Genomic DNA, 138,082 nt, shown 5'->3' with positions numbered 1-138,082 from the left:
CTCAGAACAGAGGGATCGTGGACCATTCTCCACTGATGTTCTGGCCACTTTAACTCTGTTTCTGTTGGTGCTGCTCAATCGTGCAGCGTCCTGGGATGTGCACCCCACACTGGGCATCCCAGCCCTCACTTCCAGGGCCGGCGCATCTCTGTCATTTGTTTTTCTAACACCGCCAGCCGCCAGCAGCCCCCGCACCCTCTGGAGCTCCCGGTCTCAGTCTGGTTGCACGTGTTCCCCAGTTCACAGTCTCAGTCTGCTCTCTCATGGGTGCCAGTCCACCCGCTCCCCTGTGCAGGTGGCTACCACTTCCCAGTGCCCAAACGCGGCGGCTCCCTCCCCCTTCGTTTATCTTCCGATATCTGTGCACAGATTCACGGCTCCCCGCTTCATACCTCAATACTCAGTGCTGGAGATGTTCCTTTGTAGAGAACCGGATGTATCTTCCTGCATTTCAGGCTGATTCCATGGGTGTTCAGGATGGTCTGGTACCTATCCAGCTCGACTCAGGGGACCAGCTGAAAAAGGGGTCCCCTACTCCTCTGCCATCTTAACTCCTCCAAGTCCTAATTGTTACTATTCTATTTAGGTTTTTTCCTTCCTTTGGGGGTGAATTTGATCATTTACATTTTTTTAGAAAATTGCCACCTGACCAAAGTTTTTATATTAGCCAGGAGAAGGTTTTCCATAGTATTTGCTTATGATTTTATTAGGTTCTTGTAATCACTGCTTTATTTTATATTTTAATAGGTAATACATTCACAGAGTTGGAAAGTAAAAATAACATACAAAGGTATATAATCTTGCTCTCATCCCTAAATATACACAAGTAATAATTTCTACTCATTTTTCCCAATCTTTCTTTTTTCAGTACAAACAATATGAATCTGTAGTCTTCTTTTCTTCCTCTTTTCTGTAGCTTCCTCTTGCACTTAACAATGCATGTTGAAAATCTTTCCACAACAGTTCATAGAGAACTTCCACCTCTCCTTTTACAGCTATATTATAGTCCATTGTATAGATATACCCTAATTTATTTAATTGACCCCTTATTTATGGACACTTTTGTTGTTCTCAATTGTTGTTTCAAAATTACCTTTACAAATTCTACCTTGCAATTGTACAAATTCATCTAGAAAATAAATTCCCAGAATTGGAATTCTGAGCCAAAGAGTCCACATTTGTCATTTTGACAGTTATTTCCAGCTTGCCCCATAGAGGTTGTACTAATCTGAATTTTCACTAGCAATACAACTATATGCAGGGTCTGGGACAAAGTACAATGAAGACCTATATGCCATTTATATAAAAGTAAATGTAAAACTTACATATTAGGCTATGCTGCTAAATAAAATCCATGGGTTTGATTCTAATGCCATGATAAACATACCTTCATAAGGACCTGGAAGTCCAGGTCTGAATTTAGAAACAGTGGATTCCTTGGGATTTCTACATCAGAACGTGGCAAGCAGCCCCAGCTGCAGCTGCCCCCTTTCTTCCCATGCCTGTCTCAGTCCCACTCCCAGGATGCTTTGTGCTCACACCTACAGACACCCTAGCCCACACCATCAAGCTATGAACAGCCACCCCTCAGGGAATGCGCCATTGCCCCCTGAGAGGCCAACTTGGGGTGGTGGGGGGAGGCACCCACAATCCCTGGAAGCCCAGCAGGGTTCCTGAGGACCCAGAGGCAAGGAGGCAAGCCAGGAAGGGGAGACGCAGGCTCTGGGTTAGCATTCCCACTTGACTTTTGCTTAAATCTTGTCTGTTATCCTACTTGTATTGTGACCCCCTTTATTTTTGTATATATTGCTTAATTATGCCTTTTTGTCTTAACAAATCTCGCCAGGTATTTATCTATTTAAATTCATCTTTTCAAAAAACTAGCTTTTGGTTAAATTGACGTCTGCTCTTGTTTTGTTTTTAATTTCTATTCCATTACTTTTTTTCATTACTGCCAAACAGCCTTCCCTAGAATTGACTTTCTTTTATATTTTATTTTTTAAATTTCTTTTATCCCCAGGTCCAGCTCCATGACAGATGCATAGACAGTACTTAACAAATGTTTGCTCGCTGGCCTCTCTGGAATTTGCATTTTGGTTGAGGATATCAAGCCCAAGCTGAGTTACCACGCTTCCGTCATAATCACAATTTTAACACATGTTGCTCCCCATTTCAAGACCCTGTCCCCTTACCCACAATATATAACAAAGGGAGTATTGGTATTTTTAAATGAATTTTTTTTTTAAGATTTTATTTATTTATGTGACAGAGAGACAGCCAGCGAGAGAGGGAACACAAGCAGGGGGAGTGGGAGAGGAAGAAGCAGGCTCATAGCAGAGGAGCCTGATGTGGGGCTCGATCCCGGAACGCCGTGATCACACCCTGAGCGGAAGGCAGACGCTTAACGACTGCGCTACCCAGGCGCAGGTATTTTTAAACCTCCATATTTTAAGTAAAGAAAATCAGACCCAGAAAGATTAAGTGCTTTGCTTCTTTCATTTAACTAGTTTTTAAATCTATGGACTCATAAAAACGACATTAGCTCTTCCTTAGCCCAACATCTCCATTTGACATAAAGAGGACTTTCTATATAAAGAGTAACTTGCTCCAGATCAGTAATTAACTGAGAGCTGAGTGGCGTTAACTCAGGTCTCTTGTTTACTAATCAAGTGCTGCTTGATTCGTAACTCTCCTAATTCTCCTAACAGTGCTGCCTTTACCACAGGGAAAACAGGGAGGGTAATCATCAGCTTCAAGTTACTGGAAGATTAATACACTGGAATATGTTTAATAGTTGTATTTTTCTTTTATAACACCAATATAATATTAATATTTCCCTACATTTTATTAAATTATAATAAGTAATATTTCCAGAAATATTAGCACTATTTTCAATATCTTTACCACACAAACATGGACAATTAAATGCAGAACACATATAAAACCCCTTCATGATGCCTGAGAAAGTAGCAGAAAATATTAAAACTTTCAAATGGAAAACATGAATTTCATTTCCTCTCCTCAACTAGACAAAATTAGAATCTGTTTTGAAAAGTCTAGTTTAATTAAGTGCAGGAATAAAAATATCTTTCCTTAGTTAAAGACATTCCATCAGAAGACTCTAGTGTCTGGCTCCAATTCTTAGGGTTTTAACGTCTTGGTATCTGTCATTTGTCCCAGACCAGGAATTTGAAATATTTGGATGAGGATGAAGATTCCTCTTAAATGAGAAGACAATATTTAGGAAAGTTTATTCCATTGTGAAAAGAAACCCTAAAAAATTTAAACAAATAAAATACATAAGGTATAGTTTTTCCTTAAGGTAAAAGTTATTCAGAAAGAACTACCTGGTTACATAGTTTAATAAACTGGTTACATATTTTAATAAAATTTTCCCTGATGGCATAGCATAGTATAATATTTTTTTAATGCAGGAAGATACAGCAATTCTTAGAACTGTTTCTGTTTCTGTTTTAAACTAATCAGTTGAGGGGCACCTGGGTGGATTACTCCGTGGGGCTTCTGACTCTAGGTTTCAGCTCAGGTCAGCTCAGGTCCTGATCTCAGGGTGGAGAGATTCAGCCCCACCTCAGAAGCCACACTGGGCCTGCTGAAACGGGAGTCTGTTTCCCCTCTCCCTTTCCCTCTCTCTCTCCCCCATGTACGCAAGCTCTCCCTCTCTCTCTCTGTCTCCCACCCCGAAATAAAAATAAATTGTATCTTTTAAAAAGTTTTTTAAATTTAATCAGTTGAGCTTAATGATTATACCTATAGTAGACTTCCAGTTTGATAAGCTGAATTTCAATCCAAAGGTCCAATCTAGGTCAATGGCATCTATTCAAGGTATAATTCAGGGAGTGGAGAAAACTATGCACTAAATTATCGAAGAATTCATAAATTAAAAATAACACTTAACATTTGTTGAGTGCTTATAGTGTGTTAGATGTCATCTTAAACCTATAAGTGTATTAACTCATTTAATCATCTAATGACAGCTCTGTAAGGTAGGTATATTATTACTCCCATAATAGGAAAACTGAGGCACAGAAATGTTGAGTAACTTGCTCAAATTTACTCAGTTAGTAAATGGTGATGTTGGCATTTCAACAAGGCAGTCAGGCTCCAGAACTTCTTCTTTTTTTTTCCTACTCATTTACTTCTCCCCACCCCCGATTCTCATGTGCACACTCCTAATCACCATACTTCATACTAGACATTCTTCAGTAACATACGTTATCAAAAGATCTACGGATGGTGGTCGTATTCAGAATTTTAAGTAAAACTAATACCTGGAAATCAAGGAAAAATCCACTAAGCCAAGGGTCTAGCCTCTTAATTTAAGAAACTGACTTTGAAAATGGGATCAGCAATTTGAACATCACCGATGTTAAAATAATTCATGCCCCTCAGGCAATTACATAACAAAATTTATTCCTCCCAAAACAAATCCTTTCCCTTTCATAGTAATTGTGTTCTTGATTTAGAGAGTGGTTATATGAGGAAGTAAGAAGGGAAACTGGGTAAAGGAGCAGAATAGATATTAAGACTAAATAACACTATAGCTGCCTAAAACCCAACCTTTTCCATGGGGACCTTTTTTTTGAACTCCCAAATGCAACCTGTACTCCAGGAGCAGTTCAATGAGTTTGACTTATTACCAAGTTTGCCTCTTGAGGAAGTACTGTAATTGAGTAAAACGAAAGTCAAGCATCTGTGTACAAATTATTTTCTGAGAATCAATAATCTGTCCTTGACCTTTCCCCACAATCCACATTTCCTACTGTTCAAGAATTTCAGTGCTATGAAGTTTGACGTTGGGGTTTGGGAATATTTCAACCTGCTAAATTTCTTGTTGGACTGAGGCATAAGTGAATCCTGTGATAGGAAATGAAGGTCAGAGCATCTGGAGAGGGGTGGAAAAGGCACTCATGATGGCTGAGAGGAGGAATTTTATAATCTAGAAGAGACACAGGATATGGTTCAATAGGCATTATCATCAGTGCTAATATGTTATGAGGTTAAGATATTCTCCCTAAGATTAAGGAAAACATCCCCTACTATGATGATTATGGACATCTATGTTTACATCAGGCCTAGCTCAAGTTGGAAAATGTCAAGGGAAAGATGTACAATAAAACTTAATTATGTTTCATTTTATTTTCCTCAAGTGTTATTGGACCAAAAAGCCACGCTGCTTCTTGTATAACAAGGCTCATTGCTATTGGGAGCACGAGTCCAACAGAGATAGAGCCCCTTGTTGTCCATTCTGAAAACACATTAGATAAGGTGCATATTATTTGATATTCTACAAGGAATACTTAACGTGAAAAGGTTGGAGGTCTGGCAAAACTTTCATTTGCTCCAACATAAAAGCATCCTATAAGATTGCTGATCACACAGCCAAACAAAAGAGGCCATACACAGCTGGAGAGGTCTGAAGAAGCCAAAACTCTGGAAATGGTTAGAGTGTTGCATGGCTTGGAGCAGAAGAAGAAAACTAAAATGGTGTCTGCTTAACTGCTGAAAACAAATCCATAATAAAATTTATCTTAATATTTTGAGGCAAATTACAAGGAATTGGTAGCTATAGTCTTTTACTTCCGAATACAACTCTTTGACAACTTTTAGTCCAGTTTCTGGTTTTCACATGATTCTTTCAAGGTGTTCATCAGCTATGTATTGGCAGCTATATTCCAAGCACTCTTCTAGGTGCAGGGAATGCAGATTAATAAGTCAGTTCCCTGCTTTCTTGAGGCTTTCATTCTAGGAATGGGGAGACAGCAAACAAATAAGTGAGAGATTATCAGATGATAAAAGCCATGAACAAAATACATGTGAAAGAGAGGAAACAGAATGATAACCTTAGACCGAATGGACAGAGAAGGTTTCTCTGAAGAGATGACATTTAACCTCAGACCTAAATCATCAAAAGAGACAGCCATGTGCAACTCTGGATGAAGAGTGTTCCAATAAACTGACATCATCTTAGAAGAACTCCAAGTCTTGAGCTTCTTTGGGGAATTGCAAGAGTCATCATTAGTTTTGAAAAATATCTTTACCAAACAAAACTTCAAAAGCATAGGATATCTTATTCCTGAAAGCCTAGGTGGAGAAAATGTTGCACTTGACAATGTATCTCATTGTGATGCTTTGGTGAAAAAAAAAAGATCATTATTATTTAATGTTTTCAACAGTGGCATAAAAATGCCAAAGACTATTCTAGCAATTCTGAAAGTAGTTGTGTCTACTTCCATGAAATGCTATCAACTTCATCTGGACTAGAGCTTCAAACCATGACCTTTTACAAGAGGCCTTATTAAGCAATAGGGGGAGAATAAAAAGGTTTTCCATACTACACAGAAGATCACTGGCATTCTAGAGGCCATGTCTTGAAGCACTTGTTTGATATTTAAACCAACGATTCATTAGAAAAGATGAATAATTATACTTAGAATAACTAGAGATAAGTTCTTTCATGGCTTGTTTGATGGCCAGTAAGTGTCGGGGCTTATGTAAGTGTGAGTAATCTTTCCGTGAAAGGCAGTCACCAGGAGGAAAGCTGTTAGAACATGAGCCGTTTTCCAGGCAATGCAGTCTAAATGCAGTCTCTCTTGCTGCTCTAGACTAGAAGTTCAACAGCAGACAATCACATAACTTTGCAAAGCTGAAGGAAATACCTTGGGAAAACCCTAGAAGAATGTGGCAAAGCTATAGCAGTCACTCCAAATGTCTATAAACAACATTCGAAGACTCGGAAAACCTTAAAAGTGAACATACAAATCCACACTCTACAAGCAACATTAATCATGTAGATCTCCTTGACTTGAAGACAAACAATGTGACTTACCAAAGTGCCTAACCTTGCCTAGCAAAACATTCTACTGGCTACTGCTTATCTTTGTAAATTAGGGGTTTGGGGCATAGTTGCCTCAAAAAGAAAAAAAAAAGAGATGAATTAATTGATTGAGTCACCCTCGTCTTCCCTCTAGGAAGGCAGAATATGTGGGAGTGAAGAGAAAGAAACTAACATCAGAATAATCTGGATTTAAACCCAGACCCAACACTCTCTAGCTAAGTAAGCTTGACAACATTTTCTGAGCCTGAGTTTCCCCATCAATATCATGGATATAATAATAACTGCCTCAAGGTAGTTGCTAGGATTAAATGAGATAAGTATAAATCATAAACTTGTCAAGCTTACTTGAAGCTAATGTAATAATGTAACATTGTATGTCAACTACAATCAAATTAAACATTTTCTAAGAAAAATTCAGAGCAAGGACACATTTGTCTCTTTTTTTTGAGGAGCTGGTATGCTTGTACTGCTAAACGAGGGTTTTCTGTTGCTTATTATGCTTCCTTTGGGGTCTTAGCCCTCGGGAAGTTCAGGGATGTGTCTCAGGAATTATGTTTTGTATTTGTTTTTAGCAACTCTGTTTACTTCCTTATAATGTTTTATACTTTGGTCCTTATTTTAATAGTTCTATTGTACCTGTCCTCTTTATAACTCACCACAAATTTCCCTTTTAAAGTAGATGTCATATAATGGAAAGAAGGAAAGGAGGGAGTAAAGAAAGACTCCTTAAAAGTATACTCTTTAAATAAAGTCTTATAAATGTAGCAGCCTTAATAGGGTGAAACCCATAGTTCATAATTTTTTTAACTTTAAACAAAACTTAAACCAACAAATAAAAACACATTTTTCTCAAGTTTAAATGTTATTGGTTTTGTTCTGGCAAATCTTCTCATGCTAATTATCCAAATCCTGTTAGTACGATATTTTCTAAATAAAGGTCTGAGGGGTGGGGGGAGGGGAGGGCGAGCAGCTCCCTCCTCAGCTCCCCCTCCATCAGCAGCTAACATACAGGACTTCTTTTGTCCCCAGCAGTGGCTCCTCTCAGCTAAGCATTGTGCTTCTGCCAGCTCTGCCCACCTCCTATCCTCCTCAGTTACCTTCTCATAGGGCTATCACCCCTCCTTCTGCTCTTTTGATGGTTTTACTCACCCTTATTCACTCGGTTTTATTAGGATCTTTCTCTGTTACAAAAGGGAATACTCAGCACATCCAGCTTTGAACCCCTTTCTGGAGAACCTCTGCAGCCCAGGGGGCCAGCGCTGGGGTTATAGACAGTCTTTGCTGCGAGTTTCTGGGGGGTTTGCCTCTAACGTCATTCTTTTACCCACCGTTTCCCCCTCCCACCTTCCAGTGTCAGCTCTAGCATACAGCAGTCTACTAACAAATATTTGTTGAACAACCAGAAAAATCATTTTCTAAGTAGTCCTCGTTTTTGAGTAGTTTCTAATACTTGGAAAGTGAGAAGTTTGTGTACAACCCATAAGATTTTATTTACAATCCTAGTGAGAACATCCCTAAACTTTCTTCTTGAAGTGAAATTCCATTCTGCACATGTTTGATTATGTGCATACGCCTGTGTGTGTCCGTAATTATTTATCTTTCTTGGATTTAGCTAAGCAAACCCAAACATGTGTTACTAATGATTTTAATTAAGCTGTTATCCAGTCACTAGTTCAAAGACCATGAGGCACCCCTGTGGCTCAGTCGTTAAGCGTCTGCCTTCGGCTCAGGGCGTGATTCCAGTGTTCTGAGATCGAGCCCCAAATCGGGCTCCCCTCCTCCGCTGGAAGCCTGCTTCTTCCTCTCCCACTCCCCCTGCTTGTATTTCCTCTCTCGCTGGCTGTCTCTCTCTCAAATGAATAAATAAAATCTTAAAAAAAAAGGAGTTCAAAGAGCAAGAAGAGGCTAATTAAACTGTAATTCATCCCCCTGCACACTCACACACACACACTCCTATTCGTGTGTGTGCAGCCATATGCTAGCCATCGACTGACCCTTGCCTGTTGTATTTCACACATGATGCCTTGGTGGGCTGCCTCAGCCCAGACATAGCTATTTGTAGTACTGGTGTCGGGCCAGAGGCTCCATACCTTCTCTTGATTTGAGTTAAGCATAGTAAGTTAAAGATAAACATACCATAGTTAACCATAAACAGCATTACCTTTCTGGATCTTAATCACAGTTGTCCAGATGCTCAGTCCCAAAACGATGGCTGTCAGCAGTCCACATACAACGGCCACCAGCACCCTGAGGTCGAAAGCACGGCAGGAAGCCATGGGAAAGCCAAGCCACAAATCCACTCCTGGAGGAAGAACAAGTAGCGTCTTTCTTCTTGAGCCAAGAAGCTTAATCAGCAACTACTCTAAAAAATAAAAATAATTCCTCCTTTCAGTGATCTATCAGGCAGAAGTCCTCATTTTTAGGACTTTTTAGGTTAATCAGGCAGGCTGCAGTTTGAATCATCTAATGAAAGGTACATTCTCTCGTTGCAACTTCCTCATCCTTCACTGAACGAGAACAGGAAAAAAGAGGTTGGAATTATGGGAGGAGAGATAACTGAGGGTCATAAAGAAGAAAGGGAGGGAATAATTAACAGGGTCAAAGTGTAAATGTCCAGATAAACAAGAAGGCGGGGAAGGGAACAAAAAAATAAAAAAAGAAACCAAGATGTGCTGTATGGTGATTCACATAACATAACAAAAAAATTTTTTTTGAACATAAAAAAAAAAAGAAACCAAGCCATCTTCTTATACTTTGGTTTTAGGGGGATCTAGTAGAGGTAGCCTGACAGGTGCTTCAGGCCACACAGACTCCCTCTTGTCAACAAGGGGTTTAAGCAGTGACACACACACATGATTCTAGTATTTGCACTTTTTTAAAGGAACTCCCATTTTGAAAGCCGCAGTTGGTGAGTGGGCTCTACTAGCACAGGGTGAGTTTTGAAAAGCACAAATCCCAGTACTGAATTGTGTCTCCCTAAAGAACCCTATGTTGACGTTCTAACCCCTAGTACCTCAGAACGTGACCTTATTTGGAGATAGGGTCATCACAGGGGTAAGCAAGTTTAAATGAGGTCATTAAAGTAGGCTCTAAGCCAACAAAACTGATGCTCTTATAAGAGGAAATTTGCACAGAGATATGCACAGAGGCAAGAATTTAGGAAGAAACACAGGGAGAAGATGGCTGTCCACAAGCCAAGGAAAGAGTTCTGGGGCAGAGCCTTCCCTCCAAGCCCTCAGAAGGAACGAACACTGCTGGCACCTCGATGTTGGACTTCTAGCCTCCAGAACCGTAAGACCATAAATTTGTGTTGCTTAAGCCACTGAGTGGTAACCCTTTGTCACAGCAGCCCCAGCTGACTAGCTCACCATCTGGATCAACGTACACTGGTTTCTCTGCACCTGCAGCTCTGACCCTCTCCTGCCCAGGCTCTCATGTTCTCTCCCCCATCCCTTCTCCATCATGAACTGAAAGAATGGAAGAATGAATATCCACCTCAATCAGAGTCCTGTTCCTGGTGGGTTAAGAAAGATTTTACAAAAGAGGACACATTTAAGTTGACTTTTTCAACCCCCCAAACAACGATATATTTCCACTATTCTCTCTAGTACTCACTTTATCAAGAAACAGCTTTAGGGGACATGAACATAGGTTCTAACCTTTAACCCACCCAAGATTTCAGAAAAACACATCGATGTTCCCCAAAATGGAAGAACTTAGAGGCAATGCTGCAGCAGCACAACATAAATGAATGTGAATCCACTGTTTCGTTTGCTGTGAATAGATTTTTAAAAATCTGTTTCTGAGATGTCTGCATGTACATGCACAGAAAATGTTGGGAAGGGTACATTAAAAATAATTCTTCTTGGGAATCTGAGAGATCTAAGAAGCTCATTTTTCATTTTACACCCTTTAAAATTTGAAGTTCTTAACTTTCGCATTTAATATTTTTTCAGTTATAATAATAATGAATATATCTATTACTCTTTCAATAATAAAAGAGATCATTTTAAATAAATAATGTCTAAGGAAAAGGTAGCACTTACAAAGTGCCTAGAACATACCAAGCACTGTGCTATGCACTTTATATATCTTAATCTCATTTATTCTGTAACAGGTATTTTTGCCCACTGTATGAATGAAGAAGTGAGACTTGCGCAGGTATTACTCTAAACAGGAGCTCTCTGGTTAAGGAAATTTGAATGGCATTAGGTTACATAAAAGTAATAGTTTTCTTCAACTCTGGAATTTCTTAGAACCTTTAATATATGTTCACATACATTGTGAATTGTCAAGTTCCCAGTGTTGATCACAGAATCCTCTTCTCAAGAATTTCTCAGAGATAGCAATCTTTCAGAGCATGCTTTGGAGACACTGCCCTGCACGATCATCTGCAGAAAGGTCTTATTTAGTTGCGCAGAGTGACTAAAGGAACTGATCATGGGACCCACGTTTGTCATGTAGTCTGGTGACCAAAAACTGACTTTGATGGTTCTCAGACATTTTCTCTTCCATACTCGATGGAAGTGTTGGAATCCTGGGATATTAATGGCTATAGATTCTTAGTACTTTTATATTTTCATTTATATGCCAACTATCCAGCTAGGAACTCTAGAAATTTATGGAATAGAAGAAATTCTTAGGCACAGATATTTAGATGTTGACATTTATGTAAGGGCATGAATTTCTATCTTTTATAGACAAATATATAGACATCAACTTTATACACACACATATATATAAGATCACAAAAAGAAACAGGAAAAGGAAAAGAACTAAACAGGGAATAATTCATTTGTTCTACTCATGCAGACATTGTGCTAGGTGCTGAGGATGATAGAGTGAACAAGAGAGTCAAGGTCCCTGCCCTCACATAGCTTATACTCAGGAATACCTGAATTTGTATTGACAATGTCTTTAATCTGCTCGGTGACCCTGGACAAGACACATAAGCATCTGAACCATCATTTCTTCATATTTTAAACAACCTAGTTGAGGCCTTGCCTTCCTGAAAATTTCAGTCCTAAAGTCATTAGTTGAAGAAGAGCAAGGCAGGTGTTTATAGTGAGAAAAGAGTCAAGCAATAGACCAGAGCAGATGTCAGAGCCCAATAGGGGAGGCAAAGGGTGCAAGAGAGCCTTGCATGAGATGTCAGATTCTAAGCAGAGTGAATAAGGCATCCATCCGTGCGATGGGGAAGAGCAGCCTCACAACCAAGGGTGAGGAAGGCCTCCAGGTGAGAAGTAGCCCGATGTGGGAAATCAAATTCAGAGCAGGGAGAGGGCACATGTGTGCTTCTGCATGGGTGGGCTGGTTGTTGTGGGAATTCAGAGGCAGAGTTAAGTGAGGAGGGTGTCCACACGGAGTGGCAGCCTAAAATAAGGAATCAGACTCCAAGCAAAGAGAGAGGAGTGTCCGCACATAGGTAGGGTGGGGCTGAAGATCAGAGATCAGTTACATACAGGATGATCAATCAAATAGGTAAACATATAAGAATAATGACAGCCAAGTTCCTTACTCTAAGAGAAGGGAATTACAAATTTGGAAAGTGACAAAACTTTAATTCCATAAGAATTTCAAAACAGGTCATCAGAAACACGGAGAAAGAAAAGCTACAGGGGGTAATTCTGAAGGAAGCAATATCCTTTAAGGGAAATGGCTATCAGATAAATGCATGAATACGATCATGAACTTCTTATCCAAAAGAGGAAAACTGATGACTGAAACAAAGTCAAGTATTTCAAGGGAAGGAAGGGGTGTGATATTACTTCTTATTTCTAATATTTGATCTAAATGACCTCCATTGTGACTTTAAAAAATAGAAACTTATAATGTTGGATTGGTAATGGATGTGTGTATCAATACAAACTCATGGTTTTCTGTATATATTAATAATATATTTCAATATATATTCAGTAAATACATTTCATATATAAATAAATAGATGCACGACTATGTGTATATACACAAATTTATAAATGTGCATAAATGTTTATGATATATATCATACATTAATATACATATATTCTCTAGTTCTGGACATTCATAGGCCCTGAATGCAGTGACATCCCATGAATCTTAAGCACACAGATTGTAAACCTGAAACAAATATAATACTGTGCGTTAACCATAGTGGAATTAAAATTTTAAAAAACTGGGGGAAAAAGAAGAAGCTAGAATTCTTCCTTTAGAAAGACAGTGAAAGCTGCTGGTTTGGGCTGTTTTTCCTTCCTTTCCCACCAGTGGCTAGAGGAGCAGTGATTCAGGTGTAGCTGGTATGGGCTCAGGGCTGATGCTCAAGTGTTTGGAACAGGGCTGCTGTGCTGTAGTCTTTGGATATAGGCCAGCTCCCAGAGCATACTGCACATGCATGAACAGTCTGCTCTTTGGAATGAAGGTATCTCATTCAGCCAGGGGAGGAAGACAAGCTAACCAATCATTACAGCACTTACTCCAGCAAGCCAAGCACCAAGCCCTCAGTGGCAGGACTACAGTCTCCTCTGGTATATCAGATCCTGTTGATTCTGGGTTAGCAAAGCACGATTGTGAGAGCTCCCCACCTATCCCTGGGTACTCTCTGTGTGAATGATCTCCCCTTTGTGGGACTCGGGAAATAATTAGAAATACAGCAAGGGGATGGGAATGCCTACACTAAAGGCCAAAGTTGTTCACTCCAAATGAGAATTGGATAAAACTGAGAATCAAGGAAACAGTCAGCAAAACTAAACAACAATCTGTGGAATGGGAGAAGATGTTTGCAAATGACATAACAGATAAATGTCTGGTATCCAAGATCTATAAACAACTTCTCAAACTCAACACCCAAAAAACAAATAATCCAGTCAAGAAATGGGCAGAAGACATGAACGGACACTTCCCCAAAGAAGACATAAAAATGGCCAACAGACACGTGAAAAAATGCTCCACATCACTTGCCATTGGGGAAATACAAATCAAAACCACAATGAGATAGCACCTCACACCAGTCAGAATGGTTAAAATTAACAAGACAGGGAACAACAAATGTTGGCGAGGATGTGGAGAAAGGGGAACCCTCTCTTACACTGTTGGTGGGAATGCAAGCTGGAGCAACCACTCTGGAAAACAGTAAGGAGGTTCCTCAAGACGGTAAAAATGGACTACCCTACAACCCAGCAATTGCACTACTGGGTATTTACCCCAAAGATACAGATGTAGTGAAAAGAAGGGGCACATGCACCCCAATGTTCATAGCAGCAATGTCCACAATAGCCAAACTGTGGAAGGAGCCAAAATGCCCTTCAACAGACGAATGAATAAAAAGGTGTGGTCCATATATACAATGGAATATTTCTCAGCCATCAGAAAGGATGAATACCCACCATTTGCATCGACATGGATGGAACTAGGGGGTATTATGCTAAGTGAAATAAGTCAATCAGACAAAGAAAGTTATCATATGGTTTCACTCATGTGTGGAATATAAGGAATAGGGTAAGGGAGGGAAAACTGAATGGAAAGAAATCAGAGAGGGAGAGAAACCATGAGAGACTCTTGACTGCAGGAAACAAATGGAGGGTTGCAGAAAGGGAGGTGGTTGGGAGGATGGGGTAACCGGTGATGGGCATTAAGGAGGGCACATGATGTGATGGGCACCGGGTGTTATACACAATTAATGAATCATTGAACACTACGTCAAAAACTAATGATGTACCAAATGTTGGCTAATTGAATTTAAATCAAAACAAAACTTGAGAATCAAGTGTCTAGTTTCATTTCTCTTGCCCCCAAAGTGAAGACAGCTTTCTTCCAACACCTCTGGCAATTTGAGCATCAAAATAATGTCCTAACATTATAACCCATTAAATAAAATAGGAAATTACTGAATCTGAAACTCTGGGGGTGGGGCCAGCAATCTGTGTTTTAACTATTCTTCCAACTTGATGACTACTGAAGTTTATAATCACTGTTCAAGGGTAATTTTCCCAAAGGAAGTTAATCAAGTTTGCAGTAAACCAGCAAATGGCAAGAGATTAAATGGGCTTTTTGTGTCCTAGGACATTCCTTTGTTAATGCTTATGGAAATCTTGCCAGATTTTCCGATAAGCCTGCTCAAATTCACAAGGAGCCTATATTTCTCTTATCTGTGAAACCACTAGTCTTTATTTTATCTTATTCATTTATTTAACCAGATTCTTAATGAGCTTATACTCAGAAGCATCAAGACGTTCTGAAATCTCTTTTCTTTCCCTACTATCTGGACTGTGAACCCAATAGAGAGTTAATTACACAGAAACCTGCTTACCTTACCACCCCCGATACTAATGACAAAGGCCAGTCTCAACTTCCCCACCTGTTGTTCCTCAGAGATGAGCCTGAGTTTCTCCATTGGAAAACCTCCCAACGGCGTCTATCACCCCTTCGTTAGTGAAGACTCTGAGCCACTGCTAAGAGAGAAATCATTGAGTTCACCTGTTTATCTATACACCCCTACCCACCTCTGTTTCTACCTGGTGGTCAAAGGGGGGCAGGGAGAAAGGTTATAGTAAAAGCTTTCCTGGGCCGAGGGAAAGTCACTAGATCACTGACCTTTCTTCGTGTCTTCCCACTTTCCTCTCCTCTTTGTGCCTTGGTTCTTCAGGTGCCTCCTATGCTCTCCAGACCCAGGTGTTCTGGATCTTGAGGATCTCAAGGGTCTTGATGGCTGATTGCTCCATAGAGGAAAAATCAGCATCACTTTGTGAAAGTAATTCACTTAACACTAGCAGAAGTTTGGTGTCTATGAAATTAAACTATGTGTCCACAGAAGATTCTGGACTCCGATTAATGTAACTCTGAATTAATCTCTCTGTACTCCAGAAGATGGAAGAAAAAGAACCCTCACATTCTTTTTTAGTTTGAAGTTTACATCTGCATCTTGCTCCAGAGAACTTCAGTTCCTCTCTTCATCTCTTCTGACTTGTTTCCTTATCTTTCTTTTCCCACTTTCTCCTCTTTTATTCCTTCCCTTTTCTATCCCCCAAATCTGAGCTGATAGCCACAGGTGTGTGGTTAAGATTGAGAGGAGAGAATTGGTCAGTTATGGGTTGGTTGAGAGGCATAGTTTAATTTTCTTCTTTCCTTTCTTTTTTTAAAGATTTTATTTATGTGACAGAGAGACAGCCAGCGAGAGAGGGAACACAGCAGGGGAGTGGGAGAGGAAGAAGCAGGCTCCCAGCGGAGGAGCCGATGTGGGACTTGATCCCACAATGCCGGGATCACGCCCTGAGCCGAAGGCAGACGCTTAACGACTGTGCCACCCAGGCGCCCCTCTTCTTTCCTTTCTAAAAAGCCTCATTCGGGTGAAATGCAGGCCCAAAATTTACAGTAAATAAAAAAGAGCCTCAGCCAAGAAACACTAGTCCCGTGTGAACACTAGTCCTTCTGAAAATAGGAGTAAGAAATCATAAGCGTATCTGAGGTGAAATGACTTGGTATTTTCAACGTCCTGCATTAAATCCCACTATTTTTATTTTTTTAAAGATTTTATTTATTTATTTGAGAGAGAGAGCACAAGGGGGTGGCGCAGAGGGAGAAGGAGAAGCAGACTCCCTGTTGAGCAGGGAGCCCGATGTGGGACTCAATCCCAGGACCCCAGGATCATGACCTGAGCTGAAGGCAGACGCTTAACTGACTAAAATCCCACTATTTTTATCTTGACAAGATAGTATTCTGGATCCTAAATCTCTCCATTTAGTGTGATTATTTTTATTAATATTTAATTAATAATTATTAATTAATTGTTAAATTAATTGGCCTATATATCTTTTTTTGGTTTTGTTTCTGGAGAACGCTGAATAATACAGGAGCGACGTCACAACAGGCACCATGCATTTTCCAGCTAAGACGCATAATCCCCGGAAAGCTTAATAATAGTGTATGATACTCAAGGAGTTTGTGATCTAGTTAGAGAACAGGCATATAAGCACATCAAAGACAATAATGCAGAAGTCACTAGTTGGTAAATTATTTACTCCACTGGTGATTACTCTACATTCCTACCTGAGGAATATTGGAATGAATGACAAAAAGATCAGTTAAGGAAACTTGCCAACCTGTGTGGGGCCGTAAAACAGCATAAACGTATTAACGAAGCCAAGTTATCATCAGGTTTCTCAATAAGGTGACTATATTTTATAGCTGGTAATACAGCTTGGGAGAGATACTATTTTCATTCCTGGCATTTGCCATATTATGTTCAGCATCCATTTTGCAGTTCAAATACATGCCTTATTTTCAAGCCTAAAACATTAAGCTTAAAACTGATGTTAAGCGTAAGTGCAAGTTAAGGTCACGGATGTATTAGTTTTTTTTTTATTTTAAAGTTTTTTAAAAATTAAGATTTTAAAAGCTAACCCAAACTCTACCTCTAACGATGTTTGTCGTCTGACTCGATCTTTTAGGACGTGAACCTGGTAGCCTTATGCGTTGTGTTGACACGCTCTGCCACTAGAGGGTAGCATCATTGCTATTGTCTTTTCCGCTGTTTATTACACAGTATACCCAGTACTGAGCCGTTCATCCAGTCTAATCCTCGCTGTGATTGTATTTGGAGGTGAGGCCTTTGGAAGGTAATCAGATAATCAGAGAGGGGCCCTCATGCTGGGATCAATTTCCTTATAAAGAAGATACTGGAGGGAGACAATCTGTCTCTGCACATGAGGATACAAGACAGTTTGCAAACCAGGAAGGCCTTCACCAAATACCAGCTCTGCTGGTGCCTTGATCTTGGACTTCCCACCCTCCAGAACCGTAAGAAATAAATGTTTGCTGTTCACACCACGCAGTCTATGGTGCTCTGTTATAGCACCCCAAACTGACTAAGAAAATGTCTGACCAGATATTTGAACAGAAGCCATGTGGGGAGCAGGGATGGGGGCAGATGGTCTTTAGAATGAGGCAGGTCCATCTAAGGAGGAACTGAGCTATTCACCCTGCAGTCGTGTCACCTCTAAAGTGGAAAGAGCCCCAACTTTTGGTGTCAGAAGACTTACGTTCCTTCATGGGCTCAGCCACTAATTGACTGCATGATCTTGGACATATCACTAACTCTCTGGCCTCCAAGTCCTCACCTATAGACAACCTTTTAAGACCTCTTTTCTCCAAATAATATCTCCCTTTGATTTTTCTGTCTTTATTATATTGCTATAGTTCACTTTGCAGCGCTACAAGTTGAGAAGGATTCCGTAGGAGTTACAGTAGAGACAAAAGGACTATGGTTGCTGCCGGTGGGCCAGGCCAGGCTGGGAGTAGCAGAGCAGGCGCGGGCTCCCCAGTGCCCGGATCCCACCGTGCCCACAGCGTGGCCCAGTCCATGGTGGTCGTACTGGTCGGCCAGTGTGGAAACCGGATGGGCTGCTGCTTCTGGGATCTGGCACTAAGGGAGCATGCTGAGGCCAACCAGAAAGGAATTTATAATAAGGCAATAAACAGCTTCTTCAGAAATGATGATACCAGAGTGGTTGGTGATGGTGGCAGTGTTTCCAAGAGGAAAATTTGTTCTTTGAAAGCACCAGTTGTCTTGATTGACATGGAGGAAGGAGTAATAAATGAAATTCTGCAGGGTCCATTGAGAGATGTGTTTGATAGCAAGCAGCTCATCACTGATATTTCTGGCTCAGGGAATAATTGGGCTACGGGTCACAAAGTTTTTGGCAGTCTTTATGAAAAACAGATTTCAGAGAAACTCAGAAAGTTGGCAGATCCCTGTGATTGTTTGCAGTGTTGTTGTTTTTCTATTATACATTCCATGGGAGGGGAAACAGGATCTGGACTTGGCACATTTCTCTTAAAAGAGCTTGAGGGTGAATTCTCAGAACTCTACATATTCATGGCTCTAATTTATGCTTCTGAAGAGGACGATCTCATAACCTTGCCTTATATTAGCACCTTGGCAGTGAAGGGTCTTCGTGAACATGCAGACTGTGTATTCCCACTGACAACTAATCTTTATTTGACATCATTAGCAGGATTGACCTCATGGTGAATTCCGGAAAGCTGGGTACAACAATAAAGCCAGAGTCTGGTTATTTCAAGTGCCAGAGTTTTTTGAAAAGTGGCACCAGAAGCACCAAAAGTGGATGCAATGAATACCACTGTGACAAATTTGCTGCTGAACCAGGCTTGAAGGGTCCCTTAATATGGACCTTAATGAAACCAGCATGAATTTAGTTCCTTTCCTTAAGTGTGTTATCTTGTGTCAAGCCTAACACCTCTATATACACTGGTAGATGTTAACATTCCTACCCGAAGGCTCGATCAGATGTTTTCAGATGCCTTCAGTAAAGATCAACAACTCATTCACGCTGACTCCATAATCTCTACTTTGCCTGTGCCTTTATGGTTAAAAGAAATGTACCGGTTTCAGACCTTCACAGAAATATTGAACGATTAAAACCTTCTGTATGGTTTGTCTCCTGGAATCAAGAAGGCCGGAAAACCAGACTGTGTTCAGTACCTCTTGTGGGCCATTCCCATTATTAGCTCCAGCAAATAACCCACGTGTGAAGCCGACGTTCACAGAACTGAGAGATTCGTGAGTTTCCACAAGAAAAAGGCTCATCCTCACCCAATGGAAAGGCCGGAGGAAATTGTTTCATGGAAGCTGTGTCATCTTTATCAGGGCTCACAGAGGAATAGAACCAACTGGATGCCACAAAAAGCATGCCTGTGGAAGATTTCCCTAGACGAAGCATAGCTGTGTAAAAAAGAAACCCCAAAATACAACTTTTACTTTTCTTAATTTCACGTTGTTGGGGTTTTTTTTTTTTTGTCACTTTACCTTTCTGTTTCAGAACTTTTGTGATTCAGAAAGCCCGATTTGTGCTTTTCCTATTAGACAGCATTTTTGTCTTAAAAAGAGCGGTTTCCATTTCATCACAATCTGCTGACGATACCAGTGTGTGAAATTAGTGAAGTCCTTGTACTTTAACTTCAAATATTTGTCTTCAGAAAATTCCCCTTCTCTAAAATGGAGAAAACACAGTCCTTCAACATTTTACTTTATTTATAATCTCACATGTAGGCATTTATACAATGATAATCATGTCTTCAATAAAAATCTTATACAGGTATATTTTTATATTTATTTATAATTGATTTTTTCATATTCTGTTTAAATTCTGATTCTTTAAAAGCAAGCATGAGGAGCAGTAGAAGAATACAATATAAATACTTTTGTGTAATACCTTCTAACTTTTCAGGGGTAGGTTTTATTACAACTATTAAGGAGGTCTTGTTTCTCCTTTGGGTAACCACTTGTATGCACTCAAAAGAACCATAATTTGTATTTCTTTTAACATGCATGTGTATTAAATCATCTTTAAATATAATGCTTTTTTTATTAAACCAGTTGATTTTATAATAATAAGTGTCCATGTTTTTAAACACACACAAAAAAAGAGGTATGATTGTCTTTAGGGGATTGTAAAATACTAAGAAGGAAGAATTTATGTATAAAGAGGACTACAGCTGGGACGCCTGGGTGGCTTGGTCAGTTAAGCGTCTGCCTTCGGCTCAGGTCATGATCCCAGGGACCTGGGATTGAGCCCCACATCAGGCTCCCTGCTTGGCGAAGAGCCTGCTTCTCCCTCTGCTGCTCTGCCTGCTTGTGCTCTCTCTTTCTCTTTCAAATAAATAAAATCTTTAAAAGAAAAAAGATAACTACAGGACCGGATGGAATATGATCCGATGTCACTCTGTACTTAGTGCTGTGTGAGTTCACAGGCAGAAAAGAGTGGGATGAAGCAGTAGCAAAGAAAGGTTTTGAACTGAGCCTTAAAGAATCCCCAGAGGTCAGAATGCAAGGAGCTGGGGAGGTAGGGCAGTTGATACAACATAGATTCGGAAATTAAACATATTTGGGGGAACAGAAAGCAAGTCAGCCTGACTGGTCCAAGGGTTTTGTTGGACAGTCTGACAGCATAACTACATAGTTAATTACGTTCAAGTGAAATGATTTTATTTCAACATGATGCTAATTAACTTAGATCTGATCTGAGAGGCAAAGGAATCCGGGGCAGTTTCTCGTCAGAAGACAGAGTTCCGTTTTAAATTGCTAGGCCCCTTGCATACTCGGGTGAGCTTATGTCTATATGTTTTGGAAACTGTATGTATTTTAGCTTCAGACACAAATCCTCAAATAGGGATTATTCGCATTCCACCCCAAGCTTCTTACTTGAACTCCGTAATCCTCCCTTAGGACATTTGGAAAACAGGCAGAACAGCCCAAGATCATGAGGGTGACCAGGTAAGAGGTGCCTTCTCACTTCTTTTTAACATTTCACGTTAGTCATGGCAATCCCTCCCAAAACACATACACACACTGAACAATGTTCTCCCAGCTTTAAAGCAGTGAAGGCAAAGAAATACTGGCATCTAACCTCAGAGCTGTTAGTTGGAATTATCTTTAAAAGAAAGTGACCTAGAATTCATTAGACTATCACCTCAATATCTGTAAAAATTGAGGAGTCTTACCCAATAGGAAATATGTGAAAAAAAAAAGTGCAGGATAACATCAAGTTCAGAAGTCTTTATACTCAGAAGGAAATATATTTAAATATCTTTAGAGCTAAAGAATAATGAAATTCCATGAAGTGGCATGACAGCCTGGGCGAGTGCGGCAGATTTCCATGAGTAGGTGGAAAAGACAGATAATTTTAAGTATGACTCCAGCTCAGGATGGTGCCTTCCCTGTGCTTTAAAAGGCTGGGAGACAGCTTGTGTGGAGAGTCTGATAGAGTGACCATAAATAACAGGATTCAGCATGTGCTGTTAGGGTCACTGTCAAGAATCCTGTTCCATTCAGTATCTGGGTCCAAGAGCTCAAGGAGCAGACTAGGTATTTCCCAATGCTGCCTATCATAAATAAATCACTTCCTTAACAGTAAGCCTATTTTATCGTGAAAGACTTAGAATCAAGTACAGTAATGTTTAAGAGAATCAAACTCATAATGAGATTTTTGTGTTAAGAAATTATACTTGTGTAGCATTTTAGGTATTTATAATTTTTTTAAAAGATTTTATTTATTTATGTGACAGAGAGACAGCCAGCGAGAGAGGGAACACAGCAGGGGAGTTGGAGAGGAAGAAGCAGGCTCATAGCGGAGGAGCCCGATGTGGGGCTTGATCCCACAACGCTGGGATCATGCCTTAAGCCGAAGGCAGACGCTTAACGACTGCGCTACCCAGGCGCCCCTAGGAATTTATAATTTTGAAAATAATTTTGTCTATGCTGATTAGTCTTGCAGGTCTAATTTATAAATGTTTAATTGAGTAACAGATTTAGGCTTGTGATTTTCACTAAGTTTACACACCGTAGCAGAAAATTAAAGAACACTTATGCTTTGGGGCCCCCGGGTGGCTCAGTCAGTTGGGCCCCCAACTCTTGATTTCAGCTCAGGTCATGATCTCAGGATCATGATATTGAACCCTGAATCAGGCTCCGCACTGGGTGTGGAATCTGCTTAGGATTCTCTCTCCCTCTCCCTTTGCCTCTCCTCTTCCCCCCACAAAAATTTTTTCTTAAAAAGGACACTTATGTTTCACCACATTTATAAGTTTAATACATTAGATTTGCAAGAATAACTTAACTTGGGAAGATTTGTCAGTTAATTGAAGTTTCCTTCTTAAGAAGAATATTAAAAATATTTAATTCATAACTACAGTTTAAGATGTTTAAAGGGAAATCTAATTATCTAAATGTAAAATTGTGCCCTCACATCAACGTCATCTTAAAATTGCATGTTTAAACTTACAAGACTCAAAAATAGAATAATAATATTTATAAATTGAACTTAAAATATAAAAAGGATTAAGTTTTCCCATTTCCACTGGTTTAGCCCAGAAACCCAGTCACTCTTATCACTGCACATCTCTTGAAGTCCCTCCTTAAGCTTAAAGCAAAAATCTCCCCTCATTGCCATTTACATGGGGGAAATTCTTTTATTCTATGTTTGTCCTCGATTCTCTCAACCTCCTCTATCTGGAATTCATTCGCATTAGACAGAATATAGAATTTCTGGATCTATGCTCCATGTCTACAAACTTTTCTTTCATGGTTTTTTTATCTACTGACTCCTTGAACTTGGGGAGAATTCTTCACTTCTCAGCTTTTATTTTCATTGTTCTTAGTCCCCAGTGCCTCCTGCACCACCTTATGAATCCACATCCTAAACACAACCAATATCATCTCCATTAACGAGCCCTGGAGTGACAAAATGAGGAGGAGTACATCAGAGTGGTTATGACCCAACCTCCCATTTCAACAATGAGCTGAAAGGTAATGTAGCCAGAAACTGCACTGTGCATTTCCCAAGCAAAAGAGAGTGAAAGTTACAGAAATCACTGAGGAGTTAGTGTCACATCAAGAGCCAATGTTGATATTGGGCTGAGTTATGTAAAAGAGTTTCTTTACTTTGTTTATGGCAAATGAAGCATGAGATACCTACAAAGGAAGTTTGACAAAGGCTCAGGAATTGAGACCGCAAGATTTTGGAAGGGTTGAGATAAAATACAAATATAAATAAGGAAGGTTACCCTCTCCCACTCCTTCCTTGGTGAAGGCTTCCATAAAGTTACAACAATGGTGTTCAAATTTATTGTTCATTTCAGGGACTAGAGGTAGATAGCCCCAGACTGTGGCCTTAGACCTGAACCAAATATTCCCCTGCTGAGAACTTACTGAGTTGTATCTCTCTTGCATTCTTTCGGTCCAGAGACTGGAGGAAAGGATGTTTCTGCTCTCTCATAAAGACTGCTGGAATATTCACACTTACATCAGTTTTCAAAATTCCAACCTTAATCTGGTTTCGGCTCATTATTCTGAGAGTCCCTACTCAGGCCGACATACCAGCAATGTCATTTTCATGAATGGCATGTGTTTGAAACACAAACTTGCCAGTTATAGAAGCTTACTGGACTAGAAAAGATATAGGACATGCATGGAACAGAATGCCATAATCACATGCTGACATCACATGCATGTGGGCATTTCATACACCAGAAGTGTACTCAGGTTTATTGTATTATTCAAAATAAGTGTTTAGGCACCCACATCAGTTCTTTCCAACCATTAAATTAAAAAAATGAACGTGTCCAGTTCTTTGGCCTAAAGAATCTACTCACCTCCCTCTCCAGTATCACTGTGATAATACGAGACTGGGACAGACTTCCGGATTTGTCAGTGCTTCTAGAATGCCATGGAGCTTCAGGATTTAATTGCCCACATTTCACCTCCAGCTGCCCATGAGGGTACTTCCTGTCTTCTATATTCAATCAGCCCTCAAGGATTCCTGAAAGCCTTCCTTACCTTTGCTATCATGGCAGGGACTGGCCTTTCTGGCTAACATTGTATTAAATCAGCTGTCGTTGGCTTCACTTTCCCTCAGAGATTCTAGATTCATAAAATGTGACAGCCAGAAAGTGCCTCATCCAGTTCAGTTCCCTTACTTTAGAGAGGACATGGTGATTGCTAAAGTCCTAGAGGCTGGTTAATTGTAGAGACAGAATTAGAAATAAGATCTCTTGACTCTCCACTAAGGGCTACTTAGTGCAAGACAAGTAAGAGCTCTGACATTTTACACAGGTAATCCATAAGATACTTTTCCTTATTTTAACCCCTCCACTATTTCAGCAGAGGGGGCAGTATGGAGGCCATGCTATGGTGTAGTGATGACTTTTTACTTTAGAGATAACATCATAACTCCCCCTTCCCAATCCCTCATGGCTTTGCATCCATGTGTCCTAGGGATCATTTCTCTGTCTTCTCTAAAAGACTGCACAACTCAGGATGACTGCTGGCTGGCTTTTCTCAGGGGATAACTCAGGTACTACAGAAGGAGATGTCTCACAAAAAGGAGTTTGTCACACTGCTCCTTCTTCATGATGCAAGGGTGAGGTGCAGTTGAATTAAAGAAACATATGAGTGAAACCATATGATAATTGTCTTTCTCTGACTGACTTATGTCGCTCAGCATAATACCCTCCAGTTCCATCCACATTGACATAAATGGTAAGTATTCTTCCTTTCTGATGACTGAGTAATATTCCATTGTGTATATATACCACTTCTTCTTTATCTATTCATCTGTCGATGGACATCAGCTCTTTCCACAGTTTGGCTATTGTGGACATTGCTGCTAAAAACAGCATAGAGGATCATAGGATAAGGGAGGGGGAAAACTGAATGGGAAGTCATCAGAGAGGAAGACAAACCATGAGAGGCTCTTAACTATAGGTAAAAAACTGAGGGTTGCTGGAGGGGAGGTAGGTGGGGGGATGGGGTAACTGGGTGATGGGCATTAGGGAGGGCATGTGATGTGATGAGCACAGGGTGTTATATGCAACTGATGAATTATTGAACTCTACATCTGAAAGTAATGTATTATATGTTAACTAATTGAATTTAAATTAAAAAAAGAAAGAAACAATTGAGAATGTACCAAAAAAAAAAAAAAGACTTGAGGTGTTGAGGTGTCTGTACCAAGGTTCCTGCATTCATTTATTTCTCATTGCAGCAACAAGATAAACAAGTGTAATTCCATGTTTAATGAGTTACAGTGGTAGTAAGCCCAGGAACCTTGAGCATATCTATAAAGCAAATAAAACATTTTTCTTAGCATGGATGTTAACTTTAGATGATCTGGGAATAGTCGCTCCAGGCCCCAAATACCATGACTGATGTGCAAAATGCATTTATCACCCAAAGTACTTACAAACCTAAAAATAAAATATTTGAATTCAAATACTTTAACCAAATTGGAAATACAAACAATATACCAAGAATCATCCTCAGCCGCCTGTTCTCCAAGCAAAAGGTCAAAAAAACAAAACCCTAAACAAAAATAATCCAAAAAAGAGAAGTTCATCCAGAAAGACTAAATGCCCATCAAAATCACATCTCTTCTTCGGATTCTTGTTCTCGTTCAGCATTTTTCAGGAGTCCAACTTCTGAGGGGCAGAACCTCTGAAGTCGAGATTTAACCAACCTGAGGAGAATGAAAGGCATCTCATGTTATGCCGTTTAATAAAAACTCAGAACGATGTGTATCTATAATATGACAAACTCCAAATTATCTGTGCCAATGGGAGAGGCAATCCAAAAAAGAAAATCACTTTATTTGGTTTTGGAGCTACCTCAAAACTTTTTGTGGATTAAAGCAGGGTGTAAGTAAACAGATGTAACATAGTTTTTAAATGTATAACATGATTATTTAATAAGGCATCAGAAAATGCCTAATTATTCATAGCTTTGATCATTTCTAAAACAAACAAGAGAATCTCTGGTCTGCAGCAAGCCCAGATGAAACCAAGCTCAGCCAAGAACTTTTGCATCAAGTCCACATCTAGCTACATCACTTTCAACTCAGCATTAACTCCTTCAATATACAACTGAGTAGTATCAATAACAACTATTGCCTCATCAAAATCAAGGAGACCAATCAAAATAATTTGCCTTGATTCTTTTTTTTTTTTTTTTTTTAAAGATTTTATTTATTTATTCGGCAGAGATAGAGACAGCCAGCGAGAGAGGGAACACAAACAGGGGGAGTGGGAGAGGAAGAAGCAGGCTCACAGCAGAGGCCTGATGTGGGGCTCGAACCCATAACGCCGGGATCACGCCCTGAGCCGAAGGCAGACGCTCAACCGCTGTGCCACCCAGGAGCCCCTGCCTTGATTCTTAATTGACTACTGATGTTGCTCCCAATGTCCTCATCTCTTCAAGGCACTGTTCTCATGAAAGACTAATTTCTTTAAATAAGTTAAATGTTGGGACAGTGTTTGTGTCATTTTTTAGATTCACACAGGTATCTTTACGTTGCATAACCTCAATACATGGTAAATAAAATGGATTAACTGTTCATTAATTAGATTCATTCCTGATGGCTCTTGTGGAAAATAAAACAAACACATGGCTACTTATTACAAATTAATTGTTAACAGAGACCCTAGCAACTTTTCCTGTTTCCCACTCTTCCCTTCTGGCTTGTGTCTGCTGTTGCTACAAGCTACCAAGCTGAGGCGTGTTCAGGCTCTCTGTTCCCCAATACTGTCCTCAGTATTGGCACATGCATCAGTGGGTGCTGGAGACAGATTAAATGCTGGAATGATAAAGAGGAAGTGCAAATAGTTACTAGTTCCCAGAATGATGTTAGTCCAGAATACTAAGGTTAGGATGTGTCTGAGGTTTTGCTCCCATAAGTTTTCTTCGATTAGTAAGAGAAAGAGCAGAACTGAGATTCTGGGTGTACTTTCAGAGTCTATCTGGAAATCAAACTTCCAGAAGGCAAACCATCATATTCCTGGAATTTAGTCATTTCTATTTTGTTCTTCAAAATGAGTTACCTGAATTATTGCTTAGGGAACCAACCTGAAAGTGGGCATATTTCTCTACCCATAGAGAGGGGCTTTTGAAATAGTTCTATGAATAGTGGTGTTTAAATAGGAAATATAGTAGAACATCTAATAAAATTTCCAAACATATAAGTCTCTCCTATGAGTTGTCATTTCAGAACTGTAGGTATGGGGCTGAATGAGGCAATCTTTGAACCATTATTCTGGAAAGTTATGGGGCTGAATGAGGCAATCTTTGAACCATTATTCTGGAAAGCTGGGAAGTACAACTTCATTTTTCTGAGATTTGGCTGGTTGTAGTTCCATAACCCAGTTCTGTTTCCATGGTGATCTTTGCACTTTGTCAAACAAATTCCAATATAATGTCCTGAAAATCCATCACCTGTGACTGAATTACAAACTATTCCAACCAAACCCTGAAAAAACAGATTGTCAAAACTCCTTATGATTATAGAACTGAATTAGTCAGCCATGTGACCTCACTGAAAGTTACTGGATCTTCATGATATTTTTTAAGTTCTTGCTTAAGTTTGTATCAACATACCTCACAACATGAGCTCTTGTTCTTATATTTCCAAGAGCACTATGAGAGAAAGACTGAAAACATCTGAAACATGATTTCCAAACAAATAAAGCCCATATTCATGTAACTCTGAAGCAGATCTATTAAAACAGTAAATAAGTGTTTACTGAGTACCTGCTATATGTTTGACGGCATGCCAAGACCTGTGCAAAATATGAAAAGGGTATTTTCTTCAAGGTGATACAATGTAGCTAGCAGATAAGGCTGATGTGAACTAAGAGTAAAGATAGATCGCAGTTGTTAAAATGGGTAGTAGTGACTAAAGTCCTATACAAACTCATGAAGGGAGATGAGGGCTAGAATTGTCACAGAAGTTTTCACAGAAGAGATGGGCATTTAATTTGGATATGCCAGGTAAGGGGACTGAGTGGTCAAAAAGGTAAAGGCTGAAAAAGTCGACATGGACTTTCTGGTTTCTAGAAAACTGTAAGTGGATAAGAGAGGTCGGAAGCTTTTTGAAACAGGAAGAGACAGCAGTCTTCTTTTGGCACTGGAAGAGAGCTGACATGAGCCAGAGAGGCTCCTTGAATGTTGCCATTATTCTTGGATGCTGCCCAGCCCCTAAGGAGATGAAGCCCAGGTGTCAGCCTAGAACAACAGAAGAAGAAGCCAAGTTTCACTCAATGGCAGAGCCAGTCTTAACAGCCATGTGCATGCTTTGGAGGAATGAAATAGGACTAATAGAAATCAGTCAATGAGAAGCTAGAATCTCCCAGTACCCAAAGCACTTAGACCTCTAGAAGACTAAAGTAAGCTGACCCAAAGCCTAGCAGAGACATCTGGAGCTAGACAAGGAAATGGTTCTCTTACTTAGAGACCCAGCACCAAAGGTGCATCAGCAGTGAAGCTCAAAGAAGCACAAAGCAAGAGAGGTGACCTGGGAGAGAAGAGTAGAAAGCTAGTTTTTGAAGAGGTTGAGACCCCACTGGGCCTAGAAGCATCTACCACATTTTAGGAATCTAGAGAATCTACTAGATGTATACTGCCCAATATGGTAGTCACTATGGATATACAGATATCTAAATTAATTAAAATTAATGTGACACTAGGCACATGTCAAGTGCTCAACAACCACATAGTCAAATAGCTCATGGCCACCCAAATGAAGACCGCAGATATAGAACATTTAGGTCAGTGCTGAAGTCTGAAGAATTAAGTGTGGAGCCTGCATGCCTAGTAGCTGGGACCAGCCAGACCCATTGTGTTTTGGTATTAGCTACCTAAAAGACAGACACCATGTTCAGCTCTTTCTATACCTTTTCATCCTTCAAGCTGAAACTTAATTCTCACCTGCGAGGAAGCCTCCACTGGGCTCCAATAGTGCTTTGTTCTACTATTTCCACATATTGCCCTGTATTTAAATTGTCTATCTCTCCCCCTTAGGGCCTATGCCTTATGCATTTTGTGATACAGGAGAAGGAGGAGGAGGAGAACAAGAAAAATAACAAAAAGAACAAGAACAACAAGAAGACCCTCCACTGTGCCCTTATTATGTCCGAAGCAGTTTAAATACACATCTCATTCAGGTACTATTATTATTTCCATTTTGTAAACAATAAAACTGAGAATGTGGTTACATAATTTGCTCAAAGTCATACAGCTGATAGGTAGCAGAACTAGAAATATGTGTTCTATCAATCTGTTATATTGCTCTTCATCCATTGTGAAACATTATATTGGGGTCTAAAAACATGATTTTCAACTGAATCTTACTTTTAGAAATACTAGAGCAAATGTCAAATTAATCATGTACTTAAATTTAATGGGAGACATAAATGTTGGTCAAAAAAATGACACCAAGCTTGTGAATTGCTATGACTGATGTGCAGGTATGGAGAGGACAATCTGGAAAAGGAGACAGCATATGCAAGGATATGATGGCACAGAAAAGTATGTTGAAGGGTGACACATAGGTCTGAGACACAGTTGAGTGAGTCTAACCTTAAATTTATTCTTTCAAGGAGGACTTCCTGGGTTTGCAGATAATTTTCTACTACATTACCCTGTCTTGTGGAATACTAAGGAATGAAGTCCCCCTTTGAATTTAAAGTTCAATACTTTCAAGTCTTAATGATCATATACCAGGAAATAGAACTTACATGAAGAAAAAAATCACTAACTTACCAAGTGACAAAGGCATAAATCATTCCGATGACGATAAGGTTTAATGCATAATGCCAACAAAAGCATATGGTAAGAAACATTATGTTGTCATGATCCATTGCATCCCATGCGGGACCTCCACTGGGGGGATAAAGGACAAAACCAATCTGTAATTTAAAACAAAAAGCACATGTTAAAATAATCAGCCACATTCCCAAAGATAGTACATTTCAAAATGTTTGGTTCTAAGATTAATCTTAACTAAGGTAACTCCAATTATCTGAGATGATACAGATAAGACATCAGGTCTTATTGCCTGCTTTAGTAATACAGATAGACTCTACCAGGCCATATTTTTGAAAAAAAAATGTTAAGGACATTTAAAGAGCAATTTTCAAAATATGAATAGTAATCATCTCTGTGGATTAGTGGACTTTCAGGGAATGTGCCATGTTTCTAAGTTGTGCAGTCTCACCCAGTTATTTCAAAATTAGAGTATAAAGAGGTTTTAAAATAAATAAATGCTCACAGCTAACATTATATTCAATTGTCAAAGACTGAGAGCTCTTCCCCTAAGATCAGCAACAAGAGGAGGTTTCACCACTTCAATTCAACATTATACTAGGAATTTCTAGCCAAAAATTAGTCAAGTAAAATAAAGGGCATCCAGATTCTAAAGGAAGAAGTGAAAATATCTATATTCACAGATCACATAATCTTATATATAGAAAACCCTAACGAATATACACACACACAAAAAACTATTAGAGCTAATAAATGAATTCAGCATACTTGCAGGACACAAAATCAACACACAAATTCAGTGGTATTTCTATACACGTGCAATGAACAACCCAAAAATTAAATTAAGAAAACAATGTTACTTACAATAGCATTGAAAAAAATGAAATACTCAGGAATATATTTCCTCAAGGAGGTTCAAGACTTGTACACTGAAAACTACAAAGCATTGTTGAAAGAAATCAAAGACCTAAATAAATGGAAATACATCTCATGTTCATGGAGTGGATGATTTAATATTGTTAAGATGGCAATAACACCCAAAGCAATCTACAAATTCAGTGCAATCTCTGTCAAAATCCCAATCGTCTCCTTAATGCCCATCACCCAGTTACCCCACCCCCTAATAACCCCCCCTTCCACAACCCTCAGAGAGCACGTGATGTGATGAGCACTGTGTGATATATGCAACTGATGAATCATTGTAAAAACAAAAAACAAACAAACAAAAAAAACCCCAATGGTCTTTTTTTACAGAAATGGAAAGCTGATCCTCAAAATCATATAGAATTACCAGGAACCCAGAATAGCCAAAACAACCTCAAAAAATAAAAACAAAGTTATAAGACGCAAGCTTACTGATTTCAAAAATTACTACAAAAATTACAGTAACTAAAATAGTGTGGTATTGACATAATGATAGAAATGCGGATTGATGAAAAAGAATTGAGAGTCCAGAAATAAATCTATATATTTGTAGAAAGTTCATTTTTGACAAGAGTGCCAAGGCCATTCAATGGGTAAATAGTAGTCTCTTCAACAAATGGTGCTGGGACAACTGGATATCCACATGCAAAAGAATGGATTTGGACCATTACCTCACACCCCATACAAAAATTAACTCAAAACAAATCAAAGACTAAATATAAAACTAAAACCATAATACTCTTAAAAGAAAACAACATGGGGGAAAGCTTCATGCCCTGGGATTGGGGATGACCTCTTAGATACTACACCAAAAGTACAATCAACCAAAGAAAAAATAGATAAATTGGACTTCAACAAAATTTAAAACTTTCATACATCAAAGGACACTATCAAGAAAAAGGGAGCCTCCAGCATGGGATAAAGTACTGCTGTGTCATATATCTGGTAAGGAATTAATATCTAGAATGTATAAAGCCCTCCTAAAACTCAACAACTAAAAGACAAAAAATAAATATTTTTAAATGAACAAAGGAGTTGAAGAGACATTCCTCTAAGGAAGGTATACAAATGGTAAATAAACTCATAAAAAGATGATGAACATTGTTACTTATTAGAGAAATGCAAATCAAAACCACAAGAAGATACCACTTCATACCCACTAGGATGGTAAAAATAATAAATAACTAGTGTTAGTAAGAATATGGAGAAATTGGAATCCTTGCAAATTGCTGGTAGGAATATAAAATGGTGCAGTCACTGTGGAAAACAACTGGACAGTTTCTCAAAAAATTAAATGCAGCATTAATTATCACATGATCTGGCAATGCCATTCCTAAGTATATACCCAAAAGAACTAAAAACAAGTATTCAAACAAAAACTCGTAAACAAATGTTCATAGTAGCATTATTCACAATAGTCAAAAGTTGAAAACAACCCAAATGTCTGTCAACTGATGATGAATAAACAAAATGTTGTATATCAATACAATGGAATATTGAACCATAAAGTCACAATGCACTAATATGTGACACAACATAGATGAATCTTGTAAACATTATGTTAAGGGAAAGAAGGCCGACACAAAAGGTCACATATTGTATGATTCGGTTTACATGAAATATCCAGAATAGGTTAATTCATAGAAACAAAAACCAAATTAGTGGTTATCAGGGGCTAGGTGGAGAGTGAAAGAGAATGATTGCTTCAGGATTCCAGGGTTTCCTTCTGGCGTGATGAAAATGTTTCAGAACTGAATAGCAGTGATAGTTGCACAATATTGTGAATATACTTAAATGGCACTGAATTATATACTCTAAAACAGTTAATTCTGTTATGTAAATTTTATCCTAACAAAAAACAAGATGATAGATAGAGAAAGAGAGAGAGAGAGAGATGGACAAATGATGGACAAATGGGGGGATGGGGAGATGGGGGGATGGACATATGTCAGGTCTCTAGAAATAAATGAAATATAATACCAAGATAATTACATGGATAATTGTACGAATGTCCACCATATATTGGCCAACTATATGTCAGTTACAGTGCTTGAGAGTTTTCCTTACAATGGCCCTTAAATGATGTATTGTTATCCCGTTTTAATGTATTATTGTCTTCATCATCCAGATGAGAAAATTGAGTGGTTTCATAATTTGTCTGGGATCACACATCTAACAAATGAAATCTTACAAGAACAACAACAAAAAAAAAAGCATTTAGTCCACAGCATTGAGTGCAACTTTAATCCCATTTCTGTTTGAAATTTCAAATAACCTGAGTAAATTAGGAAAAAACGACTTGGGCCTTAATCACTTTTTCCCATTTCCCATTCTAAAGAATTCCCTTTAGCTGGAAAGAGCACTACCATTTGTACCACCCAGTACATGCACCACTAGGAGTGGGGAATCTTAACCTCATTCATGCACATAAACTTCACAATAATTCTCAGTTCTCATAATAACCCCAAGAATAAGATATCATTATCCCCATTCTTCTCATGCCCTCCTTTTGCAGCACCTCATGAAAGGTGACAAAGAAAGGGAGAGTTGAGTGTAATGAACTGTGGACGAGCTCCCCATTTCCTACCAACTGGTCCCACCAATGTCCTTCCAATGCCGTCCACCCATCTATCCCTGCTTGGGGAGTGATTTGCCACAGCTCCCAGAGGTAAGGGTTAGAGTTGTTGTGGGTTATATTGTGTGCCTCCAAAAGGATATGTTGATGTCCTAACACTTGGTGCCTGTGACTTTGACCTTATTTGGAAATAAGAGTCTTTGCAGATATCATCAACTTAAGGTGAGGTCATAGTGGATTAGAATTGGCCATAAATCCAAGGGCTAGTGTCCTTATTATGGAAGGCCATGTGAAGACACAGGTACACAGAAACACACAGGTGAGACTACGGAGGCAGAGACTGAGGTTATGCTGCCATAAGCCAAGGAATGTCAAGGATTGCTGGCAGCTCTCTAGGAGAGTGGCATAGGACAGATTCTTCCTTTGGGCCCTCAGGAAGGAACCAACATGCTGACACCTTGATTTCTGGACTTCTGGCCTCCAGAACAGTGAAAGAATAAATTTCCGTTGTTTTAAGTCACCCAATTTGTGGGACTTTGTTATTGGAGCCCTAGGATACTCATACAGGAGCTAAAACCAAAATAAGCAAAGGAATACCACTCATCCTAAACCTCAAGCCTGAACACATTGGTGGCTCTCATCGATCTTCCAAATCCCAATTCAACTCTACCTTCTCCTGGTCAAGCATAGAACAAATAGTGTATACTCGTGTGATTAATGTGGTAGAGCCAGACTTCAGATCCGGGTCTGCCTGACCTACAGTCTCATGCACTTCTCCCTCCAGGCCATAGTCACAATCGTTTTTTGGTGCTTCCAAAATAAAATACCTCTTAAGTCACCTTCATTGGTCATCACCAATTCTACCAATATACTGTTTTATACCGAGAAAAGAGAAACTTTGAGCACCTCTCGCTGCTCATCTCCTTGAGACTCTCAGAGCCCGACATTGAAAGCTAAAGACTTAACCGAAGGCCACTGTGAAGCCTATGAACAGAGTTAACTGATGTAATTACCGTGAAAGCCATAGAAACATTCCAAGTCATTTCAGGATAAAAGCAATTGAATCAGGGAAGCTGAAAACCAAGCGCCAGAAAATGCCACAATTCATTAAATCCTCCTTGAAATATAGAATCAGCCACTACTCTTTCATTGGCTATTCTAATTTGCTTCCTAATGTAAAATTCCAACCAAAAAAAAAGGTCTGAAAAATAATTCTTGCTGTATCTTCTATGCCACTCCTGAACATCTGTTTTTGACTACTTTAAGCTTCATTAATATCACATTTAAAATGTAAATAATTATCTTCTTTAATATACAGCAAGCCAGGGGCCCATTTCCCATAGGTTAGAGTTTGAATTTTCTAGTGTTTTATGTCTTATTCTCCAATCACTTATTTCAACACTATTAGCCTTAAACAAGTGTTTGATCTACCGTATCAGACCTCAGACCATTACTGCTTAGTTGGGTCTTTTTGACATCTTTGAATGAACTTTTATCTTTGTTAAAGGCAAGACAAGGCTGCATTTTACTTTGGGCTCAGCAATCTGGGAAGTCATGGGAGGAGTCCCCGGGGCAATTAGTGGGGGTGGCTGATGCAGCAGAAGCTACTGTTCAAAGTAATGGGAAGCAAAGACAGCAGAAGCATCTTCCTCCTCCCTTGATGGTCTCTGCCTCAACTCTGACAATCATGGGAAGGAACTTGGAAATGACAAAGTGCAAAAATGAGCTTTAGAAATATTCTCCCCCAGGCATACCTGGGTGGCTTAGTCAGTTAAGCAACCGACTCTTGATTTCCGCTCAAGTTGTGATCTCAAGATTGTGAGATTGAGCCTTCCATCCCACCCCCGCACCCCCAGGGCTCTGTGCTCAGTGGGGAATCTGCTTGAGATTCTCTCTCTCCCACTCCCTCTCCACCTGCCCCTTCCCCCCACTCACACATTCTCTCTCTCTCTCTTCCTCTCTCTCAAATAAATAAATCTTGAAAGAAAAAGAAAGAAAGAAAGAAAGAAAGAAAGAAAGAAAGAAAGAAAGAAAGAAAAAGAATTTTCCCACAAAGAGTGTCAGAGAAGCCATGATTCATGGATTGAATGGGCCTGAAGGTATCTTTTTCTTTTTTAAATTGCATGGTATAGATAGGTTTTTGTAGAGAGCAAAATGGAGTCTCTCATGTCAAGCAGGAGCTAGGAGATATCACAGGGACAAGCATCAGCTGATACCCCAGAACTGATAACAAGCAGAACCAGAGGAGGTCTGCAGGGACCCAAAACCAATTAATTCCCTTTAAAAAGGGAAGCATTTTGACAGCAAACTGCCAAACTTTTCATAGCTGACCCCTCTCCATGTCTGACCACTTAAAAAAGGCAACTGCTGCGGAAGGCTCTGTCCAGCTGATCACCGAACAGAACAGAGATCCTTCAATGCTTGAACATCAGAAGCAGTAAGTGCAGAGAGCAGATCTGGACCAGATCGAGACCTCATCTTAACTGCACACCCACAGACTGATAGCGCGTTTACATCGTTAACTTCCTACATGCTTCTGTTATCTTGCTCATTGTGTGGTTTGTCTTCTGTCCCACTTTGTGTGCTGCGTAAGAAGCCAAGTTTAATCACATGGTGAAATGTCACTGAGTCTGGAATCCTGAACCTGCTTTATCATTGTGATTTAGCTTTGCTTTATGATTAAATACAGCTGACGCTGTGGAAAGACACAACTCATGTGCACACCTTCGTAGCATGCTCATGACAGTTTTGAGAAAACATATCTGACTGTAATGAGGTCTGGGAAAGAAACTATTTTTATAGGTTGGGAGCGTAGTTCCCTCTACGTTTGCCTATTATGAGTTATTAAAAAAATGGCCACTCTGAACATTTGCCTCATTCATTTTGCATCTCCTTATTTATGGTTCCCAGAGTCTAGGTGTGCTAATCTGTTTACATATTGTTTATGCACTGGTATTAACCACCTGTGGACAAGTAGAGAAGAAAAAAATACAATGAAAAGCACATCATAATGTCATATCAGCTTAAGACAGAGTTTTGGCCATTAACATTCATATACCACACATAGCATCAAAATAAAAACAAAATAAATTCACCTACGTCTCTAGACATTTTTGTTTCGCAGGAATCTGGGGGTGGAGAGAGGTACTACAGTTAAACTTTCATTTCCTGCCAGTGTGTGTGTTTGCAATGTATTAAATGTTCATTTTTCTTTAAGCCTCCAAACGTTATTTAGTCTAGCCACCAGGTAAAAAAAGAAACTAGTCTAGACATACTGATAGATGGAAAAGATTTTTTAAATAGTCACAGATTTATGCCCAAAGATTTTTAACCTCATAGCTCTTTCCTAGAAAAGCTTTTGGTAAAATATGAAAACATTATTTCTCCGCCAAAAGGGACAACATTAGGTCAACCTATTCTCACTTCTGACAGCCCATGCTTCTTCCCTCAGATTCTTAATTGATCATTAATTTTAATGGAACACTAATTAGTTTGCAAATCCCTGCAATAACCTCATCCCAAGTTCCTGCCTTCTGGTGATGCAACATCTCCTCGAAGAAGTCACCCCCTATTGAACCACATTCACCTTTCATCTCAGACTTTCCTTACATCTATATGTGCATATTAGATTATGATTTACCAGTCTCTATGAAATATAAGTTCATTAATTGGAATACATGTTTTTGACAACACGCCACGGTTAGGTAGTAAACAGAGTAAAATGGAAAGAGCCTGGGACTTGGGGTCAGACAGACCCACATTTAGATCCTAGTTTCATCACTGAATGAATCTGGGATAGTCATGTGGTCTCGCTGAGTCCTATCTGTAAATTTGGGATGACAATACTCAACTTCCAAGTCACTGTGAGGACAAAAGGAAACAACATGTATGTAATCGTCCTGTAGAGTGGCTGGCACATCATCGTTTCTCAGTAAGTAATCATTTCCTCTTCTTCCTGCCTTTCATATATTTCTCAAGCTTATCACTCATTAGGCTGTAAACTGCTTTAGTATTAGCACCTGCTGCGCACAAAAAGCAATGGCTCAGAAGGCCTACGTTATGGATATTCCGGTGTGCGATGAAGATGAACACGCCCCACTTCCTTCCCGGCGGCTCTGCCAGCACTCCCACCAGGGCTTCTGGGCTACTCAAAGAAACATCACCTCTCCAAGACCCACGTTCTCGCTACAGGCAGCACATCAGAAGGAAGTCTCTGATTCTAGATCAAAATACCCCATCGAAGAGAGAAGAGTGCAGATGGAGATACCAGACACATTCACTGGAGGCCCCGACTCACCTGCCAGAACCAGCTCCCCTGAAGCAGGATGCAGCTTGTCCGAAGAAGTTCCACGGTGATATTGGTCCGTATGAAGAGCTCCAAGAAGGCAATCAGTCCTGCCACAAAGACGGCCAAGACCAGCAGCTGGTGTACAAAGATGTCCAGCATTTCCCGGCCATGAGTGTGATTGTACATGACAAAAGCTGATAGGGAAAAAATAGTTTCTCTTTTTCAGTGAAACCAAGGGACATCTACCATTTCTCTCCCTCGCTCTCTCCCTCTCCCTCTCCTGCTCCCCTCTCTCTCTCTCCCACCCCACAGAATTTTACACACACACACACATGCACACACACCAATTTGTCCAAAATATCAAGTGCTCTCTACTTCCCACAATAATGGAAACTTCTAGCATTTTTGGAGTCATCACTACCTCTTTTTTTTTTCAAGACTTTATTTATTTGTCAGAGAGAGAGAGCACAAGCAGGGGGTGACGCAGGCTTCCTGCTGAGCAAAGAGCCTGATGCAGGGCTCCCACAGTCCTGGGATCATGACCTAAGCCGAAGGCAGACGCTTAAGCGACTGAGCCACTCAGATGTCCCGTCATCACTACCTCTTAGGATAGAGATCTATCACTCCTTTTCCCTGTCTCAACCTTTATTTTCTTGTCTAACATACCATGATGTTTTCGACTAACTATATTTCAAAGCATTTTCTGTGCAGGAGGATGAATAGTAATGTAAATGGGTGCAGAGGAGCAAGAGTTAAGGTGAACACACAGATGAACGAGACAAATCCTCCCCTTAAGGATTTTGGTTCACTGGAGTAAGCAAACATATATATATATATATATATATATATATATATATATATATATATACACACACACACAAATCGTAAGAGTGGACTTTGATGGGTATGACAAGATGCTCTGGAAGCTCCCAAGAAGTAGTAACTACCTATAGTTTTTAATCCCATGAGCAGATTCCAGCTTTATCTTCAACCTTTTCATGTAGATGAGGAGGAAAAGATGTTCACTCAAAATGCGGTAACACCCTGAGATACTGAAAATCTTGCTGTTGGTTGTTGATGCCCAACTTTCAGTTAGCCTTTGTTCTCAGGGAGGGGTTGGCAAAAGTCCTTATCTTCAGATGTGGGAAGGAAGGTAGACAATTAGGAATTGACTGTCTCCTGATAAATTGGGGCTTTTTTACTTCTATAATCAATCAATTCCTTACAAATACAATAAATGAAAACGAATTACTAACCACCTGTTTTCCCTACACCGTTACAGGGACATCAACTGAACAAAAAGTGTTTTCCATTAGTCTCTCAAAAATAGGACCTCCTATTTTTAGTGACTGATTTTTTTGACCCTACTTATTAGGTAATGAAGTTTCACTATATCAACATGAAAAAAGCTAGTTAGCAGGTTAGTAGGTTGCTGTGAGTGGTCTACTTGTTTCAGGACATTCATGCTTCACTACCTGGAGCTCAGTTTCACTTGTTAAAAATGGAAATAATGATTCTCTCCAAGATAACCTAGAGATAAATAACCATGGTAGGTGGTTCTTTAAGAATGATGTGAAATGTGAATCAAGCAATCAAATGATGCTGCTTCTCTGGTTGTACTGTATGAGTCAGTAGAAAGGGAAAATCCTTGGCGTCCTAAGGAGGACATCTGACTATCTCACCATGGCCCAAACAGATGGCCCAATTGATCAAGGCAGCACCAGGACACTAAAGGAATATTATTGTACAGGGCTAGACACGTGTCCAAGGATAGTGAAAGGTACAGGAACATACTCACTTATACTTACCCTCCACAAATAAGGCATTTGACAACATTAACTTGGTTAACGAGGTGGGAAGTGAATTGATGATAAAACATAAGACGTTTGCCACACCCAGCAGCCCAAAGAAGAAATACATGGTGAAATGATGCCAGCTCAGGAGTTCAACCCACTGGCCCTCTTTATAGTCATATAAGGCCAAGTGGGGCCCTCCAGTAATAAATTGCTCTCCAAGCATGCCTGCAAAGGAACATATCACAGTTTTAGCAACCCTCTCCATGACTTCACAAAGAAAGCAGGAAGATGCAGAATTAACTTAACATGGCTTAGTCAAATCTAATGATGCTGATTCTTCTTTCTGGGCTGTTCCCGAACAGCTAAGTACTGGTGCTTTAGGTTGCTTTTATAGGTTCAAATACTGGTTTGGATGATCAATTTTTAGTTAAAGATAACCAATTTAGTAAAACAGCTAGTTATTTCAGATCTTCAGAGCTGATCATTTCAGTTCTTCATAGTTCTCTGATCAGTTCCACTGATGGTCTTAGTTCCCATTTTCATCTAATGACTAGATAAATCCTACAAAGGTTGATTACTTCCTTCTGACACATCATGCATCTTTGGGTAGCTGCCAGGAAGTGGAGAGTTGTACTTGATTCAGAATCAAAATACTGGAGTTCAGCTTTTCCCCAATTAGGGATAACTGAGAAAACACAGATTACAGCGCATGATCTAGTCAGTTACAGAAACAGTAAAACTTTCTCTAAAATGCTGCTTTATGTGTCAATCTATGGAATTCGGCAAGGCAATTCCTCTCTTTTGGAAATGGTGGTTCTGTAATTTCATGTCCATAACAAAGACGTATTGCCATGAATAAAGCATGAAGAAATCCAAAGGCAAATGAGAAAGTTCTGCCTTTCACAAGGGAGAGGCTACGGTGGAATTCTAAAACCACAGAAAATTTCCACAGAATCTTATAGTCAATGAAAAGGCCTTTGAAGTCATATGGCCTAACTTCCCTTTTCAATTTAGGAATCACACAAAAAGGATGAGTGTTTAAAGTAAGGTCTTCTTCAGCCTGACCCCTCTGTACGGTCTCACCATCAGCAACAACCTCTGACTGAGGTTTTCCCACAATAACTTGATTATCCTAGCATCATTTTGAAAAAATGGTTTCTGACAGAGTTTACTCTTTCAGACATCAGAATAAATGATATAAAATTATTTCAGAGGTTCCAACTAATTCAATAAAGGAAATTTGCCTTGAGTAGGCAGGCAAGTTAATACCTATGACTGACTCATTAAGGAATAGGCCTTTGTATAAACATGAAGTGTCACCTTCTAACAAATGATATCAGATAGAAATTACAATTAGAATATGTGTTCAGAGATATTTTTAATAAAAATTCATTTTAGCATTTCTTGATTTGATATTTAATTTCCTCTTTGTATATAAAAATACCCAAAAGGAGAAAACAGAACACAGAAATGGTCCACTCACCAGTGATAGCCATCCCAATTATTACAATTCCCTCAAAAATTTCTATTCGTTGGAATAATGCTTTGGAGCCAAGGTAGGAAGTCCGTTTGTGTTTTTTGCAGGCATACTTCAGAACGCACTTGATGGTCCACCAAATACCCATGATAATGAAGAAGGTTCCAGGGAGGGCATGACCTTTGAAACTCCCCATGTCTACCAAGATAAGAACATATAGAAGATGAAGATATTTTGTTTCCAGAATTTACCCAAAACATCGCTCATTCTCATAAAATACACTATTTCTTGATGATTATGGATATACCGTTGATTTAAGAGGAGTCAATATTACTGTCAATCACTGCAATACCAACAATACCACCAAGAGAAAAATTCATATTCATTGAACACTTACCTTGTGTTAGGCACTATGTCAAGTGTTTTACACGTAATCTCTACCCTAATTTTTACAACATACCCATTTTCAATTGGGACACAGATTTAGAGAGATAAGTGACTTGCCCAAATCTCACAACTATTAAGCAAGTGTTCTGTTGTTTTTAATAGGGAGCTCATGGATTTCTTAAAATGATAGCCTGTGCAACACCATATAGTTACACTTTAAGCATATTTGGAGGAAAGTAATATGAAAGTTTTACCTGTATGTTTAAAACTTGAAATGATATAAAATTGCCTACAATTTTTTAAGTAATTTCAAAGTACCAAGCATCAGAGTATATAAAAGAGATCTTTAGTGCTCATCAAATATTCAAGTGCTCCTCTACAGACTTTTCCCAGCCTCTTCTCCAGATGACTCAAAACCATGTTTCTAAACAGTATGGAGGTACCTCAAAAAGTTAAAAATAGAACTACCTTACAACCCAGAAATTGCACTACTAGGTATTTACCGAAGGGATGCAAAAATACAGATTCAAAGAGGTCCGTGCACCCCAATGTTTATAGCAGTATTATCAACATTAGCCAAACTGTGGAAAGAGCCCAAGTGTCCATCGACTGGTGAATGGATAAAGAAGATGTGGTATTTTTTTTTACAATGGAATATTACTCAGACATCAAAGAGAATGAAATCTTGCCATTTGCAATGATGTGGATGGAACTAGAGGGTATTATGTTAAGTGAAACAAGTCGACTTAGAGAAAAACAAATACCATATGATTTCACTTATATGTGGAATTAAAGAAACAAAACAGATAAACATAAGGGAAGGGAAGGAAAAATAAAATGAGATAAAAACAGAGAGAGAGGCAAACCATAAGAGACTCAACTATAGAAAACAAACTGAGGGCTGCTGGAGGGGATGGTGGGATGGGCTACATGGGTGATGGGCATTAAGAAGGGCACTTGTGATGAGCACTGGGTGTTGTATGTAAGTGATAAATCACTAAATTCTACTCCTGAAACCAATCTAATACTATATGTTAACTAACTTCAATTTAAATAGAAACTTCTGAATAAAAGATTTTATTATACCTAAACAAACAAACAAAAACCATATTTCTAGTTCTGGTCAATGGACTATGGCATTTGTCATTTCCAGGCTGAGTGAGTTAAGACTCACTTATGACTCCTTTAACTCTCCTTTCCCCTGCCTTGGCAATCTTGGCATGGCTTATCCACAACATAGTGGATGGCCAACCAGTCTGTTTCAGATTAATTGTGCTAAGTTATAGAACCTTTAAGGCTTACAGAGTTTAACCCAGCCTATCCAGATGGATACCAAGCCAAATCAAATTGTTTACACAATTGTTACATTTACATGGTACGGCAAATAATAAAAAGAAATATCCTCCATTTTTGGTCAGTGTTACAGAAAATCAGTCTTGAATTATACGAGCAGCACTTTGTTCAAATGTACTGTACCATCAACAGAATAATGAAGACAGAATGCAGAATCATCTTTATGAATCTCACACAGTAGGCCAGATGTAGAACTGATGAAAGGAGATTTCACGTTTCCCCTGGCTCAGCAGAGGGCTTTATCTCCTTATATCCCAGTGGCTACTGGGCATCTCAGGTCAGGGAAGACCCCTTTGGGTTACTTCCACATCCTTCACAACTGTGAAGTTTCAAGGGGGAACTATGAAGTTAACTCAAACAGTAAAAGTCTGTTAAATTTCCAGTCAAGCCCCCAGGTGGACATTTTGGAACACCCCTGAATCATCCAAACCTTCTAGGAGACTCTGACTCAGTATAGTTGACTCTTGAACAACACAGGGTTGAACTGCTCTGGTCCACTTACATGCTGATTTTTTTACAGTACATACTGGAAATGTATTTTCTCTTCCTTATGATTTTCTTCATAACATTTTCTTTCCTCTAGCTTACTTTATTGTAATAATACAGAATATAATTATATAGCATACAAAATACGTGTTAATTGACTGTTTATATTATCAGTAAGGATTTCAGTCATCAGTGTCACTGAGTTCTCCTCTTTGTCTTGGTTTAGGAAGGCACATAGTATTGAAAAATGCTTTTATGTGGGATTGAAAAATACATCCGGACTATAAATTATTTGTATTTTTCTGGAGAAGAATTTGATATGTTTTAAGAAGACTTGAAGGGTTTATATTCCTTGGTACAGGAAACCCATTTCCAGGAAGTTATCCTAAAGTTATAACTGGAAATACAGGCACCAAATTAAAAAGATACATTGTCTAAAATCAAGAGAATGATTTAAAATTTTTTGCAGCCACTTAAAGTTTTCAAATAACTTAAGTAATAGGGGATATATTTAGTGAAAAGAATAGCATTTTTCAAACCTGAGAAGGGGCTTTGGATTCAGGCTGACTAGATCTGAATCCCAACCCTACTATTTGCTAGCTACATGACTTGGGCAAGTTATTTAACTTCTCAGTGCCTCTGTTTCCTTTTCTGTAAAATGGGACAAAGAACAATACCTACTCCTAAAATTAAAATGCGTTCCTCCAAAGCAAATAACCCACAGTAGTATTAAGTAAGCTTATGTTGTCCTCAACCCACCTCTAACCAGAACAAAAGTAAAATCAAATGAGAAATTCTTCTTGGACAATAAGTGCTGAAAAGCAACAAGCATCTATATAGTTCTCTTGGCAATCATTCATGTAGTGCTTGTAACATTTCTCCTGCTATTGTCATAGAAGGTTACTGCAGTCTTCTGTAGTTATTTAATTCCTTTGCTGTATTTAAAGAATAAGCTTCTTGAAAGCAAGGACCATAAATCTGTTCTTTCTACCTACCCACCCCCATTGAGCCTGGATAGCATCTTATACACTATAAAGTTCTAAATTAACAAGAGTAACTAAGCCCTTCTTATAAAATCACATATTTATAGAACATCTCTACTCTGATGTCTCAAACTTCACTCATACTCAACATACCCACAAATTGAACTAATCATCTTATCCATCCACCCACTACCAGGAAATAATTTTTCCCTACTCACTGATTTTGTTAACACCACCACCATTCACTTACTTGCCCAAACTCAAAATATGAAAATCATCATAGAGGCCACTTATGTCTCTGAAAATTAATTGATTATTAAGACCTATTGCTTCTACTGCCTTATATCAACACTCCCCTCCCCAAATTTGGCTGACTCCCCTTGCTGTTTCATTTTCATCTGCTTAGGGAAATCCTCCCTGATGGCCCAGAGAGAAGACCCTCTTATACCTTCTCAAGGTACCCAGTTCTTATTTTAATGGATTCTTTGTGTGATTAGTTATTGAAGGTCTGTCCTCTTCATTAGCTTCTATGTCCATAACTATTGAGAGCCTGTGTAGCAGTCAACTGGGACCTCAGAGGTTAGGAGCCTGGGCTATCTTTCATTTTTTATGCCCCAATAAATTAAAAAAAGGAAAAAAATGCCAAACTCTTTCCTCAATCTCTTTCCTCAGAGTTACGGAAACCATGGTTGCTTTTCAATGTTGAGATTTACGTAATAAATACCTTCAACACACATGTAAAACATACTGCCTATGTTGGAGCTAACATGAAAACTTAAATTTGGGGCCCTTCTTAAATGTTTGGCTCCGGCCAAATAATCTTCCTGATGCACCTCCATGACCAGCATTATAATAGGTTCCTGCTGCCCCAAAAACTAAGTGAACCAATATATCTCAGCACAGCCACTGGGATGTGATAGGGAGGCAATGGGAAGTAAATAAAGGTTGTTGAAGAGGGATATGAGGTGATCAGGTAGGGGAAGAAATGAGGTATTGCTCCTACCTCAGTTATAGAACTTCTGACTTTAGGCTTTTATTCTGAAACATTGTGATGGCTCAATTGTTTTCTGTTTAAAAAAACCCAAAGAAAATGAAATCAGGGGCACCTCGGTGGTGCAGTCGTTAAGCGTCTGTCTTTGGCTCAGGGCGTGATCCCAGCGTTCTGGGATCTTGCCCTACATCAGGCTCCTCCGCTGGGAGCCTGCTTCTTCCTCTCCCACTCCCCCTGCTTGTGTTCCCTCTCTCGCTGGTTACTTCTCTGTCAAATAAATAAATAAAATCTTTAAAAAAAGAAAAGAAAATGAAATCAAAGCAAGCTTGCTGTATTTGCCTGGCTAAGGGACCTAACAAACCCAGTTGCTCCTGGCAATGAAAATGGTATTCAATTTATTTCACTTCCATTGTGGAGAGGAGAAACTGCTCAAATCCTCAAATATCACTTCACCGTGATCTCCTAGAACACCATTATCCATAAGTCTATCTTTTATTCCCTGCTCTACTATTGCCTGAGGTTGCAATTTAGGGCTCATTAAAGCCACGTAGTCCAGAGTTTGATCCAGTCTAAATCCAAAGACCAGACACATTCCCCTTGGAAGGAGAATACAGGGCTTTTCTCACCCACAGAGCAAATCATACTTGCCAGACAACCAGCAGAAACCTCAGGAAAATCACCAGAATAGGAAACAAAAAGGTCTTTCCTCAACATCTTCCTTGCCTGATTTTGCCAGTTAAAATAATCTCATGGGGAACGTGGTTCATCCGGGCCGGAAATGGTGGGCTGCAAGATTCAATCACCAGCTTTCAGCTGCAATTTATCCTAAAAACTCATACTCTTCCCCCATCCAAAAACAACAACAACAGCAACAAAACCCCCTCTATTCCTAATGATACCAAACATCATCTTCTGGGCTAATGACAAGCAATGACTCCTGATACCCTTTTGACCTCTTTTTTTTCTCACTGTCCTCCAAACTTACACATTCATCCATCCCCCAAAAGGGAAATCTTTTTGAACTCTAGTACTTAGAGATAATATTGGACAAATCCCAAGATCTAACTTAGGTGTCAGGTGTTGATTCCCAGTGTTACAGCCACATAAATCACAGACCAGGCCTGTGCACAGAAAGAGGAGAGAACTCAAAATAGCTCACAGAGATTCTACAGTGTTCTTGATGGAATCTCAACCAAATACTGACTTCAATATAAAATGAATGCCATGGGGAAAACTTAAATTAAAATTTCATCTTGAGCCACCACCAAAATAAAGTATTCCTAAATCTTAGTGACTCATTTCAAGGCACATTTATAAATCCCAGTGCATTAAACAAATTTGAACTATTTCTGGAACTTCACTTTACCATTTGCTTGAACACTCAAAGCAAAGTATAGACAAGCATTTGTAGCTTTAAAGTTCTCCATCACTCCATATCAGTATATTTTCTACCAAATTTCAACTATTTCAAAAGAGTTTTCTTAGTTAAATTATCCTTACCTTCACACTTTCCTCAATGTCAAGCCCAACTCAATTATCTTCTCCCAAGAACTTATAATGGTTCCAGCATCAAGAAGGAAATGCAGATACTGACTGGTCTAAATCTAATTACTCTCCTTCTTAGAGACTAAACCAATGTGCTTATGTTTTTCCAGCATGAAGGCAACAGGTAAACCTTCAGAATATGTCACAATGCCTTCATAAGTGTAAATCTTGGGGCCACACCCTTTTGAAATCCTACTTCACGTCCAAACATTGTGCCATAGAGTAGTTTCCAAGAAGACTCACCTTGCCACCCACCCACATGACCACTAGTCTCAGACATGTGTTCCCTGCTGTGAGAACCAAAACCCAACAAAGCATGTGTGATCTTTGCTATCTCTTCCAGGTCATCAAGATGGACAGAAGACAAGGAGAATGGTATGGCAGCAGTAACATAACAGAGCAGGTCCAATAAGTAATATGAAGACAAACCATTTCCTAATATGCAGTGCCTCAAGCAAAAGACTGTCACAGAGGCTAGGGTTGGAGTTATAGCCAAAAACCAAAGTTATAAGAATGAGAAAAGGTGATGGAACAAAATTGCTGTAGTCATCAATGAAGCTCACTTGCCTTCAAGAAATACACAAACTGGTAGAGAGACAAGTGCATAAATTATTCTAAACCAACATGAAGTTTACACAGAATGAAATGGGAACAAAGCAGCAGCAGCAGTTTGACTCTAAACTGAAGAGCTAGCAGCTGTTATCTTGTCTATATACAAGTCTTATTTCCCCTCTCAAAGATGGTGAGCAAGGGCCATATCCTCTAATTAGCACTCAATAAATCGCCAATGAATGATGGACTTCTGCCTGGAACTCCATCACCCTGAAACACTGACCTGGGTGGCAACCAGAATCAGAAACAGTTGACGTGGTTAATTAAATGCTGATTCTTGGGACCCACTTCAGATCTACTTAATCAATCATCGGGGGAGGTCCATAAACCTACATTTTTATTGTGCACTCATCCGTTGTTTTTTATATTCTTAAATTTTGAGAACCAAAGGTTTGGACTATCTGGAGACAAGCAGAATGACACCAAGACACTGAGACTTAAATGTGACTTCCCTATCACCATACCCCAGAAGCCATTTGTCTCCCATCAGTGTCATAAATCCTGATGGGCTTATTCACATGAGGCTTCATATTGGGCAGAGGTGGGTGGCTCAACAGCTGCTCCTGAGGCCAGAATGATTCCAGAAGAAGACAATAACCATTCTACAGCACTGCCGTTCTGTTCTATTTTATTTTATCATACATTATTAAGATATTTTATTTTATTTTGATCTCTTTTATACCCCAGCCTCTTACACCCATACCGCTATCAATCTTTAAATACTAAAACCACCCATATCACATGGGTTATTCTTAACCAAACATCCAGAATGACAAACAGAACTCTACACTTAAAAAAAGCAATGACACAGGATGATCCAATCCAAAGACATATGTATTAAAAAATAAAACCGGGGCGCCTTGGTGGCACAGCGGTTAAGCGTCTGCCTTCGGCTCAGGGCGTGATCCCAGCGTTGTGGGATCGAGCCCCACATCAGGCTCTTCCGCTATGAGCTTGCTTCTTCCTCTCCCACTCCCCCTGCTTGTGTTCCCTCTCTCGCTGGCTGTCTCTATCTCTGTCAAATAAATAAATAAATAAATTTTAAAAAAATAAAATAAAACCAACAAACAGAAAGTAAGAACAAATGTCATGTTGAACCAGCTGTCTGTAACAAACTCTTCAAAGTAAATAGAAGCTTGGACTGTTTCTGTTAGTAGGGGTGTATCTGAGATGGGAAGAAAGTTAGCATTCATGGAACATCCACTTCATGCTAATAACTTCTCATGAATCTGTTTATTCTATTTTTGAGACAACTCAAAGAAGTATTATTATTTCCACTGTAAGTATGAGGAAACTGAGACTCCAAGAGATTTGCTGACCTACTCTAAGTCAGAGTAGTTAAGACTAGAGCCAGGATTTCAAGGTCCTTATATATCTGATTCCAAATCTCAGACTCTTCCCCTAGATAAGTGCAAAGACCAGAAAAGGTTTGCGAATGAACCCAACAGTATTCATCAAGTTCCTTTGACTAGGTTAAACACCATAAGGAAAGAGCCTCTTCTGGGACTTTCTACCATTGAGTTGTCTGTGCAGGTAAAGTAAGTGAAGCTCTGCACGTAGCCTGAATATTTATTTACCATTATTATAGTCAGAGTCAGAGTGCACAAGGATGCCAACCAAAAGGAAAGCTGGTCTGAGTAGTCTGCAATGACTTCACTTGAAAAAATGAAGATGCTAGAGATAAGTATCAGTGATGTGGTAAGAACCTAACGAAATTATTCTGTGGTTCCCGGCATCATATTGCTTCACAACTCAAGTCAATGAACAATAACCGAGTACTACACACACATCTAACAATCTGCCTCAGATTATAGGGAACTTCATCGTGAGCAAATATATCTATTTTTCATTGCTGTTATAGCTCAGCTGGCAAATGTTCCCCAATTTTAAAGACCCAGATGATTAGACTGGGTCTGCCAGAATAATCTCTTCATCTCAAGGTCATTAATTTTATCACCTCTGCAAAATCCTTTTTTGCCATGTAAAGAAATAATTTCACATGTTCCAGGAATCAGAATGTGGTGGGGTGAGGACATTATTCTCTCTACAACAGCAACACATACATGTTTACAGTTTGGCAGAAGAAGGCAAAAACATATGATTATGATACCAAGGAGAAGAGTCAAGATTTATGATAAAGGAATAAACTACTAAAGGTATGCTGAGCCCCTTCATTTGATTTAGAGGAATAGGAAAGGCATATGGCAGGATCCTGTAAGACTATAAGGACCATTTGAGCTAGACTTTGAAGATGATTAGGATTTTGAAAGGTGGAGCTGAAAGGGAAGAGCACTCTAGACACAAGAAACAGCATGAATAAACTCATAGTGGCAGAAACTTACAGGAGATATTGAAGCCACTTCTACCATAGGAGTAGAACACAACAGAAAATGCACCTGGAACCCCTACATATATGGAAAGTTGGTAAATGCCAAAAATAACAATACAAATTACCAATAGGTAAAAAATTTAATAGTCTTTTTAAAATTGAGTCTTTAGTAATGAATAAAAATCAAACTAGATTCCTACCTTTCACCAGATTCAAAAATAAATTCCAGGTGGATTAAAGACCTAATTGTGAAAATAAAATTTTAACATTTTTAGTAGAAAATATTTGAAAATATCCCTATGACCTTGGGATAGGAAAGGATTTTTTTAAACAAAGCACAAAAAAGTAAAGTAATGAAGGAGAGGACTGATAAATTTGACCTCTTCAAAAAGTGAAGCTTTTAGGGATGCCTGGGGGGCTAAGTTGGTTAAGTGTCTGCCTTCAGGTCGGGTCATGATCTGATAGAGAATGAGTCCTACATCAGGCTCCTTGCTCAGTGGGGGGCCTGCTTCATCCTCTGCCTGCCACTCCTCTTGTTTGTGCTCATTCTCTCCTCCTCTCTCTGACAAATAAACAAATAAAATCTTTAAAAAAAATAAATAAAGCTTTTATATGTGAATGGCAAAGAAGCATAGAAAAGATGCTCAATATCATTAGTCATTTGGAAAATGTTACTTAAATAACAAATACCAATACTCATCCACCAGAATGGTTAAATTTTAAAAGACTGACAATACTGATGATACTGACAAGGATATGGACCAACTTATGCATTCTAAGTGGGAACACGAAATTGTACAGCTGCATTCAAAAGCAGTTTGTCACTTTTTATAAAATTAAACATGCACTTACCATTTGACCCAGCAATCCCACTCTTAGGTATTTATCCAAGAGAAACTAAAATTACGTCCACACAAAGATTTGTACATGGATGCTCACAATAGCTTTATTCATAATAACCAAAAACACAGAAACAGCCCAAATGCCCATCAACTCGTGAATGCATGAACAAACTGATACATCTCTAAATAAATATCTTCATCTGTAAAATCAGAGTGATAAAAGTATCTATTTCAGGGGTTTCTTGTGAAGATTAAATAAGTATAATGCAAAGTACTTGAATGGAAACTGGTAAACAAAAAGCAATCAGTAAGTGTTAGCTATTATTTTGACATCTGGAAGTTTTAAGATTTTTTGTTGTTACACAAAATAGATTTAAATATTTTTTGCTGACAACTTTGTGGATCTACCGTTCCATCCCTGAATACTCTATTTTGATAACTATTTTATGTGATATGGAAATGAAATTCTATCATGCGTAAAGGCCTCTTTCAGTTTCCCTGCTCTTCCCCTTCAATATGGGCCTTATCCTCATAATCTAAAATAGCTGCCAAAGCTCCAGCCATCACAATCATATTCCAGGCTGCAGGAGAGAAAAAAGGGCAGAAGGAGTCTCTGTGTCTGCTTTTCAATGAGTTTTATTGAAGTACAACTCACATGCAGTAAGATTCACCCCTAAATTTTACAGAGGAAGAGACTGAGACAAAGTTAGAGATGAACTAAAATGTCCAAGGTCATGGAGATGATAAGTAATGGAACTGGGATTGATATTCAGCCCTGGGTCTATAGTGCCTCTACCACAACAGTACCATAAATAAAGTTAAATGACACATGGCAGATACAGGAGGTATTTGTAATAAATGTAACTGATGAACGTTGAGTAGTCACAAGTCATTTGAGTAAATACCTAGGAGCATAATCCTGGATTATACGGTAAGAGTATGTTTAGCTTTGTAAGACACTGCCAAATTGTGTTGTTTTTTTTTTTTAAAGAGGGAGAAAGAATCTTAAGCAGGCTCCACGCCCAGGGCAGAGCCCTATCCGGGGCTTGATCCCACGACCCTGAGATAATGAACTGAGCCGAAATCAGGAGTCAGATGCTTTACCGACTGAGTCACCCAGGCATCCCTTCTGAATTGTCTTCTAAAGTGTCTGCACCATTTTGCATTCCTACCAGCAATGAATGACAGACTTCTTATTTTTCCATATTGTCTTTAGCATTTGCTAAAGAGTTGTCAGAGTTCTGGATTTTGGCCATTCTAAAAGGTGTGTAGTGTTATTGCTGTTTTAATTTGCAGTTCCCTAATGTTATATGATGTTGAGGAGCTTTTCATATGATAATTTGGCATCTGGATATCTTATTTGTTGAGTAATCTGTTCAGATCTTTTGCTCACTTCGAGTTGTTTATTTTCCCATTGTTGACCTTCAAGGGTTCTTTGTATATTTCAGATATTAGTTCGTCACCAGATGTATGGTTTGCAAATATTTTCTCCCAGTCTGTTACTTGTCTTCTCCTTCTCTTAAAAGGGCATTTTTCAGGGGTGCCTGGGTTGCTTAGTCAGTTAAGTGTCAGACTCTTGATCTCAGCTCAGGTCTTCATCTCAGGGTCATGAGATCGAGCCCTGCGTTGGGCTCTGCAGTCAGTATGGTGTCTGCTTGAGATTCTCTCTCCTTCTACCTCTGACCCTCATGCTTGTGCTTTTCTCTTTTTCTCTAAAATTAATAAATAAATCTTTTTTTTTAAAGTGCTTTTCGCAGAGTTGAAATTTTTAATTTTCATGTGATCTAACTTACATGTATTTTCTTTCATGAATTGTGTACTTGATATTGCATTTAACAATTCATCATCCTACCCAAGATCTCCCCATTAAGCATGATGTTAACTGTAGGTTTTGTGTGGATTTTCTATATCAAATTGAGGACGTTCCCCTCTATTCCTACTTTGTTGCTTTTCATATTTAAATTTTTTTCTTAAAAAAACAATGACAACAATAACAACAACAACAAAAAAACCTAAGAAGGTGGTTTAGAGCCAGATAATAGAAGACTTTAAATGCCAGGTTAAAAAGTTTAAACTTCATTCTGTGGGCAATAAGAAGCAACTGAATGTTTTGAGCATCAGAGCTTTTAAACTTTCAAATGTTTTGAGCATCAGAACTTAAAACTCTTCAATGGTTTAAAAGTTTTATTTAAAGATGTTCTAGTTTTATTTCAAGATGTCCAGAAAAGGTGACTCCTCCAGCTCCTCCAGTAATCAATTCTGGTGAAATACAAATCTCAGTCTCAATTAACCCTGCTTCCTAAGAGACTTGAACCTCTTGGAGTCCCAAAGAGGATGCAGAACTTTCATCAATCTTGATGAACTGTTTCAGCAAAGACAGGACTCCCAACCCCAGCATTCGGCTACCCACTACCCACCACCCACCCACAAAAGAAAGCTACGTCACTGTGGTTCAGGGCAGAAGCATAGGCACCTAGTGGCCCACACTCGGTATTAAGTATATACAGACAAAATGCAATGACCACACCTGAATCAACAATGTTGACATATTCCTTTGCATCACACTTTCTACCAAGGGAGTTGCTGTTGTCAAGGGCTCTATTGCTAAGCACACATGGATGAATCCTTGGCCTATCTACGGAGAACACCTTGTAGCTAATTCTCATGGCCTTGGTTGCCTCACTTCTTCTTTACCCAGCTTCCTGCATCCTGCTCTTCCCCTCCTTTTCTCCCTTCTACCTATCACAATCAATTCTCAGAAGGGCAGCAGAGATGTGTCTGGATTCTAAGCAAATTGCCTTCCAGGACATAGCACCCAGCTTGAGAAGGAGAGACACTTCAGGATCAGATTCCAAATTTTGGCTTGGTTTGGATTTCTGTGCGTGGAGGGGTAGCAGACAGAAGGTAATCCATAGGAGCCCAGAGACCATGAATATGTAAAAAGGAAATGATTTGCCAGCTAGGGCTAATGCATCTCTGAGTTCGTGAGCTTCACAGGCTTACAGCTGCACAATCATCCCATTCTCTACACCCCATCCATGAGTTGCCCACTGGTGGATGTCCGTTCCTCACCAGGCAAGTCTATGAAATTCATTCTAACCTGACTTTCCTCTAAAAACCTATTTTAGTTATCCACTCCCTCCTTTCTCCCTGCTGCCAACACACACACAAATATGATTTGATCTGGATCCTTTTCCCTTGGGGCAGGTTCAGGTATGGGGCCAGGGCTGGGGCCTCTAGTTTCTCCCCACTGTTTCCAACACACATTCATCCTTGGCAACCATCCAAATAATGAACCTTCACCCTGTGTCTGAAGGGACAGCATGAGACATCAGAGAAAACAAGTCGTTTTTAATCTGAGGAAATCTGTCATGCCCTGGGCTTTTGGTAAATTGCTGGCTTTGTGGAAAAGAAATTCCATTTTCTTTTGAATAAGTGCCTCTAAGGGTGCTTGGACATACGTATGGGAACGATCGCCAGTGCTCTTGGCTGCCTGCTTATCCATTTATTTCCTTATTTCTCCATCTTTCCATGCGTGCTTTCAACAAATATTTATTGAACAACCACAGTGTACCAGGTCCAGCGCTATCCATGGGGGACACGTGACGGACTCAGAACCCTCATGTTAATCAGATGCCCAGGTGATTCACATGCACATTAAAGTTTGAGAAACACTGGTCTAGGGCAGTATTTCTCAACAGCAGCACTAGCTGACATTCCAGGCCAGATCATTCTTTGTGTGGGGAGCCACCTTGCGCTGCGTAGGATGATCATTTAGCAACATTCCTGGCCTCTGCCTACTAGATCCTGGCAGTACTTTTCCCCCAGTTGTGATAGTTAAAAATACCTACAGATATTGATAAAGCTCCCCTGAGGAGCAGAATAGTATCCCCTTCCCCAATTAAGAAGTACTGGTTTAGAAGTCCCTAGGTCAAATCCCCCTAAACATAAAAAGGATTTTTTTTCTTTTCTCTTAGGAAAAAGAGAAATATAACAAATTTAACTGTTAACTATTGTATCAAAATAAGTCCAACCAAGATTATGTACAGCTTTTTCAGAAAGATAAAGTACACATTATTGTAACCTATAAAAACAAAACAAAACATCATTTGGAAAAATGTTTGCAAGATTCCCCTGACTTTTTAGACAAAAATCTTTCAAGTTTGCTGTTTAATATTACTATTAAGGAGAAAGAGGAGCCTGACATTAAATATGACATACATGAGTCAAGGACTTAGCATTGGATGTCATCACTGTCAATTATATGTGGATCAGATACAAACAAATAAAGGTCTGTATAGAACACCTTCCCATCCTGAAAAAGAAGGTTATTGTGGTTATAATGCTCTGTGTCCATCCTCAAATAATGGAAGTGGTGGCAAGGGAAGAGAAGTTATCTTCAAATCCAGTGTATAGAAAAATAAACGAGTAAAATAAGCAGAAGCTGAAACCAGTATGGCGATATCTGAACATTGTACAGTTTTAGTTGGTGTACGGAAGGAAATGTCAGCAGAATCATTCTTTGGTCTTTCCATCTCTTGGTGTCAGGAAATTTATGTCTCACTGTTTATTTTAATTATTATTATTATTATTTTAAATAGGCCCTATCTAGGAAATAATGACTCCTGATTTTGAAAAGTGCCTCTGACAAGTAAAGAAAGAAACAAGATCATTTCAGCTACTGATAAAATAATGCGGAGCAATGAGAGAGCGCCCAGGCTCAGCTTGGGACGGTGGCGACAAGGGTTCCACTTCCAAGTTCTGAGCTAGGCTGGGCTGAGCTGAGCTGAAGGATCGAGGCTGCAGCAGGGAACACATGTGACGTGAATGAGGCCATTGGCCCATCCTGCCCTCAAATACATCCATTTTTACTGGTCGCATTTCACAGAAGAGGCATTAGATATTTGGTAGCTTGACTGAACGTCTATCGCCGGTAAGTGGCGGAAGGCAGAAAAGGAATCCCGATCTCTGGGATACAGGTTGGCAATTTTCTTTCTGCAACACCAAATTCCCCTGTTTTCGTGTCCTGTTGTTGCTTTAACAAATTACCACAAGTTACGATCAAATGTAACATTGTAGAGTTCTGGAGGTCAGAAGTCCGAAATGGGTCTCGCTCAGATCTCATTCTCAGTTGCTGACACTGACCCCATTCTTCTGTTGCCACTCATCCTTCTGACTTGGATTCCCCTGCCTCACTGTTTTAAGGACCGTTGTGATTACATTGGGCTGGCCTGGATAATATACCGTTGTCTCCTCATCCCCCAATCTTTAACTTAAATCTTCCAAATGTCTTTTCCCATGTGAAGGAAACCAGAATATGTCACCTCAAAATATGTCTCTTTGACATAAAAATTATTTGGAGCTGAAGGCAATTAGGAATGCAGGAAAAACTCTCTTTAACCTCCCTTTTACTGACTAAGCACAGGATATGAATTCCCCTTTCACCGGAGGCAGATGCTTATCAGCCCAGAGGTAGCATCAGAGAAATGTGCAAACAAACCTTATTCCATTAGTTCCCTCCCATAATTTATCTTCCTATGGTTTGCTGTCCTTGGAAGCTTAAAACTGCTTGACTTTGTCCTGTCCTTTCTCAACAAATTTCTTGTTCTTTGCTAAAAATGCTCTATAAGCCAGAATTCTAAGCTGCTGCCTGGAGTTACTTTTTGTTAAGATTTCTCCTGAGTGGTGTGCACTGCACATGTTAAAAAATTGTTTTTTTCTCTTGTTATCTATCTTTCTGTTAAAGAGCCCCAGCTGAAAACCTAACATGGGTAGAGGTCAACTTTTGCTATCCCAACACATGTAAAGTAACATCTTCTGGGTTTCTGGAGATTAGGGCGAGGGCATCTTTGGGAGGCCAAAGCTTAGCACACCGCCTTAGGAATGCCAGTCACAAGAAGGGCCTCTGATAATCATAAAAACAAATTTTTTTTTAAAAAATCGCTGACAGTGGGGAAGAAGAGAACAGGAGTAGAAAGAGGCTTCCATGTCGTTGAGGGAGGCTCTGATGCATAGTGCAGTCTACTTCTGATCCTGGCTGTACATTGAATCCCTTGAAAAAAACAACCAGTGCCTGGGAGGAAACTCCTAGAGATTCCGTTTCAGTTAGTCTGAGCAAACCCAGGCATCAGCAGCTCAAAACTCCCCGGAGGGCAGAGCACCTGGCTGGCACAGCGGGGTCAGCATCGGACTCTTGGTTTCATCTGATCTTGGGGTCATGAAACTGAGCCCCGCATCAGGCTCCACGAAGAGTCTGCCTGGGTTTCTCTCTCCCTCTCCCTCTGCCTCTCCTGCCACTTCTAAAATAAATAAATAAATCTTTAAAAAATAAATAAAAAAAATAAATAAAATTCCCTCGAAGAGTTGAAGAACCCAGATTCTGGAATCAGACTGCTTGCATCCAATGGCCAGATCCACTACTGTGTGCTTCACCCGAAGCATATTATTTAACTTTGCCTCAGTTACTTCTATAAAATGGGAACGATGCTATTGATAGAACCACCTTCTAAAGCCGAGGCTAAACAGACATTACACTGGTAAAGTTCCTGCCGCATAGTAGGCACTGCGTAAATACCTCAAAGCTCCCAGAGGGCCATCTGGGACTCCGCAGGCTGGAACGGTGTGATTTCTGTGTGTGTCTAGGATGTGAAGAGTGGGGTTGGGAGGCACAGCAGGCACCATCTCCCTGGATTGTAATGGTCTCCGGAAGTGCTAACCCCAACTGCGGAGGGAGGGGCAGCGGGTGGCCGCAGAGTTGCAGGAATGCATGCAAATTAGACAAGTGAATAAGAAGAAACAACTAGAAAGGCTGGAGTGGGGATGTGGGGGTGGGGGGGTGGAAAGGTGTGGCAGACCAGGAAAAACAGGAGAAATGCTAAGGGCTGCGTGATAGTGATCAAGGTTTCACTATCTGCTAGAGCAGGGGTTCTCCGTATGGCTGCCACTGCAAAACATCTGGGGAGCCAAAAACACACTTAGTGTCTGGTTCCCACCCAGACCGATTAAACCAGAATCTCTGGGAGTGAGGCCTGAGAATATTTTTTCTTTCTTTCTTTTTTTTTCCTTTTGTAATCTCTCCGATTGATTCTAGTTAGCCAGAGCTGACAGTGCCAGGCCCTTCTCCTATGCTGACTGTCCTAGGTTAGTCAGCCTCACCACCTGCAGGGTGAAGTGAAGGGAAGGGAGAAAGGCTCACAGTGACTGGGTTGCTATTATGTGCCAACACACCTGACACACACCAATTAATTTAACCCCCATAATTATTATCCCCATGTTACAGATAATAATAAAGTGGTGCATTTCATAAGAATTGTAATGCAACTCACAACAGTATCATGACCGACCCACCAAGACTCAACCCCAAGTCTATGTCCAAAAGGGACAAAGGAAGAAAAATGACGATTTAGAGCATCCACCACTCTCAGAGCCATTTAGAATCCTCTCAATTCCATGAGGAAGCATTTTGCTCCCCATTTCACGTTTAACAGGACAGAGACTTGAAAAGCTAACTAACCTACCCAAGTCAACAAGCTTGTAAATGGAAGAACTGGAATCTTGACTCAAGCCTGTCCCCTTCTGATCCCCATCCTCTTTCCCATCATTCTGCTCTCCACGCCTCAAAAGCTAATTGCATCAACCATAACAAGAATCATTTACTGAGTGCTGACTGTCTCGAATACTGTACTGAGAACTTCATATGCATTTCCCATGGAAAAATCAAGTAAAATGACCATGATGTAGAAACAAAATAGCTAATGTACCAGGTAAGGGCTTGCAGCAACACCTGGGAGGGTGAGAACCAGAGCTGGTCTGGCCCTACCCCTGACCTGCTGAGTCAGAATCTGCATTTTTTAAAATATTTTTTTATTATATTATGTTAGTCACCATATAGTACATCCCTGGTTTCCGATGTAAAGCTCGATGATTCATTAGTTGCGTATAACACCCAGTGCACCATGCTCTACGTGCCCTCCTTACTACCCATCACCAGCCTATCCCATTCCCCCACCCCCCTCCCCTCTGTAGCCCTCAGTTTGGTTCTCAGAGTCCATAGTCTCTCATGCTTTATTCCCCCTTCTAATTATCCCCCCTTTCTTTATCCCTTTCTTCTCCTGCCAATCTTCCTAGTTCTTATGTTCCATAGATGAGAGAAGCCATATGATAAGGAGCCGAGGTGCCCTTCAACAGATGACTGGATTAAAAAGTTGTGGTCCATATATACAATGGAATATTATTCAGCTATCAAAAAGAACGATTTTTCAACATTTACTGCAACATGGATGGCACTGGAGGAGATAATGCTAAGTGAAATAAGTCAAGCAGAGAAAGACAGAATCTGCATTTTAACAAAATCCGCAGGTAATTCATCAGCACAGTGAAGTTGGAGAACACTGCTTTAGATGCTTTTGGTTCTGCTTTTTATCTTTCCGAAGAGTTGTTTTGGAAATGTGTAAGCTCAGCGTAAGGTTATCCATTTACCAGCCCTCATGAGGCTCCAATGAACTACACCAGGAAGCCTCTACCTGCTGCTTTGTGGTTTAAAAGGCTGCCTGGGAGGGCGGAAGGCCCTGACACCCTTTCCCTGGTACAACTCTTTTTCTCTGAGTGTCCCAGGGTGTTGCTCTCTACATACACACAGTCGGACTCCAAATACCGTCAGCAGGAAGATTGCTCCTTAACAGGACAAATTACCCTGAAAGTGAGATTTGCTAATAGCCTGTGAAACCCAGAACGGGATAAAGCAGTGTTTCTCGAACTTGGGTAATATGCAGACATTTTAAAAGGAAAAAAAAATTATTTCAAGGCCATTATATTGACCTAAATTGTTTCTTTTTGTTTGAGAGAGAAAGTGTGCATGTGTGCACAGAACGAGGGTGGGGATGAGGGTGCCCAAGGGAGAGGATCTCAAGCAGACACCACACTGAGTGTGGAGCCCAAGATGGGCAGCTCAATCTCATGACCCTGAGGTCATGACCTGAGCTGAAATCAAGAGTCCCATACTGAACCCACCAAGCCACCCAGGTGCCCTGACTTAAGTTGTTTTTATTATGAACTTTCTTAAATGGTAAAAATATATATTTGCACAACTATAAAAATAAAACCAATTTACAAATTAAATAAGCAAATGAATCAAATAAACCAATGCAAATCAAATATAACAGACAACTACTTTGCTAAAATAAATGGCCTTTCACAACATGACTATTGCACTGACAACTACAGTGCATATTCCTTTTGGTCCAGAATATGTATATTATTTTGGGCCTAAATTGACTCAATTTCTATTCAAATTAAATTCCACCAAAAGGTTGTTTGGCATGTTGAGTCCATATTTTTTATGCATCAATCCTTGATAATTAAAGCAGTGCTTCCTGCCTGTCACAATCCTGAATACAAATGTAAGCTTCAGCACTGACATCATAGGTTGAACCCTGATACAAGATGCTCCTCCAGGTGATCTAGAATACGCTTCTATTTCTCAGCTCTTGCTGAGATGAAAGCGCAAAGTTAGATTACTATAATACAAAGTTTAAAGACCTCTGTCCCTGCTCAGAAGAACATGTCAGCAGATGTCTAGGAATTATCAACTTCAATTTGGGAAATGCTAGGATAAAGAATTAGGAAGAACTATACCTCAATAGCTAATGAGGGCAAATTCCTCTTTATATAAATATTTCAGCTAGTAAACGCAGAAGAAATGATAGAATTTAGAATTTCACAAACCCTAGTGAACTCATAAATTCAGCCAAAAATAAACAAAGATGGTTGACACCCAAGGGAGATAACCTGACAAGATGTGCCTGAAGTACTATTGCAAAAAAAAAAAAAATTCAACTTGGGTGTGATTCAACTTCTCTATATAATTACCAACCAATAGGAAATTTAGAGGCAGAAGAGCATTGTTAAATGACATCATGGGGATACAACAAGGAAAATCCAGATGATGCAAAATTCTACAGGACAAGCTAGTTTCTTCAACAGGTAAATTTAAGAAAACAGAGATAAAGGGCAAAACTGGATACCAATAGAGACTTCTGAATAGTATCTACAATTGCAATGTATGGACTTTTTCCAGTTCCTGATTCAAACAATAATAATTCAGGATTTTAAATTTTATAGGGGTGATAATAGAATTGTGTCTAAGTTTTTTTAAAGAATCTTAATTTTTTATAGATATATCCTGAAATATTATGGACCAAATAATATGACTTGGATTTGCTTCAAAATCGTGATGGTTGATTTTTATGTCAAACTGGCTAAGCCCATGGTACCCAGTTTCCGGTCAAACACCATCTGGATGTTGCTGTGAGGGTATTTTTTAGATACAATCAACGTTCAACATTTAAATCACAGACATTGAGAAAAGTAGATTACCCTCTACACTGGTGGAGTGAGAGGTGGCTCATTTAATCATTTGAAGGCCTTAAGAGAAAGGAAGTCATTCTGCCTCCAGATTGTCTTCCCGATAGAAACTGAAACATCAGCTCTTCCCTGGGTTCCAGACTGCTGGCTTGCCTTACAGATTTCAGACTAGTGGGCCCCCCATAATTGCAAGAATCAATTCCTTAAATATCCTCCTCTCGATCTCTTCCTCTCTCTCCCTGACTCCTCCCCATATATTTATGTACACGTACACACACATCCTTCTGGTTCTGTTTCTCTGGAGAATTCTAACACAAAAAATGATCTGGGGGAAGAAAATGTGGATGAGGAAATAGGTAAAAGAAAATTGGCCCTAAGTTCGTAATTGCTGAAACTGGCTTGCAAGTACATTATACTCTTCTCTCTACTTTTGGATCTTCTTGAAATTTTCCATTTAAAAACTTGGGAAGGATGATAATAAATGGAAGAGTCAAACAGAGACCCAGTTTTTTTTATCACTGGGTCTGACAACAGAACAGCGTATTAGAAGTCAAGGCTGTCCTGAGAAATCCAAGACTATGACTCCAATTCTCACAAGGGAGAAATTAAAGCTGGAAGGACCTGGCCTTGGAGGTGACTCTTCTCTGGATGTTGAACTTCCAGTCTAATTTACACAGCACCCTCTCTGCAACTGCACATCCCTTTACTGCAGCACTTTCTCACACTTCTACTCTCAGTCTCTGCTCACGAACCAAGAGCTCCTTACTCATCCACACACCAAGCTTGCACTCAACATGCTGGATGAATGAATCTAAGCAATGCCTACTCTTAAGCCAGCTCACCCTACTGCTTTCTAGTTTGTATTTTCTTCTAATTGTTAGAGCCTACCACCAAGTGCTCCATTTTTAATTTCTGCATATGCTCTGATTCTAAATATTCCTCCCTCACAACCAAACATTTGAGTCTCACTTTGAGGTGGTGGTGGGGGAGTGGGCTTTGGCATTGACTATCAGAGAATTTTGTAAAATGAACCTTCAAAATCCCAGTTCCTGGGCAGGAATCAAAATCCCATGCAACAAGCTGCCTAATTTACAGTGCTTTCTTCCCAGCCTCTCTCTAACTTTTTTTAAAGATTTTATTTATTTATTTGACAGACAGAGAAAGAGAGAGAGAGAGCACTCACAAGCAGGAGGAGTGGGTGAGGGAGAAGCAGGCTCCCCACTGAGCAGGGAGCTTGAGGTGATGTGGGGCTCCATCCCAGGACCTTGAGATTATGACCTGAGCTGCCCAAGGCAGACATTTAACTGAGCCATCCAGTTGCCCCTCTTTCCAACCTTTTTAAAGAAAAAACTCTCTCTTAGGGCCTGCTATGAAAGTCATTCTTTTACACAGGTCTGCGGTGAGGTGGCAGAATTTCAATGTGAATATTCATTCAAATGGACTGTTTCTTTGGCTTTGTATTCTGCATGGTTTTGGAATACAATAATTGATTCTACAATTAAAGGGAAGACAAACCCCAGGATATCCCATTTTACAAATTAAATAAGTGAAAACAGTTGGTCCAATGCCAGGTTTTATTTTGAATCTAATGTATAGGAAAGAGAAACTAAAAAAAAAAAAAAGAGACAGAAATAGGCATTTTTCTTTTTTTTAGCAAAATGAATATTTTAATTTGAAAATTTGATTAGAATGTTTTTAACATTTCTAAAAGTTCAATTTGCCAACATATTTGGTAATAGGATAGAATGATCAAAAAGTTAATACTCTTTTTTTTAAGTAACATATAATGTATTATTGGTTTCAGAGGCAGAGGTCAGTGATTCATCCACCCGTCCTTATACTACCCAATGCTCATTACATCACATGCCCTCCCCAATGTCCATCACCCCATTTCCCCATCTTCCCACTCCCCTCCCCTCCAGCAACCCTCAGTTTGTTTCCTAAGATTTAGAGTCTTTTATGGGTTGTCTCCCTCTCTGGTTTTGTCTTGTTTCATTTTTTTCCTCTCTTCCCCTACGGTCCTCTGCTTTGTTTCTTAAATTCCACATGGGCATCTAAACTCCAGCCTCCTCTAAATTCACATTCAGACAACAAAAAGTGGAGAGTTCTACAGCTCACTAGGCTCCATGGAAAATCCTCTGACTCTTGTGCAGGAACATGAGGGGTCAGAGTGGGTTGAAGTCTCCTTCCCTCCTACCCCTTACACTGTCCCTTGATTTGATGCTTAAACTCATTCCTTTAATCCAAAGAAATATCCAATTTCACTTTTGCCTCCACCGGATAGAGGGGCAGGGCCCAAGTTCATGAAAAACCTCAAGGTAAATGAGAATGAACAAAGAGAATAGAGAGGAATGAGTAAATGCTGCCTGGGCTGCCAGCATCAAGCTGGATTACATGTCCATGAAGAACAGCAAGGCTTCCAGAGAAAACTACACACAAGCCTCATAGCCTTTGACAGAGATCTGAAAGGTCCTCAGAAAACATGTCAGTAATTGTTGACAGTGTTGACAGCTGTGCAGGAATGTCACCCACATTTCCGTTCCCGCCCTTCAACACTTGGTACCCCTTTGGACATGTGGAGGTAGATGTGCCACATTCAGCAGCAACAGCAAAAGTACAGGATACCCAGTAACATTGGAATCCCAGATAAGCAACAAATAATTTTTTTGGCATAAGTATATCCCATATATTTCATGTGTTATTTGACATTCAAATTTCACTGGACACCCTGTGTTTTATCTGGCAACCCGTGAAAGGATTTTCATTGGGTAAACAACGTTGCAACAGCTCAGGGTAGAGGTTTCTCAGGCAATACCCATGAAGCTGAGGAAGAAAGAGACATCGAAGTGCCTCATGAAAATAAGAGGAAAGAACCCAAGAATATTTCTGTTTCCCCAAGCATGAAATCCATTAGAAGACTGGCATGTTTCTCTGAGTAAGAAATCTCAAGTTGATTTTGACTTCTAGAATCAGATGCACTACCATCACACCACAAGGTCACAGACTATGACTTTTGAATATTTCCAAATCTATATTTAAACATCCTGTGGTGGGACACCTGGGTGGCTCAGTTGGTTAAACATCTACCTTTGGCTCAGATCATGATGCCAGGGTCCTGGAATCAAGTCCCACATCGGGCTCCTTGCTCAGCAGGGAAACTGCTTCTCCCTCTGCCTGCTGCTCCCCCTGCTCTTGTGCTCTCTCTCTCTGACAAATAAATAAATAAAATCTTAAAAAATAAAATAAACATCCTGTGCTTTTCTGAATAATATCCTAACTATTTCTTAACCAAAATGGCTCCCATGCCTCATTTATGCAATGAGAAATTTGGTCTGAAGCAGTGGCCTCATCAGGTAAGCTGAGGACCTCTGGGCCAAGATTCCATTGTAAGAGGCCACCTGAAGTGGTACGAATATGCCTTTTTTTCGCAATCAATAGATAGTAAAAGTATAGCCATAATCAAATAGTTAGATGGGGTAGGGAGGGATATTAAAAGTCCTCTGATGTTAAAAATGGGTCAACATGATTTTCAGTTTCTTTCAACCTCTTCATGATTCTTAGCATCAGAGCCACCAACTCATTGGTTTTTTGCTGGTTCTTCTGAAAATCAGTTCTGAACAGGTAGAATAAGAGTCTTGGCACTCAGAGTTGGAAGGATGGGTCATAAAGGTGGTCAAGTATCATGGGCACTATATTAACCTTGTTGTTCCCTTCAATGGATTTAACAAATACATCTTCTGAATTCCTGTTGGTATTTTATTTCTTTTCCTATAGGCACATACCATGGTGATTTAGATGGGGTAATTTATAGACATTTTGGTGTCCATAAAAGAATTGGTAAAAACTTACTTTTTAATTAACTTTCATTTATTCTCACTTCACAAGTATTTACAGTGCACTAACTCTAGACCAGTTATTATATTCTGCTCTTGACAACAAAGTACTGCATACTGCATTTTCCAAAGAGATAAATGCAAAGAAAGATGAAGTCTCTTGTTCAGTGATTCTTGATGTAGATGATACTCCCTAAATCATAAATATCATAAATTATATTTATGTATTTTAAATACTCGTTTAAAAATACTAATAAATGATGTGATATTTTTGTATCTTGGTCTAAAAAAATTGAGAAACATTACTGGGGCCATATTTACTCATTCCTGCCTTTGACTACAAACATAAAAGTCAATATTGAACCAAAGATTTCCTTCCACTTAAAGCTTCCTACTTTAAAAAAGATTCCTTAATGACTTAGGAGACTCTGAAGCACAATGTGTTCTTTGTAACCAAATTTGTTTGAATTGTGACTTATCCTGCTGTAATGCAAAACTAATGGAGAAAAAAAAGAACTGTTTTGGCAATGTTCTTTTTGTTGTTGTTATTGTTATTTATTTAAAATGAGAAGAATTCTGGGGAACCTGGGTGGCTCAGTCGGTGAAGTGTCTGCCTTCGGCTCAGGTCATGATCCTGGGGTCCTGGGATGGAGCCTGGCATCAGGTTCCCTGCTCAGCAGGGAGTCTGTTTGTCCCTCCCCCCTCCCTCTGTGCTTTTTCTTGTTCTCTCTCAAATAAGTAAATAAATAAAATCTTTTTTAAAAAATAGAAAAAATAAAATAAGATGAGAAGAATTCTTAACGGCTAGTTTCCCTTAAGTCTATCTGCAGTATTGTCTAACTGTTTCCTATGAGACTGCACGTTGCCTCATTGTACAATGAGTCTTATGCCAAGTCCAGAAATAACAAAACAAGTGAGGAAAGCCTGGCTAAACATAGCACTTTAAATTTGTGTGAAACTTTTAACACTTCCAAGTCCATGATCTGGTTAATTAATAATGAAGGACCGAACACAGGTAGAAGAGAGGCTGGCCTAAAGTTTCACAGCTGTGGTCTAACCAAACCACCAGTCTCCTATATTCCCAGCTTCAAGCCTTTTTTTCACTATTGCTCATTGACAGATGTAAAAAAAGACTTCTGTGGCCAAAAGCAAGTGATAAACCAACAATAAGAGGACTTTGGGGAGGGAAAGCCAACTAGAGACTGTTGTGCAAGGAAAATAATAAGCCCCACAAGGGCTGATGGGATTTTTTGAGTAACTCCTTAGAATCTACTTGGACACAGTGAGGGGTCTCAGGGTCCTACACTGGATGGTCTCTTGAAGGCCCATCTAGGTCCTTGACATCACTATTCAGCGTCCAGCCAGCATCACAGCTACACAGAAGTCAGACCACAGCCCATCACCAGATACAAGGAGGCTGCTAACTGGCATTAGGGATGCAAAAAGAAAGCAAGGCCAGAGATTTCTGGAGGCATCACTGTTGATCAGCATGTATATGGCTTATCATTCATTTAAACAATGCAGGGATTAAGGGGTTTATATTGAGTAGGCACCAGTGTCTTACCTTATTCACCCACGTCTCTCGAAGGGGTACAAATTACTATTAGCCTCCTGGTATTAACAGAGGAGTTAACTAAGGCTTAAAAAAAGATAAGTAACTTAAAGGATTCGCACAGCTGGTTAAATGGCAAACTGGGATTGGAACCTGGTGTGACTCTATAACCCATGCTCTTGCTAATATGCTCTTGCTCCTCCCCGAGACCCAGAGCAACTGAGTGCTTCAAGGATGATTAGGGCTCCAGCATGCCTGGCCCAGAGGGCAATGTAGGGCAGAAGTGGAAATACAGGAAAGTGGCTGGAGGTGAGGCTTCAAAGTCTGCTCAACGTCAGCTGAAGAGGTGGCCCTCCCTGCTGTAAGCTGTGCTTCTCTGGGAACTGTGGTTATCTATGGAAGGAAAAGGTTAAAGGGGCAAAGTGAGAGAAGGACAGGGCACCTGGCCTACTGCTCCTCTGCCAGTATCAGGAAGCTAGTAAAAGCTTTGAAGGAAAGCAGTTACATGGTGTAGGTGGTATTTCAGGAAGATTAATTTGCCAGCCATGCACAGAAGATATTAAAAGGAGCAAGAGGCTGGAGGCAAGGAAACTGGTTAAGAGGTGATTGCCGGCACTCGTTTCTGAGATGATGAGTCTGAGTCAGAACAAGGCAGTGAGAACAAGGGGAAAAGGTACAAATGTGATAGTTACCTACAGTGAAGGAAGGGCTGCAGGAGAGCTGCAGAGCCAAGGCTGTGGTCCATGATGGTCTGAGGCAGCCAGAAGAGAGGAGGAAAGACACTACCAGAGCTGGAGTGGCTTCGCCTCTGCACACTCGGGAACCTGCCTCTTCTGTCTCCTCATCAGACCAAAATCTCCAAGGATACAGGGACCCTTCCTGTGTTTGGAAGCCCCACAACTTGTCCCTGTTGCCTGCCATAGGCCAGGTGTTGAGTAGACTGCATAAATATTGACTGACAGTCTATTTACTCTGCCTGGAACTCTGTTCCCACCTCTGCCTGGAAACTTCAGGTAGGAAGGCCTTCCTGAAGGCCCAGCAAAAACATGTCTTCCTCAGATAGGCCTCCATGACGAGCTGATCTCAATTAGGTCCTCCAGTTTTCCTCCCCACAGAAAACTTTCTTCACAGTTCTTACTACCATGCAGAATTTTATACTTGTTTAAAATTTTATTTTTTATTTCCTTTTGTTGCATTTGTTCTTGCTGGTGGTTTTCTACCTTCCCACATTAAATTACAAGCTCCACAAAACCAGTATTTCATTTCACCACTGAGTCCCCAACAGCCAGTGGTGTCCCATAGAGATAAAATGCAAGTCACAAATGTAATTTTAAATTTCCAGCAGTCACATTTTTTAAAATAAGAAGAAAAAGAAACAGGTGAAATTAATTTTAAGAATATATTTGGTCGTATTTAACCAAATAGATCCAAAATGTTATCATTTAAATATGTGATCTATTGAAAAAATTGATGAGATAGTTCACATTCCTTTTTTTTTTATACTAAGTCTTTATCTTCTGTATTTTACACTCATAGCACATCTCAATTGGGACTAGCTACACATCAAGTCCCATGTGGCTAGTGGCTACCATAATGGACAACACAGATCCCTGCAGGATGCTTGACGTGTATTACTAACTTAATAAAAATTTGATTCGTGGGAAAGGAAAGGTGGAAAGGGAAACAAGAAAAAAAAGTGGAGAGAAAAAAAGATAGAAAGAGAAACTAACATTTGTTGGGTATTTTATGTTAGGTTCTTTCATATTTCAATAAATTATGTGATTTAATTCTACCATCAACCAACCCTGGTGAGGTAGGCATAACGAGAACCACCTTTATAAATGGGACACTGGTTTGGAGATGTCACATAACTTGCCCAGGATGACACTGTCTTATGAGCGAAGGAACCAAGATTCAGAACATAATCTTCCTTACCCAATTGTGCTGCCTGCTCTCACAGAAGCCATACATAACAAGTCTAGTCAGGCCCAGACTGCTATCTAAATCTCTCATTCAGATAAAACATCCCAGGGCTCCTATAATATATTGTTTTGAATCCCATAGACACTCATTTCAAAAGTATGATCTGATTATTGCAGGCTAACATGGGAGTCTCTGCTTCCTCCTCCAGAAGTGTTTTAAAGGGATCCTTATCGCGTTTGCTGCTGTCCATTAGGAAACTACTATGACCAAACAAAATGGAGACATTTGAAGTACCCCAAATACGCCAAGCTCGCTAGCATGCCTCCTAGCTCTACATAGTTTTCCTGCTACCTAGAACACTTCCCTCCTTCACCTGATTAACATGCATCCTATATGACTCAGTTCAAGAAAAAAAGAAGGAACAAAGAAATGGAAAAAAACTCATCAGTCATCTCATCTCAGCCAAGGAATCTCCCTGACCTGCTCTCCAAGTGTGAGAGCCCCCCTTTACTGTGTTCATAAGATACTCATGTGGAATTTTCCTGCAAACCATCATTATACGCCTAGGGTCTCCCTCACCAGACTGTGAGCTTCTGGACACCAAGAACCATGTCTTTTATCTTTATATACCCATTGGCCAGCATTTATTGAATGGGTTGTTAAACAAATTGATAAAGGAATGGAAGGATCGATGAAAATGTTCATAACCCTGTTTAAGTATAAGAAGTAATACTTGGTACCACACAGTCCAAAGAGTTAAAAGAGGACTAAAGTACTCTTTTGATATCTGCATCACACTCAGGTTAGTTGTCAAGTGTGGGTCACAGTGACATGAGCAGATGGCATCGGCAGAGCACTGTGATGCCTCCAACCATATCGTAAGAAGCATTGTTTTAAGCTGTGCAGATGTAGCAAAATTGGGACTTGTCACACTGTGAGCTCCAGGGAGGTTAGGGATATGTGCAAGTCATGAAATAGGAATATGGTGGGTAGGAAGATGGATGCTAAGCAACAGAATGTGGGCCACAGAGCCAAAGACCCGAGGCATGCTGACCAGGAGGGGACAGGAGACATGCAGTGTTGGTATCCATATACCCATCAGAAGGACAGGTGGTGGCAGACTGCACTGAGCAGAGGGCCAAACCTCAGGAACTTAGTTCTCCCTAACTCACAACACCTTGGACAGGTATGTTCACCCTCTGGGAATATCTTGAAAGATGTTTACAGATAGAACTCTTGGCTGTACCTGAGATTGTGGTCTGTACTAAGTGTTGGGTCAGAGCTTTTAACCTTTTGTGCACCACACTGGTGTGCTCCTGGTGGGTACAGTTATGTCAGAGGAAAATACAAATTCCCTCAGTCCTAGGAGCAACAAGGTGAATATAAGGGAGCTCCAATGCTTATGGAAGCCAGAATCTACCCCTCAACCCTGGCCTATTGCCTAGAAATGAGCCCTCTCATCTACATGGTATCATGTTCTATGTAAACTCTGCCATGAAAAATGTTGGAAAGTATTGAGTTAGACTATATCAGGTGAATGAGCAAGCTTCAGAGACTTAGAACTTTTAAAAAGTATTTCATTTTGACAGGGCCAAGTGGGTAGAAGATAGGAGATATGATAGTAGCCAGGATCTGGACCAAAAGCCTTGCAGAATTATAAGCTCTCAAATGTAAGTACAAACCAAGTACAAGACCAGCTTAATTCTGAGAATTCAGGTGGAAGATGGGACATTAGCACATGGCATCATTGAAAGTAAATTAATAATAATAACCCACAAGAAGAAGGCCCAGGTCCTCAACAAAAGCACGCTCCTGAAAAACAAACATATCAAGGTGAGTGACACTTCATCCCCCCAATAGCCCATATTTCCTAATTGAGAAAGGCAGGTCAGGGGCTAGAGTCAGCCCTACAACCACTGCCTGGCAACTACCCACCTCTCTTCCTAGCAGGGTACAGCCCAGGGAAAAATTAGTCCTTAGAAATCAGAAACATTCAAGGAATTTCTCATGCATACCATCATTGAAGCCCCATAAACAAGCCAGAAAATGAGGAGGAGAGGATATGATTGTCAGTGAAGCTGGGCTCATTACTCCCATGCCCCAAATTTATTCGCCTGCCCTTGTTTGGTTGTCTTTTCAAGCATAGATCTGAACTCAAGGTTGGATAGAGCTAGGAAGGCACACAACCAGAGAACCACAATACCTAAAAGACAATTACAGGTATCAGGAAAGCATGGCTTCTTTTGAACTCTTACTTAACCAGAAACAACAAATAAGGAAGAACAAACACCTCTCCCCACACTACTAAGCTTGTCAGAAATATACTTGACAGTCACAGCAAATGGGCCTCAAGCTGTAACAGGACCAGGGTGCAGGAGAAAGGCAAGAGTTGAATGTGGCAAGGAGGCCCTATTCACTCTGAACAGGTGGCAGACAAGTCCCACTTCTCAGCATGACTCTGGTTGGCATCACGGCTTGGGGATCTGAGTAGGCAGGAGAAGGCCAGGCCCATCTGGCACAAAGTAGTATAGAGTAAATGGCCCCAAGGGTGTGTGTGTATGTACGTGCTGAAGCTACCGTGGCACCTCAACAGCCCTAGCCAAGGAGAAGCTAACATCTCAGATCTAAATAAGCCCTGCCAAGGTAGGGCAGACACCAAAAAGAGGAAACTAAAGTTAATCCCCACCACACCCAACCTCCACCAGAGACGCAAATGTCACCTATACTCCATCTGTTAACTTTGTCAGTGGGGAGCTGAGCAATTGCCAGAGGAATTTAAGCTCTACTAAATACCAAATTAAAAGGCATCCAAGGCATTTACAGAGCTCTACTCTCTAAATTTTGCTCCCAGCTTCTAAAGGGATTCTTCAACAATTAGAAATGACTAGAAAGCAAATATCTTCCTTCTTGAAGGCTAATAAAATGTTCATTAACTTATCATCTACCATGGGCCAAAGAAGAATTAGGGAGTCTCCTTGATATGAGTCTTACCTTGTCACTTCAAAGTAGCAACCAGGTCCTAGCCTGGAAGTAACATCATGGTAATCTCAACTTTTTTACTTCCCCTTACTCCTCCATTTCCTAGAGCAAGACAGGAAAAGTGACAGGACTTTCTTAGTGATGAAATACTCTTGCTCCCATTGTCTTAGGGACAGGAAATGATGAAGGCAGAGGCTGCTGTAGTCCAAAGGCTTGAAGCCAGGTTGGCAGCCCATGTCTACTTGTTTCTTCAAGGGATGTAAGAAGAAGCACTAGAACCAGAAGCCCAGCCCCACCATGGTTCACTTCAAGCTGCACAGGGTTGGAGGTTCCTGTGGAGTGAGGGTGTCTTAGAGGCAGGGTAGGGGAGGAACAGGATTATATAAAAAGACATTGCAGGTAAAATCACACACACACACACACACACACACACACACACACACACACACACAAACAGAAAAGAGCAGAAGACAAAAATAGGAACAAAGAAAAAGGACATGAATAGAAAATAGTAACAAATATGGTAAATATTGAACTATACCAATAATTAAACATCATTGGTCTAAGTGCATCAATTAAAAAACAAGATTGTTAAAGTGGATCAAAAAAAAAAAAAGACCAAACAGTATGTTGTCTACAAGAAACTCACTTTAAATATCAAGACACATATAGACTAAAGGGATGGAGAAAGTTATATTATGCTAACACTAGTCAAAAGAGAGAAAGAGTTAGATATATTAATTTCAGACAGAGCAGACTTCAGGAAAGATATCAGGAATAAGGAGGGGCACTGCATAATGATAAAGGGGTCAATTCTCCAAGAAGACATAAAAACTGTTAATGTGTATGGGCCTAACAACAGAGCATCAAAATACCCAGGGCAAAAACCAATAGAATTGCAAGAAGAAATAGATGAATACACTATTCTAGTTGGAGGCTTTAAGACTCTCCATCAGAAATGGACAGATCCAGAGCACCTGGGTGGCTCAGTTGGTTAAACGCCTTCCTTCAGCTCAGGTCATGATCTCAGGGTCCTGGGATCAAGCCCATGTCAGGCTCTCTGCTCAGTGAGGAGTCTGCTTCTCCCTCTCACTCTCCCTCTGAGCTCTTCCTCTTTCTCTCTCTCTCTTAAATAAATAAAGTCTTAAAAAAAAAAGAAATGGACAGATACAACAAGCAGAAAATCAGTAAGTATATAACTGAACTCAAAAGCACCATTAATCAAATGGATATAACTGATATCAACAGACTACTTCATCCAACAACAGCAGAATACACATTATTCTCAAGCTCAAATGAAACAGTCACTAAGGTAGATCACCATCTGGGCCATAAAACACACCTTAACATATTTAAAAGAATAGAAATCATACAATAATTCTCTTAGATCACAATGCAATTCAATTACAAATCAATAACAGAAAGGTAGCTAGAAACTCCCAAAATAAATGGAGATTAAACAACACTATAGGAACACTATAAACAACTCTACACCCACAAATTGGATACCCTAGATAAAATGGACCAATTCCTTGAAAGATACAATTTACCAAACTCATGTAAGAAATGATATAGACAATCTGAATAGGCCTATATCTATTAAAAAAATTAAATAAGTAATTAACGACCTTCCAAAACAGAAAGAATCAGGCCCAGATGGGTTCACTGGTGAATTCTACCAAAAATTTAAGGAAAAAAAAGCATCGATTCTGTATAATCTCTTCCAGAAGATAGAAATAAAGGGAATGAATACTTCTTAACTAACTCTATGAGGCCAGCATTAGTCTAACACTAAAACCAGACAAAGACATTACAGGAAAACAAAACTACAGACCAATATATCTCATGAATAGAGATGCAAAACTTCTCAGCAAAACATTAGCAAATCAAATCACAGAATGTATAAAAATCATTATACATTACAGCCAAGTGAGACTTATCTCAGTGTGGTTTTTGAATATTGTCAACATTTTGAATGTTGGTTCAACATTCAAAAATTAACGAAATTAATATATCACAACAGGCTAAAGAAGAAAAATCACATAATCATACCAATAGATGCAGAAAAAACATTTCACAAAATCCAATACCCATTCATGATTAATTAATTAATTAATTAATATATTTATTTATTTAAAAGGCCTCTCAGCAATCTGAAGTAAAGGGGAACTTCTTTAACTTAATAAAGAATATCTACAAAAACCTACAGCTAACATCATACTTGATGGTGAGAAACTAGAAGTTTTCTTGCTAAAATCAGGAATAGATGCTATCATACTAGAAGTCTTAGCTAATGCAATAAGAGAAGAAAGGGAAATAAGAGGTATACATTGGGAAGGAAGAAATAAAACTGTCTTTGTTCACACATGACCTGATAATCTATATAGAAAATCCAAAAGAATTGACAAGAAACTAGAATAAGCAACTGTAGCAAAATTTTGAGATGCAAGGTTAATATGCAAAAGTAAGTGGGACTGCTTCCCTAAGACAAAGGAAACCATCAGCAGAATGAAAAGGTAACCTATAGAATGGGGGGAAAATATTGGCACATCATACATGCCATAAGGAGTTAATATCCAAAATATATAAAGAACTCATACAACTCAATAACAAAAAAATTAATCCAATTTAAAAATGGGCAAAGAAATTGAATAAACATTTTTCCAAGAAAGACGTAAATGGTCAATGGGTACGTAAAAAGATGCTCAACACCACTAATGATTAGTGAAGTGCATATCAAAACCACAATGAGATATCGCCTCACATCTGTTAGAATGGCTATTGTCAGAAAGACAAGAAATAACAAGTAATGTGAAGGATGTAGAGAACAAGGAACACTGTTGGTGGGAATGAAAATTGGTGCAGCCACTATGAAAAAACAGTATGAAGTTTCCTCAAGAAATTGAAAATAGAAATACCATATGATCCAACAATTACACTACTTGGCATATATCTAAAGAAAACAAAATCACTATCTCAAAAAGATATCTGCATCCCCATGTTTATTGTAGCATTATTTACAAGCCAAGACATGGTAACAACCTAAGTGTCCATCAACAGATGAATGGATAAAGAAAATGTAGTGTGTGTGTGTGTGTGTGTGTGTGTGTGTGTATACACATATATATATATTTATAAAGAAATCCTGCCATTTGGGACAACATGGATGGAACTTGAGAGCATTATGCTAAGCAAATTAAGCCAGACAGAGAAAGACAAGTATGTATGATCTCACTTATATATGGAATCTAAAAAAAAAAAAAAAGGAAAAACAAAATAAAAAACAACAACCAAACTTGTAGATCTAGAGAACAGACTAGTGGTTGCCAGAAGTGAGAGAGGAAGGCATGATAAAATGGGTACAAGTGGTCAAAAGGTACAAATTTCCAATTATAAGGTAAATAAGACCTGGGGATAAAATCTTCAACATGGTAACTATAATTAGTAATACTGTATTGTATATATGAAAGTTGTTAAGAAAGTAGATCTTAAAATTTCTCATCACACACACAAAAAATTGTAACTATGTGTGGTGATGGAAGTTAGCTAGACTTACGGTGGTAATCACTATGCAACATATACACATGCCAAATCATTATGTGGCATATCTAAAATTAATACAATGTTATCTGTCAATTATATCTCAGTAGAAAAGAAAAGAAGACAACCAATTGGCCCAATTAAAAAGTGGGCCAAAGACCTGAACAGACAGCTCACCAAAGAAGATATACAGATTGCAAATAAGCACGTGAAAAGATGCACAGTAAATATGTCATTAGGGAATTATAAATTAAAACAACAGTGAGATACTACTACACACAAATTAAAATGGCCAAAATTCAGAACACTAGCAGTACCAAATATTGGTGACAATGTGGAGCAAGAGGAACTCTCATTCATTGCTGATGGGAATGCAATATTGTACAGCAACTTTGGAAGACAGTTTGGCAGCTTCTCACAAAACTATTCATATTACAGTATGATCCAGCAATCAAACTCTGATATTTAGCCAAAGTTGAAAGTGTATATGCACACAAAGACCTGCATGGGGATGTTCATACCAGCTTTATTTATAATTGCCAAAACTTGGAAGCAACTGAGATGTCTTTGAGTAGATGAATGGATAAATAAAATGTAATACATTCATAAAATGGAATATTATTCAGTGCTAAAAGGAAATGAGCTATCAAGCTACAAAAAGACATGGAAGAAACTTAAACTCATATGACTACATGAAAGAAGCCAATATGAAAAGGCACTATATGATTCCAATTACGTGACATTCTAGAAAAGGCAATCACCATGAAGACAGTAAAAAGATCAGTGGTTGCCAGGGGTTAGGAAGGAGGGAGAGATGCATGGGCAAAGCACCAAGGATTTTTAAGGCCGTGAAACTATTCTATATGTCACTATCATGGTGGATACATGTCATTATACATTTGTCAACCCATAGATTGTGAAACACTAAAAGTAAACCATAATGTAAACTAACTTTGAGTGATAATTATGTGTCAGTAAAGGTTCTTCAAAATGTATCTCTCCACTGAGAGATGCAGATTGTGGGGAAGGCTGTGTACTTGTGGAGGTAGGGGATATATGGGAACTCTATACTTCTGCTGAATCTTGCTGTGAATGCAAAACTTTTCTAAAATATAAAGCTTATTTTCAAAAAAAGGCACTGCAGGTAGATGCCCAATGTATAAAATCACATAAACAATGAAACAAACAGTATCACTTTCCAGAACCCAGCAGGGATAGCCAAAAGGGAGAACCACAAATTTATTCTGTATCTGGCATCTAACCAGCATCTTAACACAGCCCCAAAGGAAAAGCCAATATTCATATTCTGTGCTTCCCAACAATTTTTGTTTTCATGACCCAAAATTGGTGAGGTCTCCTTGAAACAACAGGAGAGAGTGGAGGAGTCAGCAAGCATTCCTACTGACTGGAAATTGTGTCTAGTACGCTGCAGGGGAGCTCTCTGGGTATCTCAACAGAAGCCGGCTCTGTCCCAGCTAGCCAAGTCATCCTCTGGCCTTGACCCAGGAAAGAGTCTCCCTGGAATAACTGCCAAATTCCACAGTCACTTTCAGATTCTGCAGGCCTATTGGTATGATCAGAGCCCTAAAGGACCATAGTCACGGCTGGAGAAGCTTCTTCATGTGTCCTCAGTTTTTTCCTCTTTTAGCACCATGTTGCCTTCTTCTGAAATCCCTCTAGTTTATCTCAATTGCAAAAGCTCTATTTTTCCTGCTCTATACCTATAACAAGACAAGTGCTAAAACACAGTTACTGCTTGGGCCTCACCAAAAGGAGACAAGAACAAGCATCAACCAGCTACCCATGATCATACCCAAATGCATCCTCCTAGAAGGGCTTGTGTTTCCATGTGATTGCAATGTGCACAGCTGTGCTGAGAGCACCCCAGCTCAGGATGCAGCCACATCTCTAGCACCAGATGTGAAGGGTAGCAATAATGGGCCCTGTTGATATAATGGTACCTCAACTGAAGCCGAAGAGAACCTACCTGGGGGAGTATCCCATCGTGCTTGTTTGCCAGCCCATTCCAAAAGAACTTAAGGTTGCTTACAAAGATTGGCAACATAAAATAAAGAGGAATGAGAAAAATGGGAAGTTGAGGGGCTTGGAATCTCTGGATTGGGAGTGGAAAAAGACTGGCTACAATTGAATGATGTTTAACTTCACAGTTCCCCACCTCATTCTGTCCCTTCTTTACTGGTCCTGCATGATTCTAGCTTTCTTGTCAAGGTCATCAAAGACCCCCACATTCCTAAATTCAATGGCCAATTCTGTCTTGGCTTAATTGAGCCACTAGCAGGATTTCACAGAGCTGATCACTGCCTGCTCCTTTGAAAATATTCTTCCCATATTTTTCCTCTTCACTAGCCCCTCCTTCTTTTCTGGTTTCTCCTAATCCCTAGCTTCTTAAAATTAGAATGTCCTAGGGCTCAGTGTTTAGAATTCTGTCTATCTCCTCAGTACTGGGGAACCTCATCCCTTTTCACAACATTCAACAGTATGCCACATGCCTATGACCCCCAGATTTTTATTCATAGCCCAGACTTCTCCCCAGAACCCTAGACTCCTTATATCCACCTACCCACTCAGCTGTCCAACATACATCTCAAACACAAAACTGTCCAAAGCAGAACTCCTGACACCCCAACAAGATCTGCCTACCCACAGTTTTCCCCACTCAATGACAACACCATTCTCCCAGTGTCACCAAGTATTCTACAGTCATCCTTGACTCCTCTCTTTCTCTCATTTCCCACAACTAATCTGTTAGAAAATCCTATTGGCTCTATCTCCAAAATATGCCCAAATTCTGACCACTTTTCACCACCTCCCCTGAGACCACCCTGGTATAGGCCTGGTTTATTAAAATGGTCTCCTAACTGGATTCTGCTTCCACCTTTGCCCCTTTCAGACTATTCTTAGCACAGAAGTCAGTGTTACCCTGTTGAGATCTAAGTTATGCCCAAGTCCTCACAACGGCCTAATGGCTCCATATGATTTAGCTCCCAACACTTCTCCAGGCTCCTCTCCTTTCATCTACTCCCTACTAGCCACCCTGCTTCTCCTTGAACACACGAGGCTCTCCTTTACCTTTGTATTTGTTGTTTCTCCTAGTTAAAATACCCTTCCCCCTCATCTCATCTAAGCCTTTGCTCAAATACCCTCTCAATGAGGCCTTCCCTGATCACTCTATTTACAACTTCCCCATCCCCCTTTTCTGCTTTATTTTCCCTATAATGCATCCCCTTCTCACATACTACATAATTTACTGACTTATTTTGTTTATTGCAATTAGAATGAAAACTCCATGAATGTAGGATTCTTTTTATTTTTCTTTGCTGCTTGGAACTGTTCCTGGCATATAGTAAGTGGTTCAGTATGTAAGTGTTGGATGGATGAGCGGAGGTGTAAATGGGTGGATGGATGGATGGATGGCAGGACTTGTGCTTCAGCTGCCAGATTCCTGAATATCCAAGAGGGGAGACATGTCATAAATCAAGTAGAATTCAGCATTTAAGACACAGATCTCCCCACATCTACTCTGCCTGTGTAACTGCAGTGCTAGATCCTAACATAGAATGAAATGAAATGTCCATGGAATCATTAGAATTAGGCCAGGCTTAGCTTTGTCTCAATCAGCCATAGCCCACAATAAGTGGGCTGGGAAAACACTCAGGAGTACAGGAGTTGAGAATGGCAAGCCATAACTCCAATGCAAGGGGAGGTGGCTAGAGGAGGAGTTGATACACTAAAGGTACCAGTTTCTATTGAGTTTCTACCATGTGACAGATACAACACAAGATTGTTGGTCAGCATTACCTCATTAACTCCTTGCCACACTGGGAAGAAGGTATTATTACCCCTATTTTACAAATCAAAAAACTGAAGTTCAGAGAGGCTATTTTCACAATAACCCAAATACACTGTAAAAGTCAGGATTCAAACTACATTGATCTATATGAATCAAATTTCTTATTCTTTACATACTAAAGGTTACTCTAGAAATGGTGAACTAACCTTTGACTGTTTCAGATCAATTCTCCCTTCCTAGTCCTTCATCATACTTAGTCTCAGTATAGCAAACATCTTAGAATTGGAGCAGAAAGCATAAGAAAGATAAAGTTAAAACTGAGTCTTTGTTTCTTAATTAATGCTGAAAATTTTCCAACAGAATAAAAAAATCAGTAGGCTGAAACTGGACACCTTTCAGTCAGCTTTACACACATTCACATACCCATGTGGCACCAACGACAACAAACAGGAAAACAAGATTTAAACTTACCACACTACCTTCACCCAAATCTTTCATGGGTCGTAAGTACCAAAGATGTGCCGCTTAGTAGCTAACAATCCTGCAGATGCTGCTTAGTACTCAAGAAAGACAAGCATATTTCACCAGCATCTGCCTTGCAACAGCCCCAGAGAAATCTCTTTTCTTCCTCCCACTCACGTTTCTCCCTAAGCATTGTATACACTGCCAGTGGCCTCCACCTCCACCCAACTTACAGAAACCTGGCCCATTACACCCTGCAATTAATATCATCAGACATGCAAGTCTGATTGTCGACATATTGGGCATGTTCTCGCTTACCAGAAGACACTTGTCCTTTGCAGTCAGGGAGGCACTACTGACTCACTGTCAGTATTTCTCCAAAACCTGTGAGGTATTTACCTTCATTTATCCCCACTCACCAAGTCTGCCTCCAGATTAATCATTTCCATGAAATTGTTCAACCAGCCAGCTTAGGTGTTCACTGTGAAAGCACAGCAAAAGTAGAAGTTTCCCACAGGGATTAGGCCCACCCATGACTCTGTTTCCCTTACTTGGGCCAACGTACCAAGCCAACTAGCTCATACCCACTCCTACCCAAGGGCATCTATGAAGACTAAGAAAACTCAGGAATGAATATTCACAATCATGCTGCTGGTTTCAGCATTTGGACCCATGACTAATAAGAATATTTCTTGGTTCTTGCTTTAAAAATAAGACCCACTGGAGTGTGTGTAGAATGCACCTGTGAAATTGAAATTGTGCTATCAAGAGCCCATAAAACAAAGTAAAAAAAGGAGATTTAGAAAACACTTCTTTTCAAAAGATGGAAGTACCATATGTTGTCAAGACTTGACTCACTTTTTAACTCCAGGCTCTAAATTAGTACAGAAATTATTCTAGAAAGGGAAAAGATCCTCTGAAAATCTCCTATTAAAGGAGATTAAACATTAAATCAATAAAGACAAGAGAATGAGCAGCAGTTTCATTAGGTGCTCATCTGGATACATAAATTTGGAGGAAAGTGATGAAACAGGCCCTTGATTTTACTTTTCCACCCTTGTTACACCTGAATGACCCTAAAAGCTGAGAGGGAGAACCAACTATATGATTTGTAGGGCCCAGAGCAAAAGGAAAATGCAGAGTTCCTTGTTTATAAATTGCTGAAAATTTCAAAATAGTGACAACAGAGCATTAACACAAGCATGGGGCCCTTCTGAAACTGGAACACTGTACAACTACACAGGTTGCACACCCACAAAGCGGGCCCTCCAGAGAACTTGTTCTCTGAGTGATGGAAAGAGACCTGAGAGAAACTGTGACTGAATTACATTCAGTCATCATGCCTCCTGGATGAAGTGTCCTAGGAAGCTCAAAGATCCCAAGAAGGGTTATTCCATTCTGGTATTGCTTGGAGAGGAAAAGAGCAATTTCTCCTGTAAGATGTAATCCTGAACTGGACTTGTGCAAATATGTCTGTTTCCTTGGGAGATTTGTAAGCTTTCTACCCCTGTAACCTTTTTTTTTTTTTTAATTTAAGATTGACTGAGCTCAATTAACCTAACCAACTGGATTGATCTGGAAAGATAAATCTTATAGGAGTGGACCCAGTAAGAAATCTGAGTGTTTGCTGACAGAAAATTTCCTATAATTTTGGTTAAAGAAGAGATTATTCTGTCAAGTTGGAAGAGTCCTCTTTGGTCATCCGCTTAGTAATGGTTGAATTTTATAAGAACTAATTACAAAAAATATAAGACTCAACTCTATGGCTAAGGGAGTAAATTAGTCTTCAAGCAAACTTCCAACAAAATTTTTGAGAAGACTGGTTCAGTCATTTTTTTTCCTCTATCTGCTTCTTAACTAGCCTTAAGTTCACCTTTATTCTTGCGTTTTTAGTCAATATAGACTCAGAACTGCCCTTGATGAATTCCTTCTCAAATCATACCCACAGGAAAAAGACAAAAAGACAAACTTTGGTTTAGGGATGGTGGAGGAGAGGATATTTCTAAACATCAGTTGTTAACTGAAACATGGAAAAGTAAAGTGATGATGTGCCAAACAAGGAAGGAAAGAAGATACCCTTTGAGCCCAGTCTTTCCTGAAAATTTACTTTTTCAGGCCTTACCCAGTTCCTCATTAACAATAGTCCATTTCCAAATCTACCAAGATGCTTTATGATTCAGCACAGCAATGACTGATAAAGTACCAAAAGGAAAAGTCAGAAGCTTAAGTGGGCTCAGTAAGTCAAAGCTGTTTTCCATAAAATGTAGGACTGTGCTCTTTGAAAGTAGGAGTGGGTGCTTTTTCAGTGGTAGCCCCAATCTTTTTTTTTAATTATTTTTTTTAATTGAGTGTAGTTAACACACAATGTTACATTAGCTTCTGGTGTACAGCCAATTACTTGATAAGTTTAGACGTTATGCTATGCTCACCGCAAGTGTAGCTACCATCTGTCACCATACAGCACTATTACAATATCATTGACTATATTCCCGATGCTGTGCCTTTTATTCCCATGACTTATTCATTCCTCAGCTGGAAGCCTGTATCTTCCACTCCCCTTCACCCATTTGTCCACTCCCCCACCTCACCCCTTAGGCAACCATCAGGTTGTTCTCTCTATTTACAGGTCTGACTATGCTTTTTGTTTGTTTATTCTCTTCTGGAAAACTCAACTCCCATCATAGAAACAATCAGAATGTCACCACCTATTAGGGTGCAGAACCAGTTTCAATCCACTCACCCCACCCTCTCTTACTCATTACCACCATGAAACATAAAAAATTAAAAATAATGCCAAAAGCAAAACCAACAACACTTATCACAATTAATAAGACAACAATTAGATATTATCAAGTTTTTTACACATTTCTCTCCAGAAACCATAATCTTTGTCCTGAATTGCATCTTCCTGGTAGACTAATGGCCCCTAATATGCCCAGGAGTACAGAAGGCAGTCCTGAGCTCATCAGATAGAGGCAGAAGGCTCTCATCTATGCTCTCTTAATCTTGCATCTCTGTCTCTCTCTCTCTCTCTCTCTCTCTCTCTCTCTCTCAGTGGAAAACATGAGAGAAACAGAACCCCCTTCAAACAATGCTGATTTGGAGGAAATTAAAGTGATAAATGGATTCCATCTATCATCTAGTGTGGCTGTTCTTACTGCTGTTATTATTATTAAATACTGCAAATGAATCATTTCTGCGATGAGAACCAACACAGTGACATGGGAATACTGACCAGCATCTATCCCTACATCCCAATAAAGTTTGTTAAGACTTCTGACTGAAAGCTTCCTTTCAACGTGAAAAAGTGACTTTAGTACTTCTCCTTTAAAAGACAAACTGACTTCTGGTTTTCCCAAAGACTGAGCATTTAGTCCCTATCCTCCAAAGAAAGTAAAATCTCTATCAAATGATAGTCATAATATCTTGTTGTCATCTTAAGTAGGAGTTTCCCAATAATTGATCTGGGCTACAACATGTTAAAAAACAGTTTTCCAGCATCTGAGAAATGGTTATAGGTTTATGAAGAACAGCAATATAGCTGCACAGACAAAATGGGAAGGAATGACAAGGTGCTCAGCACCAGCCAAACTGAAGAAAACTCATTTATTCTATAAACTTGTCAAGTCACTAAGTTGTACACCTGAAACTAATGTAACATTGTGCATCAACTATACTCAAATTTTTTTAAAAAAGGAAAACTTGTTTTAAAAAGTTAAACTTATCTCTGCAAAGCACCTATGCAGAGATATCCAGAGGTTGGGCTGTCAGACTGGACTTCAAGGAAGCAATGGAGCAGAGAAACAGAGAAAATGTCCAATTCTCAGAGGGAGAAGAGACAGCCCAGGCTCAAAGCCTGGGACTAAGTTATGAGCCTCCAGAGCTTTCAGCCTAAGGCTGACTCCAGGGCATCCTTCTCTGACCCAGCCTTATACCTCTAGTAATGAAATCAAGCCCTGCCTCTTCAACTTCAGTCACAGTCCCAACTGGACTTGGCTGCATTCCCTCCCCATGTGCTTCTGTTGGGTTTCAAAGGCTTCTGGTTCTAGACTCAGGCTTAGTCAAGCCCCTTAGACCTGTCGCGGATCTTGGCAGCCCTGCTTTGACTCTTGTTGCTCTCCATAAGGCCTTTGATTCTGAGTCATCCATTAGCCTCAACAAATTATCCTCACCTCACCCCCCACCCATTGCCCCCTACTCCTAGCTCCAACACTTAGGATGCATGATGCATTTGGCCAGTATTACTCTTAGCTGAGTTTACCTCACCATAATCCAATGGGAAGGTTGGCGTTCTCAAACACAGAAAAAACACAGAACTCAGAAGTCAAGGTAAAATCAACACAGACCATGGTTTGGCAAACTCTGGCTTATTATGTACAAAATGTTACCATAGTGAAGACCTCAACTGTTTGACTTTTTAATAGTACAAATACGTGCATGTAGGTACACCAGGACAGTCTAGGATAGTGTGTTTATTTCCATTTTATTTTTTTTAATTTTTTTAAAGATTTTATTTATTTATTTGACAGAGATAGAGACAGCCAGCGAGAGAGGGAACACAAGCAGGGGGAGTGGGAGAGGAAGAAGCAGGCTCCTAGCGGAAGAGCCTGATGTGGGGCTCGATCCCATAACGCTGGGATCACGCCCTGAGCTGAAGACAGACGCTTAACTGCTGTGCCACCCAGGCACCCCTATTTCCATTTTAAACGTAACTGCTTCGCTATTTTAGGGTGCTGGACATTGTGAATTTTACCTTTCTGGGCACTGGGCATATTTTTATTCCCATAAGAATTACTTTTTATCCTACAATTCCACTTCTAGGTTTATACCCAAAAGAAATGAAAGCAGAAACCCCAACAGATGATTGTACACTGATGTTCATAGCAGCACTATTCACAATAATTAAGAGATGGTGTATTAGTTAAGGTTCTCCATAGAAATAGAACCAATAGGATAGCTACCTATATTTACACATCTATATGTCTATATCTACAATCTATCTATAGCTAAAACTATAGATATATAATATATAGAGAGAGAGACTTATTTTAGAAATTAGCTAATGTGATTATGGAGGCTGGCAAGTTCAAAATCATCAGGATAAGCCAGCAGGCTAGAAACTCAGGGAAGAGATGATGCTGCAGTTTAAGTCCAGAGGCAGTCTGCCGGCAAAATTCTCTCTTGTCAAAGGGAGGTCATTCTTTTTCCATAAAGGCCTTCAACTGATTAGATGAGGCACATCCACATAATGGAGACCTATCTGCTTTACTTAAGTCTACTGATTTAAATGTTAATCTCATCTAAAAAATACCTTCTCAGAAACATCTAGAATGAGCCTTGCCTTATTTGGTTGGAGTGGCCTAGCCAAGTTGACACAAAAAATTAGCCATCGCAGATGGAAACAACCCAAATGTCCTTCAATAAATGAATGGATAAACATAATGTGATATACACATACAATGGAATATTATTCAACCTTAAAAATACATGCTGTAACGTGGATGAACCTTGAAGACATTATGCTAAGTGAAATAAGCCAGCCATCAAAGGAAAAATATTGTATAATTCCACTTATATGAGGTACATAGAGTAATCAAATTCCTAGAGACAGTACAATGGTGGTTGCCAGTCTGGGAGGGTAACAGTTACTGTTGAATGACTATGGAGTTTCATTTTGGTGAAAAAGTTCTGGAAATGGATAGTTGTGATTGCTGCACAACAATGTGAATGTATTTAATGCCATTGAACTACACACTTATAAATGGTTAAAATGGCAAATCTTATGTTATACTTTTTACCACAATAAACAATAAATTGCTTGTATGTATAGGTTTTACTATGAGCCAGATACTATGCTAAACTCTATATCGTTTTTTCTCATTTAAGGACCATTGCTATTCCCCTCTTTATAATAATAAATACAATATAATAAAGCCTCCTAGAGAAAGTGACTTATTCACGGTACACTAGAAAGAAGCAGATCTGGGATTGAACCCTCACAGTCTGACTCCAAAGTCTATGTGCTCAGTCAGAGTGCTATACTGAAAAGACTGACTACATTAACATAATGAAGTAGAAAGCAAATTAAAATATTTTTCAAATACTATTTTAGAGTTGATACGAGACTTAAAGAGGGGCTCCTGGGTGGCTCAGTCATTAGGCGCCTGCCTTCGGCTCAAGGCGTGATCCTGGGGTCCTGGGATCGAGCCCCGCATTGGGCTCCCTGCTCCGTTGGCAGGGAGCCTGCTTCTTCCTCTCCCACTCCCCCTGCTTGTGTTCCCTCTCTCGCTGGCTGGCTCTCTCTCTCTGTCAAATAAATAAATAAAATCTTTAAAAAAAAAGACTTAAAGAATATAAAAGAATTAAAGAATGAAGTACCAAAAAGATGTCAAATCCAGACTAAGTATAAATAATAATGGAACACCTAAAATAACCCTGCATCAACCTTCATCATGAGAAGTTCTTATCCCAAAACCATAGCATCTCCAGGAATAAGACAATAAACTTTGATGTCCAAGAAATAGAAGTAGAATATTTACCTGACACCTGTCCCATTTTGCCACAAGCCTTGGAACATTTCAGTTTCTCTATTTTTTTTAAATAAATATGTTGTGGCTCCAAATCACAATATTTTCAGTGATGAAAAACAGAGCTTTTCCACCATTTTCATGAATAAGATAAGGTTGTCCACTCTTACTTTTATTCAACATAGTACCAGAAGTCCTAGCCACAGCAATCAGACAAGAAAAAGAAATAAAAGGCATCCAAATTGGTAAAGAAGTAAAACTTTCCCTATGTATAGACGAAATGATACTATATAGAGAAAACCCTAAAGACACCACCAAATAAACCACTAGAATTTATAAAGGAATTCAGTAACGTTGCATGATACAAAATTAATATACAGAAACCTGTTGCGTTTCTATATACTAATAATGAAGCAGCAGAAATAAAAATTAAGAAAATGATTCCATTTATAATTGCACTAAAAAGAATAAAATAACTAGGAATAAACTTAACCAAAGAGGTGAATGATCTGTACTCCAAAATATCAAACACTGCTGAGAGAAATTGAAGAATACACAAATGTATTTAATGCAATTTCTATCAAAATACCAACAGCAGGGGCACCTGGGTGGCTCAGTCAGTTAAGCATCTGCCTTCAGCTCAGGTCATGATCCCAGGGTCCTGAGATAGAACCCCACATCAGGCTCCTTGCTCAGTGGGAAGGCTGCTTCTCCCTCTGCTGCCCCCCCCCGCTTGTGCTCTCTCTCTCTCTCTCTAATAAATAAATAAATGAATAAATAAATAAATAAAATCTTTAAAAAATATATACCGACAGCATTTTTCACAGAACTAGAACAAATAATGCTAAAATTTGTATGGGATTTTGAATAGCCAAAGAAATCTTGAAAAAAGAGGAACAAAGGTGGAGTTATGATAATCCCAGATTTCAAATCATATGACAAAGCTATAGTAATCAAAACAGTATGGTACTGACATAAAAACAGATACAGAGATCAACAGAACAGAATAGAAAGCCCAAAAATAAATCCACACTCTTATGGTCAGTTAATCTATGACAAAGGAGGCAATAATATAAAATGGGGAAAGAAGGTCTTCAATAAATGATGTTGGAAAAACTGGAGAGCTACATATAAAGAATGAAACAGGATGACTTTCATACACCATACACAAAATTAAACTAAAAACATATTAAAGACCTAAATGTGGGACCTGAAACCATAAAGCTCTCAGAAGAAAACATAGGCAGTAATTTCTTTGACATCGGCCAGAGAAACATTTTTCTGGATCTGTCTCCTAAGGCAAGGGAAACAAAAGCAAAATTAAACTATTGGGACTACACCAAAATAAAAAGATTTTACACAATGAAGGAAACTATGAACAAAACGATAAAGCAACCTACTGAATGGGAGAAGATATTTGCAAATAATATATCTAATGAGGAGTTAATATCCAAAATAAATGAAGAGTTTATACAACTCAACCCCCCCCAAAAAAACCAAATAATCCAATTAAAAAATGGGCAGAGGACCTAAATAGACATTTTTTTCTGAAGAAGACAGATGCTCAACATCACTAATCATCAGGGAAATGACAATTGAAACCACAATAAGATATCACCTCCACCTGTCAGAAAGGCTAGAATCAAAAAGTCAAGAAACAGCAAGTGTTGGCAAGTATGTGGAGAAAAAGGAAACCTCCACAGTATTTCCAGCCACCGTGGAAAACAGTATGGAGGTTCCTCAAAAAATTAAAAATAAAATTGCCACATGATCCAGTAATTTTGCTACTGGGTATTTACACAAAACAAATGAAAATACTAACTCAAATATATATATAGAGAGATAGGTATATGTCTCTCTCTCTCTATATATATATATATATATCCCTATGTTATTGCAGCATTATTTACAATAGCCAATATGGAAGCAACCCAAGTGTTCTTTGATAGATGAATAAATAAAGATGTGGTATATATACACAATGGAAGATTACTCAGCCATAAAGAGAAGAATGAAATTTTGCCATTTGCACCAACATGGATGGACCCAGAAAGTATAATGCCAAGTGAAATAAGTCAAACTAAGAAAGACAAATACCATATAATTTCACTCATATGTGGAATTTAAGAAACAAAACAAATAAACAAAATAAAAAGAGTCAAACAAAAGAGTAGACTCTTAAATACGGAAAACAAATTGGTGGTTGCCTGAAGGGACATGAATGAGGGAGGGGTGAAATAGATTAAGAGAACTAAGAGTACACTTACTGTGATTAGCACTGAGTAATGTATAGAATTGTTGAATTATTTTACAACTGAAACTAATATAATACTGTATGTGAATTATATTTCAATTAAAAAAAGTTGTGGTCCCATTTATATTTTCAGATTATATTTAGATCTATACCTGTGAGTAGATCCTTACAGAAGGACTGAAAGGACACAGACCAAACAAGTAACAAAGGCTCTTTGGGGGAGAGTAGGAGAATGAGAAGAAAGCAGGTAAATGAAGGCGAAACCATTGCTTCTGACTCTTAAACACTTTCAGTTGTTCAAAAAGGATAATCAGTTGGGGCACCTGGTTGGTTCAGTTGTTAAGCGTCTGCCTTTGGATCAGGTCATGATCCTAGGGTCCTGGGATTGAGCCCCCCCATCGGGCTTCCTGCTCAGTGGGAAGCCTGCTTCTCCCTCTCCCACTCCCCCTGCTTGTATTCCTTCTCTTGCTGTGTCTCTCTCTGTCAAATAAATAAAATCTTTAAAAAAAAAAAGAAAAGGATAATCATTCAGCTGATATTTACTGAATGTCTACTATTTGTTCAGGTATTATGGTGGGTTTTGTTCAAACAAGATGAAGAGACAAAGTGCTCGCCTGCAACGAGCCCCATCTAATAGACAAATAAAATGTCTTCTGTCGCCACACACAGCACATCCCATAGACATGACTCATGTTTATATTCTGAACCCTCTAGGGAAATTTTACCAACTCAATTTTTTTTTTAAGATTTTATTTATTTATTTGACAGAGAGAGACAGCCAGCGAGAGAGGGAACACAAGCAGGGGGAGTGGGAGAGGAAGAAGCAGGCTCATAGCGGAGGAGCCTGACGTGGGGCTCGATCCCACAACGCCAGGATCACGCCCTGAGCCGAAGGCAGACACTTAACCGCTGTGCCACCCAGGTGCCCCTACCAACTCAATTCTTAATTCTTCTCTCCCCCTCCAATGATCCTACTTCTGTGGAGTTCTTGACTATCATCATGACAAGCAAGAGTAGAGCGTAGCCTAGTGGTTAAGGCTTGGGCTCTAGAGTTCGACTGGGTGTGCATCTGCCATTTGTTCACTGTGTGACCTTGGGCAAGTCTCTTAATGTGCCTGTGCCTCTCTCTCCTCAGTCAATACGTACCAACCGTCCCAGGGTTTAGCTCATGAGCTAAAATATGTTAAGCACTCATAATAATGTCTGCCATGTATTAAGTGGGCAGGAAATGTTAGCCATAGATGTATCAAAGAGCCGTCTGCAAGCAACAGACTGTCCCAGAGAGGAGGAGAGAAGAAAAACAAGATCATCTAAGGGAGCTGGAACCTTAGAGATAATTTTACAGATGACAGCACAAAGAAGGGCATAAGGGCTCCATGTCTTGCCTGAGGTCACACAGGTGGTCAGCAACAGTGCCAGGGCCAGAACTCAGGTTCTCTCTGCCCCAGCACAATGCCCTCAAGGAAGAGAAAACAGGAGAGCTCCGACCTAACTCTCCACTTAGGTATACATTACAGGTCTTATCTACTTCCATAATTGTAAACTACAAAGTTACAAGTACTAATACGTGAATAGATCATTCTCTCCACAGGGCGAGAAAGAGCTATTCTGCAGACACAGTGTGTGTATGGGAGGAGGGGAGAGTTGGAACAATCACATCCATGTCAAAGACTTTAGGGCAAGGCCTATTTTTTAAAAGTATCAGGGATAATAGCCCAGAATATCAGACCACTTCAGCAGAGCTCCCAGACAGACACTACAGAGTCTAAAAAATATGGCCCAGGCTTACTGCTCAGTCCTACCCACACAACCTGCAGGCCCTGAAGGGAGGTCACAGAAGTAGTGGAGTGAATGGGGAGTATATGCTGGGCAAGAGGTGGAGACTGGACCCTAGAAAGAGATTGTTCCAGAAACACCTCCACCATATAACTGTTGCCATTTCAGCTCACCGTCCCTCACCCATCTACATCCCAAGCCTCCCCATCCCCACCAGGATTTCCATACCATCCTCTCCCACCTCTCCCACCCTTCCAACCCTTCCACCGATGCACCTCTCACAGATTATCCTGCATCACAACCCATTGTCCCCAAGGATAGATCCACAGTTTCCAGCCTCTGTGCTTTGCCCATGTTTTCCCTTTTTCCTAGAATGCCTGCCACCTGCTGTTCCATGATCCCCTTCCTCTCAACCAAACCTGTTTGGCAAAATCCTTTGCCAGAAAACCAACTGTTCTATGAATCCATCCTACAATAAGAAGTCCTCTTTCCATTCTCTGCACTCCTAGAAACTTCTAGCTCTTTCTCTGGCACCTGATAAATTCTACTCTCCTCTCTAGATGCTCTCCTTTACAGCATTATATAGTGCATCATTAGCAAGAGGTCAGTACTCAGTAAATGCTAGTAGATAATTTGGAGGTCAGAATGGTGGCTGGGAAACTGACATATAGAAGAGGAAGCCAAGAAGGAAGGAAATGAAAAGTGAGTACAACAGTAAGGCTTACTATGTGCCAAAACCATTGTTTAACCTATGTCATCTCATTTAGTCCTCGAGACAACCCATGAGGTAGGTGCTGTTAATATCTCCACATTACAGAGGAGGAAACTAAGGCATAGATGGTCTAAGTAACTGACCCAAGGTTCAAACAGAGGGATTGTAAGTTGAACCAGGCCAATGGGCTCTTTCTATTGTTTTTCTGTGACACAGTTCTTCTAACCTTGCATCCCTGAAAACTACTTCAACTGTTCCATCCACCGTTTGCACTCCTGTTCTGATTCAACAACACTCTGCAACTTGCAATTATGGCACCAAATCTCCACTTATTGCTTTCTGAGCCAGAAATTACACACCAATTCCGTCCAGATCTGCCATGACAGTAAATAATATATGACAAAGTCTCAAAATCCAAAACATTGCTTAAACAAAATTATAGACGTTTTGAATGGAATGGGCCTCAGGCCATTCACCTAGCTCAATATTTGCCATCATTTCCCTTTCTAAATCCTGAAATATGTGCCACAAATATCTGCAAGTATACACATCTATCACTCTAAATATTACTTTGATAGAATTATGCGATTAACATACAATTATAATGTTATCAATGCACACAATTGTTTGTCACATATTTAATGTGCTTTTTAACAATCATAAAGGAATTTGACCTCCCACTATGGACAGGAGAACAAATTGAAGATATATTTGGGTTACAACCACATTCGCATGTAAGTGAAACAGAGTTACCTATAGAATTTGAACTGTAAGTTAATATTAAACATCCTATTAACGCAAGCAAAAGTTTTGTTAATTCAGAATAAGTCTGGTAACTTTCTCAATCTTCTATCCAAACAGTCAGGGAAGGGAGGGGGTGGATAAAGATTTCAGCTTTACAAATGTATATTTTGTTCCCACAGAAAGAAAATAGGAAAATAAAGTTTTCAGTAAATTCAACTTTGAGGTTTGGAGAGGCTTAACAGGATACCAGTTAAATTTCTGTTCGCAGGAAATTTTTAAATAACACACACGTAACCAAAAAATTAAATTAAAATGTTAGCAAAGCAGAAGGGAAGGAAGCCGGGGGTCTGTGCAGTTTGTGGCAGCGAGCGATATTTTCATCTCTCTGATGAAAAGCAGATAATGAGAACAGCAAAAAGACACAGGAGAGAGATCACAGCGGGAGAAATAAGATACCCAGCACGTCTCCAAAACTTACCCAACTTGGTCTGTTTACTCAACACTATTTTTCTCACTTTGCCAGTTTTAAATCAGACAGCGGCTGGGCTTTTGTTGTTGCTGTTTCTGTTCTTTTGCTCCCAGAGCCCCATGAAAATTAAACTGTGTGTTGAGTGGGATCTGGCCCCGTCTCAATTAGCGGGAGGAAGTTTTAAGCTTGGATCGTCGGTTGCTTCTTTGGGAATATGAATAATAATAAGTGGCTAGCCGGAGAGAACGTGGGGGACGTGCCCAGCTGACGTCGGGCCCGCGAAGGGGCCGCACCGTTCCTCAGCGCAGCTGTCCAGATGTGCTTCATCTGGTTCCCCTGCGGGGCACGAACCTCGGCGGGAGGACAACCCGAAGCTCCAGCTCGTTGGCTGCCGCAACTCCTCGCTTGCCTCCTATTGGTCAGCCAGTCCGCCACTCTCGCGGGTTTCGGCCCGCCCCCGCCCGCCGGGCTTTCTCGCTCCATCCTCGAAAGGAACCTGGAAGTGCAGCGCGGGCGCTGATGTGGCACTTAGAAGCGGCAGCGGGCCCGGGAGGGGCCCGGGATGGAGAGGGGGTCCTGCACACCCAGGATTTACCAATGCCCTGGTCCCCGTTATACTCATGCTTTTAGGCCGTTAGGCTGGTTTGTTTAAACACAATGACTGGAATCTGTTCTTGGGATGAAATTAAGGCACGCCAGAGTTGGCTTAAATCCCCTGCATTTCCGAGTGGACGAGACTGGGGCCCCGAGATGCCCACGCCCCCAGCGGCATTCAGGCCACGCCTGAGGACTTCACTCTTGCCGCTTTCTCTGGGGAGCAAATAATAAAATTCAAGAGCCTGTTTCTTGGGGACAGTATTCTTTTGTTGGGGAAAAAAATTTAATGAATCCTTCATGGAAGTCATTATTAACCGGGAAGGTGGCTGTTTCTGCCTAGAAGCCCAGTGTTGGTTACAGGAATGCTTTGGAAGACTTGGTTGGCTTGGAGTTTTTTGACGGGTGTTGGTAGTTGTAGAAAAATGGGAAATGTTGCTTTATTCTGTGAGAATTTAGACAGAACTGCACCAAACGATACTTTGATCCTGGGGAAATCATTGAGGGGTTGACTGGTTGGTTGATTAGTTGGGGTGCAATTGCAATTATAATGTAAGGATATGATAGAAATGTGACCTCACTGAAATACTAAGATCCCAAGAGCAACACTCATTTGGGCCACACACCATGAAATGTTCCAGGCCTTGTACTAAACTGCTTTACCCACATTATCATATATAATTCTTACAACCATCTTATGAAGTCGATACTATAATTATCTCCATTTTCAGATGAGGCCACCAAGATGCAGAGAAGCGTATTCTAGCATGCTACCAAGGTCTCCAGATTATGTTTGTGGTACTGTATCACGGGTACTTACCAAATGATCTTACCTGTCATTTGCCAGAAAGGGATGGGTCAGAATGTATTGAGTGCAATGCCTCTACCTTCTGATGTCCAAAGTTTCACTACACAGATGATGCCCTCATGGTTGTTATATTTGTTACCTATTGCTATGTAACATATTACCACAAATTTAGGAGCCTGAAATACCACACATTTACTATTGCACAGTTCCTAAGGGTCAGAAGCCAGGTATGGCTTAATTGGATCTTCTGCTTAAAGTCTCACAAGGTTGCAGTCAAGATGTCTGACAAGCTGCATTCTCATCTGAAGGTTCAACTGGAAAAGAATCTGCTTCTGAGCTCCCTTAGGCTGTCAGCAGCATTCATTTCTTTACGCTATAGGACTGAGTTCCCAGTTTCTTTCTGGATGTCTGCTAGCAGCTGCTCTTACTTCCTAGAGTCTAGCTCTGCAGTTCTTAAAATCCAGGAGGTGAAGATCATGGGGGATCACCTTACAGTCTGTCTGACACAGTAGGCTAATCCCACGCCTTAGTCTAGGTAGCTCTGATTACAATATAATCACACCTCCACAAACCCTCCAAAAATTTAGGGTCCTGCTCTCCAAGTAAAAAAATACGTGAGTGGATTAACAATATTCAATCCCTCTGGGAGTCATGGAAGCCCACAGAGAAGATCTGGCCAATGAAATTAATCATGAGCATTTGTAATCTGATGATGGTGCAACTTTTATCTAAAAAGCTACTCAACAATGGGCTGATGGTCAAGGTATATATGATCGGCCTTCCACACTCATTACCACTGACAAACATCTGATATTATTAACCATTGGAACAGTTTCTTCAAAAATCAATTTTAAAAAAAGATTCCTGGCAAATTCTACTTGTAAGAAAATAGAGTAGACAAAGTTTTCCCTATTTCCCCTGCTGGTACAACTAAAAATCCTGGCTTAATCTGAGGAACACCCTGTTTTATCATCCTTTGCTTTGCTGTGCTTCTCAGATATTGTATTTTTTTTTTCAAATTGAAGTTGTGGCAATCCTGTGTTGAATAAGTCTAGTGGTGCCATTTGTTTTCAAACAGCATTTGCTTATTCTGTGTCTTCATGTCACATTTTGGTAATTCTCACAATATTTCAAACTTTTTCATTATTTTTATATTTGTTATGGTGATCTGTGATCAGTGATTATGACTTGCCAAAAGCTCAGATGATAGCATTTTTTAACAACAAAGAAGATTTTAATTAAGGTATGTATATCATTTTTTTAGACATAATGTTATTGCACACTTAATAGACTATAATATAGTGTAACTATAACTTTTATATGCACTGGGAAACCAAAAATTTCATTTGACTCATTTTATTGCAATTTTCACTTTATTGCAGTGGTCTGGAACCAAACCAGCATATCTCCAAGGTATGCTTGTACATATAAGCATAGGAAGACTCTGAAAGGTTGCACAAAGAAGGTAGACAAGCTAATAATCTAGGAACACAAGGAACGACATGATGATGAGTTCCCTGGTTTTTCTTTTTGTCTCACTGGCCCAGACTTGGAAAACTACAGACAAATTTGCCTCGTGAACATAGATACAAAAATCCTTAACAAAATATTAGCAAATAGAATGCAGCAATATACAAAAATAACTGATTGTACACCATGACCAAGTGGGTTTTTTTCTCAAGGATGGAAGGTTTCTTTAATATTCAATCAGAGTAATCCATGATATTAATAGCCTAAAGAAGAAAAATCACACAGACATTTCAGTCAATACAGAACAAACATGTCACAAAATTCAGTACAATAAAAATGCTCAGAAAAAGAGAGGGGGGAATGTCCACAATTTGTCCCACAAAAAACCTATAGCTAATATTACACTTACTGCAAAAGACTAGATGTTTTTCATATATATGTTGTAACTTTATTTCTATAACATCCTTTGCAATGACAAAATTATAAAAAGGGAGAACAGCTTCATGATTGTCAGAGGTTAAGGAATTGGGAGGTGGGGGTTGGGAGGGAAATGAGTATGGCTATTAAAAGGCAACAGTGAGGGATCCTGTGGTGACGGGTATGTTCTGTGCTTGACTGTATCCATGGCATATTGTGCTATAATTTTGCAAAATGTTACCATTGAGGAAAACTGCAAATGGTACACGAGCTTTCTCTGTGTTATTTCTTACAATTGTATGTGCATCTACAATTACCATAAAGTAAAAAGCATAATGAAAAAAATATTTTTGTCTTTATCGCCCTCACCTCCTCCTGGTCAAATTAGTAAAGCAGTTTGGTCACTGAGCAAAAATGCAACTTTCTCCAGAAAGGGATAATACTCTCTCAGCTACTTCCTGAGTCATGTTCTGGTTGGAAGGAGTAGAGGGTGATTCAGAAGTATTTTGAAAATTCGGAAGTCTGCCCCGGCCATTCTTGGGCACGATGTTTCATTCTTGTCTCCATGGCAACACTAGGTCATCTAGGTTGGTACACCTTCCAGGTGCAGGCTGACCAAAAGAGGGTCTAGAGCATTCAAATTTCATTCTGGTTCAGCTGCCTGCCTTCTCTTGTTGGATTGATATGGTCCTAGATCATAAGGCTATTGAACACTTGGTTGAGTACATTACTCACTGAGCCTCCCATGCAGGCCCAACTGGAGGACATAAGGGCTCTCTCTGTAAGTTTTATTAAGATGTGTTTGTCCTTCTTGCTCCTGATCCTCTAGACAAAAGTTGTGAAAATGAAGAGGGTATGATTAGGAAAGACGTGAGGTTATAGCTGCTGGAAGGAACACACTGATTTTGTAGAGTAAAGGGAGAGCAAGGAAGGACCAACACTTGGAAGGGCACCAGACACCCTGGGACATAGGGAGGTGTGGATGCGAACATTAATCATACATTGTCTTTCAGAACTGCCCCGGGGGGCTTAATCCCCAAGGAAAATGCCATGATGCAATGCTCCTGAACTGTTGCAAGCATCTTAGATGACACAGTGGGTATGTCATTCCCTGTCAGACAGCTCTGACCACTATTTAATAGCTGTTCCCCTTAACCTTACCATAAAGTCTGTTGGAAACAAGGGATGACTCCAGCTCCTACACATTCCCTGACAACACCTGTCAACACTTCTGAATACTATCTTCACTCCCATTCTCAGTCATCCCATGAGCTAGTGACATAGACAAACAGGACAGGTTGTACTGACTACCCTCAAGCAGTCTTTCCAAAAACAGGGACTAGGTTCAACTATCCCTAAGGCTTACCAACTAGCCAGGAGGCCACGTTGGAGGCACTGTCAATCTATATCGCCATCCCACACTTACGCAGACTCCCCTGAGTTGATACTTTTCAGGAATTATCAACAACCTGGTCTTTCCAAGGACACCATGTGCATCCCCAAGAGTGTATTTCTTGAAGTGAAGGCCAGACACTAACTTACCTCCCTTCTCAAAACACAGTGAGTTGCACCTTAGTAATTGCCACAAGAGACTTGTAAGTGTTTAAACAAACAGCACCAGCAGATCATGTAACTCTCGGACCAAGGAGAAGATCTCTCAAACCTGAGACTATCCTTAGTTACTTGAAGACGCTTCCCAGAGGGATAAGTGACTCATTACTTATGTGGAACTTGATGGAATCTTCTTCTACAATGGGAGTCATCCAATTAGAAAAAACAGCCCAAAATTTACCTTATTCTAGCTGAAGTGATCTTGTTCCTCAAAGGCACTCAGGTCAAGATTATTAAGGATGATAGACTGTCTTCTTATGGGCTAAGGCAGTCTGTAAAATCATAAATATATCCTCGGAGTCTCACTTCTCAGTCAGGGCTCTGGTTTTAGCACAGGAGACATATCAAGGCTACTTACTCAGTTTCCTTTGCAGGTCTGCTAAGTTTTCTACTAAATCTTGGGTTTGATTTTCATCACCATATATTGATCCCTGCAAGTGATGAAGGTCTCTTTATTTATTTTTTTATTTTTTAAGATTTTATTTATTTATTTTACAGAGATAGAGACAGCCAGCGAGAGAGGGAACACAAGCAGGGGGAGTGGGAGAGGAAGAAGCAGGCTCATAGCAGAGGAGCCTGATGTGGGGCTCGATCCCATAACGCCGGGATCACGCCCTGAGCCGAAGGCAGACGCTTAACCGCTGTGCCACCCAGGTGCCCCTGAAGGTCTCTTTAAACACCACCTTTGAGGCCTCCCTGCTTTTCAGCCTAGATTAAGTTTATAGTCTGTTGAACTGAGACTGTCATTCTCTTCTTTGAGGCTTTCAAGGCAACTAACAAGAGGCTGTCAACTCTATAATTCTTATAATCTAATATAATATTGTTCAAGTGCTGACCCTATGGTATAATCTAGTATTTCCTGTTCCACTTATACTTCATCCCAATGCATGAAAAGTAAGAATCTGAGTAACTGTGATGCTAGACCATGCCAGAGATTATCCCTGCCCCTTCTCCACAGTGATGGGATCCTTGCTGTTATCTCACCAGTAAGTGATCCAATTCTAGAGGCCCATCCTAATTATCAGGGTTCCAGTACTATTTCCAGTAATATGTCTTAGTTTGGGTCTCCCCCAGCCCCCCCCAAAAAAATCAGAACCTAGGAAAAGAATTTGGATGCAGGTAGTTTACTTGCTATGTGATCTCAGGAAGCAGGAGCAGGGGAGAAGAGAGTGAAGTGTCCAACTCTTGGTATCGGCTCAGGTCATGATCTCAGGGTTGTGAGATTGAGCCCTGCCTTGGGCTTATGCTCAGCATGGAGTCTGCTTGGGATTCTCTCTCCCTCTCCCCCTGCCCCTCCTCTCTCTCTCTCTCTGTCTCTAAAATAAAGTAAATAAATCTTTTTTAAAAAAGTAAATGGATTAACATTGAGGTACCTCCATATAATGGAATACTACTCAGCAATAATCAACTTGGATGAATCTCAAAATGATTGGGCAGAGTGAAAGAAGTCAGACAAAAAAAAATTCATTCTGTGTAATTCCACTTATATAAGTTTCTAGAAAATGCAAGTTAATGTTTAGTGACAGAAAGTAAATAGATATGGGGCCGGGTGTGAGGGTTATGGGGAAAAGAAAGGGATAACTTACAAAAGGGCACAAGTGTGTACATGTGTCAATATTTATCAAATTGGTACATTTTATGTATATTTAACAATAAAAAAAGAAAAAAACATTAAGTTGTACAGTTTAAATTGGCATAATCATATGCCAATTACACCTTTATAAGGCTGTTTTAAAATGGTATTTTTAAATAAAATAATGCTATACAAAATAACATTCTGCAAAAGTACTTTATCCCACAATTATTATTTTTTAAGAATAGATTCCTATAAGGAAATTTAGTAGGTCAAATAGTAATGATATTTTTAACGTTCTTGAGACACAAATTACTTGCAAGAAAGGTTAAACAAATCGTTACTTTTCACACCACATCTCACCCTCCCCAAGCTCTGAGAATTAATTTTTCAAAACATTTGCAAATTTGATCGTTTTAAATGACCTCTTATTTTCATTTACATTTTTATTACTATGGATGCCACATTTTAAACAGAAAATTCACAAACTAGAGAGGTTCAGGGAAGGCACTTAGTGTGAGGGGGTTGTGGAATTCAGGTTTTCCGTGTGGGATGAGGAATGGCACAGGAATGTTTGCCTGAGGAAACCCCAAGGGACCAAAAAGGCAAAGAAAGGCATGAGCTCTCCCCTCTCGGAACTGTAGTGGTAGCTTTCAGGAAAAGAACTAGACACATTTCCTACTAGAGGAAAAGAAAAAGATCAAGTCCTGTATGGCCGGAGCTCATCCCAAAGGGAGATTGTAGGTTGGGATGAGAAAGGACTTTTTCTTTCCTTTTTTTTGTGTGTGGGGGGGGGGCGGGGGAGGGGTAAGACAGTGAACAATGCCAACCACATGAGCTTTAACACAAGGAAACAGGCTGCCTTCCCAGCCCTGGCAATCATCAAGAAAAGACTGGAACATACCTAGCAGACTCATTACAAAGGGGGTTCTTGACTCAAGTAGGAACTTGAATGAGATAGTCAGATCAGATGATCTTTATTTTTTCTCCACTTTTATTGACATGTAAGCAGCATACGTCACTGGGTAAGTTTCAGATGTACAGCATAAAGGTTTGACTTGCATATATTTCAAAATGATTACCACAAAAATTTAGCTAATATCTACCATCTCATATCGATACAATTAGAAAGAAATGGAAAAAATTTTCTTTCTCCTTGTAAGGAATACTTTTAGGATTTATTCCCTTAGCAGCTTTCATGTATATCATACTGCAGTGGTAACTATAATCATCATGTTGTGCATTCCATCCCTAGTACTTATTCATCATCTGATCTTTAAAAGTCCTCTGATTTTCCTTCTCTCATTCCTCCTCCTCTGCTGTTTGTTTTTGTTGTTGGGTTTGGTTTTTTTTTTCCTATTTGCTTTTGCACTTCCTTGGAAATAGTGACTTGTCATTATCTATGTTTGCAAATTGAGGGGTGAGAAATAAAGCCACTTGTTTATAAGAACATTGTGAGAAGACTTTAAATACATATTAACTAATCGCAGGTGATGGATGTATTTCAGAGATGAGAAGAGAGATTCCTGAGAAAGTATTTGGCTGGTTCCATAATCATATTAAAATGGCTCAGGACCAGCACAAAATTATTATTACCTCTTAATGAATGACTAACCAGTGCCCATCCCAAACGGAAAATCCAAACAAATAGACACAATAGTCATTATGAAGACTTCATTAGTTTGCACTTATCCCTCCACCAAAACACTTGAAGGCAATTTACATAATAGCAATGAAAATATGTACTGTGAAGATGCATCATGCACTGAGGAAGGAGGAAGTGGACGAGAAGGAGGTAAGAAGAGTTTCAGACAATGTCTTCTTCATTAAAGTCTGAAAGCAGCTGGATCGGCTGTTCGATGCCATGCTAAAAGGTTTTGATTTAATTCTGTAAACAACGAGGAGCTGCCCAGGTCTTCAAGCTAGAAATCGACACAATCATCTGTTTTTAAGAGTTATTTCTGAGGAAGTGATGAGTTTTGTTTACTATCTGTCTTCCTCACTGGAACGTGAGCTCCTGGAAAACAAGGAGTTCCATGTTTTGCTCACTGGTGTATCCCCAGCAGAGCACCGGCAGTCAAAATTTTTTTGTTGAATGAACAAATGAGTCCTAGCAATTAGTAGGCAAGGGAGAGACTCAGAGATTGTGAGCCAAGGCAAGGTGTGACTACACTTTGGGGTTTAAGCCACTCAAGAGCTGCTGGGCATACATGCATGCATAAGCTGGGGGACAGGCTGGGTAGAATAGTTTTCTCAGTTCACTACAGCTTTTTGTTTGGTTGGGCATTTATTGAGATACAGTTGACTTATAACGTGTTAGTTTCAAGTGTGCAACATAATGATTCAGTATCTGTATATATTGGGAAATGATCACCATAATAAGTCTCATTAACATCCATCACCATATGTAGTTACAATTTTTTTTCTTGTGATGAGAACTCTTAAGATCTGTTCTTTGGCAACTTTCAAATATGAAATACAATATTGCTGACTATAGTCACCATGCTATACATTATATGTCCATGACTTATTTATTTTATAATTGGAAGTTTGTATCTTTTGACTACCCTCACCCACTTTGCCCCTCCCACCCCCCCACCTCTAGCAACTACCAATCTGGTCTTTGTATGTGTGAGTTCAGGGACTTGGGGGGGGTGTTTTTTAAGATTCCATATGTAAATAAGATCATATGGTTTTTGTCTTCCTCTGTCTGACTTATCTCACTTAGCATAACCCCTCAAGACCCACTCATGTTGTCACAAATGGCAAGATTTCCTTGTTTTTATTGCTAAACAATACTCTATCGTAGATAGATAGATGATAGATAGATTAGATAGATAGATAGATAGATAGATAGATATCACATCTGTTTTATCCATTCATTCATCCATTGGTGGACATGAGTTGTTTCTATGTCTTGGCTATTGCAAAATAATGTTTCAATATACATCTTTTCAAGTTAGTGTTTTCATTTCCTTCTCATAAATACCCAGATGTGGAACTGCTGCATCATATGGTAGTTCTATTTTTCATTTTTTGAGTCATCTCCATACTGTTTTCCATAGTGGCTGCACCAATTTGCATTCCCATCAACAATGCACAAGGGTTCCTGTTCACTATTGTTTTTTGCCTCACACCCCATATGTGCAGATGGGGCAGAACTGTGCTCAACCAATTAATGTGGTAACTGGCTGTAAAGCTATAGCGGAAAATCAGCTCAAACAGAAGTATATAATCCAAGGTTGAAGTAGGATGTTTAAAATGCCAAAGACAGAGAAAATTAGAATTTACAATTGCCCCCCTTCACCAGTTTAAAAGTTCCCATTGTACCAAGTGCAAATCATCTGCACAGTATTTTAAGCCCTCTCTTACCATTTGCACCCCATAGATACAACCAATGTCTCACCTTCCTTCATATATATGTACCTTTAGATATGTTCTAAATCACAAAAATTACCCACTATTTATTTTTTTTAAAGATTTTATCCATTTATTTGACACAGAGAGAGACAGCCAGCGAGAGAGGTAACACAAGCAGGGGGAGTGGGAAAGGAAGAAGCAGGCTCCCAGCAGAGCAGGGAGCCTGATGCGGGGCTCGATCCCAGGACCCTGGGATCAGGCCTTGAGCCTAAGGCAGATGCTTAACAACTGAGCCACCCAGGCACCCCCCACTATTCATTTTGTTTAATCCAACCTCCAAGAGTTTTGGTAAGAAATGCTACAGTTCTCTCTATTTGAAAGTAAGGGTAGTGGTTTTGTCATCAGTCAGACACAGGCTTCTTTGTGTCCCGCATCACTTGTCCAAATGTCAGCTCAAGTCTGCCCCCTAGAGCAGAGTAGACCAGAGTGCCCTGACAGTGATGCTGAACTGTTTTAAGTTCATGGTTCTGACCCTGGGCTTTCCCAGAGGACTGCCATTTTCTATTTTATATGTTTTTGCATTATTTGAAAGTGTGTCAGATATTACTTTTATAAGTAAAAAAAAGTTTCCATTTTAGGGAGGAAATGTTAGCTATAAGAGAGTATAATATATGACAGTGTCTTGCCTAAAATAAGCAGAAGTCATTCAAGTTTTCGGGCCCTAGTTGTTTAGAATCATACCTTCAAACTATATACATGTATAGCTGCTATTATGTTATAGACACCTACTGGATTCTGAGAACTCAAAGAAGATGAAGACATGGTTCCTGCCACTAGAGACTAAGAGTTTACAGTATAATGGCAAGACAAACATGTAATGAAATCATTACATTGTATGATAAAACCTACCTGAATTATACTATACACAGAGGAGAATAGGAATGGGCAGAGGCATTTTTATTTGGAAAGGGCAGAAGGATGGAAGGAAGGAAGGAAGGAAAAGGAAGGAAGGAAGGAAGGAAGGAAGGAAGGAAGGAAGGAAGGAAAGAAGGGGAGAGAGAGATATAATAAATTTCAAAATGTTGTAACTAGTTTAGGCCAGTTAACCCAAAATCACACTGTGAATTAATTGAATGTTGATACTTCCTCAACTGAGTAGAACTTAAAAGTAAAGTTAAAGTAGGGGCGCCTGGGTGGCACAGCGGTTAAGCGTCTGCCTTCGGCTCAGGGCGTGATCCTGGCATTATGGGATCGAGCCCCACATCAGGCTCCTCTGCTATGAGCCTGCTTCTTCCTCTCCCACTCCCCCTGCTTGGGTTCCCTCTCTCGCTGGCTGTCTCTATCTCTATCGAATAAATAAATAAAATCTTTAAAAAAAAAAGTAAAGTTAAAGTAATACAAAAAGAAACTTGAGAGTTAGTCTGAGTATAGGTCAGTAGAAATATAATAAGAGACATATAGTATATGTAAGTTTAAATGTCCTAGTAGCCACATTAAAAAAGGAAAAACCAGATAAAATTAATTTTAATAATATATTTGATTTGACCAAATATATCCAAAATGCTATCATTTTTGTTGGAATGAAGATGAGTTAGGAAGGGCCTGAAATAGGGTAGTGGCAATGAGAATGAAGAGAATTGGATAAATCGAAGTGATATTTAGAGGCAAAATAGGGAGAAGTTGAGGATAATTTGGATGGAGAAGGAGAAGAGAGCAAGATGGCTTCAAACCCAACGAGGCTCTCATGTGACAACTGGTAAATGATGCTACCATTCACTAAGATAAGGAACACAGGAGGAGGGGCAGATTGGGGGCAGACAGTGCAAGAAATCATAGTTTACCTTTTTTTGAGGAAATAAAGTGTATTTTATTAGTATAACTTTGTATTCCATTAAAGCTATATCATAGTTCAGCTTCTGCTCTCGAATCCTGCTTCCTTCCCCTCCCTTCCATAAGTGTTTCTCCAAGCACACTCCATAATAAACAAGACACGTGCTGATTTCCTTCTCAGAGTCAGCTTTCCAAGGAACCCAAAGGCTATATCCCTCCTTGTAGAGACGTGGAAACCCAGGCTTAGAGGGATTACCATTACACATCTACTGAATGAGAGGGCCGATAGGAAACTTTTGAAAGATGTTTTTGAGATGCTCGTGAAACCTGCAGCTACTTCTATGTTCAAGAGCCAATTGTGTATGTGAGTGTGGTGGTCTGGAGAAAAGTCTGCACCACAGGATAGATTTGGGGATCTTCCACTTGTATGTAGCTGATGCTTTGGGAATGCTTGAAATTCCCCAGAGGGAATAAGGGGTGAGAGAAGTGCCCAAGCAGAGCAAGAGGAACACCAGCATTCAAAGGATAAGGCTCCCTCACCAAAAACCAACCAGGAGTGATCAGAGGTCCCAGGAAACCCAAAAGAATATAGGTCACAAGAACCAAGAAAAAGTTTCAAAAGGGACAGAGTGGAGAGTGGTATCGGATGCTGCCAGAAAGTAAGTAAATAAGCAGAGGGATATTTTCATAGAATTTGACAGTAAGGAACTCATGTGTGACTCTCATGAAAACATTTTCTATAGAGTATAGACTGCCTCTATCTACCCTATGCCACAGACTGAAAACTGAGAAGGAAATGTAGATAACTCTTCAAGTTTTCTAGGAAAGGGAAGATAGCTAAAATGGTAACTATTGGATATCAAGAATGACACCTTTGGTATAATCTGAGAGAAGGTTTTTAAGATAGAAGGATCTTGAGCATGTTTAAAAGCTATAGGAAAGAAACCATTAAAATTATGCACTAGACTTATTGATTTGAAAGGATGTTTATGTTTTATTGGTAACTGGAATGAGCTCAGGTCTGAAAAAAAGTGTTTTATGTATGTGTGTTTGTATACATACAGATAATGCTCTAGACAGATAAACACCAAAGTATTAACCATGTTTATCCCTGAGAAGGTAGAATAAAAGGTTTTAATTTTTATTCTTTTCCTTTATCTGTGTTTTTTTTATTATAGTAAGGTCATTTTATGATATTTTTTAAAAAGGCAATAAGCTGACAACTTCCTCTTCAGACTACCCCCTCCTCTACATGATATGGGCCTGAAAGTGTGTTGAAAATAGACCTCCTTTCAGTTGATGAAATATATTATAAAATTCCTAGCCATGATTTTTACAGGTATCACTATCCTTGAATCTAGGGAGGGGAAGAATCTTCCCAGGTAACCTATATCAGCCAGCCAGCCACTCCATCCAGGTGTCTCCTTTTCCCATGGATGGGCCACTTCTCCCCAGCCCTTTCCATATTCTATGAGTAGACCATCCCCAAATCTGAAACTTGGTTGTCAAGACTGAAAAGTATATGAAACAAGGATAGGGAAAGAACCGTTTTCTGCATAACTACAGCAGAATGCAGATGTTGAAGGCAGGTTAGGCTCCATCCTCCCCCTCCGTGGTGGCAAACAACAGTCAAACAGCACCAAGTGACAGCTTGACGTCATCTTTTACACGTGTGAAAAAGCATCATACTGCATTAAAAGACCACATGAATGTGCCAATCCAAAATGGATGAAGGTACAAGTTGTCTGAAAATTGAAAAATTTCACTCAACATCACTTACTATCAGGGAAATGCAAATCAAAACCACAGTGAAAGTGGCAGCAGCCTCTTTGTCATCAGCTGTAGCAGCTTCTTAATAGATATGTCTCTGGAGGCAAGGGAAACAAGCAAAAAAGAACTATTGGGACTTCATCAAGATAAAAATCTTCCGCACAGCAAAGGAAATAATCAACAAAACTAAAATGCAATCTTTGGAATGGGAGAAGATATTTGGAAATGACATATCTGATAAGGGATTAGTATCCAAAATCTGTAAAGAACTTATCAAACTCAACACCCAAAAAACAAATAATCAAATCAAAAAATGGGCAGAAGACATGAATAGACATTTTTCCAAAGAAGACATACAGATGGCCAACAGACTCATGAAAAAATGCTCAACATCACTCATCAATAGGGAAATACAAATTAAAACTATAATGAGATATTACCTCACACCTGTCAGAATGGCTAGAATTAACAACACAGGAAACAACAGGTGTTGGTGAGGATGTAGAGAAAGGGGAACCCTCTTACACTGTTGGTGGGAATGCGAACTTGTACAGCCACTCTGGAAAATGGTATGGAACCTCCTCATAAAGTTAAAAATAGAATTACCCTGTGATCCAGCAATTGCACTATGAGGTATTTACCCAAAAGATAGAAAAATACTGATTGCACCCCAATGTTTATAGCAGCATTATCAACAATAGCCAAATTATGAGAAGAGCCCATGCACATCGACTGATGAATGGATACAGAAGATGTGATGTGATAATGGATACAGAAGATTCTTAACTATAGAGAACAAACTGAGGGTTGCTGGCATAAAGGTGGAGAGGTTGGTGGGTTAAATAGTTGATGGGTATTAAGGAGGGCACTTGTGATGAGCACTTGGTGTTGTATATAAATGATGAATCACTAAATTCTTTTTAAAAAATTTTTTAATGTTCAGTTAGCCACTGCATAGTACATCATTAGTTTCTGATGTAGTGTTCAATGATTCATTAGTTACATATAACAGTCAGTGCTCATCACCACACGTGCCCTCCTTAATGCCCATCATCCTGTTACCCACTCCCTCCACCACCCTTCCTCTGAAACCCTCAGTTTGTTTCCCAAAGTCCACAGTCTTTCATTTTTCACCTCCCTCTCTGATTTCTCCTCCTTCAGATTTCCCTCCCTTCCCATATGGTCCTCCATGCTATAGCTTATGTTCCACATATGAGTGAAACCATATGAAAATTGTCTTTCTCTGCTTGACTTACTTCACTTAGCATAATCCCCTCCAGTTCTATCCATGTCGATGCAAATGGTGGGTGTTCATCCTTTCTGATGGCTGAGAAATATTCCATTGTATATATGAATCACATCTTCTTTATCCGTTCATCTGTTGAAGGACATCTTGGCTCCTTCCACAGTTTGGCTATTGTGGACATTGCTGCTATGAACATTGGGGTGCACGTGCCCCTTCTTTTCACTACGTCTGTATCTTTGGGGTAAATACCTAGTACTGCAATTGCTGGTTCATAGGGTAGCTCTATTCTTAATGTTTTGAGGAACCTCCATACTATTTTCCAGAGTGGCTGTACCAGTTTGCATTCCAACCAACAATATAGGAGGGTTACATCCTCACCAACACTTGTTTCCTGTTTTGTTAATTTTTGCCATTCAAACTGGTGTAAGGTGGTATCTTACTGTGGCTTTGATTTGTATTTCCCTGATGGCAAGTGATGCGGAGCATTTTTCATGTGTCTGTTGGCCTTTTGTATATCTTCTTTGGAGAAGTGTCTGTTCATGTCTTCTGCCCATTTTTTGACTTGATTATTTGTTTTTTGGGTGTTGAGTTTGAGAAGTTCTTTATAGATCTTGGATATCAGCCCTTTATCTATAATGTCATTTGCAAATATCTTCTCCCAATCCGTGGGCTGCCTCTTAGTTTTGTTGACTGTTTCCTTTGCTGTGCAGAAGCCTTTTTATCGTGACAAAGTCCCAAAAGATCATTTTTGCTTTTGTTTCCCTTGTCTTTGGAGATGTGTCTTGAAAGAAGTTGCTGTGGTCCATGTCGAGGAGGCTGTTGCCTGTATTCTCCTCTAGGATTTTGATGGATTCCTGTCTCACATTGAGGCCTTTCATCCATTTTGAGTTTATCTTTGTGTATGATGTAAGGGAATGGTCCAGTTTCATTCTTCTATATGTAGCTGTTCAATTTTCCCAGCATCACTTATTGAAGAGACTGTCTTTTTTTTCCATTGGATATTTTTTCCTGATTTGTTCAAGGTTAGTTGACCATAGAATTGAGGGTCCATTTCTGGAGTCTCTATTCTGTTCCGTTGGTCTACATGTCTGTTTTTGTGCCAATACCATGCTGTCTTGATGATCACAGCTTTGCAATATAGCATGAAGTCAGGCAACATGATGCCCCCAGCTTTGTTTTTCTTTTTCATCATTCCCTTGTCGATTCTCGGTCTTTTCTGGTTCCATACAAATTTTAGGGTTGTTTGTTCCAGCTCCTTAAAAAATGTCAATGGTATTTCCATCGGGATGGCATTGAAAGTGTAAATTGCTCTGAGCAGGATAGACATTTTAACAATGTTTATTATTCCGATACATGAGCATGGAATGTTTTTCTATCTTTTTGTATCTTCCTCAATTTCTTTCATATGTGCTGTGTAGTTTCTAGACTATAGATCCTTTACCTCTTTGGTTAGATTTATTCCTAGGTATCTTATGGTTTTAGTTGCTATTGTAAATGGAATCAATTCCTTAATTTCTCTTTCTACAGTTACGTTGTTAGTGTATAGAAAAGCAACTGGTTTCTGTGCATTGATTTTGTATCCTGCCACATTGCTGAATTGCTGTATGAGTTCTAGTAATTTGGGGGTGGAGTCTTTTGGGTTTTCGACATAAAGGATCATGCCATCTGCAAAGAGAGAGAGTTCGACTTCTTTGCCAATTTGGATGCCTTTTATTTCTTTTTGTTGTCTGATTGCTGAGGCTAGGACTCTCTATGTTGAACAATAGTGGGGAAAGTGGGCATCCTGTCATATTCCTGACCTTAAGGGAAAAGCTCTCAGCTTTTCCCCATTGATAATGATATTCATTGTGGGCTTTTCATGGATGGGTTTTTATGAAATTGAGGAATGTTCCCTCTATCCCTATACTCTGAAGAGTTTTAATCAGGAAAGGATGTTGTATTTTGTTAAATGCTTTTTCTTCATCAAATGAGAGAATCAGATGTTTCTTGTCTTTCTTTTGTTAATGTGCTCTATCACGTTGATTGATTTGCAAATGTTGAACCACCCTTGCGTCCCAGGAATATATGCCACCTGGTCGTGATGGATAATCCTTTTAATGTACTGTTGGGTTCTGTTGGCTAGGACCTTGTTGAGAATTTTGGCATCCATATTCATCAGGGATATTGGTCTGTAATTCTCCTTTTTGATGGGGTCTTTGCCTGGTTGTGGGATCAGGGTAATGTGGCCTCACAGAACAAGTTTGGAAGTTTTCCTTCTGTTTCTATTTTTTGAAACAACTTCAGGAGAATAGGCATTATTTCTTCTTTAAATGTTTGGTAGAATTCCCCTGGGAATCCATCTGGCCCTGGACTCTTGTTTTTTGGGAGGTTCTTGATTACTGCTTCAATTTCGTTACTGGTTAGTGGTCTATTCAGACTGTCAATTTCTTTCTATTTCAGTCTTGGTAGTTTATAAGTTTCCAGGAAGGCATCCATTTCTTCCAGGTTGCTTAATTTGTTGGTATATAGTTGCTGATAATAATATCTAATAATTGTTTCTATATCCTTGGTGTTAGTTGTGATCTCTCTCCTTTCATTCATGATTTTATTAATTTGGGTCCTTTCTCTTTTTCTTTTGGATAAATTTAGCCAGTGGTTTATTGATCTTATTAATTCTTTCAAAGAATCAGCTTCTAGTTTCATTGATCTGTTCTACTGTTTTTCTGGTTTCTATTTTATTGATCTCTGCTCTAATATTTATTATTTCTCTTCTCCTGCTTGGTGTAGGTTTTATTTGCTGTTCTTTCTTCAGCTTGTTTAGGTGTAAGTTTAGCTTGTGCATTTGGGATTTTTCTAATTTTCTAAGAGATGCATGGATGACTATGCATTTCCCTCTTAGGACCACCTTTGCAGTATCCCATAGGTTTTGGACTGAAGTGTTTTTGTTCTCATCAGTTTCCATGAATTGTTTAAGTTCTTCTTTGATTTCCTGGTTGACCCAATCATTCTTTAGCAGAATGCTCTTTAACTTCCAAGTGTTCTTATTCCTTCTGATTTTTTTCTTCTGATTGGGCTCCAGTTTCAAGGCATTGTGGTCTGATAACATGCAGGGAATAATCTCAATCTTTTGGTATTAGCTGAGACCTGATTTGTGACCCAGTATGTGGTCTATTTCAGAGAAAGTTCTGTGTGCATTTGAGAAGAATGAGTATTCTATTGTTTTAGGGTGGAATGTTCTGTATATATCTGCGAAGTCCATCTGGTCCAATGCGTCATTCAATGCTCTTGTTTCTTTGTTGATCTTCTGTTTAGATGATCTGTCCAATGTTGAGAGTGGAGTGTTAAAATCTTCTACTCTTAATGTATTATTGTCAATCTGATTCTTTATTTTGTTTAACAGCTGACTTATGTAGTTGGTTGCTCCCATGTTGGGGGCATAGATATTTACAATTGTTAGATTTCTTGTTGGATAGACCCTTTAAGAATGATATCATGCCCCTCTGGATCTCTTAATACAGTCTTTGGTTTAAGTTCTAATTTGTCTGATGTAAGAATTGCCACCCCAGCTTTCTTTTGAGGTCCATTAGCATTATAAATAGTTCTCCATCCCCTCACTTTCAGTCTGGATGTATCTTTAGGTTCAAAGTGAGTCTCTTGTAGACACATATGGATGGGTCTTGTCTTTGTATCCAACCTCCAACCCTGTGCCATTTCATGGGAGCATTTAGGCTGTTCATGTTGAGAGTAACTACTGAAAGATATGTATTTATTGCCATCCTGTTGTCTGTACAGTCCCTGTTTCTATGGATTGCATCTGTAAATTTCTGTTCTGTACCACTCTTGGGGTCTTTCTCCTTTTATAGAACCCCCCCTTAATATTTCTTGTAGGGCCAGCTTGGTGGTCACATATTCTTTCAGTTTCTGCCAGTCTTGGAAGCTCCTTGTCTCTCCATCCATTCTGAATGACAGCCTTGCTGGATAAAGTACCCTTCACTGCATGTTCTTCTCCTTTAGTACCCTGAATATATCTTGCCAGCCCTTTCTGGCTTGCCAGGTCTCTGTGGACAGGTCTGATGTTATTCTGATGTTCCTCCCTCTGTACATATGAAATCTCTTCCCCCAGCTGCTCTCAGGATGTCATCCTTGGATCTATGATTTGCGGGTTTTACTATTATATGCCAAGGCTTTGGTCTATTCTCCTTGATCTTGGGAGGGGTCCTGTCTTCCTCTTGGACATAAATGCTTGTTTTCTTCCCCAGATTAGGGAAGTTCTCAGGTACGATTTGCTCAAATATACCTTCTAGTCCTCCCTCTCTACACCCCCTCAGGGATCCCAATAATTCCGACATTGGCATGTTTCATGGCATTGTTAATCTCTCTAAGTCTGTTCTCCCAGGCCTCCTCCTGTTCCTTCCTATCAGCTTATCTTCTAGTCACTGATTTGTTCTTCTGCCTCATATACCCTAGCTGTTAGAGTATCCAGTTTAGACTGCATCTCATTCATAGCATTTCTAAGTTTGGCCTGATTAGCTCTCATTTCTGCCCTTTGAGATTCTGTATTGCTGCTGATGGTTTCCTCAAGCCTAGGTATTGACTTCACAATTTCTACTCTGAAGTCTATCTCTGACATCTTGCTTATATCCATATCCATTAGGTCTGTAGGAGAGGCCATTGTCTCTGGTTCTTTTCTTTGTCGGGAGTTCCTCCTCCTATTCATTCTGTTGAGGGGTGTTTGAGGGGTGGTTGAGGGTTGAGGTACAGAGTCTGAAGTATCAACCACAATCCAGGCAAGATGCACCCTCGTGACCACTGGAGATTTTATGCTTGTAGAGATCCAGATATATATTCTTACATCTCATGCTGATTTTGTGGGTATTCAGAATGGCTTGGTAGATATAAGCTAAATTCAGGGGACTGGTTGAAATGGAACACCCTACTCTTCCACCATCTTGCCCCTCCTCCTGCCCAACTGACTTAATGCAGCAGCTCCTCACCCCAGAATCCCAGCAAGAAAGCCCGGAAGGTCTGTGGCCCAAACTTGTGCCCCAGAAGGCAGCACCTGAGGCCCAATGAGGAGGTGAACTCAAATCACTAAATTCTACTCCTGAAACTAAGATCATACCATATGTTAACTGGAATTTAAATAAAAACTTTAAATAAAAAATAAAACCACAATGAGATATCACCTCACACCTTTCAGCATGGCTAAAATCAAAAACACAAGAAGCAAGTATTGGCAAGGATGTGGATAAAAAGGAACCTTCATGCACTGTTGGTGGGGATGCAAACTGGTGCAGCCACTGTTGAAAACAGTATGGCTGTTTCTCAAAAATTGAAGACAGAACTACCATGTGATCCAGTAGTCACACTACTGGGTATTTACCAAAGAATATGAAAATGCTAATTCAAAGGATATATGCACCCCTATGTTTACTGCAACATTACTTACAATAGCCAAAGTATGGAAACAGACCAAGTGTCCATTGATAGATGAATGGATAAAGAAGATGTAGTATATGTATATACACTCAATTTGTATACAGCCATAGAAAAGACTGAGATCTTGCTGTTTGCAACAACATGGTTGTAATTCTAAGGGAAATAAGCCAGTCAGAAAAAGATAAATACCATATGATTTCACTCATATGTGGAATTTAAGAAACAAAACAAAGGGAAAAAAGAGAAAAACTAAAAAATAGACTCTTAACTGAAGAGAACAGATGGTTACCAGAGGGGAGGGGGATGGACAGAGATGGGTGAAATAGGTGAAGGGGATTAAAATGTACATTTATCTTGATGAACACTGAGTAATGTACAGAATTGTTGAATCGCTGTATTGTACATCTGAAACTAATATAACACTGCATATTAACTATACTGTAATTAAGATAAAATTTTTAAAAAGAAAATTGAAAAAATACAAACTAAAGATAATTGCTACTTTATTTTTTTCTCAGTTTTCCTCTTCCTTTTTTTTTTCTTCTCTTTTTCCTTCCTTTACTGCCTATGACAAAGCTACCTTGTGCCTTACATAAACAACTAATTATAGTATTATGACTAGAGTTTTGGGAGATATTCTTTACAAATGGAGACTCTGGCTGCCCTTGGCATTTGAAGAGCCATGACAGAAACAAAGAATAAATAGGGAAAATGGGCAGGGGACATGAATAGACATTTTCCCGAAGAAGACATACTGACACCCAACAGACACATGAAAATATATTCAACATCACTAATCATCAGGGAAATAGAAATCAAACCACAATGAGATATCACCTCATACCTGTCAGGATGGCTATTAACAAAAAGACAAAAAATGACAAGTGTTGGTGAGGATATAGAGAAAAGAGAACTATTGTGCACTGTTGGTGGGAATGTAAATTGGTGCAGCCACTACAGAAAACAGTATGGAGGTTCTGCAAAGAATTAAGAACAGAACTACCATATGATTCAGCTGGGCATCTATCTGAGGAAAACAGAAACACTAATTCAAAAAGAAATATGCACCCCTGTGTTCATCACAGCATTATTTACAATAGCCAAGATATAGAACAAACTAAGTGTTCACCAATGGATAAATGTGTAAAGATGTGGTGTATATATACAACGGAACGTTATTAGCAACAAAAAAATGAAATCTTGCCATTTGCAACAATATGAATGGAACTTGAGGGTATTATGCTAAGTGAATAATAAGTGAAACAGAGAAAGACAAATACTGTATGATTTCACTTATATATGAAATCTAAAAAAAGAAACAAATGAACAAATAAAACAAAACTCGTAAATACAGGGAACAGATTGGTTGTTGCCTGAGAGGAGGGGAGATAAAAGAGTGAGTGAAATGAGTGAAGGGGATCAAAAGGTACAAACTTCCAGTCATAAAATAAATAAGTCATAGGAATGTCATATATAGCATGGTGACTATAGTTAATAATATTGTGTTTCATATTTGAAAGTTGCTAAAAGAATAGACCTTAAAAGTTCTCATCATATATGTCTATGAGGAAAACTTTCTCAAACTTACTAATTTTGCCTTAAGTAATTTCAAAAAAGGATCCATACTGGGGTGCATGGGTAGCTCAGTCGGTTAAGTGTCTGACTCTTGATCTCAGCTCAGGTCTTGAGGTCAGGTCTTGATCTCAGGGTAATGAGTTCAAGCCCCACATTGGGCTCCATGCTGGGTGTAGAGCCTACTTCAAAAATAATTTAAATAGGATCCATAGTAAGAAGAGAGGACTTGTATGAATTGTGGAAGTAGTCGAGAAATGCCATGCTTCAGAGCACTGCTGAACGGGAAAGAAGAAGAATTGATGTTTGGTGGTAATGATTCCATGGGAATATACATATGTCCAAACCCATCAAATTGTGCACATTAAATCTGTGCAGTTTGGGGCTATCAATGATACCACAATAATGCTGGGGTGTGGGGGGGTTTTTTATTTTATTTTTTTATTTGAGAGAGAGTGAGCGAGAGAGAGAGAGAGAGAGCACAAGCTGAGGGAGGGGCAGAGGGAAAGAGAGAAGCAGGTTCCCTGATCAGCAGGGAACCTGACAGGGGGCTCAATCCCAGGACCCTGGGATCATAACCTGAGGCGAAGGCAGACACTTAACTGGTGCCCCTAAAGCTAGTTTTTTTTAATGGAAAAAAAAATGTTCTCATCATAAGAAAAAAAACATGTTGTAACTACATGTGATGATGGATGTTAATGAGACTCATTGCGGTGATTATTTCACAAAATATACAAAAATCAAATCATTATGTTGTACACCTGAAACTAATAGAATGTTAAATGTCAGTTATACTTCAATGTAAAAAAAGAATAAATAGGGAGCGTTCTAGTATCTTTTCTTCTAGGGAAGAAAAATAGTGATAGCATATGGCCTCAATGTGCTAGTTAACCCGATTGTGGTAATCATTCCACAAAGCATGCATATGTCAAATCATCATGTTTGTACAATTTAAAATGTATAATTTTATTTGTCAATTGTACCGCAATAAAGCTGAAAATTAAAAAAAAAAGAAGTACTCACTTCAGCAACACATATACTAGAATTGGAATGATATGGAGATTAGCATGGCCTCTGAGCAAGGATGACACGTAAATTCATGGAGCATTCAATATTTTTTAAATAAGTCATGGGATATAAGGTAAGCATGGTGACAATAGTAATAATGTATATTTGCAGGTTACTGAGAGAGTAGATCTTCCAAGTTCTTATCACAAGAAAAAAAACTTGTAACTATGTGTGATAATGGATGGTAACTAGACTTACTGTGGTGATAATTTCATAATATATTAAAAATATCAAACCATTATGTTGTACACCTGAAACTAACATAACGTTATATGTCAGTTATGTCTCAATATAAAATCTAAAAAAATAAGAATATGATCTCATAAAGTTAAAACCCAGAGCATAAAGCTGACCTCAAAAAAATCAGTCTCCAACCATGTAATCAAAATCATAAGTTACTTCCAGCTCCTGCTTTTCTCATTCACATCCACTCATCCCATGCACATCGCACACACACACACACCAAGTTAGGAGCCAGGGCTAAAGGGAAATGAAGGTCCTGCCTCAGGTTAGGAGCATGAGTCAAAATGAACTGGGCTCTGGCCCTAACTCTGCCACCTCACTGATGAGTTCCCAGACATGTCTAAATTTCCATTTCCTCAACTAGCAAGTGAAAAGAATAGGTCCCACCTCGGAGTAGTGAGGATTATTCTAGGTAAGGCACTGAAGAACTCAGCAAGGCATTTGGCATGTTAATTACCAGTTCTCATTCAACGACGGCCTAGACATTTAATTACTTCTGATAAAGAAGTAAACTTAGAGTCACACCAATGACTTTTATTTAAAATGATTTGCAAGGTTGATGTGGAAGAAGAGTTAGTGAAGACGGGTGGGTGGCTCTTTAAATACCTTTCTTTACATTTTTAAGAATCACTTATTCTATTAAAATACCTTTCATTCTCCTTATTCCCATAAAAGGACAACATAGCACATCACACTCTCGACTAAGACATCAGAAGCAGTTGGAGTCCAGTGCGAGTCATCTTGGGGAGCAGCGGCACCCACCGCAGTCACTCAGCGGCTGCGGACCCTCGTCACAGCTACCACCACCTGGCCTGGCATACTGGGACCCAAAAACCACAGTGGTATCTGGAGACATGATGTGGAAACAAAATACTATTTGGGCTCTTTTTCAAGCAAGGGGGGCATGTATGCTTCTCCATGTTCTTCCTTCCTAGAGTTCCTTCTTTCCTTCACTTTCTTTCGAGATTTTATCTCCATCCTCAGGCATTCCCTTTCACTTCTCTCCTTTCTGCTCTCAGGTCCCTGAAAGAGAAAGGTCAGAAAAAAGGGGAGAAATATGCTGACAGCTGACAACGAGCCACATTTCTCCTAACTCAGAAATGAAGAAAGCCCTGGTCATTTAGTATACTTCCACATCTTAGCTTCTCATAATAAATTAGCAGGAGCCCAGAGGTGTTGCTGAAGGTTTTAGTCATAAATAAAAGGAATGGGGCCTTGGGTGTCGGCAGAAGGTCTATGGAGGAAACTCAACCCGTACACAACCCTGAGGTATAGAGGGATGTGATTCCACAGGATATAATTAATAGTCTCCTGGTGCTTTCTGAAAAGGAATATGGCAAGTGAATGATATATGGAATGATTCTAACCTCCCAGTGTCTACTTCTTTAAATTACATTAACAGGAGGGTTTGCCTGAAGTTCTAATGTGAGGACTATGTGAAGAATGAAGTGTTGAGGAAATGACATCCAAGCACATTACCATTCCCCAGCTGGTTGCCCAGGGGTACACATTCACTGGTTTACTGAGCACATACGACTGTTCTAAGATCAGGAAATACAGTACTAACCAAAGAAACCCTCCTTCTTCAATATTACCCCTAGGTGGAGAGTGACAGACAATCAATAAGCCTAAGTGGAAACAAGAAGATCACAGACAGTGATAAGTGCAATGATAATGACCAAACAGGGTGATATGATAGGGAAGTATGAGGTGGGAAGGGGGAAGGCTTCTCTCGTTTCCATGGTCAAGAAGTGTCTTTCGAAGGAATTACTGACTAAAGAATGGCATTAATAAAGGTGGTGATGGCATCTACTTACACCTCTATTTTTAAAAATAAACAAATAACATCATGACTCCCCCCCTCCTCCATTTGAATGGGAAATGCTGGGGAAACACCTGAGTGTCTGTCAAGTGAGTATGCACTGTGATGAGTGCCAGTCATGACTCAACGCTGCAGGCTGAGTCATGAGGGTGTCTGGTTACTGCGGCAGTGTCAGCTACTCTTCAGTGCCAAATCGTTTTTATACCTAGATTGTTTCATTTCTATCTGTACTGGTCCAGTGGCCAGAGTCACAAAGAGAAACAAATGATGAAGCTAAGATACAAGTTAAGAGAAACTTAAAAATTGTATTAGTTCGGTAAATGTGCCCTCAAATTATTTTCATTAGCTCTACCATCGTATTAAGATCATCAGCCTGATCAAAGTTCCTACGTAGCAGTCATGAATATTTCCAAAACCTATAAGAACAGTATAAAAAAGAGGAAATATAGGGATGATTATTTTCAAAATAGTGATGGCTCTTCCCTCATTGAGAATAAAGACTATCTGAGGAATGCTTGTAAGTAATGAACTGAAATTTTTTTTTCTTATCTCATTGTTTAGAAACAAAATGTAAAAAATTATCAAAATAAGACAATTGAGGTTTTCAATACCAAAATGAAAGAATTTAATGTTGTTGGTCATGATCAGGTCACAAAATTACCTTCAGATCTTTTTGATGCTAAAGGATATAAAATTTTAATCTACACATTACTCTACATTTGGCCCCCAATCAAAATATAAATCAGTTTTAGATTTTCTGATAAACTATACTTTTTAGTGTAGTTAGCTTTAGAAATGTATGTCAATTGTAAAATACAAGTTTTAAACTATATGTATGTTCTAAACTTTTAATTTTACATAAGGATAAACTATAAAATACTCTTTAAAATTGATATAAAATATTTAATAAAATTATCTATCCTCTATGTTTATATATGTAATATGAAAAAAATTAAATTATTTTGTAAATTCTTAGCAGGTTTCTAACTATTATATGGAACTGTGAGAAGAGTTCTTGAGTCAAGAAGTTGAAAATGCTAAATTGATTGCCTTGGTACTCAAAAGGAAGAGCATGGAAAATGAAATATTCGCTAACATTTGATATTTTAGGGATAATGTGATGAGTATCTCTTTAAATAAGAGAACTGATTTCATGTTCACACACTGTTAGGGCTTATATTGTTAGCAAATGATATCATGCAAGCAGTTACGTAAGATGTGTTGTTATATAAAATTTTTTCTGAGGACATCATAATCAACAAAGAACAGTTCAGATTAAAATTTTTTTTCAAAATACACTTATACTGTAACTTGCTCCAGAAAAAACTGATATGTCTCCTGAATTAATATAATTAATGGCTTGAACATGTAATTTTAAAATAGGAATTCTTGCACTCCTGTTATATTCCTGCTGAAAGTTCATAATCTAAATCTAATCATGAGGAACGATCAGATAAACCCAAATTAGGCATCATTCTAAAAGATAACTGGCCTGTACTCTTCATGTCAGTGTCATGAAAGACAAGGAAAGACTGAGGGACTGTTCCAGAATAAAACCAGTTAGAGGCATGTGAAAATTGGTTGCCACACATGATCTAGAATTTCACTATAGAGAATATTATTAAGACAACTGGTAAAATGTGAACAAGATCAATAAATTAGATATAAAAGTATTATATTGGTGTTGATTTCCTGAGTTTAATTATTGTACTGTGTTTCTGTAACAGAATGTTCTCCTGCCCTTGTTTGGGGGGTTGGAAGAGGAGAGAGGATATAAGTAAATATAACACATTAACATTTGGAGGAAATCTAAATGAAGAATGGATTTTTTTGTACTACTCTTGAGATACCGTTCTAAGTCTGAAAACATTTTTTTAAAGAAACAATATAAAGAAAAGACAAAACAGGAACTCTTAATTAGATTTAGGTATGGTAACATCATTAGTTTTTGCTGTAGTGTTCAACGATTCATCAGTTGCATATAATACCCAGTGCCCTATTCCTCTTATGATCAGGTGGAGAGAGCAGCCTACTGAATGGGGAATCATACACAGGGTCACTCTCTGATAAAAGTGAGGTGCCACCTATGAGGCAAAATGCATGGAGACAGTCCCAACAGCCATCACTGCTAAGCAGAAAGCACTGTGTTCAGATGGGCAATGAGCTAGGAAGCAGCCACACATCTTCCTCTGTACATCCACAGAGCACAGCTCAAGAACCAGGTGGCAATACACCTGGTCACTTATTTGTTCTGCCTACTGCAGAGACACATTATTATTCCAAAATAAAACAAAAAACAAAAAAAGAAAAAAGAAGTTATTTTGCTCAAGGCCACTCAGTGAACATGTTGCAGAGTTCAAAAACTATACCCAAATTAACTGATCTCTAGTCTATCACTTTATGTATCATCAATGGAGTTTCCACTCTTCCCCCACTTCACACCTGTCTCTCCTTTGTGTTTTACTTAGACTCCCACAGCCCACTGTGAATGCCTGGACAGCTCGTACTCCTGGATACTTACTAATGTTTAGAGAATTCCTTCTGCGTACTTTTTAGAAGTACAGGGGATGGTGCCTGGGTGGCTCAGTCAGTTAAGCATCTACCTTCAGCTCAGGTCATGATCTCTGGGTCCTGGGATCGAGTCCCACAGAAGGCTCCCTGCTCAGTGGGAAACCTGCTCCTCCCTCTCCCTCTTTCATTCCCCCAGCTTGTGCTCTCTTTGTCATTCACTCTCTCTGTCAAATAAGTAAAAAAAATCTTTAAAAAAACAGAAGTACAGGGGAACACCCCACCATCATACACTATTTGCTACTGGATTAAATATGAAAGGACAGGAACAGTTGGAGTAGTTTTTCCTTCTTCAAATAGTGAAAGAACAAGTCACAATTACTTATAAGAGTGACAAAAATCGTCTCAAAGAACCAGAGGACCTCAGTAACAAAAACATTTCACCCATGGTTCTCCAGGAATTCTTCCTACACCAGGTATCTCCAATAAAAATAATAATAAAATTTATATACATCTGGGCTATCTAAAACTGTCATTTTTCAAACACCTCATCACTATGGTTTTAAATGAAGAAGTTAGATTTGTTCTCCTCAAACTTGGTGAGGATGAACCCTTTGGGTTTCCTTTTCTAAAGTGGTTAAATATTCAATAATTCGGTTACGTACCAAAGAGACAGAGCGTTTGGTTCTAAAGCACAGTTGCTGTTCAAAGGACTCTGAAAATGCTTGAATTTTGGAATGGGCTCTTCCTTTTGATTCCAGTGGCTCCTTGAATGACTCATCTGCTGAGCATTTTCTGTAATCCAGCGTGCGGGTATGGCATCGAAATCCCTGGTCCTCATGAGAATGCCTTCTGGGATGGCTATCAGACGATGTGATTCTGGGAAGCGCAGGAAACTGGGAATACAGAATAAAAATTTTCTGCAATATAAAGAGACTGTACAATATTAGCACAGGGACAGAATATCCATAAATTACCAACTAAACAAATCTCATGTTGAACTGAAATTTTATCGTTTTGATCAGTAGGGCCTTCCTCCTACAATGAAGTAGGATCATTAGTTAAAACATTAAGTAGAACTTCCCAAGACTAGCTTTGTGCATCCTTCAGCATTAGGGTAGAATAATGAAGCATTCCAAGCTTTAAACATGATATGTAAAAATAAATTCTGAAATTATAAAGAAAAAACTGTAATGAAGCCATAAATGTTTAAGAAATAATGCAAAGGTGAATATTTATGTGATTTCTATATGGAGAAAGAATTTCTAAGCAAAAGAACAATGGGAAAAGTCATAAGGAAAAAAATTTACTACATAAAAAATAAAGCCAATGTGCATCACAAGCAATATAAACAAAATTAATGGTAAATTTTAAAAATATTTGCTACATGTCAGTAATCTTTAATAGATATCCTAAAAATAAATAAGTATATCTCACATGCATACAGGCAAACATAGAGGTCATATAATACAATAACACCAATGTTAAAGTCACAATTAGAAAATAATTAAAGGACAGACAGCTCAGAAAGGCAATCTTGAAAGAAATGTTCTCTCAATTTCTCTCACTTCCCAACCCACTCCAATCTAGCTTTTGCATCCAGGACTGATTTTGGGCAGGATATTGACTCAATGTCACCAAATTCTGTGCACTTTTGGTCTTTAATCATTTGGTAGCATTCAATCCAGTAGCCCGTGTGGCCCCCCGGAAACAATCTTTCCTTGTCTTCTACCACTGCATCCCCGGGGAAGATCTTTCTGCCACTGTGTTTCAGATTAGACCTTTATGCTCACTTCTCCTCCTAACTGTTCATAACTGTCGGGGTTCCTCCAGGTTCTAAATTAGTCTTCCTTCCCTTCTTATACTGTCTCCCTAAATATCTCATCCTCAGGCTTCAATTTCTAGCTATCATCTGATTTCCTAATTTATATTGTTAGCCCAGACATCTCCTCTGAGTTTCTGCCCCCTCAAGTTCCCTCGTAGTATCCCACTGGCACTCAGCCTGACTTGTGCAAATCTGAACTCATCACTTCTCCTCCCCAAACCTGCTCCTCATGTGTGCCCTAACTTAGAAGATGGCATCACCATTCACTCAGTTACTCAGATCTGTAATTCAAGCCATTCTCTTGCCAAGTCAGTAGATTCCATCTCTCAAATGTCTCTCAAAAACTATCTACTCTTTTCCAGCATCACTACTACCGTAATCCAAGCCACCCAGATTATTTTTCACCCAGATTATAGAAGCAGCCTCCCCATTGTGAATATCCTATATCCACTCTTACCCATTTATTTTGTCGTTCCCACAACAGCCAGAGTAGTTAGAGCACGAACCAAGTCACATCTGATTGCTTTTTATTTTGTACCTCATCTTGCACCACCCACACTTTCAGTGACGGCCTCACTGGTTAGTTACTTCCTCCAGCTCACTTGTTCCTACCCAACACAGGCACTTTCACAGGGGGTCCTCTCAGCTCATGACCACTCACCACCCCACCCCATTATCCCAGGGAATGGCTAATCTCAATTTCAGTCACTCTGCACTTCCACAGAAAACCTTTCCTACCACCCTGGGGGGTTCGGGTCCCAGTTAGATGCCCTGCTGGGGTCTCCTACTTCTCCTTTATGATACTTATCACAACCATAATCAATATTTTGGGTAATTTTGTTACATGTCTCTCAGCCATTAGACTATATGCCCCATCACATCAAGGGCTATGTGTCATTCTCTGCTAGAATCCCAGTATGCAGCACTTTGCCCTATTCATAACATGAGCTCATTAAATATATAGCACCTGGCTGGCTCAGTCAGAAGAGCATGTGACTCTTGATCTTGGAGTTGTGAGTTTGAGCCCCACATCAGGTGTAGAGATTACTTAAAAATAAAATCTTAATTAAAAAATGTATATATATAAGATGAATAAATGTATAAAGAATGAAAGAAAAATACCAACTGGTAAAAAATTGTGCCTACTAGTAGTCAAAAATTATGGAAAATGAAATAATATACAATTTTGTCTTTCAGGTTAGCAAAAAAAAGAATGTTATTTAATGGTACCAACACTGGCAAGAGTGCAGGGAGATAGGCACTTGTCTTCCTTGCTGGTAGGACTACAAATACGTACATCCTTCCTAGAAAACGGTTGGAAATACGTGTCAGAGGCCTTAAAATACTTCCCCCTTTGCATCTATCCATTGCATGTTGTTATTTGCTGAATTGTATTCTTCTGCCCCAAATTCATATGTTAAAGTCTTATGTGAGTACATCTATACTATACATCTATAACTATATTTGGAGGTAGGGCCTCTAATGATTAAGTTGAGACCATTATAGTAGGTCCTACTGGTTTGACTGATGCTCTTATAAGTGAAAGAAATTTGTATACACAGAGAGACACCAGGAATATGCTCACACAGAGGAAAGACCATGTAAGGACACAGTAAGTTGGTCATCTGTAAGCCAAGGAGAGAGGCCTTGGAAGAAACCAAACCTGCTGACACCTTTATCTCAGACTTCTAACCGCCAGAACTGTGAGAAAACAAATTTCTGCTTTAAGTCACCCAGTCTGTGGTATTTTGTTATGGCAAACTAACACACATATCTAGAAACTTTCTATCAAACAATAATAAAAAATATGGTTAAAGACTTATAAAGCTACTAAAAGGATAGGAGGTAAATTTGTGTATGTTTTTCCATTTGTTATAGGTAAGACATGGTACTTGGCTTGGTGCTTTGGATAAATTGGGAAGCCAAACAGGCACAGTGTCCCCCTCTTGGAGATTATGCTGGGAGATGAACATTAAACAAATAGGGCACATGCCTACAGCCTTGGCCAAATGCTATAAAGGAAAAGTTCAAGGTGCCTAGAGAGGATATAACAAGGTAAACTTATGTATGTTTGGGTGGGTGTTGAAGTGGCTAGGAGGGTCAGGGGAGACTTTTGTGAAGCTTTGATGATTAAGATACAATCTGAAGGATGAGCAGGGTTAATTAGGGAACAGGGAACATGTTTCTGCCTCAAGATGAGCCCCATATGTTCAGATGCCATGCCACAGAAAAGCTTGCTAGAGTGGAAGGAAAAGAAGCCTGTTGAGCATAACTGTCTTGGAGGAGGGAGGGAGGGGGCAGGGCTTGAAGTATGGTAGTATCATAAGATGGGTAATATATACCCAAATGCCTTGAAAGTTTTTCTTTGTGCTGAGGGATTTTTTATTTTTGTTTTAGTATTTTCCAAGTTTTCTGCAGTGATGGCGTACTATATAATCAGGAAAAAAATGATACTTTCAAAAATTGAGAATGAGACACAGAAGGACAAATACTGAATGACTGCACTTACATGAGGTATCTAAAATCGTCAAACCCAAAGAAGCAAGAAATAGAATGGTCTCCAAGGCCTGAGAGAGGGGGGAAACAGAAGTCGCTAATCATTGGGTATGAAATTGCAGTTATGCAAGATGAGTGAGTTCTGGAGTTGTACTGTACAGCACTGTGCTTCTCGTTAACTTAAATGAGAACTTAAAAATCTGCCGAGAGGGTAGATCTCACGTTAAGAGTTCTTACCACAATAAAACTTGAAAAATAAAATTTAAAAATTTGAGGCTGGGAATGAAATGAGGATGTTATGCAAATGTTCTCTTCCATTGAGAGGCCTAAAAAGAATGGCAAGTGTTTTATCACAATACATAGAGAGTATAAACTTAATAATCTCCTATCAGATAGGTCTTTTGGTTCGTTTGTTGTGGTGTGTGACTTTGTGGGAAACAGGCTCAAAAGAGCTCTCTCATTGATTACGGGGAGAACTCCCATTTTCAAATATGTTTACGTACCACGCAAGCTCTACTTTTGGGATTTTATATGCCCTTCCAATGGAATTTTCCTAACAAAGACATGAAATAGTGCCCTTCATACATAGCTTGCTTTGACCAAGTATGCACTTGTCACCAGCCAGCCACGGACCAGGCCTATAGCTCTCTCTCCCACACTGTGAGGCAGGTTCTGCCCTGTGGAATGGGATCCCTTCACTCTGAGCTCACCAGCTAGGGTCCCAGACGACAAAGCCACAAACACAAAGGGTGCTGCGGGGGCCACCTTCAGAGTAGTGACCACCCTGACATGCCTTACAGAGAGTGTGCTCAGCACCACAGCCATTTCCACTGCGACCCCAGAAAACAATTCCTGTCAAAGAAAAAAACCCTCTGCACTTTCCGACCCAAGGCATAGGTTCTCACTTAAGAAGAAATTAGTGTGGGGGGGGGGCAGCACCTGGGTGGCTCAGTAGGTTAAGCATCTGCCTTTGGCTCAGGTCATGACCTCAGAGTCCTGGGATCAAGCCCCTTCTCCCTCTCTCTCTGCTGCTCCTCCTGATTGTGCTCTCTCTCTCTCTGTCAAATAAATAAATAAAATCTTTAAAAAAAAAAAAAAGAAATTAGGGGCGCCTGGGTAGCGCAGTCGTTAAGCGTCTGCCTTCAGCTCAGGGCGTGATCCTGGCGTTCCGGGATCGAGCCCCGCATTAGGCTCCTCTACTAGGAGCCTGCTTCTTCCTCTCCCACTCCCCCTGCTTGTGTTCCCTCTCTCGCTGGCTGTCTCTCTGTCAAATAAATAAATAAAATCTTTAAAAAAAAGAAAAGAAATTAATGGGGTGACTGGCTGGCTCAGTCAGTAGAGTGTATGACTCTTGACCTTGGAGTTGTGAGTTAGAGCCCCACGTTGGCTGAAGAGTACTTAAAAACAAAATCTTTAAAACATTTTTAAAAATTGGTCACGTAATATTGTCTCCTGAAGAGTTTAACTACTTGATATTCTTTATCCTGGCTTTAACTGCAATCACCTTCAATTGTACCCCTCCTGCCCTCTGTGTAAATGGAAGTACCCGAGCCATCCATTAACACCAAGTTAAGGAACAATGAGGAGAAAGTTCCAGGTGCTGGGAGAATAAGACCCATGTTGAGTCATAGTGTACCAGGCTCTCTGGGGACCATGTCCTTGATCTCTAACCTCAGAACAAATCCTGGAAGGGAGTCATTCTTCCCCTATTACAAATGAGGGAAATGAATCTTAGGTCAGCTAAGTGACTTGCCTAAAACTTATATGACTAGTGGCTTAACTCAAGAGATAAAGTGGCATGCCTAAAAGTGGCATCTATTTTTTGAATTAATAATCTTAAACCTTTATCTTCAACAGCAGCAACAACTTCATTCTATTTCTATGTGAAATTGCCTGTAAATGTGACTGCTGACAATGACCAGTTATAACAGAATTCTCTTACCAAACTAATAATAATTTGTAGGTCTTTAGGAATTAATGTAAAAGAATTTTATGTGAGGAATATTTTATAATGGAGTCTAATGCTATCATAAGAGCCAAGAGGGTTGTAAATTGCTATCTATGGAAACAGCATTGGGAGAAAAAAAGACTCAAATGTTCAACTCGTAAACAGTAGAGCTCTTTTAGAAATAACAAAGGTCAGCTCAATACTATCCACTGAGGATATTCTAAACTATTGAGTAAAATAATATTTTTTTAATTGAGGAAATAAATAGACCCTGCTCTGTCAGACTGTTACAAAGTAAACCCATGGGACACTGTCATCAAGACCCTAACATAACCCACAACTCGCTAAACAAAGGAGAGTGGTAGGTAGAGCTCCTTGGAGGTTACAGCACTATGCCTCAGACACTTGGAATCTTCTCCTAGGGAACAATTCAAGGACTTGTCTCGCTCACCCAGGAACTGAAGTAACCAAACTAAGTCCATCTAAACCACATGCCACTGAGATCATTCCAAATGACATTAAATGCAGTCTTGCACAGTAGTATTTTCGTCACTAGTCCTCCACTGCCCAGTGATCATCACTTGGTATGGACACACCTTAGCTCAAGCTGTCAGAACAAAATACCATAGACTGGCTGGTTTAACCAATAGAAATGTACTTTTCACAGTTCTGGATGCTGGGAAGCTCAAGATGAAGGAGATGGCAGATTTTGTTCCCAGTGAGAGCCTTCTTCCTGCCTTGCAGATGGCTACCTTCTCTCTCTGTGCTTGTCTAGTCTTTCCTCAGTGCATAGCAGTGAGGAGAGAGAGAGAGAGAGAAAGACAAGCTCTTTGGTGTCTCTACGAATCCCATCTGATAGGGCCCCCCTCATGAGCTCATCTACATCTCATTACCTCCCACAGGCGTCATCTCCAAATACCATCCACTTTGGGGGTTAGGGCTTCAGCATATGAATTTGGTGGGGGTGGGGGAGACATTCAGTCCATAACAGAACATATGCCATATGCCAAACTTGAATATAAAATTACCTACTGTCTTCTCACTGTAGTATAAACAAGAAAGAAACATTAAAGACAATGAGGGAAAGGCAAAATGAAAGACTTTTTGCAGTAATTAACTGAAGCAACATCTGGGGAAAAAATCCAACTTTCAACACTTCCAAAGCATAATAATAAGAAGCACAGGTGCTTACTAGGTACCAGGCAATGTCCTAATTCCATTAGATAAATCACTCTTTGAATCTTCACTATACTCTTATGCGGTATCCACTACTACCATCAATCCCCTTTACGTATGGGGAATCTGAAGCAGAGAGAGGTAAGTAACTCAGTCAGTTACGCTGCTAGTGGTAGACCCTGCAAGGCTGCCTCCCTCCCCCACCCTTAGCCGCTTGCCTCTGCTGCCTTCCCAGCAACTCCTCTACATCTAGTAGAAGACAGAAAACAAATCCATGGAACGTTATGCTAAAAGTCCTTCCACAGAGTTGTTACTCTTGCGTGAATCTATCACTAGTTTCGGGGCACCTGGGTGTCTCCGTTGGTTAAGTGTCTGCCTTGGGCTCGGGTCATGATCTCAGGGTCCTGGGATCAAGTCCCATATCCGGCTCCCTGCTCAGCGGGGAGTCTGTTTCTCCCTCTCCCTCTGCCCCTCCCCACAGCTTGCGCTCTTTCTCTCTCTCAAATAAATAAATAAGATCTTAAAAAAAAAAAAACTATCACAAGTTTCATGTTGGGGATTAAGGCATTGTCTCTTATTGAAATGAAATAAAAATTTAACCTCAAAAACAAGATATACATTAGTCATGAAACTTTAGGGTATTCCCTCTCTTCAGGTTTGTGAGAGATCCTCTAAGGGGACCATGCCCCGCCCTATCCATGGAGTGAGCAACTGCAGGAGAACCACTCCTGCAGTGAGATACTGTAGTGATGAGAGTGTGTAGCCATGAGCACGACCTATGCAGGTCATTCAGGGATAAAACTAAAAATTAAAAATATCTTCTACCGCTTTAAGTTGAAAATATGAAGAGAGAATACAAAAAATGGTTAAAGGTGATTATTTTTTAAAAGAAAAAATCCTTTGGGTACACACAGGTAAAGACTCATATTATATCCCCTCAAATGATATCATGTGGGCAAGCACCTACTGTGCTTACCCTGGAACACAGAGGAAGCACTGGAAAAGTCCATCAGGAGTTAGCAAAGCCCTAGGCCAGGCGACTCAGTTCCTCCTTGAAGAGTCCTTTCATTTAGCATAATCCTCCCTTCCACTAGGCCCAACAATGTTAAGAGAACCATGCTAAGCTGAAGAAGATGACTAGAGAGCTGGATAGACTAAAGTATTAAAAATCCACTTTCAATGAGCAGAGTAAATAAGGAATATGGGAACCGTTTTACTTCAAGTTTGTATTCATGTGGTGCTGGAGGTAGAAGGCATATCCATTCACTTCATGGAAGAGACTTCATATTACTTTCCTTTTTTTCCCCTGAGAACATCAGGACAGTAAAGTTAGATTTTTTTAAATTTACTTTAAATCAGCAATCACGATTATTATACTGAGTCTTGTCAAAAAGTAGTGTTCTCTGAGAAGGACCAAGCTTTACCCCTTGTCTGCCTTGTTCTTTCTGCCAGATTTGTATTTTCCACTAGACCGGAAGTTCCACAAGCACAGAGATCATGTATGTCTTTTTGTACCCTCTAAGACTATACTGCCTAGTGTAAGTGATGCCTGGCACATAGTAGGTGTTCAATAAATATGTTCAATGAATCAAGGCTCCATTGCCATGGTTTTGCAGGAATCATGAGGCTAAAAGCCATTTTAGAAACCACATTCAAATGGGAAAGGAAGGGGAAGCTCTTCTCTTCCTATACATGCAATATATAGATGGATATAGGTTATTAATAGGTTGTGAGAGGGAAGACCTTAGATGGGAGCAGTGGGGAGAGAAGAAAAGAGACAAGGCTAAAAGTAAGCTTTTCAAGTTATTGATTGAGCTTAAAGCAAAACACACACACAAATGAAAACCTATCTCTTATCTCTAAAGTAAGAAAAAGCTGAGCACATTTTAGAGTTAGAAAAGCTAAGTATCTAACTATAGGCTTTCGTCATAAATATATGGTGTTTTGTGACTGGAGCTGGGCATTCAGAGCCCTGACTATTTCCAGGACTCTGCCCACGTCACCCTGGGTCCCCTGCTCTGTGTTCTGCACTCACACTCTCTCTACTCTGCTCGGCCAGGTGCTCATTTTTATTCTATGCTTTGTCTCCTTAAATAAACACATACTTTCTGCATGTAGTATGATAATTGTGGAATTCACTGTTGACTTAGAGAATCTAAACAGGTTAATTCAGGCAAATGCTCGAAGCTAGTATGAGCAGGAAGAGATACACAGACACTGTTAGAAACGCCATACATAACGAATCTTGCTAGTCCCCGTAGTTTTAGGCAAACAACATTGCAACCTAAAACTGGATTCCCTAAAAAGGGTGGATTATCTCAGGTTTAAAAGTCTAAGAGATGCTAAAATGTATTCAACAAAACTGTATTTTATAAGTCATGTTTCTTCCTTTGTTTTTGTATTTTCAACAGTTCTAAAGGGCTGTTGAGATAAACAGCTTATCACAGTTCTCTTTGTTTCTCCCTGGTTCTCACTATCTGGAAACTGGAAACTAACTGTACTTCTGGTTCACACATTGTGAATACCTCACTTGAATTGGAACATAAGAGATTAAAATGAGAGTATGATAAGCAGGCGTTTATCTACAACAGAATCATGGACTCAGAGCAAGAAGAGCTCCCCGAGATCACCCAGTCCAGCTCTCTTCTTTTTTACATAAGGAACCTGAAGCTCAAAGAGCTGTTGAAACTTGCCCTTTGTGCCTCAGTGAGCATTTGGTAAGAAATCTATCCTCAAATATTTGTGTCTTAAAGAGGTCTTATTCCTCAAATTTGCTGGTCACTGGGAGTAGAAGACATTGCCAGGCCCACTGTAATATCTCTCACAGGCATTTTGCATCTGGGAACTCTGAGGCTAAAACTGAAATAAAATAACATTGCCTCAAAATGTACGTGGTTCTGGGGTCGACAGAAGCAGAAGTTTGGGGAGGTATTCTCTATAGCTAGAGTCCTAAGTGACTTGTGAAAAAGACAACCTATATCCTTGCTGTGTAATGTGAAGCAGGGGACGCAGGTCTCTGCTGCGGGGTCTTCCAGCCCTGCCACTGAGCAGAGAGAACCTCTGCCTGAGCCTGCTGCTGAGACCTCACTGGTCAGCCTCCCCTCCCCCCCCCCCCCCCCCCCCCCCCGGCCCGTTCTGTTCTCAGGAGCTTTCTCCTGCTTGCATCCTGCTCCCTAGACACTGGGTGCTCTGCTTCCCTATGGAAGAGTAGTGCTGAGAGCAGAAAAATTTTGGTTCCCTCTACCCTCAGGAAACCCAAGGGGAGCCAGAATTAAAAGGATATCAAATTTATCAAAGGTAGTGATTTATTATGTGGAATCCTCAGTTCTTCAGAGGTCATCAAATCTCAGAGCTATTTTCAGTATTTCAAAAAAGACTCTTGGAAATCACACATTGACCCACGCCTGATGCTGCACAGACTAATTTATAACATTAAGTTTCTTTCCTTTGGCTTGAGTCATATTAACCCTAAGGAAGATTGTCTCAGGTTTATCAGGAGCTCTGAATAGTAGTTAAAGATATCTTAGGATACTAAAAATGAAGAAATCTTTACCTAATAAATGAAATTCAGGTCCCCTGAAGGACAAGATAAAATAATAAAAGGGACTTTTGTGGGTATAAAAAGGTTTAGAAGTACTGATTTTTAAACAAAGAAGATTTTATACCAAAGGCTTCTTCAAAAATTATCTGATAGAAATCCCCCTCCCCTAGTCCAGCTCTCCCCTGGTTTTCTGATCATAACTCACTGGGCAGGGCAGGGAGGTTTTCCTGTAAGTGGCGTCTTGTGATCCATGACGGTCCCGGAGTCCTCTCTCATTTTCTTCTGTCCAGCTGTGTCCCCAGAAGCTGCTCATCCATTTGGCAAAAGACACATCATCATCATCATCATCATCTTTGTGCTCCATGTGTAGCGGATTCAAATTATCGAAGGCCTGTCCCTAAATTTGAGAGAAAGAAATATCATCCAACAGGGCTGACTTGATGAAACCCAGGATCTCCCCCAAAAGACGAAATGAAACTGGTATTTTTGAATGCTCTCCGATAATGGGATTCTTAAGGGAGAAAGATTTACTAAACAACCACTTTACCATCAGGCAGCCTCGGGGAATGTCTATTTATAAATTGTGCAGCCCACATTCCCTCCCCTCCCCCTGTCTTTTTAAATTGAGGCTTTTTAATCCTTCCATTGCTGGGGCTTGTGCCTCCAAGCCTAAGGGTGGGAAGCACAGTCCACAGCCTGGTTTTCCCTGTGCTTTGCTGCCGGTGGCATGTGATGGCATCTCCAGCTGTCAGTAATGATGGAGCATGACCCTTACAATATGCTTGTCAGCTCCAGGCTAGCTCTGAAATGGGGCCACTTACAAGGGACAGACTGACCACTGCCTGCAAGATGGCCAGCTATTGGCATGTTATATGTACTGCTAGACACACTCCTAATAAATAAAATTGATATTGATACAAAAATCCAGCTCTTGGGTTTAAAGGAATAGTTTTTTAATTGATGTATTATTTACATCTGTATAAATAGTGCATGGATAATGTACAAACCTTAAGAGTACAGTTTGATGAATTTTTACATACATACGCCTATACCTAACCACCACCACGCAGGTGAAGAAGACATAACACATTTTCAGCACCCCAGCTGGCTCCCTTTTTCCTTCTTCCAATCTATCCTCCCTCCAAAAGGTTATGACTTCTGACCGCTGTCGCTATAGATTAATTTTGCCTGTTTTTGAACTTTCTTTCAATGGAATTATACAGAATATAATACAGAATGTATTATTTTATGTCATTCAATATTATGTTGGTGAGATTTAGCCATATTTTTTTGCTAATGGTAGTTGATGCTTTACAGTACTACATTGTATGAATATTCCACATTTAAAAAAATTCAGTCTACTACTGATAGTCATTTGGGGATGTCATTTGGGTTGTTTCCAGGTGGGAAATAAATATTATATATATATATATTTTAGTGGGCCTTTTTTTTTTTGAAATAACAGGACTAATAAATTAAGCCCCTCCTTTGTGCCAGGTATGAAGTGGGATATCTTACATATGGTATTTTCATTATGACAACACTGTGACTGGGATATTTGTATCGCATTTTATAGATAAGGACATTAAGATTCAAATAGATCATCACTTGCCTGAAGTGAACTTACTACTAAGCAGCACAGCCAAGTCTGAAGCAAGGAGTAGAATAATGAAGTCCAGACTCTTTCCCATTCCACCAGTATTCCAAGAAACCTTTGATAAAGCTTAGATGGAGGTATTCCTGACTGTTTTCTATATGTAAACTCTTCCTAGAGCTACAAAAAGAGGGGTTTAATAATTGTGATCAGTGTTCCTAGAGCATGGTACCACAATTTCTAAGTTACTAAGGGAAAGTAACCAAAGCATAAAAGAGCTTGCAACATTTTTATTTCTTGTTTTAAATAGTGAGAGATACAGGCTTGTTACTTTGTAATATTTTTATTACAGAATGCAGAAAGCCTGTTTTTCCAATGACCCAGATGAGAAAGGAAAAGTTATAACTATATAACCGTATGCCACCACTATTGATTGTTATTAAAGAAAGAAAGGTAACTTCTGTTGGGGAAGCAGGAGCAGGTATGTCCACAAAGCTTACCTATAGATAAACCTCTTCTTTTCTATTCCTCTTAAGACAGAAATGGCTGTTCTTCCAATTTCAGAAACAAAACAAAACAAAAAAAATCTATGATCAGGGGATGGAAAAGCCAGAACAGGTCATACCTAATTACTGCTTAAAGGTATTTTGAAGAAAAGAAATATGACTTTATTCTAAAACCTCTTTGAGGGACATCTATCTCTTGGAGTTCTGAATCCTTCTTTTAAGGCCTTATAGACAGAAGCAATTTAAATATTGGAAAATGTGCACATATAAATATGGAGATTTATTATGAGGAATTGGCTCATGTAATTATAGAGACTGATAAACTTCACAATCTGCCATCTGCAAGCTAGAGACCCAGAAAAGCTAGTCGTGTAATTCAGTCCAAGTCTAAAGGCCTGATAACCAGGGGAGCCAATGATGTAAATCCCAGTCCAAGGGCAGAAGTTGAGATGAGATATCCCAGCGTATGCAGTGAAGCAGGAAAAAAGAGCAAATTCCTCCTTCTGTCTTTTGTTCTATTCAGACCCTCAACTGGATTGGATGAGGCCCACCACACTGGGGAGGACAATCTACTTTACTGAGTCCATCATTTCAAATGCTAATTTTGTCCAGAAGCACCTTCAAAGACACATCCAGATAGTGTTTAATCTGGGCACTCCATAAAATTGACATATAAAGTTAACCATCACAGGCACTAATTCCGTTCATGAAGGCTCCACCTTCTCATCTATTCACCACCCAAAGGCACTACCTCCAAACCATCATATTGGAGATTAGGCTTCAACATACGATTTTTGTAGAATCACAACATTTAGTCCATAGCAGAGTACCACGTAAACAGCACCCAGTAAAAACCAGGTGCACTAGGTCTCTAATGAGCATGTAGACGCTTCACATGTGCTGCCATCCTATAAGACTTCAATGGGGAAAAATGGGAAAAAAACCAAAACCAAACAAACAACAACAAACCTTTTGGAAGCTTGTGCCTGGCTTTCTTCAGACTTTACCCAATATGCCTTTCCCCTTTTTGGATTCTGTTCTGTATTCTTTCAGTGTAATAAATCTCATCCATAAGTATAACTATACTCTGTGGATTCTTCTAGCAAATCCTTAAATGGGGGTGACGGTGTCAGAAGTGCGATTTATTAAAAACAACCCTAACTCATTGAAATATAGCTAAAACAGTGCTTGGAGAAAGGAAGTATGAAGGGGATACAATTACGAACCTTCACATCCCAATGGCTATCTAGTCATCTGTGGTATGAAACAGCAGCTGAGAAGATGTCTGTTCTGGAAGGTGAAGGTTACCTATGGAATTTGAAAATGATAGGTCCAACCCTAGAAGAATTGCCACTTTTGGCCATGGTAGCCAAGGTGAAGGAATTAAAAAGTACAGCCTGGGTGATGTCTTTAGGTTTTGTTCTCTCCTTCAGGTGGGAGGAGAACAGGTTGAAACGATCCCCCCCCACAAAAAAAAAACATTTTGGGTGAGCCAAAATGTTGTATGTTTGTATTGCTCACTCCTCCAAGTGGGATTAAGGCTGGCACAAACTTTAGACAAATCAGAAGAAGAGAAGAGGGGAAAAATAACACTCCACCCACTGGGGCAGCAGCCTGTTGCATTCTAGCCAGGATCTCTCGGTAGCTGTAATGTTAATCCTGAAAGTGTTGAATTTACTGCTAAGGTTTGAGTAAACTTACCAAAAAAAAAAAATGTGTGAGAGAGAGACTTTCTAAAATGGCTTTTTTTATTTTGTAGCTATTGCTTCTGGGTATGTGCTTTTAAAAAAACAGTATAAAATATAATATGCTTGTAATTTCATAAATGCTAAAGGGATTATTCCAATCTGGGAAAGTTACCCAATAAGAGGTGCTAGTAGAACAGGACTTTTTGCTTGGATGGATTAAAATTTAAAATCTCTGAACATCTGAGCATTGAAATATTCATAACTGATTATTGTTCCCATGATTTTTGCCTGTTGAAGCCTATAAGAAAAGTCAGACAACATAAAAGGAGAAATAATCTCTGCAGGAAAATAACACTTTTTGAGTTTTAAAAAGCAGTTTTTAGCTTGGTAATAAGTTTCTGTAAAATCAGATGTCTGACTCAGAGGCCAATGATCTTCTAGACTAATTGTGCATATTTTTCAGAAGGTCAATTTGGACTCAAAGACTGACAAGATAAAGGGGGCTTAGAAAAACTGGGAACTCCACTGTCAGACCCTGTAGTCTCTCATCTCTGCTGCTGCCAAAGAAGAAAAGTCGCTGGCTTTTTTGGAATCCTGAATTCAGAGATTTTAATTGCCTGGACCTGATGGTAGGCTGAAACTTAATAATATCTGTAACAGACTATTTCAATCTTGGAAAACAGACATAGGCTCAATGAACAGTACTGAGACACTGGGACTACTGCAGACTTAAGACCCCTCCATGGGGCCATCAGCTACAAGAGCATCATGGATGCTGGCTGGACCACATGGGTCACCTGCAGATGCCCATAAGAAGGGGTTCACTCTCTGACGGGACCATCTGAAACCAAGCTGCTGGTGTCTGTATATTTCTAATGTAGGGTCTAATTGCATTTGAGATGATCACAAGGAACCTAACCTGTGATTCCTGTTAAGCTGCAAGTTGGAAGAGCACAGCATGGAGAGTAGGGCCTCTCCACCCACTCCTGCCAGAGGGGACTCTCAGAAATGTCTGTTCAGAAATGTCTCACTGCTGTTGACTTATGTCTGACTTTCAAGATTATTTGAAATTTGCAACAATAGACTGATAGCCTGATTCTACTTTACTCACCTATCTCCTAAGTTAGGCAGTTTGATTATTAAATAAAGCTATTCCCAAAGAGAGATTATTCTTTTTCAGGCTGCCTACTGAATAAATGATCATGATGAAAAAGATGGGGGTTATGTAAACATGTTCTGAAAACTTTTGAACATTCAGGATTTTGTCCTAACCAGCTCCTGGTCATGCTGTGTCTTTCTGGTTAAGTTATATTAACAGTGTTTTTCTATGTAAATTCTTCTGTTCCTCTGTTACAAATTTCTTAAATCATCACTTATTAAGTGGAGCACAGGATGTCAGATGGTGAACTGTGGCTCAACAACAGACACAAGAATAATTAAAGTAGAGTAGTTTATTACTTACAAGTCCTGGAGGAAGTGCCTGGCACACCTTGAGGGGACACGTGGGGAGGTCAAGGCAGAGTGCAGATAGAGAGAGGCAGACGCGGGCATGTTTTTATTAGAGTCTGCAGGTGGGGTGCTTTGGGACTCCTAGGGCTAAGGTTAGATTTATCAATTGAAACCAAAAGGGCAGGGTGTGATAAGCCACACAGGCGTCTTATCTAAGGAGCCACATCAGGAGAAGGCGGTGGGGGCAGGGGAGATGGTTGATCACAAGGGCTGTTGGGGAAGTGAAAGCAGAACTTACCTGTGCTTGTGACTCTACAGACTGAGTCTGCATGTATAATATCTTCAAATCTTTGGCCAAAAATTCTCCCAAAGCAACAATATAGGAAGTCACTCCCCCCAAAAAAGAATTTGGTCTATAGTATATATAAAATCAATCTGCCTCCATTTTTCTCCTAGTTAAGCCCATTTCCTTAAATGTATGAGAAAGATGGCTCCCTGCTTTGCCTGGACTAAGGTTCTTAGAGCAAACCTTGGACTCCCACCCTGGGAGCCTGGCCATCAGCTCTCTTTGGCAGGCACTGGGACACCTGCCCTGAGGAGATGTGGCCAGGGGCGTGGGACCAAAGAGAGCTGCCCTTTTGACCCTGCTCTGATGTTCTACCTTGCCAAGCCCATGGTGTGTACTCAAAAGTGTCGAGTGGCTGAGACAGCTGTAGTTTTCTAGAGAGCTTGCGCGTGTATTTTCTTATCATGCTCAATGTGAAAGGAATCACCTTCTTTTAGAGGGTGGGAAGCTTGTGGTGTGCGTGTTCTCATAAAGCAGTCAGGCATCATGGGCACCCAGGTAATCAGTGAAAGTAATCCTTGGGCTGTGTACAAATGAAGTGCTTTTCAATGCCACTCTTTCACATTCCTGCTTCAGGAGACTGTGATCTGGGGGAAAAAAAGATTTTCTCTTTATCTATCTCATTCTCTCTTTCATTTATTTAACTCCCTTTATTTATTTCAATGCATTCCTTTTACTTAGTTCATTCTCCATAACCCCTGTGGTTACAGTAATTTATTTTTTTAGTTCATTTTTTTTCTTGCCAGTTAAAGGGAAGAATTATTCCCCACACTATTTTCAAGCTTGCCTGAGCCACTCTCATTCTAGAAAAGAAATGCTATGTACGGAAGAACTAAGCTGCTCCATCTTTATATATTTATATGTAGTCAAAATACATCAGTGGTTTTCACACAGTTTTTACTTGCCAGAAAGCAGTGCTTGAATACTTGACACTGTGTGCAGTTATGTTGAATGCCCTGATTGTCAGAATGTTCTTTTACAGGTAACATGTTAAAGCATAGTCATCCATCCCCATGACTGTTATCAAGCTACACTGTGAAGTTTGCCACCCTGTTGCTTGGTGATTAACCGAGTGTCTATAAGTATGTATTACTTGAGGGTACATCATCATCATTTCTTATTCTAAAAAGCTATGCAGCTTGTACAATGAAAACTATTTTTTAAATATACTACTGCTGATGTAAAATATATCTGAGGGGGGAAAAGGTGTGTTTTCAGAGGTCTGCCTACAAGAGTGTTGGTTATATTAATATCTAGTTACTTTGGAAATAAGCATCATTAAGTTCTGCAGGATTTGGGCTAATGGTAGGCTTCATAACAGTCTGAGTTGTTAGATGTTGGAATAGGTCTTTATAAGACAATATATCATCTCTTCCAGAAGAGATCTTGAAGCACGGTACCGATTCTCATCTGCCAGAGATGGAATCCATGCGGTTTTGCCTCCATTAGTGTTATTAATTGTATGGCCTCACAAGGTCTTTTTGATCCCTGGGCAGCTATTATTCTAAAACAGAATTGAATGCACTATTTGTTAAAATTTACCACTGTAAAAAAAACTTTACCAGTTTAGCTCGTGTGTTATACTTCAGAAAAGGCTTTCTCCTTCCAGCTCTTAACTACAGTTTCACAGACTTTAAAGGTAATTTCTCAGCACTTTTTTTTTTTAGTCTGAGTCTACAAGCCCCCATAAGTAGTGCCCCAGAAAAGAATCGAGGGAATTAAAGAATCCCGTGAGTCTTACTTCTAAGAGGAGCAAAATTTTGCAATGTACAATAACAGAGTGGATCACCAAACATTTAAAGGAAAGTGTGACAAAATACTCGTGACATTTAGAAAAAGAAATTGGAAATATTAAAGTCTGAGTATAAACAATGGGTGGGGGCACCTGGGTGGCTTAGTTGGTTGAGCATCAGACTCCTGATTTCGGCTCAGCTCATGATCTCAGGGTCGTGAGATTAACCACACCCGCCCCTTGTGTGCACCCTCCAGGTCTGGCTCTGCCCTCAGAATGAGCGTGCTTGAAATTCTTTCTCTCACTCTTCCTCTGCCCCTCCACCCAACTACTTCCCAAATAAATAAATAAATACATCTTCTAAAAAATAAAAATTAACAACAGGTAATCTTTCGACTGTTATAAATAAAAATTCCAACAAAGCTCCAGAACAATCTTTTCTGAGGATCAAATGCCATATACTCTTAGTATGAATATGGTCTTTCTGGAAAGAGGTATAGCAAGATGTATTAAGAAGATTTGTTTAAATATTCATGTTCTTTGACCCAGAAATTTCTCTCCTTAGTATTATAAGCATATAATCAGAGGTATGCAGAGGATATTTGTTCATCATAACATTATTTAAAATAGCAAAAATGTCGGGCACCTGGGTAGCTTGGTTAGGGATCCCGCTCTTGATTTTGGCTCAGTTCGTGATTTCAGGGTTGTGGGATCAAGCCCCCCATCGGGCTCTACACTCAACACTGTGTCTGGAGTCTGCTTGTCCCTCTCTCTCCATCTGCCCCTCCCCCCACGTGCACACTTGCTCTACCAAATAAGTAAGTAAAGAAACAAAATCTTTTAAAAAAATAAAATAGCAAAACTGTGGAAATATCTTAAAAGCACAACTGGAGGGGCGCCTGGGTGGCTCAGTAGTTAAGCATCTGCGTTCGGCTCAGGGCATGATCCCAGGGTGCTGGGATCGAGCCCCACATCGGGCTCCCTGCTCTGCTGGGAGCCTGCT

The 138,082-nt window shown here is 39.6% G+C and overlaps 3 protein-coding genes, 1 non-coding gene and 1 pseudogene across 13 annotated transcripts in view; 2 read left to right on the top strand and 3 right to left on the bottom strand.

Annotated features, from left to right (window-relative positions):
* The window catches only part of ADGRG7 (adhesion G protein-coupled receptor G7), a 71,019-nt gene extending 61,641 nt beyond the window's left edge, over positions 1-9,378 (bottom strand). For both annotated transcript variants that reach the window (XM_002917089.4, XM_034657326.1), the window contains exon 1: positions 9,018-9,378. In XM_002917089.4, the coding sequence (XP_002917135.1) occupies positions 9,018-9,132 (115 nt within the window). In that variant the 5' untranslated portion in view covers positions 9,133-9,378. The remainder of the gene's footprint in view (positions 1-9,017) is intronic.
* An 8,711-nt stretch (positions 9,379-18,089) lies between these two features.
* On the top strand, positions 18,090-19,579 carry LOC100470586 (annotated as a pseudogene).
* Positions 19,580-25,340: 5,761 nt separating this feature from the next.
* TMEM45A (transmembrane protein 45A) lies at positions 25,341-91,814 on the bottom strand. Of its 5 annotated transcripts, none has more exons than XM_002917077.3 (6): positions 91,478-91,813; positions 41,003-41,194; positions 39,532-39,744; positions 37,733-37,917; positions 29,934-30,079; positions 25,341-25,860 (listed from the first exon to the last, which is right to left on the bottom strand). In XM_002917077.3, the coding sequence occupies exons 2-6, from the start codon at positions 41,190-41,192 to the stop codon at positions 25,767-25,769; spliced, it is 828 nt and encodes a 275-aa protein (XP_002917123.1). In that variant the 5' UTR covers positions 41,193-41,194; positions 91,478-91,813; the 3' UTR covers positions 25,341-25,766. The 5 variants fall into 5 exon arrangements, with proteins under 5 accessions (XP_002917123.1, XP_034513209.1, XP_034513206.1 ...); XM_034657318.1 differs by lacking the exon at positions 25,341-25,860 and adding an exon at positions 26,482-26,973 and having other exon boundaries at positions 91,478-91,814; XM_034657315.1 differs by lacking the exons at positions 25,341-25,860; positions 91,478-91,813 and adding exons at positions 26,985-28,397; positions 78,996-79,144.
* Positions 91,815-114,152: 22,338 nt separating this feature from the next.
* On the top strand, positions 114,153-114,256 carry LOC117795477. The gene has a single exon (XR_004619519.1). It is a non-coding gene; the product is annotated as a U6 spliceosomal RNA (small nuclear RNA).
* Positions 114,257-114,956: 700 nt separating this feature from the next.
* LNP1 (leukemia NUP98 fusion partner 1) lies at positions 114,957-131,909 on the bottom strand. 5 transcript variants are annotated; one of them, XM_034657307.1, is made up of 5 exons: positions 131,859-131,907; positions 131,377-131,538; positions 129,970-130,161; positions 119,444-119,698; positions 114,957-115,471 (listed from the first exon to the last, which is right to left on the bottom strand). In XM_034657307.1, the coding sequence occupies exons 3-5, from the start codon at positions 130,126-130,128 to the stop codon at positions 115,322-115,324; spliced, it is 564 nt and encodes a 187-aa protein (XP_034513198.1). In that variant the 5' UTR covers positions 130,129-130,161; positions 131,377-131,538; positions 131,859-131,907; the 3' UTR covers positions 114,957-115,321. The 5 variants fall into 5 exon arrangements, with proteins under 5 accessions (XP_034513198.1, XP_034513201.1, XP_019652869.1 ...); XM_034657310.1 differs by lacking the exon at positions 131,377-131,538 and having other exon boundaries at positions 119,444-119,714; positions 131,859-131,909; XM_019797310.2 differs by lacking the exon at positions 131,377-131,538 and having other exon boundaries at positions 131,859-131,909.
* Positions 131,910-138,082: the final 6,173 nt, after the last annotated feature.

The sequence above is a fragment of the Ailuropoda melanoleuca genome, chromosome 1 (genome assembly GCF_002007445.2).
Source record: "Ailuropoda melanoleuca isolate Jingjing chromosome 1, ASM200744v2, whole genome shotgun sequence".
Taxonomy (NCBI): domain Eukaryota; kingdom Metazoa; phylum Chordata; class Mammalia; order Carnivora; family Ursidae; genus Ailuropoda; species Ailuropoda melanoleuca.
Note: the sequence above shows the minus strand (reverse complement) of the source record. Positions and strands in the feature narration are given on the sequence as shown.

Excerpts from the sequence above, each read along its gene's own strand:
- TMEM45A (XM_034657311.1), bottom strand. The coding sequence starts at position 41,192 with ATGGGGAGTTTCAAAGGTCATGCCCTCCCTGGAACCTTCTTCATTATC. Across the intron at positions 39,745-41,002 it reads AATTGGGATGGCTATCACTG|GCATGCTTGGAGAGCAATTT; the intron begins GTGAGTGGACCA and ends GTTCCTTTGCAG. Across the intron at positions 28,398-29,933 it reads ATTTATGCCTTTGTCACTTG|GCTGACACCTGGGCTTCATC; the intron begins GTAAGTTAGTGA and ends CTGTTGTTCTAG.
- LNP1 (XM_019797308.2), bottom strand. Across the intron at positions 119,699-129,969 it reads AAACCTCCCTGCCCTGCCCA|AAAATTTTTATTCTGTATTC; the intron begins GTGAGTTATGAT and ends TTTATATTGCAG. Across the intron at positions 115,472-119,443 it reads CCAAACGCTCTGTCTCTTTG|GGACCTGAGAGCAGAAAGGA; the intron begins GTACGTAACCGA and ends TTTCTCTTTCAG.